A 116421-nucleotide genomic window follows, 5' to 3' on the forward strand; every position below is an offset into this window, starting at 1 on the left:
AACACTTTATTCAAAGTAAAAGTGAGGACAGAAGCAGCAGGTCAAAGCTGATGTAGAAAGTGGGTCTGTTTTTGGTGGGGAAAAGTAAATTAATAATGATGTGTTGCCGGCATTTGCGCTTTGACATTAGCATAAATGAGCCTCTAGGATAAGTGTAGGTTCTCCTATATGCCAATATACCTATCAAATTTCCATATCAGAAATATATGTACATATAGTAAGAATTCATACATGTTTGTTGATTTGATTTGATATTGGAATAATGCTATATATTGATATATGTCAACCCACACAAATAGCTATACAGTATTATTTAGTATTATTGTAGACATAAATATACTGACCTGCCAGTATACTTTATGTCCAGAAAAGTCTGACGAACTAAAGATTGATATATTTAATTTGAATGTAAAATTGATTAATGGATATAGTATGTACAAATGTAAATGTGTTTTATAAGTGTTGCAAACTTGTATATGTAACTGTGATGATAATCTATAAGCTTACACCTGACTCCCAGTATATGGCGACATCAGTCTTGCAATAAGGAGATACCATCTATGTCACACAACATAATACATGTTGAATTAGTTAGTCTTGTATAAAGGATCAGTTGTTGGTCAGTCCATCAAAGTACTTGTAACTTTTATTTAGTATCAGCTGTGTGGCTACATTCAGCTCCAGAAAACAGTGTTAACAAAAGTTATGTTACGTGGAAGTCGTCTGCAGGTCTATCCTCATCACTTACACTGATATCAAACAAATGAAAACCATCATCACAGACTTCAGTCATCAGTGTAATGCTGCACTGAAACTGATAAAAGCCTCTCTCTGTGCTGCTGAGCCTGCTCGGTTTAGGTTCCTTCACATATAGAACTGAATCTGTGTATATCACTATCATGTTAGCAGGAGGCTCAGGAGAAAAAACAGAAAAGCCTTTGTGATAAAAATAATACAGATTACGTGAGGAGGTAGCCATGGATACAACATCCAGTCACCCTTGTCAGTGCATATATGGAGAGATTTATGTGTTTCCACCTCAAGTAGTTGTCTAAATGCTGTGTGTGTTGTCAGATAGCTGCAGTGTAGGTGGATCCTGACCCCGGGAAGTCACAGCGTTACATAAGCCTGATGGATTTGAATCACAGCCTCCATTTCATAATTAACATTAACACGGAAAAAGTTTCTCTGGAAAACTGCACCACCTTCCAGCAGGACTGTTGTTCAGGGATTTCACGATCAAATCAATGATTTCGCCTTCACAGTAACCTCCCATTATGAGACACATGAGTAAAATCCTCCAGTTGAAGTGGAAACACGATATTTTAAAACTTGGACACATTGCTGAGCAGCACCGAAGGACAATTCTGAGTTTCATTTTTTTGTTTGTTTAAAAAAAACAAACCTTTTCACAGTTTTGGTTTCATCATTCTTCTCCTCTGCTATGAATCATCACCATTGACAGAAAGTGCGCTCCATAGACACTACTTTTATTCCATTGATGGAGTCAGTGATGACACTGTAGTGAGAATTAGGACACTCTAATAAAATACAGCAAGCAGGGGGTGATGTGGGATACAGCCTGAGGACAGACAGACAAGGTCTTGCACATCGTAAAATCTTATTGACACATACGAACAGTTTATCCCTTGAACTCAGTTAATCAAGGCCTCCTTAAACTGTCCTCATATCAGTCAAAATTCACATAGACAAATGACACATTTTATACAGCACTGCACATATAAAGCAGACACCTGCCAGTCAGAAAACGAACAAAAACAACAAAATAAATTACATTAGTAAATGTGATACTGAGCTCTTCTCTCAATCAGAGACATGTAATAAATGTGGTGAAATTGGTTCTAGTCATTTAAAGTGAGAACGGGCACTGGTGTTAATTTAGAAATGGGGAAAACGAGCCACAACAATACACTGCAGGAAAAATATGGTCACAAAAGATAAAACAGTAAAAACTGAAGACTGAAACACTCAATAACTGGGACTGACTGTGCCCTGTTTCATTGCTGCATCTTTGCACCCATTTGTGAATCATGGTTATTATGTCGAAAGGGTTATGGGGATGATAATCTTTGTGTAATTTCACGACCTGGTGTTTTGTGTCCATTTCTGTCATTAATTTGTTGTTTCATCCACCTGCATAGTCACCACAATGTTTTATACAAGGTTAATGTTTGAATGTAATGTGCGCTGCACCGATCTGAATAAAAATCGAATTATCTCACATAGAGTTCAAGAATTGGACAATGTGCAGGACTTTGATTTTATGCATGTCTGTCCAATACACCTCAGCATCTATAAACTACAAAATGACCTGCATTCACAACACTGTGATATTTTCCACTGATTCAGATAATCTGACTGCAGGTCAGTGCAGCACTCAGCCTATAAAGACTTGTTTATGAGGTTAACACAACACCTACTGCAGAAATATCATCATGATTGTTTCCGTGGAGTTTATGGTCTTTGAGTTAGTTTTTAACCTGGAAATACATCACAGATAATCGAGGCAGAGCTGACGGTGATAGTTCAGACAGTAAAGTTTTAAGATTCTGAGTTAAAGATTGTTTCATATACGAGTCCAACAGGGCAGAAACACTACAACTGAACCTATTCAAACCATCTAAATCAGGTATGAGAAGTGAAACAGAAAGAGAGTGCATCCAGATGTAAATTTTTATCTGTAATCACACACCGGATGCAGTATTTACAGTGTGTTGAATCTCAAAAGGATGAGCATGTATGCATTGTTATTGATATTGATCTATAAATGCTGAATCCGTAATTTATTAAGTATGAAGATAAACACATTATAATTGACCTTATTAACCGAGAGTTAAATATTTTCTAGTATTTACGTAACAATTGCTTAATATTGTTTGCAGTATAAAGTGTTATTAGTATCTTTAATAGAGAGGTTTTAGTTGACTCTTGTGTAGGTAAATGGTCAGCGAAGAAGAGTGAGTGAACCAACGGCATAAGTGATTGGTCACACACTGGTGCGCACATTCACAAACTGATTCATGTTTCTGTTTGCCTGCTGATTGGCCGACTTATGGTACTTGATGCTGCTCTCCCACTCACTGAACACAGCCAGTCCAGGATGAGTGCACATTCACTGAGGAATATTGGCAACAGGAGCTGGTGGCCGACCAGAGGGGCTCTGCATTAGTCACAAGGCTTTTACAGACAAGGCTGAAGGAATGTCAAAAGTTGCCAACACTACACATGATGGCACACCTGTTTTCATTGGACATTGATTTTACTACCATTTTTGGTATATCGACGCACACAAGGCAGTACATTTAAGACTAAATATCAGGCCTGCAGGGAGAGTGTGCCAAAAATTCCAGGTGGCATCAGAGATGGTCATCCTAAATACTGCAGCACTGTGGGTCAAAGTTGAACCAATATTCACACTGGCGCTGGATTTAGACTCTTTGGCTACTGCAGGAAAAGAGTGATCCTCTGTGCAAAAGTGAAACATTATTCAAAAACTAATTAACACGATTCTTATCAACTCTACAACTCTTGTTTTATCAAAGTGTTCAAATCCACACGGTTAAAACTAAAACAGAAAAAATAAACTCATGTTACCATGAAACACAGCTGCTCGACGCTGCGGTAACTCTGAGCTGCAGGTGGAATCAGTCTTTCGTATCTGTGAAACTGCAGGGCAGAATCACCAATAACGCATCACGGGTGATGTATGACGCTATTACACGGCAGACAACAAGATCAGTCAACAGCGCGCTTTAGTCTGTGCTGCTCCAAGCTTTTAACAAATACTGCTTACAATCATTTTTACCATTAACGCCTATCTCTATAGGAAATTGGTAATGCATGACTAATGACTAGTTTCATTTCCACTGAAAGAAGGAAGTGAAAGACTTATGTTAAGGCAGAAAAAACATCTAGATTTAGTTGGGTAAACAGACTTTTATGAGACTGGTAGGACTGGTCATATGCTACTGGTCACACCAGTAATCGCTGGATGACAAGTGGCATGCGGAAAGTGGTCTGCTCACTGTCTGCACTGTCATTACAGTCAGTTGCAAAACATCCATCCCAGGAAAATGGATATGGGGCTCAGAGATGTTGTGACTACACTGGCTGCCAAAAAGGCATTTTGGGAGAAGTTCAAGTCACCAGTCACCAGACTTCCCTCTCTCTTCCCTTCTCTCTCACAGTCTCTCTGTCTCTCTGTCTGTCTGTCTATCTATCTATCTATCTATCTATCTATCTATCTATCTATCTATCTATCTATCTATCTATCTATCTATCTATCTATCTATCTATCTATCTATCTATCTATCTATCTATCTATCTATCTACCTACCTCTGTTTGTCTGTCAGTGTGTGTGTATGTATGTGTGAGAGAAAGAGGGAGGGAGAGAACGAGAGAGAGAGAGAGAGAGAGAGAGAGAGAGAGAGAGAGAGAGAGAGAGAGAGAGAGAGAGAGAGAGAGAGAGAGAGAGAGAGAGAGAGAGAGAGAGAGAGAGTGCAAGCTCCTCCTGCCTTTGCAGCCATGAACAGATGGAAAGGTGGCTCTCTTGCCCTGAACTTAGTCTCACAGGACACTCTCCCACAGACTCTGGAAGTCCTCCAGCAGCTAAATAAGTGCTTCAGATGGTTTAGCTTGTGGATTAGTTGCCACAGCTTCCTCAGGGCTAGGCCAGGTGAGACCCAGGTGTTTTACAACCTGGATTTTATTGCCATTATTCTCTTATTTCTGACTATGTCAAATGGACTTTGCACTCACCATCTTACAGTATATTTAGAGACCAGGAAAAAACAATGAGGAAGAAAAAAAAACAAGTTTCAAGGGCATATACTGCAGGTTAGCTCACTGATGACCTTCCCAGTTCATCTGCACACATCAGTTTGTTGACATGTGTGTGGCTAAGGATTGCTCAGGGTGAGGATGTGTTCATGCTATAGAAGAAACAGCAGCAAACTGGAATATTTTTAAGAATATTAATGACAACTGAATAAAATGGGTGATTATCCTCTATATAGATAGCATATGCAATATTACCATGATAACAAGTTTTTCACACTCAGGGGTCTAAGGACAGCTGTGTGTACCCTGAAGTAGCCTACCCTGGAGCCAATTTGCCATTTGTTACATTTTCCTGTAAATAATACAACTTTTCATAGTTCATAGTCAGAATGGCCATAGTTATGAGACTAAGCTGCTTGAATATTAATTAATGATGTGTATATGTCTCAGCCCTGTGATAGACTGGCCACCTGTCCACCCTGCCCTCGCCCTCGGCTGGAATTGACCCTGCACGGATAGGTGGTAAAGCCAGTGATGGATGGATGGATGGATAGAGTTGGTTCATGGTTTGCAAAATACTTTCACCATTCACCATTTCTGAAAAATGTTTCTTCTCTTCTTGGTCTTTACGCAAAATGTTGAGGACACATTAGCAGCTAACCCCTCTGTCGTGTTTCCAGGTCTATGTGAATCTGTTTTCACGGTTGCTAAATGTCCTTGTGTATAAACAAGTTTTAGAATATTTGTAGTTTAAAGCAGAAGTAAGCGGAATATTTGTGTTAATATAAGTCTTAAATAGTTATATCTTCCGACAGCAATCACTTACATAGAGTGTTTGGTCCGAAACAGTCACTCTGCTCTGCTGTGAGCCGAGGAGAAAACGTCTTGTATACTTCCTTGTATCCTACATAGTCCAGGCAAAATAGCGTTTTACGACAGACTAATTGTCACAGAAGGTTTTTCACCATACATCATTTCTATGAGGTGTCTAGAACAACATACTAAAAGTCCTAAGAAATCCTAGTTGGGGAAATATGTTTAATTTGCATCATTATTTACTGTATAAAGTCTATGGTGCCGACAACAATACACCCCAATGGGGCTATTTTTTTCCTTTACTCCTATCACAATGAAACTTTACACAATGAAAGTATCCATGAAATGTAACATTTTTTGTATTACAAGTTTCTTTGAAAATGAATTTGAGTATGCAAATGAGCCTTACACTAATCAAATATGCCCAAAATACACCCGAATAGGCTTCTTTTTTTCCTTTACTCCTACCACAATGAAACTTTACACAATGAAAGTAGACATTAAAAGTACATTTTTTTGTATTACAAGTTTCTTGGAAAATGAATTTGAATATGCAAATGAGCAATACACTAATGGAATATGCCCAAAATACACCCGAATAGGCTTATTTTCTTCCTTTACTCCTACCACAATCACACTTCACACAATAAAGGTATACATGAAAAGTAACATTTCTGTATTTCAAGTTTCTTGGAAAATTAATTTTAAATATGTAAATGAGCTCAACACTAAGTGACTTATGGTCAAAAAGCCATAAAGCTGCAAGCAGCAACAGGGGTCAAATAACTAACACATTCATGTCCATTCAATAAGTTAACCTATGCACTGAGTCCTGTCACTTGCCACACTTGACTTATTCATACACACATGTCACTTGCCACATTTAGAAGACCTATATTGACCTTAAGAATGAATTGCACAGTCTCCAGTTGCTTTCTAAATTCTTTTTTTTTATTAGCGAACAAGCCTTACCTAACGACTCTCCTCCCAGTTTGCAGAGAACATCAGAAGAAAGTCAGAATTCATCAAAGTCGTTTCAACGACTGTGTGTGATGTTATATTAAATATGCTGAACTATGTTCAACAATATGAGCGGTACGAAGAACTAAGTTATTCTGCCCCTGTTGCTGCTTGCGGCTTTATGGCTTCTTGACCATAAGTCAATTAGTGTTGAGCTCATTTACATATTCAAAATTTATTTTCCAAGAAACTTGAAATACAGAAATGTTACTTTTCATGTATACTTTTATTGTGTGAGTAAGTTTTATAAGTTTGATTGTGGTAGGAGTAAAGGAAGAAAATAAGCCTATTCGGGTGTATTTTGGGCATATTCCATTAGTGTATTGCTCATTTGCATATTCAAATTCATTTTCCAAGAAACTTGTAATACAAAAAAAATTACTTTTAATGTCTACTTTCATTGTGTAAAGTTTCATTGTGGTAGGAGTAAAGGAAAAAAAGAAGCCTATTCGGGTGTATTTTGGGCATATTTGATTAGTGTAAGGCTCATTTGCATATTCAAATTCATTTTCAAAGAAACTTGTAATACAAAAAATGTTACATTTCATGGATACTTTCATCATGTAAAGTTTCATTGTGATAGGAGTAAAGGAAAAAAATAGCCCCATTGGGGTGTATTGTTGTCGGCACCATAGACTTTATACAGTAAATAATGATGCAAATTAAACATATTTCCCCAACTAGGATTTCTTAGGACTTTTAGTATGTTGTTCTAGACACCTCATAGAAATGATGTATGGTGAAAAACCTTCTGTGACAATTAGTTCTATTTTGGGGTCCAAAATGAGCTAAATTGCCTGGACTATACAACCTTTATCCAATGAGGAGAGAGAACGGCATGAAGGGCTGTGTGTGCAGCCAAGGGATGCGTGTGAATGTGGTGACGTGGGGACGAGGACCAATAGATCCATGACGAGGGCGGGGACTGCTAACTCCATCGGCTGACAAAAAGTTAGGCAAAACGACCGGATCGCTTACTTCTGCTTTAACATTACATCCATCTGTTCTGTACACACAACATCTATTACATACAGTATCTGTTCATCACAGACACACTGTTGCTCTTCCTGAGTACTTGTTTTTCTTATCTAAATTAAGGCTATAAGAATGGGGGATGTGTAGGCCTATTCAGTAGCATATATTTGCTAGTTTGAATTTATTCCGTTTCCAATGGTCTTTAGAGGTTCTGTGCTTAGCCAAAGTTTTAGCTATTTAAAACTTTTATTTGTTGCCGATGTTAAAAGTTAAATCTAATGAGCTATTGAACATCAACCCGACTTCATTGTCTGTGAAAACTTACAAGTCCAGAGGACACCTGAGTGATTAGGAGCCACTCGCAGCAAATGAGTCTGCCGCTGCTAACATGCTTCATTCTGTTTTAGGAAAGTGATAAAGGACTGTTGGAAAGGTTCCGGTTTTATTTGGATAATGGAGTTAGTACGTGTGCAGCCAATTGATCAGCAAATCCAGCAACAGCAGGAATGAACGTTTGTTTAATTCTACGCTACTGTGACTCTGCAAAATGCTGCAGCTCTGCAGTACAAGGGAAGCTGAGGGGTATAATGATGAATAATAATAAACCTGATATCATGCTACAGCAGGCAAGTAAGTATTATTTTTGAACTTTGGTGGATGTCCCCCTTTCTCTGTGTTTTCCTCGTCCTCACTGATGTCATGCAGGCTTTGTAGACAGTATCTGTTCAGATGAAATGTCCGGCTCTTCACCAGCCGGTCCTGCAGAATCTATTGACATTAGATACACAGGAGTGTTGTGACAACAGTGCGACCAGCAGGGGAGGTGAACGACAGCAGCCAATCGGGCAGATGAGTCCTGACATAGCACATTCCTCTGATTTGATCTGAATCACAGGAGGGTGGTGGTGTTTTGTTGCTCTCTTCTTTTCAGTTTGACTAAAACATCCTTGACAATCTAACTGCCTATATCCAAATAAGAGATTGTCTGACACTTTATGAAAATGTTCATAAACTCCTCTAGTTGATTTGAATTGCTACTGTTCACTCACATCAATTGGCTTGAATGCTTTATTGACTGGTTTTGTCCTGTGTTTTGTATCTCAAGTAGCACAGTCTGACTGGTGGTAGCTCAACAGAGCAGTGTTACCTTTGAGTCAGTAATAACATCCACCTAAAAAAAGACCCTTGAATTTAACATCAGGCAGGTGTGAATGGGGAAAGAAGACTGTGCAACCAATTGCAAAGATGCAACATAAGTAAAAGGAGACATATTATGCCCCCTTTCCACAAAAAATAATAAAATAAAAATAAAATAATTCTCAGGTGTCTTAAAGGACAATTCCGGGCAAATTCAACTCGGGCTGTATTTTCCTAACATTTTAGGTCTAAAAGAAGGATTCTGAAGATTTTCAGTTTAATTGCTCCTGTTTTGCGGTAGTTGTGTCTGTCCCCGCATCGCCACGACAGCGATGAATGGGCGTCAGATGGCTACTCAAACATGCACTGAGAAGTTTATTTACTTCAAGCAAGCCGACATGTTTGTAAAACTAGATCTAATTCAAAGTCTCGTGGAGTCTCGCGCGAGACCCAAGTTGACGCGCTCGGTTTACGTGCAGTCAGAAGCTCCCATTTGTGTCATAAACACAGGAATATCAACTCTTGACTTGCTTGAAGTAAACAGATTCCTTCTTTTAGACCTAAAATGTTAGGAAAATACAGCCCGAGTTGAATTTGCCCGGAATTGTCCTTTAAAGTCATATCTATGACATGCTTCGGTCAAAATACCGCAAGGATCAAAAATCTCAGCCCTGTTCAGAACGGCTGGTCTCAGAGCCTGTCCCTTTGCAAATGAACCACGTTGCTTGCCCCGCCCCTTCTACCGGTCCCAGGTAGTGGTGGGGTTATGCAAATACAAATCCTAGATACATCACTGGAAGACAACTGAGGGAAAAGCTCATAAAACCACAGGGAGCCTGCACATTACAGACTTTTTTTGTTAATTCTCACATTTTGGGGCAAACCAAACACCCAAATAGCTATATGTTAAAGAGCCTTAAAAATGTGATATTTCCATAGTATATGTCCCCTTTAAAGTGGGTGTAGTCAATACTAATGGACCGCATGACCACTTACACGTGAAAAGGGGTCACCACTAGGATCTGCAACTGAAACCTTTTAGCCCCTTTTAGTTCACATGGTGAGGGGTTCAATCATGAACAGTAAAGTCAAAGCTCATGATTTATTTGATTGATTTACACTCAGCCACGACCTGAGTGCTCACATCGTCCACCACCACCCTGGCTATTGGCAGCTGTCAATAAAAATCAGTTTGAAACCTCCAAGGCAGGTTTGTTTAGCGACAGCGCTAACAAGGGAGAAGCGATATGCAGTCATCCATGGCGAAACCTCTAAAAAAAGGCGCCACCTTCTTCTCTCGTTCATATTGGTCATGATGTGAAGAAGAGGAAACGTCAAAGGGGCAGCTGATGTTGCCACAACTTGACCATATTTTCCACCAGCATCGTGTGACCATGGCATTTTCAGACATTTTTTTTGCCACTTTGCACAGACGCAGTCAGAAAAAAGGCACTGATGTTGGTGTTGACATTGAATGGGCTGCAAAAGCCTGATGCTGAATGGTTGGAAGACTTTCTGACAAGTCAACAATTTTGGTGAGCAATCTTAGAGAAGATAATTGTTCATAGGCCCCACCTCCCCCCCGTACACTGCATTACAAATGACGCCAGATGAAGCTGAAATTCAGCCCAAATAAGTTGTGTGACTCGAGACTCAGGCCAAAATGGGTTAAAACATTTAGAGACTGGTGAAGACAGTGAAACATCTGACAGCTGAACAACCAAATAGGAGTTGGTGGAGACCCAATAAGTGTGAATTACGTTCAGGACCACAAACCCTAAATGAGATGCTCTGTGTCTGCTGGATTTTATGAATAGGCGACTGTTTGCTAACAGGTTCCCTGTATCAACTTAATGTGTTCATAGTATGACCATTCATGTTTTCATGGCCTTCAATTGACCAAAGAATCAGTTAGCCTACTGCAAATTATTGTTGTTTCACTTCAAACTGCAATGCATTTTATATTTTGACCAGCTACCTGTATGAGGATTCCACATTTGCTCTTTAAGACCCCAGTGTTTCCCTCTCATCTCTGAAAGCAACTCATAAACATCATTTCTAGCAGAGAGTTGAACAAGAAAATTGATGTGTCATTCAACTGCAGGATATAGGCCCTACAGGATTACTAGATACTGTGTATGTAGTCCTGTGATGGGGAAGGATGACAAGTGACTGGTGATTTCAGGAACAGATATGAGAATCTGTTGCTCTCTTTCATCTGCAGTCAGTGTATTATTGCAAGTGGAGCAGTGCGCTGTGCTGTTAAATGGCAGCTTTAACCACCTCTCTGCCTCTCTGTCATTAGCATAGCGTAGGAGGCAGAGCTGATTGAGTGGCCAGTTGGCAGTTTAAGAGAAATTTCTTTTCAGATTCTTTGTTCATGCTCTTGTGTTTGCACCAGAAAAATTCACCGTTCATGAGCACAGTGCACAAACTCCTATATCTCCATCGCCTTTTTACAATAATATGATAGACATAACTACAGATCAAACGTACATGCCAGATGGTCAGAGGCTTTAATTACATCATAGGAGAAGTTTTACAGATTTTTCACCTAACCATTCCCATCATTCCTCATAAAAGATGAGCATCTGTTCATCCTTGAAGGTTGTATCCGGAAACATCATGATACAGAAACAGCTCATTGCACTCCTGTTCAGCACGGACTCTTTGCTGTGTGATTCAACTAATTTAGATTTAGTTGAATCACCCACCGACCGTCTCTGCCCCACGGTTCTGAAAACAACATGCACCGATAATTAAAGGTAATGAACCTACTCCTATGACTAGGGATTATGGCAATAGGCGAATTTGCCAAAAACATCCCTTTAACAGTCTAAATTCTGAGACTTTTGTCTCTCTCTCTCTCTCTCTTTTTTTTTTTTTTTTTTTACATTATTCCTGAAATGTTACAACTCTGTTACAACTTTTTATTTTTTTCGGAGGGGTGTTTTTTTTTTTTTTTTTTTTTACATTTTAACATATTAAAGCAGAAGTGAGTGATCCGGTCGTTTTCGCTAATGCTGCGTTCCAGGCAGGATTTTGAAATCGTAAATTACAGCTTCAAGTCACAACTTACGACTTTGTAGCGTTCCAGGCAACCCACTCATGTTTTTCCGACCTGTTTTACCGGTGAAAGTCACTATAACGGCCACTCGTAACTTCCGACCGGTGAACTCGTACCAGATCGAACTGGTACCACTTCACGGTCGGAAAAATACGAGTTTCCTTGAACGCACCATAACAGTCCTCGTCGCTACGTCACCACATTCACGGCGTTCCTTGGCTGCACACACAGCCCTGCATGCCGTTCTCTCTCCTCATTGGATAAAAACTGTAGGATACGATAAATGTTTTCTCTTCGGCTCAGAGCAGAGGGACTGAGAGACCCGTGTTTCGGTCCAAACACTCTATGTAAGTGATTGCTGTCGGAAGATATAACTATTTAAGACTTATATTAACACAAATATATCACTCACTTCTGCTTTAACTTTATATTCTCCTTAGCCTAGGCTATATGACTTTTTTCTAGACATTTTACATTTTACTCATTTTTTTTATTTCTGAAATAATACAATACAACTTTTGATGAAGATGATTTTTTCTCAAAATAGGCTATTACAACTTCATTTTTCAATGTTTTTTTTTAAATATAAAAATGTTGCAACATTTTCTGGAAATAGGTTAATATGACCTTTTCTCCTTTGAAAGATGACTTTATTTTTGACATTACATTTTAATCCTGATAAAATAAATTTAAGATCCAATCCAATCATGATCAATTGATCTATTTCCTATAGCAGAAACGAGCCTCCATATATTGCCCCAGAGCAGATCCAGATGTGGAATTTGGTGAACCTTCCCCTTTAGTTTCCAGGGCTTCACAGATCCTGTTCCTGGACCCGATGTTCGGGCTCGGTTTCAGCTTGATTACCTCATTAATTCATAGATCCACCTTAAAAACAGGATAATCCCGGGCTGGTCCCTCCCTCCCTCCTTCCCTCCCTCTCTCGCGGTCTCCGGCACCAGTTCACCACCCCCTGCCTCTCTCTCTCTCCCCCCCTCTCTCTCCCTCAGTTCCCCGGCTCACCAGGAAAAGACGCTGGTCCGGACATTGGGTCTTTTCTCTGGTCCTGTTTGAATGTGTTGGACCCCCCCTCACCCCCACAGTCCCACCCACCGCTCTGCAACACACACACACACTACACACTACACACACTCACAAACACCAGCAGTGCTCATTTACGGGATCTGCTCTTTGTTATCAGAGCTATCCCTCCTCTGCTTTTTATTCCAGGACAGAGGGGGGAGTTTCTTTTTTCCTTTGACTTGGACGGATTGATTTCTGACTAAACCTGGATCTGGTTTGTTTTCCTTTCTCTGCTGGGGAACCGGAGCCCGACGCTTCGGCGAATGTAAATTAGTGTCAGATAAACTGGTCTAAACGTCGGAACAAAGGCTCGGTGAAGATTTTTTTTTTATCCCCACCTCCAACCCGATGTGTCAGATATTTGTCACCCCTGCAGCTGACAACTTGGAAACCCGGCGGGAAATGGAGAAACCCCTGTAAAGTGAAGACGCCGCTCGCCTCACCGACACACACATACACACACACTCACACAACCACTGGACGTGATTTGGACGAGGATCCCCGGAGTGAAGGTAACGTCGACTCTCTCCTATCTTTTAAACTTTTCTTTACTTCGCCTCACTTTTACTTCACTTGTGGCCACGAAACACGAGAAACACGGCCTCGTTTTGTGCTAAAGTGGATTTTTTAAACGTGTTTTCAGGAGTGTGTGTGTGGCGTCTCCAGTGTTGTCTGCCCTGCTGCTGCTGTTGCTGCTCAGCATCCGGGTCTCGTTCACAGCTGCTGTTTCTTTACCTTGATACACACACACTTATTAGCAACTACAGCCGATTTTAGGGATTTTCCACAGGTGTGAAGGCGCTACTATCCTTTAGCTATCCAACATAACCTCCATCTCCTTATGTCAGCGAGCTTCGTCTCACACCCTCCCTCCCCCCGGAGGCACGTTTCCCCCCTTCCCTCCCCGCTCCTTCTCGCCGACATCCCGGCTGTTAGCTCGGCCGCAGCCGCCTGGACGAGCCGCTCCTCGGTCCGCAGGCAGCGCTGTCAAGCCTCCATTCACTAGTGTGGACGGTATGAACGCCAGCCGACACGAGCTAAAATAAAAAATACATACACATATATCGACACACTGTTGCATTTTACGACAGCCTGGCATCAAACGCGTCTACGTTTATCCAAAAATCACTTTTTTCTGATTAGCACAACAACTTTTCTGACTTGTTGTTAGGCTGCAGCCCTCGCTCGGCTCATACGCCCACCACCGGCAGGCGCATTGTGTCAGGGGATAAAGTTGTCATTTTTTAGTAAAAATACGATGTTTTAGGTGGAGTGGGAATGTGCCGAATTGAAGAGGGGGTTCCTGTGGACTATGAATGGGTCTTTTTGATGTTTTAAAATGTTCACTTTCGGTGCCTAGACAGGAGATTTGGTTGAATCAGTGGGAGTGTGCATGGCGCTGTGGTGACGGTCTGCCGGCCGGCCGGGCGGCGGAGCGGCACGTAGCGGCTGCAGCAGCGGCCGTGAGGCGGGGGTCGGACCGGCTGCGGATGTCTGCGACTGTCTGGTAACAGTTTGCTAGTAGTCTCTGCCCGCATTGTTTTGTTTTCCGAGTGATATTTCTCCTTGGTAACCGAGAGGGAACCCATTGTCCCGCGGTCTCCCGGCTGTAACTTCATTATAAAACCTGTATTATTGTTATTATGGTGTTTCTTTCCAGGGGACACTGGTTGCTGCGGTGCGGTCGCCGCTGTAGTTGTGATATTAAAACGTGTTTGTGGTGTGACTGGTGCTGTCATGAATGCGGCGCCTCCAGGGTGAGCCTGTTCAGCTTGTTGGAGTGGTTTCCCCACATTTAGCTCTCACGTTGTCAATAACACTTCTGCTTTTGAGGCTGTCATGATGACGGGCGGTAAGAAAGCGGGGTGGGGATTTTTTTTTTATTTTATTTTTTTTATTGTTGCTGTGTGTGTTTGTTTGTTTGTTTGTTACCGAGCTCGTTTTGTTTTAATTAACGGGCGTTCAGCTCGCGAAGAACCGTCCTTACGTCATTTGCCGAGATGGGCGGATGAGCAGGAGTAGCTCTACTTCTTTTTTCCTCCTCTCCTCTCATTTCATCCATCTCCACCTCCTCCTCCTCCTCTTCCTCCTCCTCCCTCCGCCTCCTCCTCTCCTCTCTATCTGGGTGTGTCCTGCCTTATTGCGTTAGGAAGGAGGGGGGATCCCGCATCTTGGCTCATGGTGACTCCTCAGCTTGTGACCTCTAAACGAGGGCATTGCTTCTTGTGTATATTTCTCTGCTGCCATGTCTCCACACAGACGAGGCTTTTGCAGAGGAAATCATTCGCAAGATAACTTTGATGCCCGTTCAGAGAGGCAGGTTAAATATCCTAAGGTGTTTCTTCCTGAGCAAAGTGATATGGCGCAGTGACTCTGTTGTTTCCTGGATCCTCAAGGGGGAGGAAAAATCGTCACTTTGGATGAAACATGCTTGTTTTTCCACACACGAATTCTCAACATTTCACCAGCTGTGATATCAGAGGTGGATAATTTGTTATTAAATCTTGCAAAATTGCTCTACATCCATGGGAGAAAGCAAAAATGCTCAGTGATGCATTGATCTGGTTTATAGGATCTGTATGAGTGCTGCATAATGGCACAATTTCATAAAGCCCGATGAGTAATTATAATTAGGCTCCTGGAGTTTTTGCACACAATGGAGTCTTGCTGATAGATGCACTGGCTCAAAATCCATATTTTCGGTTTCCATCTCTCCATTCTTCATCATGAAAAATTCACAGATGGATTTTATGAAACTCAGTACAGATGATCGTCAATGTTATTCACTGGATCCTGTATTAGAAGTCTAGCGGTCTGATGATGATTGTTGAGGATTTCCCCCTTGCACCGGTTCAGCCGAGTTGGCCTGCCACTCAGATCCTGATGCATCTTGTCTTGTGATATAATTAGTTAATAGATGACGGCTTGAACAGCAGCTAATGGTATTTGCTGTGTGAAATGGCACCTCTGCTCTTGTTCCCTGAAGGTTAACGGTTTAATTTTAATGAAAGCATATTTATTTTTCATGAAGTTAAGGGGTGGTCCTCACTTGAGGCGACGTTAGTCTATGGCTGATTTAACTAAAGCTGAAAAGATAAGTTGATAAATAATTAGGCGATCTACAGGGGGAAAAGTATTTGGCAACAATTTTGATAATGAGTTTATTGTTGAGTAATTTTTTAAGCAAAACTCTGAACATTTACCACCTCTATTTTCTACAGAGGGACTACTTGCTGCCTTTCTCAGCGTTATAGCATATAATTGTTAACAATATCACCAAGAGCTCTGCTTAAACTTTGACATTTGTGATTACGCAGTCACATTAGGAAATAATAATAAGGATAATTGATTGAGGAAAATAGGTGTCTTCCAGTTAAAGAATAACGCTTCTGTTGAGTTATTCCAACACAACAATGCTGCTGACCTGCATGGCAAGCAAATGGACTGGTTGATGTGGTGATGTTTTTATTTGTAAATTGTATACTTCCACAAGTGATCTTCTTGCAAAGAAATCAATCTTTTTTTCTGGAGTTACAGACAATAAAAAGCCAGTGTGCAAATAGGGCCACAGGACATTTCAAATTAGAGGAGGAAACACCTCAAGCCTATTTGAGTGCCTCAGGCATCCGGATCTGTGCACAGACTGAGTGATGTTATCTTATGTAGGCTAATGTAGCAGCAGCTCATAACGTGAGAGGGGTGTTCACTGCATTAGTAGGCCATCATCATTACCATTCATTCTGTCTCCGTGTAAACTGCTGCTTGCACACTTACTATATTATGGGTGTTGGCGTGTATGTGTGTGTGTCTATGTGAGCACACTGTGTAGCAGCCTCTTGTTTTCTGTTCTTTGAGAACGATGGAATTTCATTGTTGTTCGTGACTATTTCCAGTATCGTGACATGACATCCTTCACAGGAAGTGTTCACTTTCTTAATCAGAGCAGCAGCGTGGAAATAGTGGAAATGAAAACAGCAGTAGTGAAAGTGACATAAGTGTTGCACTGAGCTGCTGCTGCTGCTGCTGCTGCTGTGAAGGTGTACAGTATTTCATACTGAACGTGAGCCATAGTTGGCGACAGGTGATTCCACCCCTGACTGTTTCTTTACCAAGCCCATATTTACTTGTGCCAGCCACACCCTAGCTGTAATGTGAGACTCTGCCATTATTGGAATACCAGGTTTTCTATGAAAAGTGTACATGTATTAAAGTCTGTCCTGTGTTAGACTGTGTGCTAGGATTGGCTGAAAAACCCTGGCACCCTGTGCAAGATGAATTTATAGGCATTAATCAGGGAGCTTTAAGACTTTCTCAGTAAAAGAATAGAAAAATAGCTAATTCAAATATGTAGACCTATATCAAAACCTATTTGTAACCTCTGTAAAAGAATCTAAAAGAGGCAGGGCTTTATTTCTGTCACTCAAGCTGTAGTTTCATCTTCAACCACAGTTTGGATTGCAATGGCAGAGTGGAGCTCTGCGTCTTTTTATGCGCCGACTCCATGGGCAGACGAAGGGACAACAGTAAGAGGGCACACCAAAGAAGGAGAAAAGATACATTTTTTAACTGCAATGAGAATGTGTTGTTGTTGTTTGCAGAATTACAGTTGTGCTTTCTAAAAATGGTTAATGCGAGTTGCAATTAAAACAAAAAAACAAAAAAAAACACAACAGTGACTGAACAATGGTATATGCCCACTGCATATGTGAAGATCTTTTGTCTAATGTGAACAAACTCATTTCCTCATAAAAGTGACAAATAGGCCACATGCCTTTAAATAGGCCTTTATTTTTTAGTTAGATTTGAAAGTGTGATGTATCGTGAAATTCCTTAATCAATGACAGCTGAAGCTTTCAAATTGTAGTTACGGTGCATTCTTGGTTACATTCATTCGACAGCTGGACTTAGACGCTTCATGTTATATTCAGTTAGCCCAAGAGGCCTCAATTCTCGGTTGTCTTTTTCTCTTGACGGTACAATAAGAAGATCTTGACTTTCACTCAGGCCGAGCTCAGGGCTCTGTGGCTGAAAAAAAGCTGTTGAGCGGCCGCTGTTGTACAGGATAATGGATAATAAACGGATGGACGGTGCCAGCTGTAGTTTGCTGTTGAAAACGAGGCACGTCAAACCTCGGCCAGACACAGAGGACACAGTCGGGTTTACCTGCAGACAGATGAGTGCCCTGTTTGTGTCTGAAGCTGCTGCTGACGTTCTGACAGCCACAGAGGGAGACGGCTGCTGACTCAGTGTGTCTGTCCACTTCACATCCTGCGGGAGATTCAGGCTCCATCAGCGACAAACAAAACAGTTTGATACTTCATCGTAATTTCTTCACAAAGGCCAGTCAATTGATTTACTGAAGAAGCTCGTTTGTTAGTCAGCCTCCAAGTGTGCAAACTTAACGCAGCAGCACACAGCCAGTTGTGATCATTTCAGTGCTTAAGTGGGTTTCAGTGGAAGTGGGTTTGAAATGTTGACACCTCAGACCAACTGCTGACAGACAGGCGTGTTACTCTGCGTCTGCCATATCAGTGGTTCCGACTTTCAGACCCCAGAGAGAGACCAAACCCTCTGTGGCTTGATTTATAGATCAAAATGATTTCCCATCTAGCTCATGTTGTGAAATTATTTTAGTGAAGTGAATTTTGAAACTGAAACTAGATTGTTATGTAGCTATCATGGACCACGTGCAAAAGCCCCAAAATATAATAGTAATAGTAACTCATCTTCTGTTATTTTGACTCTTTTAGATGCACTTGAGCAAATGCTGATCTTTTATTGCGCTCAGGTTTTATACCTTTGCCTTGATGCTTTTATGTTTTGTCCGGCAGTTTTATACACTCGTCCTGACAAAGCAATATATTTCAGATTTTTACAGCTGACAAACCTGGACTTGAAACTGCACAACTGTATTGAGGAAATAATACCTGAGCTATTACTTAGCAACTAACTGCAGAAGCACTTGGGGGTTAAAGCACATACATACACATCATTTAATACAGCCCGATGAAGTAATTGGACTCGAGGATTGGGTGATTGTGACTGTGACATTTCAAATATTTTCTCAAATCATTAATTGATTATGAAAAAAGACCATAAATTAACTGCTAGCTGGAAAGCTCTGTAGTTGTGGCAGGGTCTTTATAAACAGTTTTTGAGATTAATTGATACATGTAAAATCCACTAACTTCACTAAATCAATGCAAGAATCCACTGGACTGTTACAATTTGGGACAATTCACAAATGACACGGCATTGGTCTCATTGTATCATCATAATGTCCAACCCTTGTCTGTTGAATACCATCAGCGTGGCAGCACCATCACCGTGACCGTCCCACACCTACATTGCATCACGCTCCCGTAGCAGTCGGAGTACGGTATCATTCACAACTGGGACCCAAGAAAACCGAGCGAACACAACACACACCGTCTGGTACATGGTCTTTAAAATTCAGCGAAATGTGGAAACCCCTGTGCAGACGGAATCCCTGCCTGTGAACCAGATCCAGCAGCGCACACTTTGTCTCTTATGTAAGTCCACATCAATTATTAATGGATGCAGTGCAGCTGCGAGAGGCTCAGTCCTATATTTAAGATATGGATGGTCTCTGCTCAGCGGAGCCTCGGTGCTCATGGTTATAATGGAGCTGTTGCCCTTTATAATTATTTTATAATTCTGCTGGCAGGAAAGAGTTCACCCTTCTGTAATGGAGAGCCACTGAAATGCAGCGGTGTATAATGCCTTTAATTCTTTAATTAATCCGGTACAGTGTCAGTCTTTTTCAAGTCGCTTAGCCATTAAGACCTATAAACAAACAGGAAGACAAATAACAACACAACGTATGCCACAAGTAAGAGTTAAACAGAGATAATATGAATACAATTGACTGTGAACATTTAGATATGTCATATGAGTTGATGCTTATCATAATGATCAGTTGATCAGTTCAGTCGTTATCGAGCGGGCGGGATATTCAACGCTTGGGGCGAGACTGAGCTTGTGTGTGTGTGTGTGTGTGCCTCATACGTTTGACTGACGGATGACGGATCCAATATCAGTGGCTGATGCATCGTGAGCAACGTGAATCATAATTTGTGCGTCTGCATTATCCAATGCGAAAAAAACAACACACTTTCATCCCGGATTTACTCAAAAATATAATTTTGCACAAAGTTTGGGCTACATCGTCTGATAGATGAGTTATTACACTAATGTTAGGACCCACAGTGGGCTCAGATTCAATTTTCTTTTCTGTACAGCTTTAAGACGAGCGAAAGAAAGAGCTTGTTTTACAAATAATAACTTGGGTATGAGGCCTCTTTGTTTTCCCTCCACTGTCTTTATTTCTTATTAATGCAATCTTAACAATTCACTTGTTGTACAGCAGTAACAGGTCCCTTGGTGTTTCTCACCTGCAAACTGGATACCCCCTCAAGCTTACTTATAATGAAGAGTTTGCTTTGGTTCTGTAGCCATGCCGAAAAGACACTGCCTTCTCAATTGCCTGGAGAAACCTGCTTCAGTTTTTCCATTGTTTTCTCCACTGCTCCGGACGTTAGTGTGAGTCTGGTACTTCAAGGAGGACTGCACCACAAATCATGCACACTCGGATGCTTTTATTTCGCACTGGTTATTTCTGTAGTTTTCACCTAATGTGGCCACAAAACAGACGACTCGGGCTAGCAGCCTGTCAGTCTGTGTTATTATCGTGGATCTGAGGTGTTTAACCGACCTAATCACTTCAGTACGACGCAGCGTAGCAAAGATATTTATGCCCAAATGTTGGTCAGTATTGACATGTTACACCTCATTAGTTCAGATAAATTATCATCATTTATCTATGAGCACTAAAGCATCATTAATTCAAAATCACTGGCCTCATAAATCAGCTGGACGTTGAAGCGAGACTTCTCACCTTGACTGGTCTAGTTGTCTGTGTATTCCCCCATTATTAATATTGTTTTAGTCTGTGAGTATACATACAAATATATAAAGATTCCCACCTCTCTTATCGTAAACTCCTGTCAGTGACACTCCACCTTCCTCAGATGTTGCGTGTCAAGTCTTAGTTTAATTTAAAATACACGTAGCATACTGTATGTTTGGGTTCAGTGATGGCATCAATTACAGTAAAAAGAAAACGGCAAAGAAGTGAACAAAATACATTTTTGGGTAAAAACAGTGTTAACATTAAATAGAGAAACTGTTGTTGGCTTCGAGGGCTTTTAAATGTTTCTAATTTGTAAATCTCGTTGATGTTATGGCTAAAGAACATTCATTTTTTATATAAATTTTGCAGCCCAGCCCAAAATTGAATGGTTAGACAAATGAATGTTTCTCTTTGTTTCATTCCATCTCACATAGACCTGCAGTATGTTTAGCACATGCAGATTTCAGATGTGTTCGCTGACATGTTGTATGTTATAGTGCAGGTAACCATAGCAACAGCACTGATGCTTCAGGCTCTGTTAGCCGTTAACTGACTAGGTGTAACTAACCGACCCGTGGATGAAAACCGTTGACATATGAACTTTAAAGCGTGGCGAGGACTGAGACACAGCTGACCCTCAGTCCTCTGGCCAGTGGAAATGATAGAGGAGACAGTAATGGACTCCAAGATGTCCACGTAGAGACGATAATGGACTCCCATCGTGGCGTCGCCTGCCTCCTTATTGGACATGATTGTCATGGGGACACTTCACTGCTGTGGGTCCACTCTGCACCTGGCCGCCTTGTAGAAAATATCCACACAGACGTCGTGGAGGCGGCGATGATTTTGACTAGACCATCTGACAGCGTCCTCCTGACACATGCTTACATAACACCTCTGTGAGGGTGTGTGTGTGTGTGTGTGTGTGTGTGGTTGGCAGGTGTTTTGTAGGTAGGAATGTGGGAGTTTGTGTGTGACAGACAGGAAGGGCTGAGCTGCAGGACGGACGTTCAGCGACATTATCGTCCTCAACAACACTTTTCAAAAAGGACGATGGTTATCGCTCTCTCTGATCAAATTTACCGAGGTTCAGTTTTCATGTACGAGCAACTTAAATGATTAATCATAAAAACATTTGGCTTTGATCCGTCATCACCTTTTGTTGGCTGAGAATCCATTCATGTTACAGTTTTTATCGGTGGCCTAATTAATAGCGACAAACAGTGGAGATTAGCAACACTAGAAATGAAACGTTGATTGAATGTGTCTCGATCCAAATAGGTCTTATTTTGGGTCCTAATTCATAGAAATAGTGACATTGTAAATGAAAACTGATATCATGTGTTTAAAAGCTCAACTGAGAGATTCTCCTTGAAATTATAAAAACCAAACAAAACACCACTGAGGGAAATAGAGTGGTGTTATAGTGTGGTTTCTTTTGGAGTGCAGACATGAGCTGTAGAGAGGCTGTTAACTGCCAGTTTAACTTTGTCCCATATTTACTTTTCATTAATTGTTGAGTGCTGATAAAATGTGCTTCAAGTGGCATTAAGAGTCATGGTCACCGCTGGCTAGACAGAAGAAGCTGCTGCCCTTTTGTGCATTGCTATTTGCCGATAATAAAATAGCGAGTAGAGGTAGAAGGTTTCATGATGGAGTGTCTGAACTCAACAAATTGTTTGGATAATTTTGGCAGCAGCTGGAACCTGGCTAACAGAAGTCATCCCATCACTCAGTCAAACACAAATTATTTTCACATTAAGCCCAACTAGTTATTGTTAATAAAGTCATTATTATAAATGAATGTGTCAGTCTGCAGTCATCACAGCCTGAGCAGTGAAAGATCCTGGACTGTGGTTCAGCTGATTAGTTTAACGTCTGGTTAGATGTCACTGATATTTGGACACAGTCTTGGTGTAATTATGTAGCATTTAGCCTCTCTATTGAAAATGATTTAGGACAGAAAGTCATTTGCAATCTGTGACTTGGCACGTGCAGTTTATCCTCCGGTCTTCAGTAATGCTAATTTATAAATGGATTTGTTTTAGTCTGTGCTTAGCTACTGTAATAATGGGACTTTAATTTCCCTTTCTCTTCATAATTCACTCTCACATTGTGTTAAGCGGGACCGTTTTCAGTTCAGGAAAGGCCATAATCAAGAAATGTCTATTCTGCTCTGAACAACCTGTTAGAGATGCAAATGTCTAATTAAAACCAGAAGACATTCAAGCTCTACATTGTGATAGCTACATGTAATCATAAGCCTACCTTCAACGGCTTTGGTTGGTTTGTTCTTCAACCAGGGAAATGTTCTTCAATGAACACAGCAGACCACATGCAGGTAGCAGGACGGCACCCAGCCCATCGATGAATGTGCACATACTGAAGCAGGATGTGCAGTGTGTTTTGTATACAACATCAAATGAAGCTTAACGGTCTTTGACAGGAGCTGGTCAAGTTCTGGAGTGGGAGCATTATAGCATTAAGCCAAACAGAGAAGCTCCTAATTTAACAAAGGAATAGCGATTTCTTTATTCAAATTCAAAATGTAGAAAAGAAATGAGACATGTTCCTACATGGCAGGTTTTTGTTCATTTTGGCTCCCTTTTCCTGTCTTAGTGCTTCAACTATAACTTTTCTCACTTCATAAAGGTGAAGGTGCTGCTATGACACAATCGTGTGCGTGTGTGCGTGTTAATCCTGATGAAGCCGTCGGTGCAGAGAGGTGTTGAAGCTTGTTGTGAATGTGATGAGCTGTAGTGAGCTGAGCCGTGTGTGAAAGAGCGCGCGGTAAAGATTTGTCTGAGTGGGAAGGTTACATGCGAGTGTCTCTGCTGCTCTGTACTGTAGGTTGTTAAAGCGTTGCCGTGCGTAAACAGTTGCCATGAGGATCAATTATTATCCGTGCGCAGAGTGTTTTTATCTGCTGCCAGTAGCTTTGCAGTGTAAGAATTCACAACTCAACAGCTGTCCTTAACGTTCATAAATGATTAATTAGTCGATACCATTGTGTCAATATGATTAACACATTTTCTCACCATTCAGTTGCTGACAATATATCAATGAAACGTCCAGATGTGTACTTTAGGGTACTGCAAACTCAAATTTGAGAAACAAAAGAGTCAGTGCTCCAGTGTCAGCAAATGGGCTTTCACACAGCACGCCGTTAAAATAGATTTATACTTCTGCAGTGCACGGTGTAGATTTGGAGCCCACTTAAGTATCAGCTGGAGCCAAAATTGTAACTCGAAATTGGGACCACAGAGATTGCATTTATGGACCAATAGAAATATGATTGACTGTGTTGTCTCCTTTATGGGTGTCTGGCCAGCCCAGGATTGGTCCAGAAATTGTTTGTAAAATACAACAAGAGGCCTGATAAAAAAGAAAAAGAAAAAAAAAAGGCTAATCTTGCAAAGGCTTCTCTGTATGTCAACCACTCTCAGTCACACTGAACGTAAGACTATAAATAACGTAGGGAATAGAAGTCAGTGCACTAATCGCACAGTGTACCTGTTGAGTATAGTGGCGGTGACATCAGCGGGTCGAGTTCATGTATAAATCCAGCTTAACGTTGCCACCTCACTACCTTCTGTACATTTATTAGGTGGCAGGAGAGTAAAACTCTGCGTCACCGTTTTATATCTTGCAAAATGACCTCTGCCATATGCTGCAGACCGTTATTATCCCCCTGCAGTAATGTTATCACATAGCCAAGCGAGAAGCGAGAGGGCGGATACCTCGCTGGCACAGCTACTGTTGTGTTCATGATGAGTGAAAAGTTACCGTACAACTTTACGCAACTCATTCAGCTCCAGAACTGAGTGTTGTCCATGCAGACTGTGTGTCATTTGGCATCCCTCTGCAGCATGTTAACAACTGATAAAGATAAGAGAATACAGAGCTGGATGCTGCAGGAGAGAGTGAGAGTATCAGAGCAGAAAGCTTTTTTAACAATCTGCCAGAGCTGAAGCACACAGAACGGAGCTGCAAGTGAACCGACTCAGTTAGTGGGTCACTGATACACTGCTCACTGTCTCCACTCACGTTTCTTCAAGTATCCATTGTTTTGCATTCAGATTCTCTCTGTGTTTCTCTTTAATGTCGTGCCACTGCCACAGTTTTCTGTGCTCCCTCCTGAGCATCAAAGGTTGGGCATATTGTTGGAAGTTTATCCAGGATCGGGCAATTTTATATCATTATATATGTTGTGATTTATATGTTATGCTCTGGAAAATCAGTAGTTTTTTTTGTTGTTGATAGAATTAAAAATAGTCAAGAAAATTCAAAAGCCCTTGTGTGAAAGGACACTAAATAAAATCCAATATCGCAATCAATGAGTCATGATTTGATTATTTATAGGCCTATTGGTGTGACATATTACACAACTGTATGACATCCTGGAAAATGTGACAAATTGCTGACTATCTGTTTTGTGTTATTTGAGTCAGAGAAGACTGAGAAACATGAGGTGAACTCACTGAAAACACTCACAGTTTTACTAACTCCTGCATGCAGTGATAACCTTTGCAGTCTATCAGCCTTAGGTGTACCGTACTCATAGTCTGTGTAGGGGGAGGTATGTGAGTGTATGTGAGTGTATGTGAGTGTGTGTGTGCTTCAGTGCGTCAGTGAGCGTGTCCTCCCAGAGACAGTCAGAATAAGGCGTCGGTCGGAGGAGGAAGTGAGCAGATGGAAGGCGGATAGAGAGCCAACAGGAAGTGGAGGCTTGATGGTTTCCTCATGTTGTGTTGGCAACAGTTGGGATTTCACTTCCCTGTGCTCACAGCCAACAGGTGCTGTGTGTGTGTGTGAGTCATATTTCAGTCCATCTCTACCTCTCTGTAGATTATATTTCATCCTTCCTCACCTCAAAAGAACTTTAAAGAGATCAGAGCGTTTAGGAGTGTTAAAAAGCACGGTTCTGAGTATGATTTCTGACAAACTATTGTGTGTAGACATAAAAAAATATATGATTTGATTATTTAGTCCATTCAATTTTGGCCAGAATCCAACCAGAGCAGATCTATAACATGGTATTACTGTGGTTGCGTCATTGATCTGGTCTTAAATGACAACCCCGCGACACATCAACAGACTTTAAATGTTTTAACCAGAGGGTGACACAGGCGTCGATTCTCCCATCCTGCTCCCACTGAAAATTTCCTGACCCATCCCATTCCCATAGCAACATAAACAAACAAATCCTTATCCCATCCCCTAAAGAATGACAGAACCCCCAGAATCACGATGATGATGATGATACATTTATAATTACAGATGATGCAAATGCTGAGTGAAATTGAGGCCAGAGTGTTGTAAAGTCAACCCACATTAGCAGCTAATGCTACTTCCAACTGGCCCAGCTGTAACTAAGGTCATAAACTGAATACAGATGGATGGTGCTGACCATTAAGTATTTTAGAGAAAACATCCTTCTCCTTGGAGACTGGTTATAAAGCTACCCAGGCCAGTGCATCACTGCCCATGTTTAGTGTTGTTGATGCACAAGATAAAAAGCATCTGGGGCATTTCTCCTTTAGTACCTAAAATACAAAGATGGTAGGGAACATCTTTTTTTTTTCACTCAAGTTACTCAGAATTAAAATAGTTTCATTTAACACCAAGAAAAAAATGAATCCAAGCTTAAGCTTGATTGTAAAATAAATCACAGTCTATACTACTTTGTATCATAACCATGTATCTACTGTAGATGTGTATTGAACAGAAGAGGACAGACACACCCCTAATGCTGACTCATGTCTTGTACATTTCTGTAATGTTTTGCATTGTTCAGGGAACCTCCCCATCCCACAAGTACATTTCACATATGTGAGAAACTGTCTAACACCCAATTTATACTGTGTCTCCGCTCCCTCGCCCACTGTGTCTCAGATCCATCTCCAGAGCCCAGAGCAGCTGGAGACCTGAGATCACTGGAGAAAACCATCATGATAACAGCCATGTATAAAGTGAGATTAATAAACAACAGATCAGTTTGCCTTTCTGAGGTTCATTTGCTGTTCAACATTACTCTTATATTTTTTTAACTTTCGATTTGTGTTCTTGTAGAACGGTTATTATTTTATTATTTTTTTCACCCTTGACATCCCGTGAGCTTGAGGTCCCTCTGGCTGACTGATGACTTGTTGCCTGTGCCAGTGGGTGCAACTAATGTTGACAAAGTGATGATTTACGATTTGTCCGTTGTGTTTTATTTTGAAATTTTCCGGATGCTCTGTGCGTAAAACAAAAAAAAAAGACGTATCGTATAGCGCACACCGAGGAAATGCTCTGATTGACTTGAATGGGAGCGAATTGCTCCAGCGTTGGCAACGGAGTCAGAACAGAGCGGAGACAGAGTATGTGACAACTGGGGGGGTAACATCATACAGTATGAAATAATACCCATATAAGCCAATAAGCCATGTATTTATTTAATACGTTTGACTATTGTTTAAATGTTGTGCGGCCATGGTTTCATTTTCCAGCAGGTTTTCAAAACATTGCCAAAAGTGGTCACGAGATGAGGTGAGTCAGGACGGAGGCAGTTCTGTGGGGGAAACCCTGCTGACGTTCAGTCCCGGTTCCTGTTCAGACTGCAGACGCTGCAAACAGCTCCTGCTGCGGTATGTTTTCTGTCCTGACGACAGGGAAATCTACGGCACAGACATCATCTCCGCGTTACCAGCTCTCAGCCCGACTCGGATCTCGTTCCTGGTCCCAGTCTGTGGTCTGTGCAAGGCGAACGGGGTCGCTGGAATGCGGTGTTTATGTTGTAGATGCTGGGCGTGGCCCCGCTTGGCCGTGATGTCTGAACAGTCAGCACGCAGCCATTCATCACGGCATGTACACATGGAAACACGCTCACAGCCAAGACTGACCCCAAACTGAGACGAGATGAAATCTGTTAAAAGATAATAAAAAAAAAAATAAAAAAAACACCAGAGAGGTACAGGGATCTGCTGCTGCTGCTGCTGCTGGAAAAATTCCAAAACCTTCACACAAAAATGAAGTTCTTCGCCATCCAAACTCTAAACTCAGTGACCTCTGACCTGAACCAGATCTGGGGGTTATTTTTTTCTGAGCTGTCATTCTGTTTCAATCAGTCTCAGCACAGTGACTGAGCCTTTGGCCTCGGCACCGAGATCATGTGCTCAATGAAACTGAAGTGGCTTTTCATTTCAAAGTTCACCGGGAAAGAAAAATGAGCAGGAGAGGGTGGAAGAAGAGAGATACATGAGCAGCACTATCTGTTTGTTTGTGTGTTTGTGTGTCCATGCAGCACGGTATCACACACCACATGTTTTCATGTGACTTTGACTATGTCGCCCTTGTGTTCTGCTTTCAATGTTATGTGGGGAGCTCCTGACGTCCTGACGAAGCTGGCGGCTGTAAGCGGTGAATCAGGTAGTCTGTGCGCTTAATGGTTTCGTCTTCAGTTCCTGAGCAACCCCCGTCATCCAGAAATTCCATTCATAGGCTATACTACGAGACTGGGCCCCTGTTGTTTAATGGCAGCAGAGTCGACAGGCGGTTGGTGCTTCCAACATGATTGCACAACATGGACACCATGAATGACTGTCTTATTGGAGTCTGGCCTTTGGTTTCTAAAAGTTGGTCATAAGTTGCCGTCGCTCTTTGTTTCATTGGTTTCAGGTCGTCTGGTCCGTCTGTACGTACCACAGTCCGTCCCATTCTCGTGGACGCGATATCTCAGTAATGCCTCAATGGAACGTCTTCGTATTTGAAGGAGACGTTCACCTGGACTCAAGGTCGAACTGATAAGATTTTGGGTGTCAAGGTCAAGGTCACTGTGACCTCACAAAACACCTTTTTTTTAGCCATTACTCATGACAAAACATGACAAATATGACAATATTTCACACAAATGGTTCATATTGTAGGTTTGACAGACTGGGCATAAACAGGGATCTGAAACTAGGAGGGGAGACAGGCAGAGACAGACAGCTGAGCGGCTGTCATTCTTGTAATAGAAAGTTGATAAGTTCAGGCAAAGTTTTAAGACGACATCCAACAATAAATGAAGAAAATGATACGAAACTGTCCTCTGCTAGTGAATGTTAAACCCTACTTGAATTTATTTTCCTCTTTATGTGTTTCCCCACATGTCTCAGTTGAATATATATATATATATATATATATATATATATATATATATATATATATATATATATATTTTTTTTTTTTACATATAAATCACTTGTTTTTCACAATTTTTGTTTTCCTCTATCAGACATGTGCTGCCTTCATGTTGAATGTGCTGTAGACCCTCAAACTGAGTCTCAAACTGATGACTGACTGCTTCCTGTCACCTCCTCACATTCCTCTTGTGAATACGCGTCTGTCACAGAGTCAGCTGCGCTCTGATTGGACTGAGAGATATACTCCTCCCTGCCTTTAACATGAATGCCAGCTTGTGTTTTCTGCATTCATGCATTCTCTCGGTTATTTTTTTCGCGAAACGCAGGAATGTTTGGTGTCACATTGTCCAACTGGTTTTCAGCCCAACAAACAGCAGACTGTGAAGCTTTTTTTCCACTCTGCTCTCAGTCACAAGATGCTCCACCAGCAGTCATCTGAGGCTGAATAATGCGCTCTCTCACTGCTGAGCGAGCGCTGGAACAAGCTGATGGCTGTTGGGGTTATTTCTCTGTGCACTTGCAAAAAAAAATGTCCAAATGTTGTGCACCACGGAGCCGATTAGGACTCCATAATGTTGTATTTGCCTGATAGTCAGATCAGGATTTTTTGGTATTTGTTATTTCATAAAAAACAACATTAAAAAACAACATTTATATAAACTATCTAATCTATGGTCATTTTCTTCTATTTGGACTGAACTTGTAGCCACTACTGCCCGACTCTGCCATGTGCTTTTAAAAACCTAGAGTGCGAGGATCTCCCTTCCATCGTACTACTGTATTTCACAAGCTGGGACATCATTAAAAATGCAGCAGTGGTACAGAGAGTTGTCCCAATACAACAGGGCGTTGTGACTGAAGCTGACTAATGTATGCAGAAAGAGGGCGTTGGCTGGCCCAGGGATTTAAAGCACTGACAACAGCACAACATCCGTTATATGACCTGTGACCTTTGTCACATGTTACACCTCTTCTCTGTCGATTGCAAAGGCACAAAATGTCTCAAAATACTCGTTCTTCGCCGTCTAACAGAGCAAAACGCTTCTCTGATCAACACCCATGAAGTGAAGGTACAATGCGATCGATCAATCAATCACCTGCTGGGCTGAATCATCATTTCATGATCGATTTAGTCACAAGATGACATTGTTTACCCTTGCCTCATTAAGTGTGAGGCCTTTCTGCCAGCTTGCCGGCTGTCTCCTGATATTAGACTGATGTGGAGGAACACAAACAGCAGGAACAGATGAAATGCTGTGCCGAGTTTTCTGCTCTATCTGTGCAGAACCCCATTATTAAACTGGATCTCTGTGCTCTACTTCAATGAAGCCTGTGGTAGAAACTAAGTACACACTGTAACCTGTATTTTATGAATATGCATCACAATGGCAGCCTTGCATGTGGTGCAGGTGTGTTGTGATTGCTGCTCAGCTGTGAACACGGGGAATATCACATGTGAGCAGGGTGAAAAATTCAGTTGCACGACCTTGTTCTCGAAGCAGGTGGAGATAAGAGGGCGAAGGGCCAAGAGAGAGAGGTTCTTCTGGTGAAGGTCCTCCAGAGAGTTACAGGGTGTTTTTGCTGCCTGTAGTCTCAGTTTGACTTGTGGAGTGTAAGGACATTAAACTAAAAGATGTTTCTCTCTTCTCGCAGCGAGAGGCTGTAGCAGGATCAATCAATCAGACAAATGGATTCTCCGTCTTCCTCCAGGACTCTCCTGAGATGGAGCTGGATGGACTGTATGGATGAATAATAGTTGTCATAATGACCCCATACTTTTCTAAGTGACACTTTTATCTATTCTTCTTGGCTGACAGGAAAATATGAGTTTAAATACTTTTTCCTTTTTTTTTTTTTTTTTTTTTTTACAGCTTGTACTGTGTCTAGCCTTTCCTCCAACTCTTCAATTGCGTTGTTGTTGCCTGCGTTTATTCCACTCCCGCAGAAAACAACCTGACTGACGGCTAGTTAATGGCAAAACTGATTGGACAATGGAGAGTTCCACGATGAGGAGGAAAGTAGGGTTGGTTTCACAGAAAGACGTAGCAATCTTTGCAAAGTTTCAATGCACATTGAAAAGAAATCTACTGAGCAAAATATAGTTTTATATGTAGTTGGCTCCATTTGAAAAATTGATTAGGTCATTGATTTCAGTTTCCTGCTCACAGCCGCTCTTATTTGCAATATCCCTCGATCTATAGCTGATAAATGAACAACATATAGGCAGCAGGGGATCTGTGAGATTACAGTAAACCAAACATAACACTGACATTTTTTTAGAAGGACTTATTTGATATGACAACTACTTCAGTGTAACAGTGTCCTCCCTGTGACCTCTTCTGCTGTTCTGCCTCCTGTGATACTTTAGTGGTAGATTGATGCGATTGTTAACACCACAGGTCTTGTTTGGGTTTTGACCTTTGGAGACCATTTCTCTTCTCCATGTCGAGGAGTAAGTTACTTTGTTTTTCATCTCCTGATACACTTGGAGGTCATGGCTGCTACTTTTCAGCCCCTTCTTTATAGATTTATATAGATGCCTGATATGGCACTTCTAATGAAACACTGCTGGCTTTTAGTGTTTCCTGCAGGAAATGGGTCAGAAAAGGTGAAGAACTTTTTCCTTCGACAGCTGCCTCGACTGTTCTCAACTTATAAACTCAAAAAGTCGTCTTTCCTGTCAACATTGCAACACTATTCACTCACTCATTTGTTACACCGGCTGCCTCCATTGTGTGGTGTAGCATTTCTGTTTTTCCTTCATCTTTTCCCAAAATATGTTGGGAAGGTAGTACTGCTATCTGTATGGAGGGGTTTATTTCACATTAAGGTTGGAAACTCTGTATTTGTCTCAATTAATTGACTCCTCAGCTGTTGGTGCTGTAGAAGAGACATTTCAAAATCCATGATGACATCAGCTCGGTCTGAGACTCATACACAATAACGACTCCTTAGCAGTGAAGGTTTGAGGAGACATTTGTGTTAATAAAGTTGAGTGAAGGGGAGTTACAATCACGTCTGTTGACTTTCCTGCAGTAACATTCGTAAATCCTGTGCTTGTGTGTGTGTGTGTTTATACTCAGCTGTGTAATAAACAATAAATTACCAAGGCATGACTGGAAGCAGGAGTTAAGTGAAGGGCTAAACAATAAATCAAAAATATTATTGAATTCCCAATATGGTCAAGTGCAATATGCAAATTATTCCAAACAGCTGTATAAGGTAAAATGTAAAGGTAAATGTGGTAAATGATATTGTCCAGATGTAAGAGAAGGTGTTTTTTGTGTATTTTGTCTGAAATCGTGACTCAAAATGCCAAAATAATTGCAATGTGATTTTTTTTGGCATTTTTCTCAACCCTGGTGAAGTGTTTTATGTGCAACATAAAACAAAGGCGGAAGGAAAGAAACTGATTGCTTTCCTAACAGCCCAACACTTCCCTCTTGATAAGCAGCAAAAACACAGAGGCTGTAAATCTGAGCCGCTGCAGCAGAACAGGAACTGACTGATTGCTCCCACTGCTCCAGAACAGTGGGTCTGGGGGCTTCTGGTCTATGAATATATATTGGAGGAGTGCTCAGACTAAAAATGGGTCTTAAGTTTCCCATTTAAGATTTCAGCTATTGAGATAAGCTGCTTCCATTGGCTGGTTATGAACTGTCCTGCCATGTTAATATGTAAAGCAGCTCACTGACTCAGACAGGAGGTCGCTCTCATATTCATTCATATGCGCTACGTCCTTGTGAGCTGCAGACCCCAACTGTGTTCAAACATGTGGACCCAAATTATACTGTAAGTTGTGTGTCTTTTTTTACTGTTATTTTTCAGAGCTCAAGGGTGCAGAGACACAGCATTTACATCATATAAAAATGAAACTCAATTCCACATTTATAATTTAGGGCAACAGACACCAATGATATGATTCACTATAAATCACCCACAAAAATATATAGACGTGATTTAAGAGTGAATAACAAAGAGAAACTAAATTTAATTTCTTATTATTAGGATATTTTTCCTGAGCCTAATTAGACTGAAGCATCATGGTAATGAAGAAAATGCTAATTGAGGTTTTTCCATTCTAGGCAACACATTGATTGCTAATTGACTAGACAATCAGCAGAGACTTAGTTAGCAGCTATTTATATTATTGGTTATTGGTTGAAGTCATTTTCTTAAAGCAAAAAAGTCACATTGGACACAGGGAAACTTTTTTGAATATATTTCACAATTACTCTATGCTTCATAGGCCAAAGGATTTACCCATTAATCAAGAAAATTATAATTTGATTGATCAGTAATGAAAATAGTCTTTATTTGCAGGTCTTTTCCTCTCCCATGTTTTCACAGGTTAACTGGAGTCAACCAGGAACCATCAGTTCTAAAATAACCAGTCGATAAACAAATAATGCTTCTGGTGTCATCTGATAACCCATTGTATTATAATGTCACAGACTGGCTGGTTGGGTTAGTTGTCCCTTTGTGTTGTCTCGTCAGGATGTTTGCAGCCCCCTGTTGTCATATTTTTAGCTTCTTCTTCATTTACCTCGTGAGGAAAATTCTGGCATGTCCCACTTGGTGTGTCCTGCTTATCTTCGAACCGCAGACAACTGCTGTTATCCAACATGTTGGAGACACACTCCATGTCTCGTTGGCATGCCTTGTCTTTTTTTTTATCACACTCTTCTCCAAAGCTGCTTTGAGATGCTGCCCTTAAAGGAGAAACTCTTTGTTTCTCTGCACCTGAAATGATTTTTACATTGCAACCAAAGTCTCATAGCAGGCCTTTCTCAGTTAGACCAGTTTGACACAAGAATGATCCAAATACCCAGAAGTGTTTTTGCTCCACCCGTTTAACGGTTATTGACGGTTAAAAACTGTTGTAATTTATTAAGCAACATGAAAGGATAATAACTTAACTATCGACCATTAAAGCTGTGTCCAAATTAATTTGAAAGAATCACATTCATTTGAATTTTTATTAACTTAATTTTTTTAAGTGTTCAAATAACTGAAGTGAAATGAGCCGGTACGTTTCTCATATTGACGCTGCTGTGTTAATAAGACTGGCTCAGCCACCAGATAGCAGCAGTTACGGCTCACTCCTCAGGCTTCTCAGTAAGAATTGATGATCAGTCTAAACTCCTTTGATTGAAGCCATATAGTTTGTTTCTTTCTTTTTAGTTTTAGTTCAGGACTCCACCTGTTAGTATCCAGCCCAGAGGAGGTCAGCCGGCTCCAACCGCAGCTGCAGGTATACTGTCACCTGGGCCATATCAAAGGCAGGACGGCCCACCCTCACAGCCCTGTGGAGCTCGTTAGCTGTCTGAGCTAATTGGGAGGGTCTTTGCACAGATGCTGACGCACTTCAAAAGAGTTCCCCTTCAAAGAGCATGCAGGTCAGAGTGGGAATAGGAGGAGAAGCATGAATATATGTATGATTACATGTTAAATAGTTTGACTCTGAGGTATTCCCATATAGGACTGAGTGACGGACAGACGAACCTGAGAAGCAGCCGAGTGACAATTTAACAAACTCTGAAGAGGGATGATGTATTATATACTGTAACATAGCATGTGTATATATACCAGAGCTATATGGATACATATATATAGAGTGAGAGTGAGCAAACTCACTCTCTCCTCACACTGATCCATCAGATGTGGCTGAAAGCCCTGGAAAAACAAGTTGACCTTGTGATGAGTTTTTTTTTCAAAATTGCAGGATATGAATCAAAAAATGATCATCTTGTTATCTTCAGACCTGTGGGTGGCTCACATGGAGCAGTGCACACACACTGCTTCATGAAAAGCACAAACATTAAAGGGACGTGGCTCCAAATCTTTCAGCTCTGCTAAGTGTTTTTAAATTTGCTACCCGTTTCCCTTCATGTGCTGCTACAATGGAGGCTTTTATCAGACTGTTCCTGATACTCACTCACACCTGGGGACGGAGCAGCACCACCAGTGTCTGATGTGTACACACACACACACACACACACTTTCTCTCTTTCTCCCGGACTGCTGTCTTTTCCAGTGTATTTGGGTTATGATCAGTGTGGATCAAGAGTCTCCTGTGATGAACAAGCTGAGCTTCAGAGCTTCAGCCTATAAACAGGATTATTGAATCTCTGGACGCTCTCCAGATGTTGCTGCTTTGTTTGGTCCAGATCCGTCTTCTTCCTGTTGCCGCTGTTTGGTCCAACAATGATGTGAAGGACACAAAGGACATATCCTTTATATGCTGCTGTCTTGGGTGTCGTTTAGGGTTTATAACTAGTGTTTCTCTCTCCCCACTTATTTGTCTCTCTGACTTCAATACATCCACTTACTTCCTCTAATGGCAGCAATTCATTGTCAGAAGCCACTCGTACACAGATAGAAATGACCGAAGTTTCTATTCGTTTTCAGAATTGCTTCATAAATCACAATCAAAATAAGCCGCTGTATCGAAGCTGGATTCTTAAAGGTGGAGTGTGTTGTTTTGTTTGTAAACACAACATTCAAATTGGGCCCCTGCTTTCGGGCTCAACTGCGCACGCCCCAGTGTTGTCAGGACTGACCCATGTTCAACTGCTGTTCACACTGAACCCTTCTCCACTTCGACCTTCAAAGTTCTCCTTTGAATATTTGCTACTACCACCAAGATGGCGACTGGACGCTGTCAAGCGTTGAGAAATAGCAGATACACACTACCAGTAGGGCTGGGCGATATGGACCAAAAGTCATATCCCGATATATTTTGTCTGAATATCGATATACGATATATATCCCGATATTTTTCCGCAAAGTGAGAGCAAATGTTCAGTCAAAGTTAAAGCCAAATATAACAAGTCACAGGTAGTTTTATTGAAACCGGCTATTTCACTGAACAGTTGCAAAATCAAATGAATAAATAATAAACAGGTTTCTTCATCTGGTTCATGAATAAATGTTCAGTTGCTCAAATAACAAAATATAAACATAAATACTGTCTGACAAGAGTACCTTTTTTGAAATCAAAGTAATGGAGTAATGGATTTTAGAAGGCGTGATTCCATAAGGCCTCTTCTAAGATCAATGTTAAAAGTTGGCTGGAAATTTGAAAATATTGTCATTATCATGTATAATTTATTATAAGACATTTCTGTAACATAAACACCAGCTATAGCAGAGTCTTATAGAAAGGCACTCTTGAAATACAAAAAAACTATCAATTGTCTGCACTAAAAACTAAAAAACAACAACTGCCTTGTGTCTCTGTTATTTCTCAGAGATTTTTTTTTTTTTAACCTGGAGTCACGTGACGTGCCCCACGTCTTTTCCGGTCAGTCGTCATGGAAACGTCACGTGACACTCACGGACCCACGGTTTGGACCAGAGTGAAAACAAACGTGTGTAAACCATGGATGTATTATATTATCATAGATCCATGGGGTAAACGCGAACCTTACGAGCTGAATCTGGTGAAAGCACCGCGGCTCACAGAGGTCCGGAGCTCTGACGCTGCTGCAGGGGACGACGTGCTAATGGCTAATAACAGCTAACGGCTAACAGCTGTGCTACAGCAGCTGACTGAGCCTCTAGAGCCGCGGCTCGGCTCGTTAACGGCAACGAGGTCGACGTGGACTCGGTGCGTTCCTCTCGGTCAGCTGGTGAAGCAGCGGTCTGATAAGCATGAATAAAATAGTTAGAGGAGGGGCAGAGCGGAGCGCGGCGAGCAGTGCAGGGAGCTCCAGATCAGCAGCCTGAATGGAGCAAGGATCACAGCGCAAATTTGAACTATATCGATATATGCGATATGGTCAAATTCCATATCCCATTAAAAAATATATCGATATATTTTTTATATCGATATATCGCCCAGCCCTAACTACCAGTGAAGAAAAGGAAATGCAGTTTGAGAGCGCTGGAGTTTCGTGCCCATATCTGGCTATCGCCGGCAACGGGTGCCTTGAGGGCACTGCACAGACGAGTAGGAGGGCCGCTAGGGGCCCAGCTGGAGCCGCCGCGGGGCTCCAGACCACCCTAAATGGGGGTATTGTCCCCCTTAAATTTGAAATGGGGGTATTGTCCCCCTAAAATTTGAAACACTGACTGCAAGTACATTTGTCATCTTCTTGCGCATGTGCAAAGAGTAAATTTGCTGTTCTTTTAAACACTGGTGAAATGTGGAAGGGGCGACTCAGAGGCTCATGAATCTGTCATTACAGGTGGCAAGCCAATGTACGTGAGGATCATGAAATGTGAATATTTGCTTTGCAAGTCGATTTATGGTGTACGTCCCGAAATGTTCTGCTTGCGCTCCTGAAATTTTAAGTGAGGGGCCACTGTGCTCCTATAGCAAAAAAAGCTAGCCCTGCTGCTCCGGGCCCCGATGGAACCAGCGTCTGGGCAGGAAGCTAGCCCTGCGGCGCTGCCGGGGTTAGCACCCGTGGCTTCAGTGTCTTGTTTGAATATTTGCTACCACAACAACTAGTTGATCATTTGAAATCACTTTATTTTCTTGCCCTGACATTATTTAAATTTTGTATCACATTACACATTAAACATCTTAATGCATCAAAAGCTGGGAGCAAATGGGAATCCTTTTTTTTTTCTTCTAAGTCTTTCACAGCTCAGACTGTTACTAACAGATTTGATGGACATGACAAACTGCAACAGAGGCTTCGGGAGGGTCAATGAGTGCGTTGCTTCTTGAAAATAGCGATGAAAGGGGTTTGGGGTGGGGTTGTGGGGTTGTGGGGACTGGGGTAGGGGCGTACAGCAGGAAGGAGTGAATTCCAGACATTTGGAGTCATTGCGCTCCAGTCCACAAAGGGTCGGCTCCTCAGCTAGTGTCATGGCAACAGAATCCATCCATATCGCACAAACACATTACTGTACATTGGTTTCCTGTGTTACTCTACATATGAGCAGTGGTAAAGTGGTACAACAGAGTCTTTGTGGCCACTTGGATGGGTAAAGGGTGACAGGTTTGAACCCATTGGGAAGCAGTAATTCGCCATATAAATCTTGGCTGCGTCCCACATGAGAAACCACAGGATCCTGGGCACCTGTCTTGCCACAGTTTGATGCTTTGCTGCAGAGAGGGGAGGAAATCAGAACAGACAAGACAGTCAAGTAATCAGATGCACACATACACGGCAGCAGCACAATACACCGTGGGGCCTCAGTCAGGTTGTCTAAACTGTCCACTCATCCCGCCAGCCAGCAAGGAATCCCAAGAATGAGCTCTCTGCACAGAGCCACAGTGTCACCGAATAGATTATATTCAATGTCTGCATATTTATCAGTCCACACAGTCTATAGTAGTATGCAAGTATGCAACCACAAAACAGGTAAAGACAGTTTGTCCCTTAGAGATCTAATAGTGTGTTAGGGTCAGACTTTCTCTCTTTAAATATCCGAAAACCTGCTGCAGAAATTTGAACAACAGGTTTTAATATTCCTCCAAACTCAACGTCTTGCTTGTCCTTCTACCAAACAGTGCATGTTTGTAGTTAATTGGGGGCCGGGCCTCTCCCTCTTCTCCCTCTTCTCCCTTTCTGACTGCACAGCAGAGCTGCAGTGACGTACCGCTGCGCTTGGAATGCAAAACCGCCGTAATAACCTGAGAGCGACACGTGAGGGTTAAGTGATTTAGAGAGCAGGTTAAAGACAAATAGGAAACACCTGAACTGTTTCCTGTGAGGATGAGTCATTCATCAAGTTGTGTGTGTGTGTGTGTGGGTCTTATCTGTGTATCTTTGTAAGATGAAGACAAACAGCTGTGTGTTAGAGTGTGTGTGTGTGTGTGTCTGCGTGTAAATGTCCCAGAGATTTGAGGTTGTGCATGTTTGTGTGGGTGTCTGATGCTCCATTCAGTGAGTCCAGACCTCTGCCTCGTCTCTCTGCAGTGTGGGGATTTCCTTTTTCCACTGGTCACATGACTGCAGATATGGGTGTGGTCTCCTGCATTCCTGGCCTCACTCTTTCTCTCTCTCTCTCTCTCTCTCTCCCTCGATCTCTTGTTTCTCTGTCTGGCATGCTGCGACACTCTCTCCCTCACACACACACACACACACACTCACACTCATGCTAAATTGTCGTCTAGACCGGCTCGGTCTCGGCTGCTTGACGTGCCCTGCATGTGGAAATGTCTGTGTGAAGTCAATGTGACATGACTGAATGGGATTGTGTGTGTGTGTGTGTGTGTGTCTGTGTGTGTCTGTGTGTGTGTGATCTGTTGCTGGGTGCAACAAGAAAAAGTTCCTCTCTATGGGGAGGGTGTGGCCAGCAGTGTGTGTGTGTGTGTGTGTAGGAGCGGTGCTGCTTTAGTATGCAGAGCAGGTGTGTCTGCAGAGGCAGAGAGGAGGAAGAGGAGGGAGGATAACAGCAGCTGAACAGAGGGACGGTCTGATGGAGGATGATAAAAGAGAGAAGAATCAAACCTTTTTATGACCTGAAACTAATACTGCATGTGAGACATTTTAAAATCCTCAAGTCAAATCATTTCATGTATGTATCGGTAGCTGCACTGTGGTATTTCTTCATAAGAAATGCACATTCGAGTGTGAGAGTTTGTTGATGGGCTGCCTGAAGAGCTGAATTCTGGGTAACAAAGTACCACCACAACGTTGTTCACCTTCTCGAGCTCGGAAACTCATTAACGGCCTCGCCTCGTTCCGTCATGTTGAACTCTGATACATACGACCTCGAGGCTCTGCGATGCCCAGCCCGTTAATCACGAGGGGGCGGAGCTGACCTCTCATTCAGGAAATAACACTTGTTCCTATCCTTGTTTTGTAACAGCGGCCATGTCGCAATAATCCAAGCAGGAGAGGAAGGGAAGGAAGCTGATTGGCTGCAGAGACTCCACGGACGGAGAAGAATGACAGTCAAGGATAAGATGGATAAGAAGCTGTATATTTTACTCTGTGGAGTGTAGTAGTTGCTTTGGCAGCGCGGTATAGACTGTTTACGACTGCCCACGCTGTTTCCTGCCTTTTGGCTGCACCACACAAACAAATTTCCCCTTTGAAAGATTCAGGTCAAACTTAAACCACAAAGTGCTGGTGAGTGACTGTTATATTTAGGGTCTTGTAAAGCAAATGAAACGCAAAGAAAAACTGATGATCTTTATTTGGCTTTCATTTAAACACATATTATGACCATCACCGTGCTGATACTGGAGTCGAACAGGCTGCAGATTGTGGGTCAGTTTGTTAGGAAATGGTTCTGGGCTGCGACTGTTGTTGGCTCACTCAGGGCCGACGACCTTTCACCTCTTCCCGCCCAATGTTTTGATGTGGTGTTCACAGAGACAGCTGTTTGTTTCGCCCATGTCTTTTACACGTGTTCTCTCTGTTCAGCGTCTTGCAGGCCGCTCGCTGTTTTACTAATTAGTCCAGTTGTCACATGTAGTGTCGTTAGAGCTGATGGAATGATTGATTAGCCGATCAGCAGAAGTCCAGTCGTTCTTCTGTTCCAGCTTCTTACTGTTTTTGTTTGTTTTATGCATGAAACGATTATTTAATTGGTTAATTAGTTTTAAAATTGATTAAAAACCGACATTTTTCAACAGAATGCAGTGTTTTTCATGCAAAGATCCTCCTCTGTCTGCTGTGTTAATGCACATCTGATTTCCTCATAATAACTGCATGATGGTGATAGTCAGTGTGAGTCATTGTGCTCCGAGGGTTTGTTTAGTTTACCCAAATATAATCCTGACAAGCGCGCGGTGCACTCTGCCAAAAAACACATCACGTCCTCGCTGAGACGGATTATTTTTGAAAATTGTTTGAATGTGAGCAGAGGTGCCGACATGTTTATGTTTTCAGGTGTTTTCCAAAAAAACTTCTCTATGTGCCATGAAACAGTCAAACAACTCGTCTTTTCCACCAGCCTGTGTTCAACTCTTAAGTTATAAATATGAGATTCTTTCCATCGCCACCGTTCCTATTAACACGGCGAGGGACAAATATTCAGGCAAATTGTAACCTGTGCTAAAACAAACAACGTTAGAGTGTAGAGCATCCAGACACATCAGGTCCAGGACTGTCACCTCGACACACACACACACACACACACACACACACACACTGACTTATCACAAACACACACACACAAACCTGAGTGGCTGGCAATATGGTGGACCATGTTGCTACACCATAATTTCATCTGGAGTCAATAACAAACAGATAAGATGGACAAAGAACAGACACACTGTCTCTCTCCCTCTCGCACGCACACACACACACACACACACACACACACACACACACACACACACACTGAATCCCTGGCTGAATAGATCATCTATATATAGAGCCAACTAAAAGTCTTGACATCACTTCCTGCTGCGCTCTTATTGAAGGTTTTTTCCTGGCTTGATTCAATCTGATGAACCAATGCAGAGATTCTTTCAATAATGATTCATCAAATAAAAGTTAACTTTCAGTTTCACCTCTCTCTCCTCTTGTCTATATACTGTAGGTTCTCTGTTGTGGGTAAATCAGTTGCTAGGAAACATTAATAGCACCATTTAACCCAACCAACTACCAAGTGTAGATTTGTTTGGACTCTTCAGATTGTTTTTGTTCCTCATATCTTTCCTTGGGATTCTCACCTAGAGCGTCAGCTGCTGCTCAGTGTGGAGTATCTCTGCATTCAGCCCGGTGTCCTAGAAGATACCTCTGTATACAACGGCTGATGGAGCGAGAGAACAAGTGCAAATCAGTAAACTGCTCACAGGTGATGAATATCTTGAAAATATCCAGACCACGGACCGCAGGAATATTCAGTGTCCCCATGGTGAGACCAGATCTCTAGTGTGGCAGTCGTGCACTTTGTACGTCGACCATCCACCCCAACCACCTCCTGCTGATTCTGCTGCTTCATTCATTCAGTTGATATTCAGCCTCTGAGTTTGATCCAGCCAGACTTACTATGTTCCCTACATAATGAATCTGCTGTAGCAGTTAAGTTATGTAGAAACATCATTTCTCAAGGAGGACTGGGTTGCACCATCATGTAGAGTAGACAACAATGTTTCCAGTTCACACCATTGTGGCGTTAACGCAGCTAAAGCTAGTCAAAACATCGACAGCCTCTGCTCTATGTTCTGTGGGATTACTTGACTAATAAGCGTGTATGCGAACATCCTAATAGATAACATGCTAGTTTGGTCCGGGCCACACTCTGCCCTGTCCCAGAGGGCACATCTGAAATAACCCCGCATCTGAAAATAAACCTCCTGGGTTAAAGAAACACTGGAGAGAGTTTTTAGTCATAAAATGCACAATAACCTTCCATACACAGACTGTGAGCTGCGATCAAGTGCCTGGTTAAAGTTGTACTGTAGACCATGATCCACATACTTTAAATCTATGATAGTCATTTGTTAGTTCTGACTTGTGGTTGAGTCAACAGTTCCACCTTGTAGTAATCAATACTCCTAGAAACCAGCTCATGTGGTGCAACCTGTTCAAACTGATCATAAATTCCACTTTGCAAAGAGTCAGCTGACATACAGTATGTTGACTCATTCACTCATTCAAGGATGCCTTTCATTCTTCTGTTTGCTCTGTAGTGTAGCTTACATTAGATTATATCAGATGAGATTCTTTTCTGACTGAGTCAGCGTTGAAGCTCCAGCCCGTCAGAATGTAAGGAACTCGTGTGTGTGCGAACGCTAAATTCTTGTGTTGGTTATATGTAATCTATTACACGATGGTTATTGGTGATGGGACTGACGGATATCCTAATCCGTGTGATCATTATAAACTCGGCAGTGAACAGGAAACGCCTGGATCAGTTGAAAAGACTTGTCAGTTCCAGATCTCAGACCCAGGCTGACTCTGACAGGAACAAAAACCGGTCCAGAATAAAATCACAAAAACAGGAAACAGCATCTTCACTATTAGATGAAGTCCAGCTGTCAGGACTCATCTGTCCATATTGTCTTGTGTCTTCTCAGCCACCCCCCCGCCCTCCTTTATCTCTCCTTCACACACAAACACACAATGTGTATTCTCTCCACATATCTGATGCTATGTGTGTGAGCCAGCGTGCTAAGTAACCGTGGAACATTATCATCGTGTCATAAGTCTACGTTAATCAAATACTTGTTCATTAAAGCGTAACAGCCACACACACACACACACTCAGTCACATGAGCAAGAGCAAGAAATGGTGTGTGTCTGTGTGTGTCAGCAGGTGTGTTGTTAAGGTCTAAAAATAGGAATGCTTACCTTTAGACTGGGGTGTGGTGCTGTACTTAGCAAATGCTAAAGGTTTGTGTGTGTGTGTGTGTCCTCCAGCAGTTCATAGTAAGGACATGGCATATAACATAAAATGTACATTCTTTCATTGCTGTGGCCAGAAATGTCAGAGTAAACACCACAGTGTTATTGCGATGACAATCATAAAACATCAAATATCAAATGTATAACTGTGCCTCAGTGACATAAAACCATGATCTCCTTGGATTTGATCAAACAAACTGAGCTATGAGATCCACATTGAAGCTTTGTTGAGATCCACATTGAAGCAGATAACTGACAAATGCACTATTTGTCTCTTAAATGTGAGATTCAGTATTTATAATAAAACACTGCAACACTGCATTAACATTTGGAAAACAGGCGGGTTAATTTTATTACCCAATTATTACAGGAGCTGTATTTACTTCTACCTCTGTATGTGCAGTTTTTACAAGCCTGTAGCGCTGCACACATTCTCAGCATTGCCACCAACAAAAAATCAAGGTTAAAGCTGACCTGTGAAGCGTAACATTGTGTGTGTGATCTGGATGCAGGGAGTTTCCTCTTTATCACTCATGTAAAATGCATGCTCTCTCTCAGTAAAGGTTACAGCTCTGCACAGATAAACCAGCTGCACCTCAGCGGGTTGACAAGCCAGAATAAGCATTGTAAATCATGGCACAGAGTAGCTGAGTTTAGGCAGGAGACGACCCTGGTGCTGCAGGTCCCGCAGCTCCTGATCGGTGTTTGTCTGGATGGTGGAGCCCGTTGTGGCTAATGGCAGCAGCAATGTGCTGTGTAAACAGTTCCCTCTGAAAACAGCCATAATCAAGGTATTTAGAAATTGCTGGTGTTTACATCAGGAGGTTTCGTTGTGGTATATAATCAAACTGGCATAGTGAGTCACTCTTCATCTACTATACTTGGCTTCCACACGCATGTGCTTCTGCCAAATATTGACACTTTTCTTTTTTTTGTTTTGGTTTTTATCAGAGAAATAACTTCTCAGCTGACTCATAGTTCAGACCACAGTTATCCAGTATTTTTTCCTTCTTTTTTTTCGTCTTTTTTTTTTCTTTTTACAAAAAGTCACCTCCTTATGTAATCAGCATTGTGAAAGTAGATTTGTCTCGAAGGGTATGACTCAGTTTTCCGGAGTGGAAAAAAAAGTAGTGAAGAGAGAAAATAATTTAAAGCAAAAAACTAAACAAAAACAACAGAAAAACAAATCAGAGTTTGAAGCGAAGCCAGGAAACTGCTATTTTACCTGTCAACAGCTCTCTGGAAACTTAATATTTATCATTATTTCCACCGACACTAACTAATTGCTATACTTAAATCTGAACAATATATGTTAAAAATATGTACCCATTTGGTTTGTTTTAATGAAATAGTTACTAATTTCCTCTTCTTGGAACTTGTACGTTTAAGCAATCTCATTATCTGTAATTAACACGTTCCATCACAATGACATCATCAACTACTTGTGTACTACAAACATTAATGTGATGAGGTCTGTAGGCATTTAATTTCTCTGTTGTCTCATTGTAATAATGGCTCGACTTCTGGTCTGGGAACAGACGGATAATTACTGAACTCAGAGTCGGGGCATCTGTCCTGATCTGTAGAAGATAACACACACTTCATTGACAGAGCACTCTGTGAAACCCAATAGGACAGAAAAAATATGAAAGACTGTATAAAGCAGTAAATAAAGCAAACTTGCCAAAACTTTGGCTCAGTGGTGACAGTAAGATAAGATAATAAGATACTTCTCTAAATAATAAAAACTTCAGACTACTTCAAGCATGAGACACAATGTAGGCTATGAAAACTAATGTCTTGGATTTGAATCTGTGGATTTATGAATGCTTATTCATAAAATCCATTAATGTAAATACTTAATTCAAGATGTAAAATAACAGTTGGTCTGATTATATCATTATTATTATTATATCATTATTCGTTAAAAAAAAAAAAGTTGTGAGTTTTCAAACATTAAAGGGATAGTTCAACATTTTGGCAAAATATGGGGTGGTCGTGACAGAACTAGGCTATATAGGTATAATGGTGATAGGAGAATTTGCCAAAATGCTGAACTATCCCTTTAAACCTATTGAATCAGTGATGCTGCTCTGTTTGTGCCAAACAACTCTCCACAAGTGTCCTGTCATGGCTGTATGTAAGGAACATTTATATTGAAGTCACAGAAAGCCATCACTGTGAATGCTTGATGAAGCCAGCAGTGTGACTGATTCGATGTCTGAGAAGGGCCTAAGACCCCCCCCCTCCCCCCCTAACTGAGACCAACTGACCGAAGCAATTGCCTGTATTACCTCTTCAACAAACCACCACTCAGGAGAACCCTGCTCAGAAATGTATGAGCTGCACTGGTGATAGAGAGAGTGTGTGTGTGTGTGTGTGTGTGTGTGTGTGTGTGTGTGTGTGTGTGTGTGTGTGTGTGTGTGTGTGTGTGTGTGTGTGTGTGTGTGTGTGTGTGTGTGTGTGTGTGTGTGTGTGTGTGTGTGTGTGTGTGTGTGTGTCCATGACAGAACACTAAACAGTGAAAAATGGAGGACGGCCTTTGATGTGCACTTACATAATCTGTGGTGATGGACTGGAATGCCACACTTTGGCCACACACTCTTAACTCCCTCGCCATGTCACACACACACACACACACACTGGAGAGCTACCGTGTATTCAGTCCTGACCCATGGTTCCTCCACAACGTTTCTATCAATCCACTCTCCTTGTTGTTATTTACAGCCTTTCTGTTGGTATCTTATCTGTGTCTGATTTGTAATCATTATATTTTAATGTGTTGCCTGATAGGCTGATACAGTTTTTTCCAGTCTCACAATTGCTTGCAGTAATGAATTCAAAGGCCAACTCATGTGTTCAGCCTTTATTGGAAGCGTACTGTGTTTTCAATGGGACCCTGACCTGCCAGACCAGCTGAGTTTTAGGGTGCATGAGGTTTCTCATTTCCATGTGTGACTCTTTATTTTTCCTTCATTTCTTAATGGTGGTCGCTGCTGTTTATTTTTATTTCCCTTTTTAACCTTTGATATGAGTGTCGCTGATACGCTGATGAATTTTCCAGTGATGCACTGTTGGTTAATGTGAAGGATGAAATGTGACTCATCCATAAACAAGAACAAAATGATACTGTTATTATTTTTTATTAGGTTGTTGTTTCTACTTAAGTTGTCTTGGAGACGACGATTCAGGAGGAGCCAATATTTATCAGCCAATCGTGTGTCTCAGAGGAGCAGTGCACACTGATAATCAGTTTATATCATAACAGCCTCTGTGATGGCGGAGACTCCTTTAATAATCTGAGATGAGAAACTCTCCTTTAATTGGCTCAATTAGTCTTTGTGCTATTCATTAGTGAAAATCAAAGGGAGTCCTGAACTGATCTGTCTGCGGCTGATGATGCTGATGACGTTTGGCGGCCGTGTGTTCAGGCTACTTCCTGTCTGCTTCATAAAAATCAGCTTTCCTGTCTCTGTTTTCCTCCACAGTGACAAAGCCAGAGGATCATGTTTACTCCTGTTTCCATGACAACAGAGAAGAGCATGCACGTCCAGGTCAGGAGTTAACATCAGTTTCCATCTCCGCCGCCGCCCGCTTCCTGTGAGAACGACACGACTACGAACCCCCTGTGAAGCGACGACCCAACCTGACACTTGGTCAAACAGACTCTCAGAGGAACAACAACTACAACAACAACTACTGCCACCGCTAAACTTCTGTGAAGAAGACCAACATGGCCAATAACACGGCAGACCACCCTCCGGGGAATTCGGTTGCTGAGGGCAACCATGATGGAGACTTTGGGGTGGCCGTGACAGATCTAAGGGACCTGATGGAGCTGAGGAGCGCCGAGGCCGTCAACAATATACGGGACGCATACGGAGACGTGCAGGGCCTCTGCCGCCGCCTGAAAACATCGCCCATAGAAGGTAAGACGTGTCCCACCACACCACTGTTCATCCTCAGTCTAATGAAGAGTTTAAAAATGTAGGAAAATCGCCACAGAATTTTGGAAATTTGGACCAGATTTGGTTTTAATCTTTTACAAAATCATTACAAGTGCCGGTATATCACAAACCTATGCATTACACTTTTGACCTTTGATCAGTGCTCTGTCACGCTCTCATAATCTGACAGGGAGTGGTCAAAATGTGAGGTTATTACCTAAAACAAAGCCTGTGACAAGAGTCACACTATTCGCAAATCTTCAGCAATCGAACACAGATCCACGGCTCAGGTGATGGGAACCAATCATTTAAAATTGGGAATGAGTTAAATTATTCAGGATTTCAGTGCCAATGTAAATTCAATTCAGATAAATAATCTGCAGCAATTAACCAGAGATGCTATCTGCTCAGGACTCCCAGGATCCCCAGATTCACTGTGTACACACACAATTGGCTCTTGCTATTTGCATCAACAAATGAAGGTTTTGCATGCAGCCCTGTGTTGCCTGGCTTATTAAAAATCCAGCTTTTAAGTCTGATGTCAAACGGAACATTTTTACCCCGTGTCCTTAAAAAAAGATTATTTCCGCTATATCTCTGTACATAGGGCAATGCTAGATGGGAGGCTCTAAACCTTTACAATTCACGTCTTATCTCCAAATGACTGAAGTGCAAACCTGACTCACATGGAAAAAGATGACTGGGATGGAAAAAGAGAGCAGAGCTCAAGGAACATCTTTTCCCTGAGAAAAACAGTTATGAAACAGCAGTTAAATAGTCTTTAAGCATTGTTTGTACCGTGTTATGGAGGAACAGTTCTTTGGCACATGGAAAAAGCCATTCCATAATTTTATAGCCATAAATCTTATTGAGACCTTGGGAGGATCAAAATCAAAGATTGATGAGTTGAATGAAGAATGGGCCTGTGAGTTTAGTAAGTTCTGAAATGCTCAGGAATATTCCCTTCAATCGAATATATCTTATAAATAAAAACACACTTTTTCATAATGTTGATGTCATGAATAGTAAGAGTCTGTTGGATTACATTCCCAATCCCAACCAGTGGTTAGTAGAATTAGTAGAGTAGTAGAAAGTACTCATCCAAACCTACACCAGTATGAAAGAAGGGGATACATTAGATTATAATCAAGAGCAAGGAGACAGTTTCTGGTTACAAGATGGCTAACCCTTCTTTTTTTTTTACAAATAGAGTCTGCCAGTAAACCCGGACCTAAAACCTAGCACTTTTACAGTAGCACTTCCGGTTCCCTTGTCTAAAACGTTTTTTGAATGGGATTTTGGTAAAATACCTCAAATTAGGTCTGTGGTTAACAAAAGCTTAAGTGAGTTTCAGGTTTTGTTCTACGACATAAAACACGTCAGTAATTACCCTACTTGTGAATTTTGAAGCTTTTACGTGTCGTAAAAAAGTGGTTGCTAACAAGTTGCTCAATACAAACCCTGTCGGGGACATTAAACGTCATCACCCCCGAACAGGCCAGAGTGTTCTTTTCTATATTTTATGTTATTTATGGGTCTTCAACAAGTAAAAACAGTCCGATTTCCTCATTATTCAATGTTTTTAAAATAAAGCAGGCGCAATCAGTGGAAAGCTTAGTGGTGGTGACGTCAAAAGTCATGCAAGCTCTTTACTTCTGGCGATCACATTTAAGCTTCAAATACGGTATAAAAGGTGTTCATATGTGAAGATTATCTCGCTGAACAAAACTTGTAAGTATCATAAACTTGTGTTAGCCACCACAGATCATATTTCCTGACATAATCCAAAATGCAAACATACCATTCACTTTCTTTTCCGGGAACCAGCGTGATGCTAAACTTCCCGATTTTGACGTCAGCCCTGGCGAACTCTATAGATGTGTTAACTTTTGTTTTGTTCACACACTTCATTTCATGATGTGTAGGTTTAGTGTGGGTATAAAAGTATCTGTAGAGATAAAGCAAAGGGAGCTGCTCCACTATGAAACCAGTCGGCAAATCAGAGTAGAATTGGGAAAACTGGATACAACCCTAACACACACACACACATACAAAGATTAAGGGGTGCCAGTGTGTGAATCATGACACAGTGATAATTGATACAAACAGGCGACATTTCTGGTTGACACACTTATTATTTTGTGGTGAAAGGTGATCAGTTTGGATTTCAGTCAGAGCTTCATACGAGGCCAGAAAATGGCCGACGAGCTGCTGTTTGTTATTTCTCTCCCCCTGTCTCATCTTTTGATCCGTGTGTGTGTGTGTGTGTCTGCGTGTGTGTCTGTGTCTGTGTGTGTGTTTGCAGCCATCGGTCCATTCCAGGATTGAAATTAGTTCCAGCCCGTTCCCCTAATGGCTCCATAGATCATTGCTCTGTTCCATTTAGTAATCAGAGGACAGCTGTAGTCGCGTCCTCCACGCAAGAAATTACTCACTTTAATGAAGAAAGTGTAATTATATTTTCACTGTGGAGAGATGGAGAGAGGGAGGGAGGGGGTGGGGGGAAACTGGGGGAAACATAAATGCAAGATTGAGGGCAAACGCACACGATGATTGACTGCTGCAGTGAACAAGGCTGGACTCATGTCAGTCCAGATACTAGCCGTCTAGCTTTCAGTGTCAGTGCTGCAACGTACTGACCTCCATCAGCATCGTTACGTATCTGTGCTCACTCAACATTTAAGAGTCATAACAAAATTCATCGAGCACCTCCGCAACAACACATGTGCAGCAGCAGCGGAGGCCAAGATGTTCTCACTTTCACGCTGCGTTCAGGCACTGTCAAGAGAGTGGGAAAAAGAGGGAAAACACCCAATACCCCCCACACTTCACACATCATTCAACGGTGGTTAGCTCAACAAGCCTTTTGATGTGTCATATTTAGATCTGCAGTGACCAGTTCGTTAATCAGGTATAACATTTTTTGGCAGCTATTTTGATAATATTGATTGATTATTGGTTCCAAGCACTGAAATTAAAAGATGTGCTGCTCTTTTGGTCTCATAATAAATGTAATTGCTTTTGGTTTTTGGACTTGATTAGTTACAATAAGCGTTTTTTTTTTTTACTTTTTTGACCTTCTGTAAACTACAAGGTAAATCAATTCATCAACATAGTAGTTTAAAAATTCTCTTAGCTGCAGACAGCAGGGTGTGAACCACAGGTGATTGGTTTTCCTGTGATCATGGTTTGATCAAGATCTTTGATCTTGGCTCACGGCCACGGCGGATAATGAACCAATACTCCACACAGTCTGTTGTGCAGATGGGGGTAAAATGAATCCCTCACAGTAACAGCCCAATCTGCCACTAACAATGAAAACAACGGCATAGACTCGGTAGTGTAGATATAAATAAACTGACAACAACTGAGAAACATCAGGATTATAAAATCTGAGGTGTTGTCATCTCTGCAGGAAGTTCATCCGTCTCTCACCTCTGTCTGATTTCTCACGTTAATCCAGTTTGTTTTGTGTCGGTGCTGGTCTGCAACTGAGACATCTCATGTTTCTCACATCCTGAAACACAATATAAAACCCGCTGTGATGTATGATAGCCAGTTAACAGTTGGCTAACCTGATTAGCTAAGAAGCAGAGACATGGTGGTAGCAGTTAGAGACCTCACGTAGTTATATTTAACTTTGTTTCATCAGCTCGCTGCTTCGGCGGTGATAATGAGATGCTTCTTCAGCTGCTTTTACTTTCGGTCTGTGAAATCTGCCCCTGATTGGATGTAAATGACTGTCATTGTCCCAAGTTCACACTGACACACGTGCAACACACACACACACACACACACACACACACACACACACACACACACACACACACACACACACACACACACACACACACACACACACACACACACACCCTAAAACACACAATTATGGCTCAGCTGTAGCTGTGTGTCCTGCTGGATAATGCGTATTGATGAATCAGTCTGCTGCCTCTCTGGAGATCATTGATCGTCCCCCTCATCATTTTACAAAATCTGAGCGTGTTTCATGTTGAGAGGACACGCAGCTTCCGAGCACGAGACACACAGCTAGATGGTAAACTTTATTTAAACAGCACCTGGGTTACAAAGAGCTCGGCAAAGTGACACATACAAACCTAAAAATAAACGACTATTTTAGGAAGATGCTAATGAGCGACAACATGTTCTGTCATCGCTCAGGCGAGAAAAAGACAAGGTGATTTCTTTTTGTCTCTGTAGGTTTGCTTTTTATTCCTTCATGTAAGTAGCGTCTTCAAATAAACATCCAGGACTAAAAAGCTGAAACTGTCAGATAAAAATGAATCTCTAGTCTGACCGTGTCGTCGGCTGATCATCACATGTTCAATTTTATTTAGATTCAAACACGAACAGTGAAGCTGTTATTTCTTGTGCTAAAACCTTCCCCTCAGATCACATTTACACAGAACATGTGATCAGAAGAAAGTGATACCGAGTCACAATGGCGCCGTCCAGCCTGCACCTGAGGACATAGTATTATAATCTTTTGTCTTGTAAATGTAATGATGGCTTAGCTGAGACCGGTAAGTTGGAACCAAGCTGGAATCTGGAACCAAATAACGTTTGGAGCAGATAATTCAGACTTCTTCCATCATCACGTGTTGATTTTGTACAACGGTTGTTTCCTCAGTAGCCTACAGTACATCAGTTTTCTACAGCAGCACTTTGCTTCTTGCCTCCAAACCAGGCTTAGCTACCACAAATGAAACTTAACACACCCTTCACATCCAGATTTCACTTTATAGTTAAAACATCAGCATGTGTTGAGTTGTGAAGTCTAATTAGATTGAAAAACATGATCTCTGTTACAAACAGAGGTACAGTACATCATGTCAAAGCTACCATCCAACTCCAGCCTCCTCAGTATTTTTTAACCTCGCCTGTATTAGTGATTGGCCGTGACTATTATGTGACACACTCTTATTATTTGAACACTGTCTTTATTTGAAACATTTTAAAAAGTGGTTTCAGCATCAACTGTCATTCTTCTGCCGTGACTCTGCTCAGTTGACAGTAAAGATGGTGCATTTTTCAGACACACACACATGTACACACAGTAGTAGTATTGTATGTAGGTTCAGTGGTTTCTTGGCCTGCTGGCGTGTCAGATCTTTTCGAGGTCTGTGGCGTGAGAAGTCAGCGACCAATCTGAGATTCAGCTCGAGCTGCGTGATCTAAGTTTTATTCACTGTAATAAATACACACACACACACACACGGCCTCGGGTCAACCATGTCTCTGCCAGTCGAAGCAGAATGCTCCTCTAAGCGATCACCAAGAGGGAGGAAGACATCGAGACATGCAATGCTCCTCCTGTCTTATAATAAACTAAAGTAAGATGTTATCTATAAAGTATCTGGTACTTGGCAATTCCCTCTCCAGACTTTTCCAAAAATCTAAAAATAACTGAGAAATACACAATCTAACTAAAACGTAGTGTATGTAAGAATTTTGTCATGTAAAGGGTTTCAGCTTCAAAAAATTTTAAGCCTGAGGACTTATGAGGCTCAGTCGTTGCATCATTCTGCAGCAGGGGATGTGAGTGTCTTTATTAAAGGCAGGTTTGTTTCCTGTAGACACCAGTCTGTGGAAACTAAAGATAGAAAATGCTCCATGTGAGTCTGTTAAGTCTGAGTTTCCTTTATCAACCAATATGCTTGTGTCTGCTTCTTTAACTAAAAGACAGTAAAACCCTGCTGCATTTAATTACTATTAAAAATCAATGTCCCATAATGCACTGCATCTAATCAGGGCACAACGGTGGATCTAAACCTGGAAAATGTTGCTGCAGATTTAGATAAACTGACCATACCAGAAATCTCAACGGTTACGAATGACACATTACACTGACATTCCTACTCCAAAAACACTGTATTTCTGTTGCAGCGTACATAAATGCTATCCATTTTAATCACAAGTGTTGTGGCCACCAGCAGAAGGAGCACTGAGGCTTTTGCTATGTTTTCACCTTCTGTCCACATGGTTTCAGAGTTTTCAAGCACAGAAAAAAGAGATAGGAAACACTGCTGACCCTGTTTTAGTCTGAACTGTGGGCTGCATTTGAGTGAAAACAGGTGAAGATCTTTGGAAACGCTCACATGGAGACCAATGTTTTCTTCCTAATTGGGTCTTATGATTATCTGCCCCTCACTTCAAGTGCAGGAAGAAACATGGGTAATGAAACACAAGCATCTTGTCGTCATTGCTGCAGCTGTTAATGAATTAATTCCTGCCTTTTAACCTTGCAGCACTTTTCTATAGCCTATTTTATGCAATTAATCAGGACAATCTGCTTCCTGTTTACACCGGCTCCTGCCTGCTGAGACAATGAGGATGGGATATGGACAAAGATCGTTTGTGATGCTGAGCTACTGTAAAATGATGGTGTCTCTTATGAAAGCACTGTTTCCAAATGAAATTATAGTTATGTGTGGGATAATTGTTGCACATTAAATTTAACTTGATAAATCTCACAAACCCAAATTGTATTTGACATTTTCAGATTGCATCCATATTTGATTTTCAGAATTTGAGTCTTCTTAATGTGCAGCAGCAGTTTAATTATCCCTGAAGTATGTTTTCTATCGGAACTTACTGTACCTAACAGTTGGGTTTGATGCTTGAAACTGGACAGAGGTGACTGAACCTACAGCAGCACTTCCTTCTGTATGTGTTTGCGACTGTCACTTGAGCTCTGGGATGGCAGCGAAAGAGTAAAGCTCTGTAGGATGATGATGATAAAAGAGACGGGGGCGCGGATAGAGCTGAACCGCAGAGATGATGAAGGAAACAGTCCTCTCTCTGTACTGGCTGGGCATCAAAAAGTTCGAACAATGAGACCGGACATTAATACACGCTGCTGCAGTTTAATCTGTCAGAGGGAGAATGAATGGAAGTGAAAAGCGCGTGTGGTGAAAAAGACGAAGCTGCGCGTTGGCTGATGGAGCCCTGAATTGGAAGAGACCTCTTTTTGGACCAATGAGGTCCATTTCTGCTGGAAGCCGAAATGAATAAACATCTGTGACAGGCGAGTGCGGCAAACTGCTCTGCTCCTGCTGGAACATCATCTCAGAGCTTTAATCTGCATCTCCGTGGGGACGTTCACCAACACAACGAGCTCATGCCAGGCACCAGATGAAACCCGCCTTCACAATCACAACATTAAACCAGGAAAAAAACAGACTCGTATCTATCAAGCAGCCGGCGAGCAGCCTCTCTGTGATTCTGCTTTTCTTTATTTTAGCATGTCAGGAGTTTTTGACATCAATGGCTGACTTTAAAATGATCAAACCAAACTTTGAACTAACCCACAGTGTGATGAAACATGGCTGACGATGACTCTGACAGCTGGTGTATTTTTAAAATCTCTGTGCACCAGCTCATCTTGAAACCGTTTCTGTCTCGGCTCTAAACCACAGAGATACTACTGGAAGGCAGACATGTTAGGAAGCTGTAGGTCAAATTAACTGAGCTATATTCATATACACCAAAGCAAAGCACTGTGGTAGTAGTTCTTCCACCTCTGTGCTGATGACAGTTTTCCCGTTGTCCGCCTGTCCCACGTTTGTGGACACATTGTCTCAGGAACACATCGACAAATGGAGCTACAACAGTCTCATAATAAATAAATGCACACAGAAATTAATAAATGCACAAAAGAAGACTCACAAATGTATTTGGGGATTTATATACAGTATGTGACTCAAAACACAAATACATTTGCAATGCACACACAAATATGTTTCTTTCCATGTATAAGTAAAAAAAATATTCACATATAAAAAATAAGATTCATAAACATATTTCCGATGCACACACAAATAGAAAGAAAATTCACAAATATATGCATGTAAAAGTATTTGCAATCTTCATCAAATACATATTTGGTTTGTTGGACTTGCATTTACAAAGTGCTTTTAATTTGTAAACCTCGCCACATTTGTGTGTGAGACTTTTGAGACTCCCCCGACGTGACTCCGATCCACAAATGCGTTTTTTCTAGGAGGGGATCGTCTGTAGCCAATCAGATTTCTCCCTCCGTAACAGCCAATCATGTGAGTGCCTCACCACAAGGGGTGTTTGATGACGTCATTAAAATGCGCGCAGGCGGCCAGAGGCTGCAGGTATTTATTTAGCATGGATGTATTATGGCTTTTAGTCCTCCAGTAGCGATCTGGGCCGTTCAGGAAGGGATCGATCAGTCGATAGGTCACTCCATAAAGAATGACCTGATTAGATTTGAGTGGTGAAAGGTTTAAAGGTCAAAGTAACTGCAGCCTTACAAATCACGATTTTGCTATTGTGAACAAGATTTCTCCATCACGCCCTGAGAGAATTTATTCTAATCTGGCACAAGCCATTTGTCTCATTTGGTCTCGTTTCACCTAATTCTGTGTCCTCCATCCTCATCTCCTCTGCCTCTCCTTTATTATCTCATTTCAAAACACCACCATCCCTTTATCTGGCCTCATCTCACCTTGATTTGTGTCTTCTCACCCATTCATGTCAGGTTCACAGACCCAAGTACTCTGGAGCTGAAATTATATGATGACTGGCAGAAAATTCCAATAATGTGATCTTCTCATGCCACCACACATCATTTCACATCAGTTTGTATCTCCCTACATCAAACCAATTGATATCATTTGATTTTACCTCATCCTCACTCATTGTTTTTGTACAAACTTCTCGTTTCTCTGTCAAACCTACCGCTCAATCGTTCAAAAAGAGCAAAATAGCAGAAACTGCCATGTTGCATTGCCTCAGAAGAAAAGAGAAAGGTAGAAATGAGCAAGAAGGAGGAGGAGGAGGAAGAAGATGAGGAGGCTGGGTTAATGCTGTCTCTGTGGAGAGAATAATCGGAGATGAAATAAGGGGCAATTATTGAAACATATAAGGGCAGAAGTATGTCTGAGCTCATGTTCGTGCTGAGTCCTCCTCCATGAGACATCTTTGGCAGTGCGATCTGTTGACATTCAGATCACGTTCCACTGCACATCTTCTAACTCCACCAAGAATTCACAGCAGCCATGTTGATGCCAGTGCAGGGGGAAGTCACAGATTTCACTCAGATTTGTTCCTGTGCAAACATAAAACCTGTTTACTAGAGTTTAAGTTAACAAGGTCCTGTGATTAGCTCAGCTCAGAAACCAGTCAGAAACTCAACTTGTTGATTACCCTAAGTGAACTGATTCCATAATAAGCCTGGGAATGGTGTTTTTGAAATCAAATGTTCAGCCAGTTCACTAATAGTCAAATGGACTGAGCTCTGGGGATGAAGCCCTGCCGGCCTTTGGAGGCATTCGTGTCAACTGAGCAATCTCTTTAACTTTACTGTCTTTATATGGAGAATGAATGAGCCCTTAGATGTGAGTCATGCTGGAAAACGACAGTCACAGCTCTGGAATCAATAACTCACACATATTGTTCCGTCTCAGTAAGCAGACGAGTAAAGGAGGTCTTTCTTCTCGGGGACAGGGAGCAAAACATCAGACACATTTTTCAATGAGCTAATCGATTATTTTGTAAATGTCTTGTGAATGATATTTAAAGGAGCCTGCAGGCATCAAGGGCGATGCTACATTACAGTGCTCTTATCTTCACCCAATTTTATTTGTTTGAAATATAACCCATGTGATACTTGGTTTCTAATTAATACATATTTTAATTATCAATTGATGAATCTATTTTGAGGAGTATTGATTTTCACATAAATCTGGAAGGGGGCTCTTCGGTAGCTTCCCTCCCGTGTGTCAGCTGATCCAGACCAGATCAGCCTGATCAGGTGGTGTTGGCTCTGAAGGAGCAGCAGATTGTTTGTACAGCAGGGGTGGGTTCAGGTCAGTTCATGCTGCCATGGACTCGTCACCGTCACGGACACAAACACACAATCGTTGTCCTTAACCTCTGGGTGGGGACCCACACAAAAGGACACAAGCATTGCAGGATGATCGACATGAAGAGGAAGCTAAAGAACACAAACCCCCCCGATATCTAGAATTATATTTAGTTAAAAAAAGAAGTGACGGATACAAAAATACATAATTTTACTGGGTGGGACAAATCTGGTTTGATACACCCAAAGAGGGGGGGAAAAAACTGTATATGGAAACACTGCATCTCCCTTTGCAACAAAAGTAGGTCATGTTGCAAAACTACTGATCATACAGTTGTGTAAAATCTTTACTTTCCAAAACAGTGGTGCATCTTCTGCCCTCACTGTGTGTGTAGGTGCACAGTTATGTACCAAACTGAGCACAGCTTACTTAAGGGTGAGGACTGGAGTTTCTATTAGGGGCAAGGAAACTGGATTGATAGATATATAGACATATTATCAAAGGTATAAAATCTACCTGTTACAAGTTCAAGTATAAGATCAAGGTAAAAATGCAATAGCATGATTAGCTCACACAGTAAAAGCTGGGATCACATTCACATATTTGAGGAGGCTGTAATATAAAAAAAACCCTCAGGGACAGACAAAACACTTGACACACCCTTCAACCCCTCAGAATAATGCATCCTAGCAGCAATGATTCTGACCTGAACCGTCACCTTTACAGACGGTGTCGACAAAATCTGAACGATCATAAACTTAATGAAAGTATAGAATTTATAGAACAGCTGTTGTGAAGCATTTTACAGCGTTCAAGTGTGCTGCTGTACATAAACTATGTGACACCTTTGTTTCCATCCGCACACTTGAAACTCATTAGTGTCATGTCTTGTGTTTGAATTTTCCTTCAGCACTGTGATAAAGGCTTCTAGTCAGATCAGGGTGGTGTCAGCTGTGCTTTATCATTTCTCCTACCTAGAGGCCTTGAGTTTTTCTTTCTCGCCTCTTGACAAGCATTATGTGTGACTGAAATCATCTTTTTATTTTTTATTTTTACAAAAATACTTTATTATTCGGTGTGTGTAGGGGCTATCCTTTAATAAATTCAAATGTTTTTTTTGTGTAAAGCAAAGCTCACTCCCGTTATTTCCTGTTCTGTGCTGAATTCACTATATCGTGTTGTCTTGTGTTCGGGTGTGCAGGTCTCTCTGGTAACCCTGTCGATCTGGAGAAACGTCACACGGCGTTTGGGAAAAACTTCATCCCCCCGAAGAAGGCCAAGACTTTCCTGCAGCTGGTGTGGGAAGCTCTGCAAGATGTTACGCTTATCATCTTGGAGATCGCAGCCATCATCTCGCTGGGCCTGTCCTTCTACCATCCACCAGGAGGTGACAGTGAAGGTCGGTGCACTCGAACGTCTCACATGCGTTGCATACCTGAAGGATAGGGCTGTAGGACACTAATTTGAATGTCTGGCTCTTGCCCTGTGCAATAATGTTAAAAAAAATGAATAAGGATTAAAAAAATATGTGTTTCATTGCACAAAGACAGAAAGTATTTGAATGCATTTGTGTTGAAAACATTGATGCTTAAAGTATTTGAAGCTTTGAGTTACTACAGTAGAACTTCATCTGGTGAGAGTGATTCCTCTTTAACGCCTCCTCGTCCTCTTGCAGCGTGTGGCGAGGTCGCAGGTGGCGTCGAGGACGAGGGCGAGGCCCAGGCCGGCTGGATTGAGGGTGCCGCCATCCTGTTCTCGGTCATTATCGTGGTCCTGGTGACGGCCTTCAACGACTGGTCCAAGGAGAAGCAGTTCCGTGGGCTGCAGAGTCGCATCGAGCAGGAACAAAAGTTTACGGTCATCCGCAAAAGCCAGGTCATCCAGATCCCTGTGGCTGAGATCGTGGTGGGAGACATCGCGCAGATCAAATACGGTAAGAGATCACGGAAGCCAGATTAGAAGATGTGATGTTAATACCTGAACTTCTTAGCTATCTGTTATGGCAGAAGCTATATGTTGCTACAGCAGCCTGGCTGCAGAAGTTGTACTCTATTGAAGTCAGTCTCTGATGTTGGTGATGAGTCTCATAAGTGTCATTCCTGTTCATCCCAGAGGCGCTGGATGGGTTTGAGGTCAGGGCTCAGTGCAGGCCACTCAAGTTCTCACACTACTCTTTGTTGACCTGGTTTTTGTGCACTGAGCTTATTGTTATGTTGAAACAGGAAAGGACCTTCCCCAAATTGCTGACACAAAGCTGGAAGTTGGCTGTAGCTTAAAATATCATTGCATGCCATCGCATTAAGATTTCCCTTCTTTGGATCTAGGGGTCCAAGACCAAACCAGGAAAAACACTCAGACACAGAAGTATGTGAACAGGGCTACCCAGCTGGGCTGGCCATATAGTGTATGGCTGATGGGAAATCTTACATACACACTCCAAAAAAGCAGTTTTACATAACATGCCTCCTTCATCTTTTTTTTGTAAAATGAAGCATCACACATCACAGTGTGCTGCGACTCTTACTCAATAGCAACTACAGAATGGACGGATTTAGAAAAAAAAACAAATATACTCATCATTTCTATTTTACTTTAACATCTATTTCAATAAACAAAAGGCAAAATAAACAGTCGGTATTCAGCTGTTTGGTTTGGGTTTTAAATGTAACATTTTGTTGTTAGCCTTTATCAGAGTTTTAGGACTGAAGCAACATTCTGGGAAATAAATGACATTCAGGCGCTGTAATAGATCCTCCTCACTTCCCAGGGGTGATGGAAATAAGACCCTCTGACCTCTGACCTTTGTCCTTCCAGGAGACCTGCTGCCTGCTGATGGGATCCTGATCCAAGGCAACGACCTGAAGATTGACGAGAGCTCTCTGACTGGAGAATCCGACCAGGTCCGCAAGTCTATGGAGAAAGACCCCATGCTGCTGTCGGGTGAGTGTCTGTTCAGTCACACGACATGGACCAGCGTGAATGATTCTGGTCTGAAGTGATTCCCCTAATAATCATTATCCTGAAAAAACAAAAGCTACCTGTTGTGTGTAAAAGGTAACTCGCAACTCTATAGGAATAATAATAATTAGGGCTGTCAGTCTATTAAAATGTTTAATCAATTGAGTGCCATAGTCAATCATGTAATTTATCTATTAACATGTACCTTCAAGTGTTTATTTATAAACACATCTGCTACTTTATGCAAATTTTATCATACATTAACCGAAAACAATGACAAATGTCACGCTGCACTTTTTAAAGTTATTTTTTGAGAATGTTTGCCTTAATTGTGACAGGACAGTGAGACATAGAGAGAAAAGTCAGGGACAGAGAGAGGGGAAGACATTCAGCAAAGAGCTGCAGGTTGGATTCAGACTTACAGCTGCTGCAGTTAGGACAAAGTCGACGTGGTACGCACTCTTCCAGGTGAGCCATAGGGGAACCCCAGTATTGCATTGGGAATGTATATTATAATGAATATGTGTAAAATCAGTATCTAAGGATGCAGGCTCTTTGTAATCTTACTGTAACACTACCGTTTAAACAGGACGTCCTCCTCCGCCAGCCTCTGTCCTCAGGATCAGTAGTTTAAGATTCATCTTTGAGAAACTTGAGCAGAATAATCAGTAATTTGTTGACAGTATCACGGTGGAGGTGTAAACCAAGTTTCTGGTGGTGACTCGTACCTTCTCAAATCTTCCCTCAGGAACCCACGTGATGGAGGGATCGGGCAGGATGGTCGTGAGCGCTGTCGGCCTCAACTCTCAAACTGGCATTATCTTTACTCTCTTGGGTGCCGGTGATAGCGAGGAAGAGAAGAAGGTCAAGAAAAGTAAGACATGACACAAAGCCTGTGACGAACGACTCACATTGAAGGTCACTGGAGTCAGTAGATGTGTGAAGTCTTGGGAGGGAAGTTGAAAGACGACTGTCACTGCGTCAGCCTCTGAATATTTCTACTCTACCGTTTGAACAGCGCAGATTGGAAATATTTGCACATTTTATTTTTTTGTTGTTTATTTATTTTTATTTTTTAATCAGCTGGTGTTGATTTGAAGTTTCTCCTGTCAGAACCTCATCCAGTCTGGGCTGATAACAGCAGCGCTGTTTGAAGGGTCCAACTGTTTAAGATGATTTAGTTTTAATTTCAACATAAATGTATTGTCAGTGAATAAATGAGACCACGGATGAGGTGATATTTACTGATGAACAACAGCTTAGCGGTCTTCACTAATCTCTGCCCAATCACAGCGTAGCGACCTGTCTAAGGCATACCTGGCAGGAGTTTCACCTAATGTTAAATTCAGTTTCCTGAGCTTTGTAAGAAAGATACTCTGCATCCAAAGACTTCAGTAGGGTGGTGTCATTAGTAATCATTGTAATCTGCTAACATTAGTATTCTTGGCTGAACATCTTACTGCCTACAGCTGTGACAAAGGCTGAAAGAAGTAGATCTGGAACTGATCATATTTTTGTTGTTTTTAAACAAGCTCAAGAGCTTCTCTTTGCAATACAAGGAAATATTCTCATTATTATTACCCTTTTATTCCCATTTAACAATCAACTGGAGACAGTTTTGAATTAAGTCCAGAGAGTTAATGTTTGTTTACTAGATCAGCCAGTGACTTTCATGAACAACAAGCTGTTTTTCTCTATTTCTGTTTCTTTGATAACTTAGTGTGGATTTTCATGATGGATCTCCCACCATGTTAACAGAATACGTGTGAGATGGGAAGCTTGACAGGCTTAGGAACCACTGCCAGTTTTCCAATTACTGTAGGACAAATGCAAATGAAGGCATCATCATGCACATTCCAGTCAGTGTTTTCACACCCTAACCCTAGTTTAAAAAAAAAACCCTACATCATAGTCTCATTTATTCATGTTAATATACAGTATGCCAGATATACTGAGGTATTGATCTGACAGCGATGTAATGTTGGCTACAAATGCGAAACGTACCTGTCCCTGTTTACACTCAGTTGCTTTTTGAAGTGGAACCCTTCAAAAGCCAGAGTCCAGACGATCCTCGTACTATCACAGAGCAGTTTGATGTAAAACCAACAGGCTTCTGCAGTCGGTCTCTATGGCTTTTGATTTGCTTGTGATCACGCTAACCCCCTTTTTACTCATGTCTTTTTCTTTGGTTTGTTTTTGTCCGATCATTTGTTTTATTTGCTCAAGTTTTAGTTTGTCAGGCATTCATTGTGAACTGGCTGAATGTACCAGCTCAGTGGAGAGAGACGCTCAGGTTCACACCTCGGCCTCCAGCCACTCATTTTAAAAACAAAGTGATGAATTCCTAATGAAGAAAACTACAAGACCAGTTTTTCACATTCGATCAAAATGAATACATGTGCCAGAACTGCTGCACTTTATTCCTCACTGACATAATAACTATATAAATAACTATATATACAGTAACTCCACTGTCAAGGGTCTACACACCAAGTCTGAAACTCCTCTTTCTCAAAGATAGGTGCACAAGAACACACACATGCACTGTTGTTGTCGTGTTTCACAACAGACTTTACGAGCACTCATGGCTTCATTAACCTGCTACACACCTACACCCACACAGACACACACACACTCTTGCATTCATTTGGAGGCACACCCGTTGTTCAGCCTTCAGTTTGTGCAAACACACACACACCCTTTCAGCAGTTCAATCTAAGTCATCGAATACAAAGCATGTCAAGAATGAAGAGTTGTGTGTTTGTGTGTGTGTGTGTGGGAGTGTTTGTGTGTGTGTCTTTGACCTTGCCAAACCCTCCCAACCTCAACCACAAAAAAAAAAAAAAAAAACAAAGCAGAGGGCTCCATTTTAGGGCAACAGGAAGCTGAATGTCCCTGTGGAGGGAAATGCATTTGACCTGCAGCTCTCACATCTGTCACGTGTCTGATCAATACATGATCAAAAGGTGTTAACAGACAACTGCAGAGGATCAATACACAGATGCTTAGATCTGAGCACAAGTTGTGCTGCAATAAAGATCAGTCACTCCAAAACAAGCTGACCCCCGTCCCCGCACATTGTTGTCTTTAAGTGTTGACCAATCAGCTGCCTCCACTACATTTAACAACAATCTAGTTTGTTTGTTTTTAGCAAGAAGATCGACCTTTCAAAATCTAACTTTTTTTGACAATCAACCTTTATTTGAAAGCCAACTGTAGAGAGATGACAGGAAAGGAAATGACAGACAGTTGAGGAATGACATTCAATAAAGTTTTCCTGCCAGCAGCCATTCAGCAAATATTAAAAAACCCCAAAGTGAAACAGATTGCAGAGCTGAGTTTAGAAATACAGAAAGAGGGGGCTGAGTAATACAACCATATACACAGTCTTTGGTATGTAGATGTTAAGTATTTACATTCAGTTTATATCTACTACAGCTTATTAGCCTCAGACAATGAGAACTAGTTGTTTGTATTCTCTCAGTATACAACAACGCAGTATATCAACAGACCCACAATAATGTATAACAATATTTTTAACATTTTCTTAAATCAAATGAATTGAACATTTTTATTCATTACAGATATGTTCATAAATTGATTATATTGGCCGTCAAACACTGAGGAAATCACGTGTCTCTCTCCTCTGATTGGTCCATTCCTGCCCACAACACACACACGACACACACACACCTGTGGGTTTCTATCAGTTTGAACTTTTGTGTTTTCCCTCGGTTTTGATTTGATCTTATTTTTCCTTTGAGCCATCTTATCAGCATTCCGCCCTCTCTCTCTGTCCGAACAGGTAAAAAACAAGGACCCCCTGAAAATCGCAACAAAGGTAACCCCTCCATTCATCCATCTGCCCCTCTCTGTCCCTCCATCCTCCCTGTTACTCACCCCCTCCTCACCCTCCACCCAGCGGCAGGAGGGGAGTGTCCAGTCCATTTCTCTCTCCCTCTCTTTCTCTCTCTGCTGTAAAACAAAAAAAGGGGGGGGGCGTTCTTTCGCCTTGCTTTACCTGTCAAAGGGTGCAACTCTCAACCTTCAGGTCTTTGACAGCCCATCACAGTGTCCACAGTTGTCATGGCAACCATCGTAGGGTGACCATGGAGTTATATCTTTTGGCTCAGTTCTGAGTGCATGGGACAATTTGAGTACATTTAAAAAATGTTTTTGCTAGTGAGTAATTGTCATGACTTTTAGTCGGACAAACAAGCTTCAAATAGTTGGTCCTTTGAGAAATTATGAGTCATATAGTCTTTTTTTTTTTTAAACAAGAGAATAATCACAGATTAATGAACAATAACAATAACTGTTAGTCAGAGAGCAAGCTACATTATATTATACTCAGGGCTCCACACAGCCATGTTATTAAAGGCATTACTGCCACCGAGTTTAAAATATTATATGGCCAACTAGCTTATTTAGTTGTGTCAAAGTGGATAAAAACAATCAGTGTGAACACAATATATATTTTAAATATATTTTTTGTCTACCAAAATAAAATTATTATTGGAGTGATAATATCTTTGTCTGATCTCTAATTAATTTCTCCTATTTTTCCCATTTCACATGTTTGTAAAATTATGTCCTCGAATTGTCCCATTGCACGCTCATGAATGAGTCATGAGCATCAGTCCAAACCAGCCTGACCTCTGAGGTGTCCTTGGTGTGTGACGCTGTGTTGACATCAAGTGCTCCTTCCGTGCCTTTAAATATTTAATATTTAATGGGTTTGGTGTGTGTGTGTGTGTTGTTGCCCGTGTGTGTGTATATGTGGTAACGATGTCATTGCTCCAACCTCCAAACTTGACCAGCCAACCGTCCTCCATGTCTCGTGTGATCCAACACATGTCCAACTTCCTCTGCAAGCTGTCTCCACACATGCACGCATGCACACACACACAGAGCCACCCTCCTCCCGACCTCCTATGGTTTGAGCATCTGCTGTAGGCAGAATGCTTCTTGATGTACACACACTCACACACGCACACACACATGCACACTACTCTTGGACACTCATCACAGTTTTGCACATAAAAATAATTCACAGCCAGAGCTGCAGTTACAGACGACCTCCACTAAAACACACATCAAGATCAAAACGCCTTTAGTCACATCATCTACTCAGTCGATTCCTCACCATCTCTGCAGCTCCGCTGAGCTTCTTAGCCTCTCTGAGCTTCCAGCTTTGGTTTAATGCCAGATGAACTCCATGGCTCAGACTCCAGCAGCAAGCAGCTGTTTTCACATGAATTCAGAGCAATGATGTTTCTTTGTTTCGGCTGGTTTTGAAAGTAGGCAGCTGTTCGCACTTTAAACGTTTCAGGGCTGACGGAGGAGTCCTCTTGCCCCCCAGCGGTCAAGAAAATTGGGTAAAGCACCTCTAAATTTAACACACACCCATTCAAAAGCTTCTACTTCACAGTGTTTTTGATCACCGTAAAGCTGCCGTCATTTAACTGGAGACTTCCTGTAGCTACAAGGCTTAAATTGAAAGAGGAATGGATCGTAGTGAAGCATAGTTTTCATTGACAATAAATCTTCCCAACACACTTTCGTAGAGACAAAGGTGACATCTCAGACCAAAGATATTCTGGTTAGTAATCAGAATTGTGACTTTTCCAGAAATACAACTTATGAATAATCAAATAACAAAATTGTTGACAATTACTTCTCTATCAGTAGGGTAATTGATTATTTCCAGGGGATACAAAATGTTTAAAGGGATAATTCAACATTTTGGCAAATTGGCCCATTGCCATAATACCTATATCAAAGGAGGTTAAATCGAAAGCAACTGGACTTAGTTATTTGTCTAGGAAGACGTTTCACCTCTCATCCAAGAGGCTTCATCAGTTCATGTACGCAGCTGACCAGGCTGGGACTGGTCCCAGCCTGGTCAGCTGCGAGAGGTGAAACGTCTTCCTAGACAAATAACTAAGTCCAGTTGCTTTCGATTTAACCTCCTTTGAAATACTATGACCTGGACAAATGAGAATATGCACCGGCTCATAATACCTATAGTTTTAGGAGTAGGTTCACTGTGAGCTGCACAATCACCACGCTACGAGATAATGACGGAACGTTACGAGACGGAGCTGTTTTAGAGGTAAATCCATGCAAATCCGCTAATGCGCGTTGCGTTCAGGGACAGTTTTTCAGCAAGCAGACTCTGTATTCACCCTGTATTTACCTCGAAAATGGCTCTGTTTCGTAACGTTCCGTTATTATCTCATAGCGTGGTGATTGTGCAGCTCACAACTTGTCCACGAAAGTGTTTTGGAGTTTGGGGATTTTGTATTTGATGAGTTTGATGAGGGAAACCAAGAAATTACTTTAGCCTCAATAGTGTAGCTCTGAGCAGCCTACTGCTCGTCTCCGCCGTTCTAAAAATAGCTTACACCGACAAATTAAGGTAACGAACCTACTGCTATGACTATAGCGATTATGGCAATGGGCCAATTTGCCAAAATGTTGAATTATCCCTTTGTAACAGCTAAGTAGAAGTAACTGAAAGTAATAACTGAGTGTTATGAACAAAATTTGAGGTGAGTGTGACATGTTGGACTGATAATATTAATTGTTGTGGAAATTGGCTTCAGGCTGTTTCACAGTTAAAGATGGAGGAAGTGTTGAAACAGAAATCAGCTCAACAGCACGCTGTCATACGCACAATTTTGCTGCTTTGACTCGATCAATTTAACACTCAAACTGTTTTTACTTACTGATAAATTCAGATTACTTCAGTGTGAAGGAAACGCACAGTGAAACCAAACACTCCCCGCAGATGTGACAGAGTAAAAGTCAACAGGGAAGGAGGGAGACCTGTTATGTTCATTGTATTTGAGAGTTTATGGAGGCTTTAAAATGCTACATGGTCCGTTTTCCCACCATGTGGTTATTTATTCCATTGTAAATGAATGTGACTTTGTGTTGACACCGATGAGGAAAAAACGAACAGTGCTGTGATGTTTTTTTTTTGTGGCTGTATCGAGGCTGTCAGTGTGTGTGGGAGTTGCACCCTTGCAGTATTAGTGGGCTGTGGGCTGTCGTCTGTTCTGTTCGTGTATCTTCAGTTTCTTTTTTCCTCTCGCCTTTGATTCCTCTCATTTCTCTTACTGTTGCCTCCTTGCAGGGTGTTGCTCAGGACTTCATGTTGTCTTGTAATCACTGTTTGACTCTCTCCCTCTTCTGTTATTTTTCTGTCTTGCTGAAGTCTCCTGCAGCCTCCACAGCTCTGCAGCCTCCTCTACCTCCTCCTGTCTTTCTCTGTCGTGGTTCTGCATCGCTGTTGTTTTTCTTTTCTTTCCTTTTTTAAATTATTATATTTTTTTATTTTTGGGGTGATCCTTTGAGTTTGTCCTCTGTTTGTTGACTTGCTTTCTTTTGTTTTGTTTTTTTTTGATTGTCAAGACACCCCCTCGTCCCCTCTGCCCGCCACGTGTTCTCCCATGGTTCAGTGCTGCGCCTGTTTACAGTTCTGTGGTTGGTCAGTGGGTCTCAGTCCTGTTCATGTGAAGCTGTGTCAGTTAGTTCTATGTCGTGGCTTGTCCTCAGAGTGGACCATGTGCATAAAGCTCTGCAGCTTCCTGGTTTGACACTGACACATTCACAATGTCTAAATGTCATGTAAGGTTGCGTGCTGTCCTGAAATCACTTCCCTTTTCACAAAGTTCAGTGTGGGGAGCTTCATTCTCACCTAAATGAAACTTGAAGTGAGGCAATGCCACTGAGAGTGAAGGAGCTGTTTGGGATTCAAGTGTCCAAAACCTCATTACAACTCATTGTGTGAACATCCCTAAATATTCAAAGCTCAATGTGGATGTTCTCTACAAAATATCAACAGCAAGCTGGGAGGAAATCTCATTTTTACATCGAGCCTCATGCAAGAACATTTCATTTTTCTTCCCTAAATCTTGTCTAATGTTTCTCTGTCAAGTTTGCTCATTCAAGCGTTCGGACAAATTTGCAATAAATTGCTGGTTTAACCTTGATTAATGCTACTGCTCATTAACAAGTACATTAATGAGATTTCGTAATCAGCATCATCCACAATCAACCAAAATGCCACTTCATTACATTTGTGTTCTTGTTTCGCTTTATTCATGACAAATGTGCCATTAAGTATCGCTTCAATATTCAGGCTGAGTGGAGAAATTGAGAAATACTGCCAGCCATTAACAACAGAACCAAATGATGGATAACGGGTTCAACATGAAGGTTATGTCCACACTACTACAGTTTCATTTTAACACTCAACTCGAAACTTTTTCAAGTTTTCACCTCCTGTCCACACGATACTTGTGTTTTCAAGCACCAAAACCATATTAGTCTGAAAACTCTGTGTTGTAGTCTGGATGGACAAAAAGTGAGACTTTTAGAACCAGTGACATCAACATGCTCCCTGATTGGGCCTTATCCGTGGCCACTACCAGTGGATAATGCAATACAAACATTACTGACCTTGTTGTCCTTTTGCTAGCAGCTGTGGGGAGTTAAATTCTTCATTTTTACCATATACCATTTGCAGAAGAATTAATAAGAGTTAATATTTACAACCCTCCTCTGTTAGTAAACACACCTATCTACTGTAGCAGTCAAGTCTGTTTACAGTTCATTAGCTGTATTACACCAGTCTCATTCCCAGTCTCAAACCGTGTTACAGGTTTCAGTGTCTCCAGTGGCACCTTGTCCATTTTCAGCAACATGTTAAACACGTCTGCACCTACAATGTAAAATAATCTCCCAATTACCTTAAAGGCCCCCACACACCGCCCCGACGCGACCCGACCCTGATGGCCTCTTGTCCGACAAGTCTGTCGCCTCTTGTCGGCCACAGTCGGGAGAAAGGAAGCAGTGAAACACACCGCCCCGACTACTGCCGACCAGAGCGATTGATATAACAGAGTGGTGACACTCCCATAGAAATACTGAGTAATTTTAAGTCATGAAGTGGTAATAATCTTTGCCATGTACAGTAACCATGTTGACTTAACAAAATAAAATTTATTAGACTGATCAGTTCATTGTAAAAGATTTATTTATTTACGTAAATGTGGTGATTTCAGTACGTAGCCCAGAGGCAGTCCTGCTCACTTTTCATTCAAACAAACTAATGCGACTGCCACAGTTGTTAAATTTCATCAATGAGACCAACATTAATCTCCTAAAATGAATTTAACCAGCCAGCGGTAAACCTCTAAAAGCGTGCAGGATCCCCCTGGGATGAGGACGGAGGTTGGCCCCGGCAGATCAGCTCAGTAGACCGGCTACTGCCCTTGTGACAGCCGCTGCCATGGTCCGCCATTTGATTTTCTCCAACCATACAACCCTGGTCAGACTCATTGTGTTTACACACTTTATCCATGGAGCAAAATTACTCCCAACTCTCAGTTCAGCCCCAGCCACTACACACACATTCACATCAGTCACATTCAGTTTGTACTGGTTCTTCCATGAGGCTCAATCAGTGACTTTGTTTCAATTTGAACTTTCTGCTGAAAACTCACTGCAGATACAGCACAATAGCGGTCTGTATGCTCCCCACTCCCCAACGCTGCAGATTCCAACAATCATTATTATCGACTTACTTTGCTCTTTGCTGCTTCCAGTGAAAGTTTCTCCAGCACAAATCGAAAACTGAGATACATTCAACAGAAAGAGAATTGTCTTTGCTGACCCAACAGGCTTTATTATTTGACACTGGTAGATAATAATAACAAGAACAACGAAAAGATTATAATAAATAGACGTTTTCTATCAGACATGTTCCCCCCATTCATTTTGAATTTCATTAACAATTGCCTGGTGAGATTTTGGACAACCTGGGCAGAGTGTCACAGCAGTGAACCGATTAAGTTTTTCCTGTTGCTTGGAAACTTTTTTACCGGTCATCCAGGAATCTAAACCTGCTTTATGTCCATGATCTGTTGGTATTGTTGGTTACAGAAGTGATGTTGATATTGTTTCCAGCAGTGATGATTCTCCTATAAGATTTAATACAGGAAAACACAGTTAGCTAATGGATGGAGTTTGAGAATTTGTGGCCAAACATTTCCAGTATTGATTTTAATAACTGTACAAAGAAAGTTTTAACTATGGGATTTCATGGTAAAATAACTGCAGGTTCAGTCAGTGTTATTACTGTAGCTCAGTTGTTCACGAGGACAAACAGCACATCCGAACCCGAGTGTGTCAGATTAATTGTAGATCTGTTCTGTTTCCATTCATCACCTGCTCACATTTCTTTGGTATGGAAATATGACAAACAGCAGTGGATGGAAAGAGTGCAGCTGAATTCAGTGTAAGCTCATGAGCAGAGATCAAACAGATCAAAAAGCTGCACTTACAGCACTACAGTCCAAACAGGATCACAGCTGATGAAGTGAAATGCAAATACACAGTTTGTTTATGCAAATGACGAGCAGAGCCGCCGAGCAGGACGCGAAACCAGACACCATGTCAGACTTCAGAGCCCGGCTCTCGTTCCAAACTCTCTGAGCTCTGATGTGAAACAGAGTGTTTGTGTGTGTGTGTGTGTGCGTGTGATTGACAGCTCCCTGTTAAATCCTCTCTGTTGTATCTGCTGTTTTCTGTTCTGTCTGCTGCTCTTCATTATGACCTGCTGCTCCCAACTCGTCTGTGACACTCTCTGAAAGCTACCTGGACCTTGTTCATGAATGTTCTGTGATCAAAAAAACGATGACATGCTGCTCTCTGCATTCAGTCAAAGGGTCACCATGTTAATGATAAAGAGTCAGGGGTCTTTTCTGATCTCTGTGCAAAAAACTCCCGTCCTGTCGTTTTTCCGCTTTCCCTCCGACTGAATCTGTAACGTTTTTTCTACCTCTCTACCCTTTATCCCCAAACCACTCCTCAACCCTCCTCCCTTCTTCATTTTGTTGTATTTGGTTGTTATATTTGATTTAATTCATCCACCTTTTGTAAACCCATCATACCCTACCCTTCCCTTTTCCATCTCCATTCTTATAAAAAATACCTCCATCTACCTTTTGCACCATATCCCATCAATTCCTCTCATCCACCCTGACCTTCCCTTGACCTCCTCCCTCCTCATCTCCCCGTCCTCCTTACCCCTGCTTGTCCATTCTCCTTATACATTTGCCCCTAAAACCTGCCCCCTCCTCCTCCTTTTACCCTTTAACCACCACTCTATCCCCCACCCCTCCCCCAACCCCACCCTTCCTCCTCCTCCTCCTCCTCCTCCTCCTCCTCCTCCTCCTCCTCCTCCAGCCAAGACCCAGGATGGCATCGCCCTGGAGATCCAGCCTCTGAAGAGCGAGGAGGCCACCGAGGTGGACGAAAAGGAGGAGGTCAAACCGGTGAAGAAGGTCAACGTGACCAAGAAGGAGAAGTCAGTGCTGCAGGGCAAACTGACCAGACTGGCTGTACAGATCGGGAAGGCTGGTAAGGACACACACACCTACACACACACACACACACACACACACACACACACACACACACACACACACACACACACAATCCCCATGCCATGTCAAGTTAACAAAAGAGAAATTTAAAGAGATATTAGTTAAGTCGCCGCCATCCTCAGAGTAGCTGTTGAATATAAAAAGGGAGATCCTCCGCGCTTCAGCTTGATGAACTGTGGACTGGTGCGTCTCAGGGCTGGAGACAGATGAGCAATGGAGCACACGGTCGATAGATACAAATTTAAAGGTGCAGCTGTTGACGTTTCGATGCTGGGTCTTCTTCAGAGCAAACGGAGCTGTTCAGTGGACGGGGGATTTAAATCCCGTGCCTGCGTCCCTGATTGGGAGAGCAGGGAAACGCGTCATAAACCAACGGCTCACGTGATAGGCTACCACATCGCACAATAATACAAGTGTAATGAATACGAATAAGTATACAAGGACATGATTCTAATCAAGACATGATTAAATACACAAAATTACAACAATACAATAAGCCATGTAAGGGCACCATTCATTAAAAACAAGACAAATTCATTTTTTCATTAAGACCATTTGGCTCCATGGTGTTGAGTAAAAATCCAGAAGGCTTCCCTCTGCAGGAGCTTTTTAATAATGTTGCCACCCCTCGGTGGTGGGGGAATTTTTTCGATCGTCTAGCTGTTGAATATGGAAGTCCTCTGCTGCCAAAAGTACTTTTCATTATGATTATGAAACGTTTCATGACACACGCTGCTGGTGTGCAGACACCGACCACTCGTGCATACGTGGACAACGAGGACTGTGACGTGTGCGTTAATGGTCAGGATAATCGGGAGGAAACCAGACATGAGCAGCTCTGAGTCTCTTTTGGAAACACAGGGAGACCAAAGATGCTTTAAAAACACAGCACTTCAGGGAGTTCACCGTGAGCAACTGTACTGCAGCTCATCTCTCCATGTGTCTCTCTCTCTCTCTCTCTCTGTGTGTGTGTGCCAGCACATAGCCCTGCTATCTCCAGAGGTTGAGGTGATGTTACTGTTCATCGGCTCTGAATAGTAATGTTACAGAGACTGTGGAAGCAGTTATTGCAGGGTCATGTGTTTCGCTTATGTGCCACAGAAGAGAAATAAATATTTTCACCGTGTCTGGCGGCTTCTCCCCACGGTGGCCTGAGGAGGTTTTTTAATATAATCAGTACATTACATCCACAGCCGCCAGCAGAGGTGAAGTCAGTCTGGAGCAGAGGTATCTTACAAGCAGAGGCTCTTGCAAAGTCACGCTAGCAAAGCCGCTGACAACTGATAAATAATGACCGGAAGACACAAATGAGACTGAGATAGTTTATAATCTGATGTGACCAGTGTGAAATTGAAGAATAATGGAGATGCACCTGCACTGACCTGCTTGAAACTGAGACTTTTACAGTCTGGCTTTTTCTTTATAACAATAACATTAATTATATACAGTTGAACGTGGAAAGCTTTAAATACAGACACAGGAGTTGAGTCACACAAGTGTTTGTTTCAAAAATCAGCAGCTCTTCTGCGTGTTGCATCTTTCATGTGGTTGAGCAGCTGTTTGTGCTAAGCAAGGCCATCACATCCTGGACCTTCCCTTTTATTGAACGAGCAGAGATGAAACTGATATCCATCTTTGTCCTCTCTGACTCTGGAGAAGACAAAGAACAAGGGGCTCTCGTGAAATGTGGGGCTGTTCCTTTCAGTGGCACGCCGAGTGCTCAGGTCGGGGACGGAGAGGCTGAGGGGTCAGAACGCACTCAGTTTTATTGGATGGATGTTTTATTGGGTACATGATTCATCCCGGAATTGAAGGTGTTTTCTGTGTCATTTCAATTGACCTTAATACACTGAGGGGCTTTCAGGACACCGTGGAGGGAGGGGGGGTGTCAGCTTCAGCAATAAACTGCCCCTCATTAGTGGACAGAAATAGAATTTGGACTAAAACAAGTGGAAGTGGAAGTGACTGACAGGAGCGGTGATGTGGAAAAAGATAAGCAGTGGATTTTTGTGTTTTAACTGCGCTCACCTGTTTCTGATTTTACACTCAGGATGTGTCTGATTTACAGACGAATAAACATGTTTTCCCCTTTTTGTACCATCAAGTGGTAAGCTTCCTATTGGGCCTGAACTTTTACCTCTATTCTGTATCACAACCTCACAGCTTTGCTCAAATATAAACCATCTTTGGTCCTGCAGTTTAACTGTGGTTTCAGTGTATTTCATAAGCCCGGTAGACTCAGATGTTGCATTCAGCGGTCAGTCAAACCAAACATTAGTGGATATTTCAAGAGCGTGAAAATCACATTTTTCGATAGTTGATAGTCAAGACTGACAGGGGATGGACACACAACCTGGTCAGACTATTTCCTATGTTATTGTTTTTAACCTGTAACAAATTTGGTTTTTGAATATGTGGGTGAGGTTTCTATATAAGCCATTTTGGGTTTCATACCTCCCCTTTGCACATCCCAGTCATGATGATTGTCAATGCTGTTTTAAATGATATTGTTCGTGCTAAAAAAAACATCCGTCAGAAGTGATAGAGGTGCAAACACTGACAGGAAGTCATAAGGATTATTAAAAACTCTGAGTTAAGATTTTAGATTCTGGTTATTACTGGCTATTGTCTTACAACTCTCTCTCCTCGTGCCAACCAGGTCTGATCATGTCAGCTATCACCGTCATTATCCTCATCCTCTACTTTGTGGTCGACACCTTCGGGATCAAGGGTCGGTCCTGGGTGGCCGAGTGCACCCCCATCTACATCCAATACTTTGTCAAGTTCTTCATTATTGGTGTGACGGTGCTGGTGGTGGCTGTTCCCGAGGGGCTGCCGCTCGCTGTCACTATCTCTCTGGCCTACTCTGTCAAGGTAAGCAGGATGGAAAGCAAAAGGGGATTATGGGAAATGTAACACTAATGGATTTTTAACCCCTCAGAGAATCATGTCATGTTTGTTGAGGGTTTGATAACGACACCTGTCAGACCGTGTCTAAAAACAGACCTGTTTTGTCCATCTTTCAGAAAATGATGAAGGACAACAACCTGGTGCGTCACTTGGACGCCTGCGAGACGATGGGCAACGCCACGGCCATCTGTTCCGACAAGACGGGCACTCTCACAATGAACCGGATGACGGTGGTGCAGGCGTACATCGGTGACACGCACTACAAAAGTGTCCCTGAGCCGGATGTCATCAAACCAGACACACTTGAAGTTTTGGTCAACAGCATCTCCATTAATTCGGCGTACACCACCAAGATCCTGGTGAGACCTTCACCGTCTCAGCTGCATCCGAACTCAACATGAACCCAGACAGCGCATTGTCCACAATTACAGTCCGCCATTGTAATTGGGATTTTTAATGATGATGAGACATCTGTTATACAATATCAGTACATTTTGGCTCATTTCATGCAGACAGGGAGACAAGGTCATCGTGCAATGAAGGAGGGCACTAAAAAACTATCATAAGAACAAACTATAGACAAACATCTAAATTTAATCCAAACCAGCCTCATCTCAAACCCTCTTCTATAGATTCATACTGGGTTTAAATATTAAAGGGATAGTTCAACATTTTGGCTAATTCACCTATTGCCATAATCCCTATAGTCATAGGAGAAGGTTCATTACCTTTAATTATCGGTGCATGTTGTTTTGAGATCCGTAGGGCAGAGACACGAGCTGGAGGTGAACGGTACAGGTCCCCTGTCCCTCAAAACTCATCAAATACACAATCCAACAACTCCAAAACGCTTTTATGGAAAAGTTGTGACCTGCACATTTACCACACTATGAAATAATCATGCATATTATGTAACATTACGACACATGAAGCAAATACTCTGAACTACTTGCGCTTTTGAAGTCACTCCGCCTAGCAGCCGTGTCTGAAATGTAGTTCCGGCTGCATTTACCTCGAAAAAAACCTCTGTCTCGTAATGTTACATTATTATTTCATAGCGTGGTGAATGTGCAGGTCACAACTTGTCCATAAGAGCGTTTTGGAGTTGTTGGATTGTGTATTTGATGAGTTTGACGAGGGACAGTGGACCTGTACCATTCACCTCCATTGTGTTAGCTGAGCAGCTCACGTCTCTGCCCTACGGATCTCAAAACAACATGCACCGATAATTAAAGGTAATTAACCTTCCCCTTTTACTGTAGGGATTATGGCAATAGGCAAATTTGCCAAAATGTTGAACTATCCCTTTAAAAGATATTCCTGCAGAGACAATTCATTCAGTCATTCAACACAAAACTAACTAACACTCACTAAAAACATGCCAGCTAGCCTGATCCTCCAGTCAGTGCCACTGACCAAAGGCACTGGCTCATAATCTGGAGTTGGTCCTCCTCAGGGATGGGTTAAATGCAGAGAAAGAATTTCACTGTACTAGCTGTATATGTGACAAATAAAGTACCTTTACCTTTACCTTTACAACTCCTCATGACTGTGAATTTGTCCTGAAGGATGGACCCACACTCTGTTGCCACAACAGAGACTGGGATTGAGCAACGTTCATTCGAACCAGGAGTCAGCAGTCTTAAAACGAGAACTCTGCTACTCCACCAAAAACAGAACAGTCAGCATTTTAGGCAATCATAGATAGATCCTAAATACTGAGCTTAGTGAGTTCAGTGTAAATCGGTCCTGTCCCCTCCTTGTCGATTTTGATGGCGTTACACTGATGAAACTTTTCCTTCTCAGCCTCCAGAGAAAGAAGGCGGCCTCCCCCGCCACGTGGGCAACAAGACCGAGTGTGCTCTGCTGGGCATGGTGCTGGAGCTGAAGAGGGACTACCAGCCCATCAGGGATGAGGTGCCTGAGGAGAGTCTCTACAAAGTTTACACCTTCAACTCCTCCCGCAAGTCCATGAGCACGGTGCTGAAGAACGCTGACGGAGGCTTCCGCATGTACAGCAAAGGAGCCTCGGAGATCGTCCTGAGGAAGTGAGTCACGAGATCTTATTGCGTATTGATGGCAGAAAATAATGGATGGCGTTCTTTACTCAGTCCCCCGCTCACTTATAATCTCTCTCTCAATCTCTCTTTGTTCTCCTCTCTTAGATGCTCTCGTATCTTGGACGCCGAGGGCCAGGCTCGCAGCTTCAAGCCAAAGGACCGCGACGAGATGGTGCGCAAGGTGATCGAGCCAATGGCGTGCGACGGGCTGAGGACCATCTGCGTGGCCTACAGGGATTTTCCCGCCGAGGGTGGTGAGCCAGACTGGGACGTTGAGAACGACATCCTGAACGACCTCACCTGCATCACTGTGGTCGGCATCGAGGACCCCGTCAGACCTGAGGTGCGGAGCTCAGTTTAGCCTCACTCACACAGACATCCTGAACCTGAACATGTCCGATCTACTGTCACATATTGAGATGAAACTCATTTTATAATGATCAGCAGCTGATCAATCAGAGCATCCCTCCGGCTCTTTCTTGTGTTCTCACAGTGTCGAACTGTCAACCAGCAGAACTGACTAGTTGAACGGTCTAAATTTAAAATAATTACATTTTTTTTTAAATCTGTCAATGAAATCAAGTGATCCGACTTTAAGCTCTAGTCTCATGCGCACGGTGGTGCGCGGTGGCGCAGCCCGTATGGTGCAAGTTTTGTGCAGGGCAACATGGTGCGCAGTCAGTTTGGCAGACCGAGGTGCGCCGAGATGGGTGTGGCGGCGCAGCGGGGAGAGGTGTCACAGATTCAGCTTGGTGCAGTGACAACTTCGTACCAAAAGGCTGAGCACTGAAAGCTCGCCAGCTCCAACCTGGTCTCTCATCTCAGAAAATTCAAAAAAAAGAGAAAAATATGCCAGCCACAGAGGTCAGCAATGCGTCCTTTATGCACAGCTGCTTTGTTACACGGGTTTAAATATAGGTTGCTAAATGTGAGTGTCTTTATTAGTGGAAAAAGGGTGTTTTTTTTGTTTGTTTGGTTTTAGTAACCTCCTCCCAGACTACTTTTGCCTCATCAGTCTTTGGAGGTACTGTATGTTCATGTTACCATATATTCGGCCACTGTGAGCTTGGACCTCCCGGACCAACAATCAGTTTTCTCCTGGAAAAGGTTTTGCCGTCTGGCGTCGCTGTCTCCCTCGTCTGTGTCGAAATATAAAATGACAAAATTGCAGTGCGCCTCGCCTTCCCACTTCCGCCGGTAGGAGGGACCTGCGGTGCGCCTGCTCTAGGAAACTAGAGCCCTAAATGTTGCTGATGTGAAAGACGTTTAACCTTAAACTTGTTCCAAATATTAAAAAACCTTTTATCGGTAGCAGGCAGCAGGGAGGCAGGGCAGAATATTTTTGGTCTAATTTTTTGTTGTGAGTGTAGTGTTTGCGTGAGGGCGGGAGCAGCAGAGCAGAGGCTGTGGCAGACAATATCAAGCGTGGTTACATTTTGCTTGAGTCGATGATATTGCTCTCAGAGTGCAACACAGCGGAGCAGTAAAGGAGACGGCACAAGCTGTTTAGTAAACTCCTGCTGAACCAAGATAATATAAACTAGCAGAGATGTGACATCTCTGACTGTTAGACTGCCTCATTTTCTGATGTGTTGCGTTACTAGTAAGGAAAATTAATAGTGTTATTGTTTCATCCCATTTGATTTAACCAAACAAAACTGACAGCCGATCCAGCTGTGCCGTCGTCATCAAAGACCGACATAGCTTCACAGAAAGGAGACTGAGGCCAAAGACAAGACCCTAAGACAGTGGTTCCCAACCCTTTTTTGGCTTGTGACCCCATTTTGACATCAGGAAATTTCTGGCAACCCCGCGATCACGTGCAGTCACATGATATTTGCATTTTATTTGAACTTGATTTATATTCAAGAAAGTGAAGGTATAGAATACAGTTGTTTAAGATTGTGTGTGGTGTTTTTAATCATAATTTTAAAAAGAATTAAAGCCGCAAGCGGCGATGGCGGGCCCTCGCTCGCCCATGCCACCGCGGGGCTTGAGGCACGCCGGGGCCGTGGCGCGGAGCAGAAATGGAGGAAAAACCTGTAAGGAGGCCAAAAATGCAATGTTTCGTTCATCCACCAGGGGGCAGTCACCGCATGTGGTCTGGTGCGTTCAGGGGCGGCCCCTCATCACTCATGTGAAGTTTGGAGTGAATCGGACAAAGCATGAGGGAGTTATGAGCAGTTAAAGGTTCGTCCACTAGGGGGCAGTAATGGGATGCGTGCAGGTGTGTTCAGGGTCAGTCCCTCATCACACATGTGAAGTTTCGTGGAAATCGGACAAAGCATGAGGGAGTAATGAGCAGTCAAAGGTTCATCCACTAGGGGGCAGTAATGGGATGCGTGCAGGTGTGTTCAGGGTCAGCCCCTCATCACACATGTGAAGTTTCGTGGAAATCGGACAATGTTGATGTAAAATATGGCACTTCCTGTTTCCACTAGGGGGCAAAAGGAGTGAGATCGCCTATGAGTACATAGAAACGTTGAGGTCGTGACCCTGGACCTGTGTACCAATTTTCATGTTGATACGAGTTCAATAAAGCCATCATAAAGCCAAACGTATTGTCATGGCGAGGAATGGTCGCCGCGTCGCCACACGGACGCCATTACTCGTAGCTTCACAGCGTTCATGATGGAGCTTCACCACCTTAGTCTGCATGTTTTAGAAGTGGAATGAAGTTGATGGGGCAAAGTATGTACAATTTCCAAATTTTAGTACACTTCCTGTTACCACCGGGGGGCGCTATCAGTTACGTGGGAAGTTAATATATCGGGACGTTCAGGGCGGAGCCATCATCATGTCCAGCAAGTTTGAAGTTGATTGGATGAAGTATGTGGGCGTGAGAGCCACTCGTATGTACATGGCGAGCACGCCATAGTGAATTGAGCGCTGGCAGCCACGCCCTTTGACCTACGGACTCACGGAGCACAAGATAATCTCAGCTAGGTCTGGAGATGTGGTGTACCTAATTTGAACTTGATCGGGCGAACGCTCTGGGAGGAGTTAAGTTTAGGCGGGAAAAATCAAAACCAAAATGGCCGACTTCCTGTTGGGTTGAGGTCATAAGGTCAAGAGGATTTTTTGTATATCTGGGTATAATACAGATGTGTACCGAATTTTGTGTGTGTACGACAAAGTAAGACGAATGGCGATGCCATTGACATGTGTTTGTAGGGGGCGCTATTCAGCCATTTGGCCACGCCCATTTCCAACGACTTTAAAATATCAAAATTTTCGCGAGGCCTGATGTGCATGCCAAAATTCACGCGTTTTGGGGCATGTTGAGGCCCCCAAAAATGCGATTTTAGGGAGAAAATAATAATAAACATAGCAATTACAATAGGGCTTTCGCTGGGCGACTTGCAGTCGCCGCTCGGGCCCTAATAATAATTAGTTAAAAAATATTTTTATCAGTAATTTCTTTTATCAATTACTAGACATTTCAGGTGACCCCATTTGAATTCCAGGCGACCCCACTGCTCTAAGACATGGGGGAAAAAAGCAAGTGAGAGAAATGAGGACACAATGAATACAAATCAGGAAAAAATCATCACACTCTGAGTTTCAGTACTGGAAGGCAGGATGAAAAATCTGCTGTCATGCCTCCCACCCCCACTCCCACCCTCTGGGCTGCATCCCACCACCACCACCTTAATCTGTCTCCTGTGTATCTGGCTTTTTGTCTCGACTCCATGAATCATATAAATAAGGAGGATAATGGTGCACCGTTTCATACAGTCGGTGTCCCCTCAGAGGTCTTCATGATGTTGCACTCTGTCGTTGTGACAGAAGCAGATTCGCTCCTCTGACAAAGTGCAGCGAGAGCCTGCAGCTTAGCGAGGCTTTAGCATCCGTCACCTCCAGCATCACTTCAACTTCTGTCTGGTGTCTAGTAGATCTTCAGGGGAACAATCAGGACTCTGGTTTAACGATCCGAGGCACACAGTCTGAAGCCTGTGGTGCGAGTGCATCTGGGGCGTGCCCATGTTGTTTTTTGTTTTTTTCCCTATTCACATGATTCAAAAGGGTTGAACTTAATCTCATTCATGGGGATGCGGCGTAACATCCCATGAACCACAATTCCATCTCCCGTTTACCTTTAGCTTGCACCTTGGTGTATTGCAGTGATATAGTGAATCCAGCAGGCAGCAGCAGCTCTGTGGACTCTGAGTGCAATGCAAACAGCTCTACAGTGAAATAACAGCAAACGTCACAATGTTAGAAATATGTGTTATATGTGTTATGAAACCTGTGGACAGATTTCACAGAAGAAGCTCCAACAGACGTCGTAGAGCTTGTGTGTAACAGTGTGTGTATGCTCTATGTGCCCAATGTCTAAAAAATACTACTAATAATAATATGATAATAAACTTTATTTATGCTTTACCATTGTAAATGTTAATAATATGATAATAATATAAAACATCAATAAAATGACAGAAATTTTATAACAAATCATCATTATATAGACTGAAGTAAAATAAAGAAATGTCTTTCGATAAAAATAGGTTTTGAGGCAGGTTTTTTGGCACATATACATCTCTTGGCATTGCTCCTGACAGCCACTGAGACCAGGTTTTTGTTCATTAATCATGTCATCACGATAGCAGTGTGCCAACAGTGCGCCTGACCACACCTCATTTTACAAACACAAGTGTATTTTCTATTTAAACAACACAGGTGCTGGATGGGAAAAATCACACCTGTGCTGGTCTGAAACTAGCAGTCGCACTCTGCAGCGACACAGCAGAGTCACAGTTTATTCTATCATGAGAACAGGAAAAGAAAACTGAGACGAAATCTTCCACATGAAGAGTGTAACTGATGTGACAGGCTTCTCCTCATTATATTCTCATATTTGTGCTATAAGGTAAAGGCTTGCGGTGAATGACAGTGTCGAGATGAATGAACACTTTTTCTCTAACATGAAGGCTGAGGTGAGTCCTGCTCAGGTGTGTCACACTCAGAAGCGCTCAGAAGTTAAATGAAGCCTGTAATGAAGCTCAGAAAGCATCGGTGCCGCTGCCTGCTGCTTTAATGTCAGCGCACAAAGATCACAGACGGGATGGAAATAACTGGAGAGCAGCAGGAGAATCAGCAGCTCATCATTTATCTCGACACGACGTGTGATGGACACAAGACTCCTCTGAATATTTTGTCTCCAAATTATGAGACATGAAACACAATGGCCTGACCGTCCAGTCTGCACTCCAACTCTAACTCCACTCCTAAAACACTGAAGCAACTGTATGAATAAGCACCTCCTTAAAGAACAGAGCCGACTGACATCATGTCATTGTATAAACACTACAATTACGATAAAGACCCAATTTAACCGTTCAGGAAATCTGCAAATCAACAAATCATGACCAGTGAACTATTTGAGGTAGAGACCAGTAAAGAAAGTAAACAAAAACCTTAACAATGATGAAAATATAAAAATAAGGGTGCTTAGATGAGCTAAAATTAGGGTGTGATGTAATATAAAGATTAAAAAATGGATAAAAGTGAAGAAAGCAGTGAAGTAATGTAGGGGAGTAAAAGACAAATACGAGCTGAATAAATGAATCAAATCCAGGGCCTTTCAGGCCTCACAGAGAGAGAGCGGGCCACCCAACCTTTGAATAAGGACCATGAAAAGTCAATGAGGCTGCAGCTGACATGTCTCAGGCCAAAAGCCCATTTCCACATGAGTTAGTTATTGATGTTGAGAACATGAAAATAAAGGAGAAACACTGTTCATGTTTTGCAAGAATGAGCTATTTAGTTCAGGTGTTGCAACATAGTGTTATTGTATGATAATAATTACACTAATGATAATGTTACAATTTATTTTTGGCACCTGTCAAAGCACTAAAGGAACACTCAGTTAAAAATGTATTTATTTTGTGCTGTCATAGCTCCTCTCAGATTTTATTCCTATACAAGTAAAGAGGTTTTTATTCATTTGTCATTTTCTATTACTGTGCACTGAGCACCCTGGGTAATGTTGAAGGACAACAGATACTGTGAATTGTGTTATAGTTTTGTCAAAGACAGATCAGGAAGAGAGGATGTTGAGTTTCTGGACTGTTGACATCTGTGCTCGTCTGTTGTTGAAGTTTCCCTGTTTATTTTTCCTGACACTCTCTCAGGTACCTGAAGCTATCTCCAAGTGCCAGCGTGCAGGAATCACTGTTCGCATGGTTACTGGAGATAACATCAACACAGCCCGCGCCATCGCAACCAAGTGTGGCATCCTGCTGCCGGGAGAGGACTTCCTGTGTATGGAGGGCAAAGAGTTCAACCAGCAGATCAGAAACGACCAAGGAGAGGTGAGACAACCACAAAAATCTATTTTTAATAGTTCACAAAAAAAACCTAAAGCTATGTGAAGCTCCAAAAACAGAATGACACCAAAATTCACAGCAGCCGAGCCTTGATGTAATTTTGGCCCGATCGAGTCCTTGAGACGAAGCTGTGAACAAAAACATCCACATCCTGCAGACAGGGAGCCAGAGTCCAGCTGTCGCAGCAGCTGTGAAACTACACTGTTCACTTGGAGACAGGTAGCACCGTGCAAGTTACATGCAGAATTAAGATACAGTTTGCCGCCTGATGGAAGTCGGTTCTCGTTAACCACTGTCATGGAAACAATGAGAACGTGGTGGGAAACAATGACAGAAGGAGAACTGTGTCCTTTGTTGTTTTCTCCTGCGCTCACCTGAGTAAAGACTTTGATCTTTGTAACATGGACCAGTTCAGGGGTTTACTTTAACACCATGATGAACATATTCCACTCCACTGTTGTTTAATGTGTTTTGATTTATGGCCTCATTTATGATGTGATACAGCCAAACTCACAAAAACGTTCCCAGAACCAACTGATAAATGATTGTTGAATTATTAATAAGGTGTTAGACAAACACCTTGTATATGTGTATTGTAGCTGCTTCACACATTATCACCTAAATATTACTTTCTCTTTTTTAATGAAATTAGTGATCATCTTTTAGTTTCCTGCTGTTTCCCTTGTACACAACAAAACATAAAAAATAAAAGCATTGTCATTGATGTTTTCATCACAGTCGACTAACTAACCACTGTTGGTACAACATGGCAGTTACTATTAGTGTGACTGGGCCTTGATAAAACAAGATGACAAGAAATCCTCCCATAGTATTGTTTTTTACATTAGTATACATCTTTATTTAAACTCCAAGATCATTTACAATGATGTCAAGTAGATTAAAATGTCAGTTAAAAAGACATCAAATTAAAACAAACAGATGTTACAGATATACAAGTGAACACTTATGTTTAAAAGTGAGTTCATGTCAAAAGCAGTTTAGTATGAACTTCAGAGACATGTAGTGTTAGCCTGCTGTAATGTGGTCCAGTGGACCAAACTGACATGGATGTAAGATTTGTAAATAAACAAATACATATGCAAATCACAGCCTTTGGAGAGGGAGAACCATCCAGCTTTTCATACAGGATCCAGTGCAATGATGATTGTTACAGACATCATTAGTAATAAACCAGAGAGCAGAGTGGAGAGATATAGCTGGAGTTAAAGTCTGTACAAGATGTCATATTAATTTAAATTATTAAATCAATCTTAATTTGAATCACTCGACTCTCTTTTTTCAAAATAAGGACTAAGATACTGAACCTAGTATGAGGCTGATCTGCTTTCAGCTCCTTATCTGTTTCTCTCACCGTCATCCACATTTACAGTGTTTTAATACGGATGAATCCCCAGTTAAGCTGCTCTCATTCATGTTTTGTTGACACAAAGTGTGAAACAATGACTGAAATATTCATATGTGACATTGTATGACAAAACATACACAGATAGGAACTGTGCTTTGGTTATTTTTCTTTAAAAGGAACTCAAGTATTTTTCATGTTTCACTTTTCCAGGTAGAACAAGAGCGTCTGGACAAAGTTTGGCCCAAACTGCGTGTTCTGGCTCGCTCTTCACCAACAGACAAACACACTCTGGTCAAAGGTGAGTTTTCCCTAACAGCATATCCAATCATGAAAATTGAAAACTGAATAGTTTTTGCATGTACTGTATATAATTTGAATTATTCAACAGAAGGAGATCATTAATATCCTCTCCACTCCTTTGCTGTATAAATGTTGATACCCTCACTGAGACGGAGAACTGTTCCTCTCTTCAACTGTGTTGATCAGGCATCATCGACAGCACGGTGGGTGAGACCCGACAGGTGGTGGCAGTTACAGGAGACGGTACCAACGACGGGCCGGCGCTTAAAAAAGCCGATGTTGGCTTCGCTATGGTAACCACCTCATCCTTTTTCCCTCTGTCACTTTTGTTCCCCAGCTCTTCACTGCCTCACTCATCTGCTGCTTCAGTTGACTCTCATAATTACCAAAAGAAAAAAAAGCCCTTAAGTTAATTACATTTCTAACGCAGCCATGAAATAGGTATTTTCTCTAAACATCATCCACATAACGCCTGAGCTTATTGCCATGGTATTATTAAGATAGCTGTAAAATGGAATGATAAATCGATAATAATAAATCCAACGTTGGGTGTGGGTCTCAGTCTGCTTTCCAAGACCAACACACACTCAATGACGGTGACTTCTTTACATCTTTGACATTTGCTTTTATTATATATATATATATACTGTGTATATATATATATATACAGTGTATATAGTGAATAATGCGTCCTTCTGTACCTGTGAGGTTGCAGGTTTTATCAACAGCCATACTGGTGTCTTTTAGATTTGTTTTATGTATTCCTTCCTCATCATTAACAGACTCACTAAACATGTTTGAGTCCTGTCATCCATCATGTCTGCTCTCTGATGTCTGCTGTCTGAGTCATATTTCTGGTCAGAAAATCTGACCATGATCTGCACATCTAAGAACTCCCAAACTGGCATGATGGTTATATCTGTATATTTATATTAAGAACGTATTTTACACATTGGATTGAAATTGAAAGTTTACAGTAGGTGAATATCAGAAGATAATATAGCACATTAATAGTGTTTTGTGTCTTACAGTCATATTTGAGTGTGCTGACTTCACAAGTCAACACACTGACTTGTGAATGAAGAGCAGAGTTGATAAAACAAACTGAGTCCCAGGAAACGGAAAATACCGACACACAACAGATAACTGACAAGACTCAGTGGAAACACTACACTCAGATCCACAGCATGATGGGAATTGTAGTGCGAAACCTACCGTACAAACAAACATGTAGTGGTATCAGGTAGTTGTCCAACATAATCTGACAATAATAACAAAGTTGTAATGCAATATAATACAATTTTACTCACTCAGATGTGTAGCACTGGGATCAATGAGGTTTTGAGTTCTGTTAACTCATTGAGTGCCAGCCCTTTTATAAAATGGTCAGTGCCTTGTGCCAGCGTTTCGGGGCATTTTGAGTAATATTTCAAGACCCACAAAATATTTTATACTATGACTCTGAAAACACCAAATAGCTCAAAGGAAAGAGGAGACTCTCTATTTAATTAGGGAAAAAACTATTTGTTTGTACCTTGTTCCATTCTTGATTTATCTTAAGTTGTATAGAGCCTGGTTGCACCAAAAAGACCACTTTTTTTCTAGAAAGCTGAGAAAAATTTTTTGTGAAAGAGAGTCTCTCAAGAAAAACTGTGATTTATCCGTTTTAATTTTGGCTTCAAAAACATGTAAGACATCTGAAAATTTCATTTCACATGTTTTTTCATTGTACAAAAAAAAAACAAGTAGGAGTCCTACTCTGCAGAGTGATGCCTGCTCTCCTACTTCTCCTCCTGCAATTGCTGCCCCCTCACCCTCTCGTATATATACGTCAATGGCACTCAATGAGTTAAAGGCGTTAAATTCAGTTGTGAACCAGCAGCAGGAAGTGATACATGTGAAGTGTTACTGAGACAGACACATAGAGAATGACTGAGGCTGCTGATTGTTTGTTCATCAGGTCGTCCATGATACATGGAGTCTCTCTCAGCCGACATCAGATCACCAAGTGCTACACTGAAAATGATCAACTGATATTTATCAATTCAAATGGCCCGGGGATGTTTCCTGTGTCGTCAGCTGAGCTTTATGTGTTGTTATAACCTTTATTTACGGAGGAAAAAAAGTCATCTGAACACCAGTGTCTCCTGCAGGCTGCCGAGCAGCTGCCGAGCTGTCAAACGGCTTCCTGACAGTACTTACTGTTCCTAAACACATCGCGAAGACGCTCTGGGGACCGAAACCAGTGACCTTCCAGACACTAATGTGTCCCATTTGGAATCTTTTCAGTTTGCACCGAGTGTCCCTGTTCAATTATCACCTGTTCAGCTGGAAAACGGAGCGATTCACCTCCCTCCGTCTGTTGGGGAGAGTCTGACTCTGCAGAGAGAGACTCAGCAGCTCAGATCACAGCTTCTTCATGGTTACGTTGTCACTGTTAACATTCGCCTGTTTTATTTTTACCAATGTGTCAGTACACCAGGAATATTAAACTAAAATCAACACTGTCACTGGCCACGTTGTTTCATCCTTAAACACCAGGGTTCAAGAACAAACCAGTATTTGTCCGTTGTAAATTACATCTACATACCTCTGATGCCGAGCTTCTACCTGTCACACCTTCTCTTCTGTCACACTGAGGCAGAGGCAGAGTAGATTGATGCTCCTGAAACATTCAAACTAATTTTTAGAAAGACACATTTGGCGTCGGTTGTCTCAGCTGTTTGTTCCTAATCTTTTCAGCTTGTGACTTCTGAATCTGAATCAGAGTCTGGTTTATTGCCAAGAGGAATGTGTTTTGGTGTTTGGTACAGTAAACACAGCAGGAAGGCAAACTGTGAACAAGCAGCAGGCAGTGCAGCTAGAATACGCAAATCAACAGAAAAGAGAAATGCAACGATGGGATTAGAATTAAGTATTTACTATAAAATCTGCAAAAAATGTTATAGCAATAGAATAAAATGAGGAGCGTGGGTCAATGGGGTCTCTAGACTTGTTAATGAGGTCGACTGCAGCTGGGAAGAAGAAAGTGAAACAATGTCCTCTCATAACACTTCACTGATCATCTCATGACCCCTCAGATTTTGCTCGTGACTCCGACCATGGCATTTAAAACCACAGTTTCCTCAATTCCAGACGTGAATTAAAGAGTCATTTTTTTCATGTTCTGACTTTGAACTAATATCAGACTTTGTGGAAAAATGGAAAAGGAATGGTCGCCTGGATCAGACGAATGAGAAGTACTGTATGTGGTTGTTATCAGACATGGTGCAGTGTGGGAGTGTAGTTTCTGAGCAAAGAATCAACAAAGTCGACTGACATCGTCGTTAATTGTAAATGGTGAAATGATAGACACGTCGATGCTTGACTTGACTTGGCTTTTCCTTTTATTAATTTATCCATATTTTCACTATGTATTTTCATTTGTTTTGTTTTATTATTTATTTATTTATTACTATCTATTTGACCTATTTTATGTTATGATCCTATAGACCTTGCTGGCACACGTGACTTTGACAGCTGAAAGCACGATGCATTCTGGGTAAATACGGCACTGAGAACGATTCGCCTCGTTGTTTACAACTACTGCTGGGTAGAAAACCAGCATGAGAACAATATTGACAGACGAGAATTTCGCTATATCTCATTTTCACGTCACTATATCGCCGTTTAGACTAATCTGATGTTTGTAAAGTCTATAAAACCAATGATTGGACAAACATTACTATTTCTGTGTGCACGTTTTTGTAATTAGTCATGGTTATCAGAGATTAGCTGGGCTAACGGTTAGCTACCTGTTTAACTTTAATGACTCAGTGACTCAATTAACAGTCCATGAAAAAAATATTTTCTCCAGCGGATATCTGAGTTACAACATGACTGAGCTAACCGGAGTAGTTTCATGTCGTGTCCATAGACTGTAAAAAGTGGTCGTGTCCCACAACGGGAGGGTTTTAACAGCTGACGTCCTGATGCTACCACCGTTAGCTTTGCTGCCGCCGTTAGCTTAGCTACCGTTAGCTGTCCCTGTCAGCTGCAGCCACTGATGCTTTCTAGACACTGTGAGTGATTCCCCCCAAACTGAATAAATACAACACATAGCAACACAAAACACACACATAAATATTAATGTTTCTTCAATCATTTCAGATTTGTGTAAACGGTGATAGGGCGTGAAAAACATGATAGATATAGCTAAACTCTCGTTCGTTACTATTGATCTCATTCATTGGTTTTCTACCCGGATCATCATCATCGGACATCAGGTTTTTTTTTTTTTTTCCTCAGCCAGATCACACTAGTCTGCTTCATGCAGCACTACAGACACGGTGATCAATGGACTAGTGCTGCGGATTTCTCATTCCCCACCTGTTTGATTCAGAGTGTAATGGGATGATGAATGAAAGGGCAACATGAAGACAGATAAAACTCCGCTCGTATCAGCTCTATATCACGCACTGGGCTGATTTTATATTATTATAGCCTATATCATTATCACATATCATTGAGGTTTCAATTTGTCCAATCAGACTGACCATATGTATTCAACCAAGACCAAAATCAATGTAATTTTGCGTTCACACCAAGTGTCAGAATTTCCAAGAGCCGCACAACCCCATAATGCATTGCGCCGAATTAGGCTGTTTACGTCACAGTAGCAAGCTCTATAGAGGGATTATCTGTTTACCAACAAATCAGGATGCGTGCGCAACCTGACTGCAGAAAGAACCGGTTGTCATGGTTACCTCTATGGATCTAGTGTAGTCAAAGCGGTGTTAGCTAGCGATGTTGTCAGCCTACTACAACAGTTTATCACCTACTGATGTAGCGTGTGTTTTATACATAGACGGTTTTATAGTTTTATAACGGCAGGAAGAAAAAAAAACGTCAGGACGGAGGATCGAGTTTGTACCGCGGCAATGGCAACTCAGCCCCGGGACAAGACACGGACTCTCACAGCACGGCGTCGGTCGGTCAGCGGTAAAAACAACACTGTCACTGTGCATCCCTAACGTTACCTACAGTTATTTAACAGACAATCATGTTAAGGAAACGATTACAAAACTCAGTGTCTGTGAGGACTGAGGTGCTGCCTGGTCAGAGACGAGGTAAGAGGACGGACATGTCTAACGTCTGGAACAACTGCATAACGTAACGGTAACGTTACATGCATGGCTGAGTATGTACCGGTAATGTAAAACAATATAGCTTAACGTTAATTAATGTCAGCTTGCTTTCCATTAGTATGTGACCTCGTCTTCAGTCACTGTCGTAGTAAACATTTCACAACTCATTCGCTGCAGTTCTACAGCTGTGCCTGTGAGCATTTAGCTTTATCACCATTCAAACCAGCGTATCACGTTATATTGCTCGAAATGAATCGCCAATGTACTATTTTCTCTCTCGTTTGCCTTGAAAGGGGTGCGAGTTGACGCTATTCTGTAAATTTTGCGCGTTTTGTTATTTTTATCAAAACAATTAGTGCAACTAACAGCACAAAAAGACATGATCACGGCTCTTGCTGCTCTCTTTCTGCAGGCGACATGCGCAGTAGAACGTCAGTGACGTAGGCTGGTAATCCCTCTATTGTACTATTATTTATATTTAAATATATCTTATAGATATACGTATATATACCAGTAAAGGGAAATGGGGGCAGGGAGTGGGAGGGGGGCTTGGATTGAAAATATGTTCATATGTGTTATTTAAATACTTGTCCTGCATATGGAAAAAATTTCAATAAACAGAATTTTCAAAAAAAAAAATAGTGAAATGATGAAGATGTTGATGACGATGCAGCATCAAGTATCACTCAGCTCCGACACTTAACTCGGTAACAGTCTTAATTATTCCACGTGTCATCGGTAGATAAGGGAAAAGTGAGCATTTGATTGGTTGGTCAGATCCTTCCTGTAGCTACAGTGTTTGTGCTCTTGAGCGACAGGTAATTTTTCATGCTGAAGCTCACGCTCTGATTTCTTGTCGACACATGATGATAACCTGTGGCACTCGGCCTCCGTTTCCTAAATCAAACCGCGTCCCTCTGTTTTTGTCAGGGAATTGCCGGCACAGATGTGGCGAAGGAGGCATCTGACATCATCTTGACCGACGACAACTTCACGAGCATCGTCAAGGCCGTCATGTGGGGAAGGAACGTGTACGACAGCATCTCCAAGTTCCTGCAGTTCCAGCTGACCGTCAACGTGGTGGCTGTGATCGTGGCGTTCACCGGCGCCTGCATCACACAGGTACGTAGGCTGTGGGCTGCGTACCGGGTCTGAAGCCCACATGTGGTCACTGCTCATTGCAGCGCGCCGGGACGTTCATGTGCATGCTATCAAAACGTGAAATGGTTTCTCACATACACAGTTAAACTATGGGATAAATAACTTTCTTTTATCAACCAGCCATATGTTGTTGCGTCTTGTCAGGACAGATTTGATTTTGTCAGTGTGGCCTTTACAGGTATCGAGTCAGGTCAGGTTTTATTTGGATGGTGCCAATTCACAATAGAAGTTTTCTAGAGCTACTTTTCAACCATGTGTGGTTGATATTAATATTATCTTAATATATTTTTAAAAAAATACAGTAAACCGAAAGGGGCTGGGTTACATCGCAGTATCAAGGTTCATGTCCTATGTGTGTCCTTTAAATTTGGTGTTGGTCCTCAGCATCTGTGACTTTGGCAGTGTAGTGAAGATGTGTTTCATTGGGGAAAAAAATCATTTCATTGTATAAATAGCACTTAGTTCACCTTTCACTGACATAGATGTATTATTTAAATCCATGACATAAAACCTGTAAACGTTCCCATGTGCTTATCAGCAAATTGAGCCAAGCCATGCGAACGATCAGCATGTTGCCATTGTTACTTGGACTTTGCCTCAGCGCAGCATCACGGAGCCGCAGTACGACTGTTGACTCTTTACATTTGACTTCCTAAACATCACAGGGTCCGCCAGATCCTTCTCCATATCGTTCTTCCCAAACAACAGCTGTTTTGTTTTTGATCGGTCGATTAATTTTTGAGGTTTTCTGTTGGGCTTGATGTATTTGCGCTCACACTCTGTAAACATCTGTAAATCATCTGTAAATATCTGTCACCAGATTTACAGAAACAAAGAAAAGCAAATCATTTGTGACTTTGTGTGACTTTGTGTGAGGAGGTGACACAACCGTGTCACTGTTTTTTGTTGTTGTTTTATAATAATAAGTCTCTAATCATGAGAGTGAACTCCTGACACAAAATGAAAACATGTAAGTTGCAACTGTGTATTAATTGAAAGGCTCACAGCTGGCAGGACAGATAACTAACTCGTCTACAGAGGAGAAAACAGAAAGTAGGCTAAGATACAGCCTGAAACCATGGCAACACGACACCATCATAATCCTGAAATATAACAGGGACTCAGCAGGTCTGTGGTCTCTGTGCTGTGTTTACGCTCACTGATCATTCAGGCCACTGAGATGTTGATACAGATCATTAAAGGAGGGTAAACCGCTTTATGTCTTTCTGTTTATACAGAGGATGGAGCCAGAGGTGTGTGTGTGTGTGTGTGTGTGTGTGTGTGTGTGTGTGTGTGTGTGTGTGTGTGTGTGTGTGTGTGTGTGTGTGTGTGTGTGTGTGTGTGTGTGTGTGTGTGTGTGTGTGTGTGTGTGTGTGTGTGTGTGTGTGTGTGTGTGTGTGTGTGTGTGCATATGTGTGTGTCTTTTCCTGCATATATATGGATGTGAATCTAAATAATAGGATGGTGTGTATGGGTGTTTAGGACGGCCCTCACTCAATTGATGATGGAAACACATGAGATAACTTTAACTCTCTTGTGTAAATTCAGTAACAGACAGCACAGCAAAGCAAACCCAGATAACTGGTGGTAACTGTACAGCAGGAAAAGAAACACACATTTTAACAATGAAATGAAAACTCTAGAAATCACTGACAGAACTACAGAAACCATGAAAGGCAAGTGAAAACAATCATTTTGCAAGTAGATTTGCAAAGTACATTATTTTTCCATTTGAGAGGCAAATTAAATACTTTTTCTACTCTGCTCTAAAAAAAAAAAAAGAAAGAAATCTCAATCAGGAAACTGGAATTTGGGGTAATATTGCAAGGAACACACACAGAAAGTGTCAGCTGTTCCATTAGAACCAAGTCGTGTGTCGTCACAGACGGAGCATTTGAGTGATAAACTGGTTCCTGTCGTTTTAGCAACAGAAACTTTCTCCTCTCCTTTAATGTGACAGTAGATTGTTGTTTTGTGGGCAGCTCCCATGGCTGATGGTTCACATGCCTGCTCATGCCCAACATCTGCAACAAGTCCGACCTGACGGGTCTGATCCTGACACAAACACACTGCTGCTATGCTGCAGATCAAAAGAAAATGGGGTCATTCACCATCATTTTTTTTTCTCATTAGGATTTAAAATTCTTCCTGTAAATGGATTGTTTCCTCCTCCTCCTCCTCCTCCTCCTCCTCCTCCTCCTGCAGGACTCCCCCCTGAAGGCCGTCCAGATGCTCTGGGTGAACCTCATCATGGACACTCTGGCATCTCTGGCTCTGGCCACCGAGCCGCCCACTGAGTCTCTGCTGCTACGTAAACCTTACGGCCGCAACAAGCCGCTCATCTCCAAGACCATGATGAAGAACATCTCTGGCCACGCCGTGTACCAGCTCGTCATCATCTTCACCCTGCTCTTCGCCGGTGAGTGAAACAGCAGACGAACCATTTGGCTATTCAATCGTAATTTGTTCTCTTGTTTCGGAAAAAATCGGATTAATTTTGTGCTTCTTCTCCTGCCGCGTTTCTCTAGGTGAGACATTTTTCGACATCGACAGCGGCCGCAACACTCCCCTGCACTCGCCACCTTCAGAACACTACACCATCGTCTTCAACGTGTTTGTCATGATGCAGCTCTTTAACGAAATCAACGCCAGGAAGATCCACGGAGAGCGGAACGTGTTTGAGGGCATCTACAGGAACCCCATCTTCTGCAGCGTGGTGCTGGGCACCTTCATCCTGCAGGTAACTCAGCAGCATCATCATCATCATTTAGGAATTTAGGAATTTATTTATTTAAAACAGGGACAATGCACAAAAACATTAATCTTGTAAAACAAGGGAAGATGCCTTGAGCCAGGTTGTAGCAACATTTGCTAATTTCCACCTGTAGTCCCTGGGCAGGTAAGAAACAGACAGATAACAATATTAAGAATGTTGAATAAAAGTGATATGATCTGATATAATAATATTTTTTTGAATAGACACAGTAAACTAGCAAAAGCAAGGAACAAGAGCGCTAAATCATGAAATGCACAATAGAGTTAAATGAACAGCACATACTCTCTCTTATTCTCATCACACATTCAAACACAAGCACGCACATAGAAAACAGTCCAACCATCTCCTTCCCCATCCTCACCCTCATCTAATAACCACACTCAGGCACATATTAATAACCAGACGCATTTACATACACACTCACATGTAACTTAACAATGTGTGCAAGCTTGCTTTACTAAGTAACCAGCGCTTTGATAAGCATGAAAGTGTATAGGAATTTGTACATGAGATAAATTCTGTGGGGAGGACATTCCACTGACTCATGGCCACACATGAAAAAGAAGAGCTACCAAATTGAGTTCTACGTTGTGGGATGCTACACTCACCCCTTGTAACAGATCGAGTTACTCGTGCTGTATTTTCATCATCATCATCTTTGGAGCAGGGGGACAAGAGACTCAGACAGGGACTTCAGGGCTTCACGACCATCAGAGCTCACACAACCAACCTGTGTCCCTTTTCCTCCTCAGATCATCATTGTCCAGTTTGGGGGGAAGCCCTTCTCCTGCACGGCTCTGACCATCGACCAGTGGCTGTGGTGCGTGTTCATCGGCGTGGGAGAGCTGCTGTGGGGACAGGTGAGACCGCCGCCGCACCGTTTACCATTTACTGTCGCCATCAAACAGCATCTGTCAGTGCAAGCTCTGAGAGCGAACAACATGTACTGAGAGGATGAAGAGGTGGATACATGAGCGTCGTGGCAGCAAACTGTTGCCTGTCACTGCTGCTGGGTTGCCATCACGACCATCGCCATGGTAATGAGCAGCTCAGCACATGAAAGCAGCGCGACTACTGTTTACGAACGCCGTGCGAAAACAAACCCAGCGTGTTAGTCCCTCTGTGGATACAAAACACACGCGTGCGTGCGCACACATGCACGCGCACACACCAGATGTGTGAACCTGTTCACATGAACACACAATGTACACACAGGCTTGGAAAGCATACGTTATCTACAGGAGAGGGAGTTGGTGGGTTCACTTGAAGGGCAGAGACGGAGAACAGAGAGACGGAGAGATGCTGACAGACACAGACTGATCTCAGGTCTGTGAGTTATTTTAGAGGTAAAGTGCCTTTTGTTTCTGAGAGAGAGAGAGAGAGAGAGAGAGAGAGAGAGAGGGAGGAATGAGAGACAGATACGTACATACAACATTGATGTGCAGCTGCAGCGGGAGGCTGGTTGTGTGTGGGGTGTCTCTCCTCTGCCTTTTTAATTGAGCAATAAACAAGTCAAAGACAAAACAACACAGGTAACACAACATGACATAAATTCAATATTATAATTCATCATAATTATCAAATGTCTGTGATAAATATACATGATATAAATAAATAAATAATCCTAAATAACTTGTTTGTAATTGTTCTAATGCATGATGCATTAATGCTGACTATCATCTGAAAAAAGTATTTAATAATGCTTAACTAATGCATAGTTATTATAAAATAACTACACAAAAGGTAATAAGTCATAAAATCAAAGCTCTCACTTCCACTGATATTGATCATTGCTCTTAAAGGGGCATTCCAGGTATTAAGTATTATACCTTTATGGAACTGAGGGACTCATAAAAGACAGATTAAAATGAGGATTGAAGCAGAAAAGAGAGAGATCCAGTATGGCTGAAACGCCCCAAAACTCTGGATCCTTCCGTTCCCATAATGTAACGAGACTGAACAATCCCACCCGCAACCCTCCAAAACACACAAACAAATAAAAAGATAACTGGAATAAATCAAGATTTTGTTAGTAATTCAGTCGTTGGGTGGACTTTTAATGAAACATTTTGTTGTGTCGAACTCAGCTGATCTCGGCCATCCCGACCCACCACCTGAAGTTCCTGAAGGAGGCGGGTCATGGCATCACCAAGGAGGAGATCCACGAGGAGGAGCTGACAGAGGGCGCCGACGAGATCGACCACGCCGAGATGGAGATGAGGAGAGGCCAGATCCTCTGGTTCAGAGGTCTGAACCGCATCCAGACGCAGGTACGAGCACCGAACAGCACCACAGCTAACTGTGTCATCGACCGTACTTTTTGTCTTAAAATGTTATTTTAATTGTTTGTTACTCTGATATCAAGTTTACAAGATGGTGTTTGTGAACATCTGTTCTGTCAGAGCTACAGAAAGCGAGGTAAAACAAACTGAGACAGAGACGATCTGTCCCACCAGAGACGCTGTGTTTCATTGAGACAAATCAAACATCTCAGACAGTTCACACGAACTGCAGCTCATTTGAGTCAAATCAGAGCAGTACTGTATGAAGTGGGTGAAGCTAATTAGCGTCAAGTTAATTCGGTTTGTGATTTTATGAAACTTCTTTTTAAAGCACAGTATAACTGACAATGGCAAAAAACATTTCATATAGATACATAGTAAAGAGCTGATAAAATTATTATAATTGTAGTTTGTGTCTGAAAACTAGAGACTGAGATTGAATGAAAATTTGACTAATCTTATGTATTTGATCACAGATTATCTTTTATTGGACTGTGCTAATTTCAACTCTTTGAATATTTCCTGTCTGAGTTAAGGTGTCAGTTAAAGCCCAGGTCCACACAACTCCACAACTTTATATATTATACTTGATGATAAAAGTTCACTTCAGCAGCAGCAGGCTGCACGTGCTGCTGCAAAGACTCAGTGGAGTGTGTGGAGGTAAAACTGGAAATTCAACACACACACACACATAGTGTAACTGTTGTCCACTTAATTTCACACTCTGCTGCTGAGCTCCAGCACAGAACCACTTCATTAAAAGAGAGAAATTAAAGACTGTAACCAGCGTGGGACTAAACACTTTGCATATTGAATATTTTCATTAGTCAGTCTGTCAGTAACTCTGTTTCCATCCAGTTGCTGTTCCTATGCTCATTTCCTCAGAGTAAATACAGACAAGAGTTAACGGCTGAAACGTCCTGAACAAACTCATCAGATCTTTTGCAGAGTGATGATAAAAGTCAGATTTCCATCATGTTCTCTATGAGGTGTTCCTTCGTATCTTAATTGCCATTATCCTCTTGCACCCATGTCTTCTGCCATGGTTTAATGACGTCTGACAGAGAATTGGCACCATCAGCTGTTTGTGTCGTGAGTGAATGAATGAATTTATTATTCAAATTTTAATGATGTATATTTAAAAATGCACTAAATTCAGACGGAAGTGTTGGAGGTGAACAGCAGCACAAATGACTCATCTCACAGTCTCAGACTTTGCTGTGTGTGTGTGTGTGTGTGTGTGTGTGTGTGTGTGTGTGTGTGTGTGTGTGTGTGTGTGTGTGTGTGTGTGTGTGTGTGTGTGTGTGTGTGTTAGCCTCCTCCTACAAGTCAGATCAACACTAGCTGAGCATCAAAATGTCCACAGGCAGTCCCATTCAGTCCCTATGGGCTTCATTAGCCTGGATGCTAACACCCACCTATGGTAACAGCAGCCAACGCTCTGCTTCCACACATTGACACACACACAACCACGCAGACTCACACTCGCACACATGAACTCAGAGAGGTCAGGCGTCCTCATCTCAGCAGCGAACTAACTTCTACAGTACCTACTGTGGCCGAAGGGTAAACTCATCTGAATTAATGACTGAAATCCTCCTCTTTGTTGTTTTTTAGTGCCACCCTCACACTTTTCACTTGGAACACCTCAAACTAACACAGCGTATAACAAAAGGATTTTCATGTGTTTTAATAGTCAGATGAACAACCAGCTGTGTCTTTGTTGTCTTTGTGTTTTGTTTTTTGTTTTTTTCAACAATTATTTGGACTTTTCATGTAATTAATCAAACTATTCCTCACTTTTGAAACTGTCAAAAATCTTTAACACTGGATTAAAAAAATAATCAAAAAGTTAATCTACTGGTTAAAATGAGGAATCAAATCAAAAGCTACTACATGTGTGGACAGGTGTGTGCCTCCCTGCCTGCTGTCAGGTGAGGTGTGGTGACCCTCGGGTGTGGTAAGTGTGTGATGACAACATGGCCTTTGTGCAGCGACATGAAACAAAAGGTCTCGTCCTCCTCGGCCTCTCCACCATCAGACAGACACGCTGCGGAGAAAAGAGGAAGCTCTTTCCTCTTTTGTGCCTGTGTATCTGTAATATCAGTCTGTCGTCCTCCTGGGATGGGAGGATGAGGGGATGGAGGGGGAGGCAACCAAAGGCTGCAAGCTAATTAGGTTCTTATCTTTCCATGCTCCTCTTCCTGTCCTCCTCCTCTCTAATCCTGGTGGGCAGCGTTGTGCCGCTCAACGCCTCGACAGTCAAACACAGTGGGGGAATAATTGGTACAAGCAGCACTCACTGCCGAAACTTTATCAGTCATTCCAAGTGACACATTTTCTCCACTCCTCCTCTCTCGGAGTGATTTCACCCTGATTCAAAAGCTCTTTCTTCATTGTTGGTTTCCTCTTTCATCCCTTCGTTCCATCTTCTGGGTTTTTCGGCAGCTTTCTCTCTCTCTTTATGCATTCTCTCTCAAACTCTCTGCTCTCCTTTCTCCTCATTCCTGAAACCACTCTCCCGTCCTAATCTCTCCATCATCCCTTCTTCTTTTTGTTTCTGTCACATGTTATTCTTCCTCTCTCCATCCTCTCTGCAGGCTCAATATTCTCTCTCGAACATGATCGCCTTTCTTTTTGTCATTGGAAGACCAGATTTTTAAAAAGACGACAATGATGATGATATATTTATTTATTTAGTAAATGGGTTGAAATGTGTCAAAAAACAGTCACTTGAAAGGAAAAAGATTCTCTGTCTTTATTTCATGTTTCTTCTCTCTGCCACAAACAAAGGCTAATGAGTGCGTTTGCTGCCAGTCAAAAAGCTGCACACCAGCTCTTCCTCTATCTGCATCGCTCCAGGAGGTACCAGTAACTGCAGCCCTGTGCACTGGAGCGATCAGTCACAACTTTACAATCGTGCAAACACACATTTGAGCCTCTGCACTGAAAAACCTGCTGAGGTTTGAGAGGACAGGTTAGGTTGAGCTGAGATTTGTTGACTTGTTTAACGTCCACCCATAACCATGCATCACCACAGGCAGATGCACATCGACAAACGCCAACTTCCCATTAACACTTGTCAGCTCTCTAATAAACCACTTTTATTATACTGTAACATTCACTCTGCAGACATATCCCAGCTCCTGTTGTGTTCATAAACGCAAAGGTTACTGTCCAGCATCTTTAAAACTTTCTCTAACCTCTCTCCTTCCTCCTTGTTTCCTCTCCTCTGTCCTGTCTCCTTGCTCTGTCTCTGTCTCTGCTGTCTAACGGTTCGTTGTGGCTGTCCCTCCTTCAGATGGATGTGGTCTATACCTTCCAGACGGGCCAGGCGGCGGTGCCAGGTGCCCTGCGCCGCCAGCCGTCCGTCGTCAGCCAGCACAATGACGCCACTGCCGCCAAAACTCTCTCTAGCCCCACCCACGTAGGACTTAGCTCCTCCTCTTCTCTCACCAACTCCGCCGGGGCCATGCCCCCTGCTGCTGCTGCTGCTTCTTCCTCCACTACAGGCAGTGAGTCGGTGATCGGAGGCCAGCTAACATCACGCTTCACCCGGCTGGACTCTGTTTCTCTTTCTCTGTGTGAATCTGCATGAAAACACTCAACGCTGCATGACTCACCCGCTTCGTTCACCTCGCTGTCTCTGTCTTCAGCAGGTGTCTGCACGTCCACAACTAAACCCACGTACATATCTTCATTATTGTCTGAGCGATTATTATAAATAACTGACTAACAGTTCATGATAGAAGTGTAGTGGATATGCTGTAACTATAGTAAAAAAACAACAACCAAAAAACAGGCCCATAGAGGAAAACTGGGTAACACTTTATTTGAAGCCTATCTCTATAACGCATTATAACCATACTTATAATGTCCTAGCATAACACATTATAGAGCATTTTATAATGACTTATAATGTCAAGTATTATAATAGAGTTATAATGCTATATAATGTGTTATACTTATCGTTATAAAGCCACATAACACATTATATCTATATTTATAATGCATTATCGATGTGGGCATTCTCAGCGATTATAACGTATTATAATACCTGACCTTATAATTCATGATAAACTGCTTTATAGTGTGTTATGATTATTGTTATAAAGCATTATGATCATTTATGAGTGTTTATAAGTATAGTTATACAGTGCTATAACTACATTATAACTCATTATAAGTATGGTTATAATGCATTATAGAGATAGGCGTCAAATAAAGTGTTACCGAAAACTGAACTGGACGTTGCTAGCCTAGCTTAGCATCAGGCTAGAAGGAGCTCACTAATTCACATCCCTCATCTTATTTGTTTGATCCAAACAGACAGACATGTAATATACCTGCTGTTTTCAAATTATCAAGCTCTATACTATTATTACTGAAATTATATATTTGTGAGGACCGGTTCTACAGCTTCACTAGAAATGAATGGGCTGTTTGCTGAACACTTCTAAAAGCTGGAGCTTGCAGATGACCTGATCTGTGTTTCCATCTCCGCCTCTGTTTCCGTGCAATTCCTGCTTTACCTTTTCCCTGCAGCATCTCAGTATCTCTCGTGTCTTTAATACGTGGCACCCCCCCCCCCCCCCCCCCCCCCCCCCCCGCCCCCAGCCTGCTGCTGTCCCCCATCTGCACATTGTGGATATGCATCTATTAACCCTGATGTGACTTGCTGCCTGACAAGTCGATGACAGACGACAACTGTTGGCACACGTGGTCGATGAGAAGAGAAGGAAGCTGTGAATCCTTCGCATTCGTGACAGGCGGGGGGAAAAAAATCCCTGTCCTCTTTTCTTTGTTGTTTTTTTTTTCTTTCCTTCTCTCTTTTCCTCGGAGGCGACAGCCTGGGCACCAAGATAATTTTATGGGTTAATCCTGAGCAGGGTTAAATCTGTCAGGCTCAGCAAGTCTCATGGTTTAACAGCCAAGAGCTTTTTAACTTGTGAGCTCTTTGTGTGTGCGTGTGCATGTGTGTGTGTGTGTGTGTTACTGTGACTGTTGCATGTGCTCTAAGCTGCAGTGCTCACCCTGCAGCTCTCCTGTGGTTCAGTAATAGAGAGCTTTGAACTGCAGGGTTATTAATTATAATGAAGAGTGTCTGCTGGTGCGTATAAATCAGTGTGATCAGCTGCAGCCTCTGTGGATTCATCACACAGGCTGTGACTTTAGGCAGCGAGAGGAGAGCAGCTAGAGGACAAAACCATTCTGGCTCTGAATGTGATTATGAATACTTAACAGTGTGCATGTGTTTGTTGTTTTTCCCCAAGTGTGCGTGTGTTGTTTACTGGAGCAGGGAATTGTTTGAAGGTTTGGTTTCAGACCTCATGTTTGCAGGGTGTTCACTGTAGTGTAGGGACACAGACCTCACTCGTGTTCCCTCTGATTATTCAGGCTAAAAGGAAAAAACGTGTCATTTTTCTCTAATGTTGACTTAGGCTGGGAATGTGTGAATATCCACAAACTTTAGTTTATATTTCACAAAAGAATGTAACATTTTAAATCTGATCCGGCAAATTTTTCCTTCTGTTTTGGGTTTTTTGGTGTTAATTTCCTTTCCAGACCCAGTCCTGGGTGATCACTGCATTATGGGAACACAACCCTGATTGCACTATGATGACTTGTCCCTTGTAGGGCAGCACTGTCCATACCTGAAACCCCGTGGACTAACTAGATCCTATGTCTAGATCAGTTGCTTAGGTTTTCATATGCAATTGTACAGTAGCTTTGTTGGGGAATCTACAAAGACTGCTATGTAATAATAACCTTGTGGTCCTGCCTTGTAGATGGCCTTGAAGTCTTGAGTAACGTTTGTGAAAGTGTTTAGCCTGCAATTAATACATCAAGAGAAAAACAGAAAACACAGCCCATTCACATCCTTCAGTGTACTCTGAGTCTGGGTGTGTTTTTCCTGGGCTCTCTATCTCAATCAAGGGAAATCTTTATACTGTCATTTCTTAGACAATAGTGTGTTTACAATTTTGTGGAAACAGTTTGGGGAAGGTCCTTTCCTGTTTCAACATAACTGTCCCCCCAAGCACACAACCAGATCCATTGAGAAAGTGTTGGTTTTTTTCCTAGTTTTGTTGTGAAAGACTTGAACTGGCCTGTTCAGAGCCCTGAGCTCAGCCCCGCCCGCCACCTCTGGGATGAACTGGACCGTCTGTACAACTGTGAACCAGAGTCTGTGGCCCAATGTCAGTGTTGCTGGATGGACTACATCTGTGCAGCCTGGTCCAGAGATGTGGTGGAAAGCCTGAAATTAATATCACTTAACCAGTGTGGAATTTAAATATTAAAATGTTGGATTGTTGATTTAAAATGGGAGGATAAGCGGTATAGAAAATGAATGAATGATTTAAAATGAGATAAAAGTTGGTGAACAGGATGTAGATCACACCACAGGTTTTAAAGATCCCCTCCAATGAAAATCGTGTTCACATGTTCATGTGGCATTTTCCTGATGCTACATGACATATCAGTAGAAAAGTAAGTGCGAAATTGCATTTCGGAGTTTTTCTGCCTTCAAATTGCTGTGAACCAACGGCAGGCGCTGGCAGCTTCAGGCAGACTGGGGTTGTTGCGTCACAACCTCAGTGCTTACAAGCCCCACCCCGCTCTGCATCTGGCTCGAAACTGTAAGGCTGGTGTTTCCCATTCCCAGTGTTTTCCCAATTCCCTCACAGGTACGAATGGGCAGGTTGCGCTGGAACACGAATAAGCGCTAAACACACTGAATCGTAAATTGTACAGTGTCTAGCTCTCAACAGGGAGGGGGGGTTTCTTCGCCACAAACAGGGGAGGGTGCAGAGCAGCACCGCCTCCGCCCACAACTCAGAGGTGCATTGCTAATGAGCAACTGGTGCTCTGCAGAAGGAGAGCCCTGGGAAATGTCACAGGTTTTGTGATTTGGGCAAAAAAACTTCATAATCACAATTTAAAGACCACTGAGAATGCTTTAAAATAGCTTAAAAAAAAGAAACTATGATTGGAGGAGGTCTTTATAGAAAGTGCATGTGTTTGCATGTGTGTGTGTGAGATGTGTTGTGTTTGGATGCAGCCCCACATTCAGCCGCCTGTTCATGGATTTTTGTTGCAGCTGCCTCCAACATCATGTTGACCTTTTTTTGACCTTTTGTGTTGATGTGTTGTGAAAATATTTCAGTTTTCTCATCATCCAGCTTCTGTTCCACTTGTTCATATTGTGTGTTGTTGGTTTTGCACCTTCCCCGCCCAGACTCAGCAACCCCAGCCACCATGCGTCCCATCAGCCCCTGCCATCTTGTTTGACATCACACGCTGTGCGCGTCTGTTTTCCTCTGCTGACATGTCTCCTCTGGTTTTCCTTTCAGATTAAGGTGGTCAACGCGTTCCGTAGCTCCCTGTACGAGGGGCTGGAGAGCCCAGAGTCCCGTAGCTCAATCCATAGCTTCATGGCCCATCCCGAGTTCGTCCCCCTGTCAGAGGAGGAGGCCCGCATCCCGCCCATCGAGGAGACCGGAGATGAGATCGAACCCCTCCCCAGTGCCTCATCTGGGGCAAGGGGAGGAGGAGAGCCACCCAGCGTCTTCCCCCGCAGCCGCGACTCATCCATCTGAGCTACTCCCTCCTCCTCCTCCTCCTCCTCCTCCTCCTCCTCCTCACTCCTCTTCATCAGCATCCGATGTGTCATTCCACCAACTGAACTGTCGCACTGAGGGGGGAAGTCATCACTCTGCTCATCCCCTCATCCTGCACGCACACATGCTTCACATCGTCTTCACCCCCCTCAGTTATTCCTGCCACGTTGTGTTTTTCATATTGACTGTGGCGTTGTCCTGCCTGTAAGTTTGGAAGGCCTGTTCTTTTGTCCATTCGTGTATATTTTTTACTCGATAATCCTTTTGAAGCTTTTACACCACCACACCTTTGGGTTCAATCTTTGTGGGACTCGCAGCAGCATGTCTTGTTCTTCTGTACTTGCTTCATTCCTGCGTAACAGTCTCAAAAACAGCACCGAACATTTCAGAGTGCAGTGGTTCTCATGTACATACGCTTCCGCTCTTCTACACAGCTAACAGCCGGGTTTGGTGATCAGAAGATTTTTAGGCAAATGCAAAAATGTAACCTTTTTTTTTTTTTTTTTTTTTTAGATGTTAAGCAATTGTTTGTTTTTAAAACCTCTAACGAATGTTAATTGATAGTTGATTCAAACTCCTGAGAATGTCTTGTGAGTGTGACACTACAGTCTTCAAGGTTCAACTGTTAAAAAAAATGTTCTTCCCTTTATCGTGTCTGTATGTGTTGGTTTTTCTTTTTTTTTTAACTGCTCTGTTGCATGTGGAAAGACAGAATGTTTACTATTCCAAAATATCGAACATGGCGGCGTCCGGAGAGGGCTCGCTTTCTGCTCAGTGGGAGTCTGACCTCATCTCATCCAGTCAGGGTCGTCATGGTTCTCTCAGACCCCTCCCCTCCCCAGTGCACCCACAGTGTTGATAGGAAACAGCAGTGTGGCTCATACTGACCCTCTAGTAGGATGCATGTTATGTTTCATTGGTGTCGAGTCGCATGATAACTTAAGGAATGAATATTTGGGATTCTGTTTAGACACCCATCCGTGTGTTAGTCTGCAGCAGCGTCTGCTCTGAGCTCCATCGACTTCCTGTTCTGTCGGACTGAACTTCCTGTTACGTCGCAGGACTGAAACAGACTCATCAATACAATCAGAGGAAACTGGAGCAGAGCAGTTGCAGCCCTGCTCTGGTCCTCTTCTCACTGAGCTATCTTCAACAAACACACCGACTCAAACTAATTTAAAGTGCTGAGGGGAGGAGGATTATCATTCATTCTCCATCGCAGCCTCAAACACTAATTTTCTTTCACTCTTATCTCGTTCCTCTTTCTCCCTTCGTCTCCGTGGTGTCTTCCCCCCCGACGGGCTCTTAGTAGATAAGAACCCGCCCTGTTGACGTAAACCAATCAGAAACGATACATTCCAACCTGTGACCACGACGCTGTGAAGGGACCACGCTAACCACTGCCCCACCTCAGGGTTGCAGCCCTCAGCCCACTGTATCTTTTCCCCTGTAACATCTCGCAGCTCCACTTCCATCCTGCAGTGTCTCCAGACCAGGTGGAATATTAAATCCTGGGTAAATCACACCAACACAAAAGAGCAGCAGGTCTCCTATAATAATAATCTGAGGAGTAAAAACGCAGTCTCTGAGCCAGAGGTCGGGACTGTAGGTGAGGTTGCAGGTCAGTTTCCTTTTCCACACCACCACACTTCTCAAGCTTTCTTTCTCTTGAATATTAATGACACTGATCGATCTCCACTTTAATTTAGTTGTTATCCTTGAGTTTCACTACTTCTCCTGCTCGGGATAAGCACAATTTTTTCAGCTAGAGCTTAAACACATTCTTCTGTTTGTATGTCTTTCCATTGACTTAAATGAAAGACTAACATACTGATGAGTCTGTTTTGTGTCAGTGCAGAAGTTCAGTTCACTGGACGGGAGGTGGACGGATCTCTGAACGGGGCCTGGACTGTCTGTCTGTCTGTCTGTCTGTCCGTGTTTGAGACAAATCTTAGCTCCACCGCTTATTTCTGTTCCCCTTGTTCGTCAACGTTTATGAGCAGAGACTTTAAATCAGCCGTAGGTGACCCCTCAGCCAGCAGTAGAGAGGACGTGTGCTCGGTGCTCACTCGCCGTCGTCCCTCTCTCTGGCTCTGCTGCGTTTGATCAACAGACGTCAGCAGCATGTGGTGGCCACGCTGAGGTTTATGTAGAAGTTAAATCCACTGTGTGTCACTGCTGCCGCTCAGTACTTCCTGCCGTCATTGTCCGCAGATTACTGTCTTAAAAGAAGAAGGAATCATCCTCCAATCAGAAGCAGCGATGCGTCTAATCCCCTCTGTTAGTCCGACTAGCAGCCATCTACCAATCTATGAACTAGGACACGTTATTGAAGTAATGTGCTACTACTGCCATATTTCCAACTTTTTGTCATGACTAGGTTCTTCCTCTCCCCTCTGATGAGCTTTTTCTATGTAACTCAGAGCCATATTTTATAGGTTGTCTGTATTGTTTTTTATCTCATTGTTATTGAGGTTTCCTTTGGACTTTCTCACCCCTGACCCCTCCATTCCCAAACTTGACTCCCCCTGTCCCCCCCTCCTCCCTGGCCCTTTACTCCAAACATGACCAAAAAGCAAGGAGAAAATCTTCAGTCGTCACTGCCGAACCAAGTTTAAAGGACCTCTACAATGTTTACATGAAAAGCGAGTGGGTGGCAGTTCGCCTGCGCTTCTCTCATCCGACCACTTCCCTTTCATTCCCTTGCTTTCCTGAATCTTAGAGTTACTATTTAACTAAATGGGGAATCTTTCTTGCATGGTTTTCATATAAAATTCAATGTTTTGCTCATTTTTTTACAATTCTTCTGTATTTTTATATTAAGTACTTTTTAATATTTTGGAGATATATGAATATATATGTATAGGCTGAAGAGTTTGGTGACAGTACAGTACATGAATGAGATTAATCTACCGTGGACTCTGTCTTTTTACAGCTCTCTAAATATTTATGCCACGTGTGTCGTCTTGGTCACCTGATGTTAGGGCTAAGAAACCTGCAGTGACTTGTTTACTTCCTGTTGGCCGTTCAAATTGGAAATTCAACAATCTAGTCTCATCAGCCCCCTTTTACATGAGTATATCCACCTTATCTAAGATGTTGTGACACACTACACGCTATGTGATTTTCGCAGTTATCCGACTCCATTAGAGTTAAGCAAATGCAACGTGAATACAGCTAACTGTATCAAACATTAAATGGGAGTGTATAATTATTTATCCAACCTCTGGGTTTCTTTGTTTCTGTACTTTTGAAGCTACTACAACTGATTTCTTTGAACGAGTGGTTTGATGCTGTTTACCAGCTGGCTGTTGTCGGAGCTGATGACTTTAAAGAGGATCAAAGCTGTGTTCCACCTCTGGCTCCGCCTCCTTTGCGTGGTGGGCTTGTCCTATGAGGATGCGTCCTCGCCTCACACAGATCAAAACTGAGAAAATAACCTAACAACCAAAGCAGAGCCGGCCCAAATCATTAAAAAGCCAATGAGTTGATTGCCCCACCACCCCATAAAAATACCTGGATCCATTTGTACGTTTTCTTAAGCAGACCTGGGTGTTGTCTCTAAACGCATCTTATAGCTTCCTGCGTGCTGGATGCAGCATCCTCAGAACAAGCACACAACCGCAGCATCATTGCACATTTTGCATGATGGGGGTGCGTAGTGATGCCCCTCCCACTGTGAGACTCATTTCAAAGTGGATGTGCTAAAGCACATTCGCCGGTACAAAGACGGCTTTAAACTCATAGAGAGAGTTGGTGTTGGTTTGTTTAACGGCCATGAACACAACAATCTATGTCAGCTCACACCTTGGGTCAGGACCTGGGTCTCAGAAACCCTCAGGCCGGCCCTGGACCACAGGTTGTGTCGAAAGATTTGGACCAAAGAAGGAAGCGATGCCAGTTCCCAGTTTCATTCCTGATTTTGTTTTAATTGGCCATGAACTTTAAACTGGGAAAGAGGCGGAGCCAGTGATAGGACACAGCTGCAGGTGTAGATGTCATCACCATTTTATACGACGAACAGCTTCAGAAACATTTCTATCCCACGACGAGAGCAGGGCAGGCAAAGTGCTTGTGACATCACTTCCTGTTCCTGCCGTGCGTGTGTGTGTGTGGAACGATGATGCGTTTCCTCTTTGTGTTGAATCTGACAGAACACGTGTGCTCCCGCAGCCAGTGCCATGTAAATATTGTCATATAAGTGAATGAAGTGAAGCTGCTGTGTGTGTCAGTGACAGGAGGGGGGGCAATCAGCCAATCGTCACCCAGTGAAGCTTTAAGAGTGTTCTGCCAAAGTCCTTCTCTCTTTTCCTCACCTTTTCTGCACAAATGTGTGTTTAGACGGTTTTGACCCCGCTCTCCTCCCTCCCCCCTCCTCCTCCCCAGCTTGGATAAGGTTGTCAGTGTGGCTGTGGTGGTCGTCTGTTGGACTGGTTGAACTGGTTGGACTGGTTGCCCTCACGTCTCCTGCTTGGTGCACAGCTCAGTCCCGCCATCAGAGACGCTCCAGCACCTTGTTTGTGCTTCTCATTTCAGCCACATCACAAACAACAACAAAAACAAAACAAACGAAAAACAAACAGTCAAGGACGAGACTCAGCATCGGACTGAAAATCTTCACCTGGTTTTAGTTTTCTGAAGGTTTATTTTGCTTTTTCCCCTTTGGAGAATCTCAGATCTCAGTTTGCCACAGTTTTCCATTAGGACTTCAGTGTGGAGAAGGAACTCGCTTCACATCCAGTCACTGTTGCATTTGACTGCGTTGCTTCCTCTTCAGAGCGCTGCTGGTCTCAGAACAGCTTCCTGTAGTCGGATATTAAAGGAAAATCTTTGGAGAACCTTCACATCCACTTCAAAAATTCACAAATAATAATAAAAAAAAAATGGTTCAAATGAACTGGAATATTACAGATGGAAAAGTCATAACCACTTAACATATATATCTATATATTTATATAATATATCTATATGTTTATATCAAATATATGTGTGTGTATATAGATATAATATACATTTATATATACATATATATATATTAGATATAAATACATAGATATGTATATATGTTTTCTCAGTTGAACTTCATTGCAAAAAAGACTGAAAAAGATTTGTTTTCTGTAATTACTATGATACACAGTAATAGGCGTTGGTGTTATTTTTGTATAATATCATCTATGTGGCATGCATGACATATATACAAAATTGGTGGTTTAAAGCAATATGTCCAACCTGGTGCGATTGGTTCCGTCGTGTTCTGTGTAGCCTAAAGCCACTTTGAAAAGAGATATAAAAAAAAAAAAAGAGTAACTGCATTTGCATAAAACTAACTGTTCAGTATATGTGTTCAATGTTCTGTGTTCTGCATGTTTTAGTATGGAATGAAACATCCCAAATGTTGATGTGTTTTCCAAATGAATCTCACACACACGCCCCAGACACATTTCAGCATTACACACACACATACATACACACACACAGAGACACATACACACACACACTCATGTATTTGCACTGTGAGGTGAAACACACTGAGGAAATTAAAACTGTGTGATTCAGATGGATGGATTAATGACAATTGAAGATTCTTCTCTTTTTGTTTTCATCAACTCACTTATCCACAAAAAAAAGAAAGAAAATGCAACAACAGATCTGTCCACTCATTCACCTCCCACCACTGTGTCATCAACACACACATGCACCCTAATATCGGGTTCTCCTGAACTCATGTCCCACTCATCTGTGCAGTGAGAGGAGGAGAGGGTGGGGGGTTGATGACAGTTAACAAGCCTGAAACATGCAGCATGGGGTTCAGGTAGGCCTCTGCTCTGATGGTGTCATCATCTCATCCTATTCATTCATCCATTATCAATCCTGGGGAGGGGGGAGGGGGGAGGGATGGGCAATGATGGAGTTTGTTGCTCACCTGTAAAATGTCTGTGTCCATGTTTGAGCCCGACTGATAACACTGACTATCTGTGTCAGTATAAATAAGTCTGATTGTAGTTAAGCATAATTTATTTCAACTGAGCTTTTTTTTTTCTTTTACCATTCTCAATGTTGATTTGTGCGCTAGTTTTTGTTTTGTATATTAATTATCAGAAAATAGCAGAAAATGTGTGTTGTTGTTTTCTCATTGTTATCAGATCTGAGGGTTTCACATGAATTGGCTGATTAAATAGCTGCACATTAATTGATAAACAGTAAACTCAACCACTTAAGCACCACGTAAATGTCCCTCAAAGCTTTTCAATAACCAGATTCACCATTTACTATACTATTATATTTAACATCGGTATCAGTCGGGCTCCAGTTCACATCAGAGACAGTCTGATGGTTGCAAGGACCTTATAGCTCCTGGGCAGAAAACAGGAGGCGTTCACAACACATCAGACTGTCTTTTACAGTAAATCCACATTAACAAACACAACAGAGAGACACAACTTCATGTATTTTTACACGCTCACGTTTTTTCTTTTCCATCAGGTTGTAGAAACGACCGTCATGGTGACAAAATGGTGGAGATGAGTGTTGGTTCTTGTGGTCCAGTTGAGTTTAATAGTTTGGCCGCAGCCTGGATTTGAGAAATACTGAGATTAATTAGAATGAATCTTATTTCACTGATTCAAATAATGATGATTATTAACTTCTCCGCAGGGCATTCAAAGTCCTACATACTGTAGTGTATGTGAGTTTGGAAGCAGCAGCACTGTGCTGCGTTCATGTCACATCAAGATGACCATAATTACTGGTTTCCATCTTCAGGTAAACATCCGTGTAGAAATGAGTCTGATGTCCATCACTTGGCACAAAACTTAGAGGAAAAATAAACAACATGGATATCTTATATCATCTAAACTCCAGTGTTTGAGGTAATTAAACCTTAATCTAATGGACACAGGGTTTTAGTGCTGCGTTATTGATGTACAGTAATTTTCAGTTGCTACCACACGTCCCTGGTGACATGACTGCAGCATTTGATCTGCTCCTCCTATTGGATAGACTGACATTAGATTTGCCACAGACACTTTTTTTTTTTGAAAGAAACATCTTAACATCAACATGCCTGTGAAACAACACCCTCATGTCTCCTCCTTGGTAATAACTTGTAACAGCCTTGAGTACGGTGGCTGGGAGGGCTCAACGCACTGCATCGTAAGAAAACATGTGCAAAAACACAAGCACATTACAAATTAAGAAAATAAATTCATCAATCCAACATCACATTCCCTGCAAAATCTTACAACACAACAGAAGTGTTTATGAGGACACAAAAAAGTGGCAGACCCGGCTAATGGGGCTAAGCTAACAGTAGTAATATCTGAAAAATGATGTTGTGATAAACCAAACAAACAGGTCCTCAAAAAGTCAAACAGCACTGAACCCCAGCCAGGTCTGTCACTTTGTTGTGTCCCCCAGAAACACTTTTGCTGTTGTGAGTTTTGATAAAGATGTTTTCTGAATTTGTAGCATGTTTGCAGTTCTGCATGTGTTTCCTTTAGTTGCATTGAGCTCTAAGGGCCACCATACTTGAGTTTACATAGGCACCATCATCAGGTCAAGTCAAGATTTAGTTAATCTAATACTTTGGTTTATAATAAAATACCTGTGAAACAAAATTTCCATCACTATCAGCTCACTTTGTTAGTTCAGGGCTAATTAACCAGTGTCAGCAGGCCTTCAATGGCGTCACACTCCTTGTTGAAATACAGTGGATGTGACCTTAGTGTCTTCAGTTGTATCTTGTGTCCTGTCTGGCAGATTGTGAGCCTCAGCATTGATTTGTTTGTGAGCCAAAATTAGAAGAAAAACAATATTGTGCTTCTCTGTATGTGTGTGTGTGTTTTGATTAGTTTGTGTGTGTGAGGTGTGTGCGTTTGGTGTCAGCCAGGCTGCTGGGTGCTTGGTGAGGGTGTGATTCCTCAGTGTGTGTGTCACCTTCTCCCTTGTGCGCTCTCATCCTGTCTCCGTCTCTATCGAGCATCCTCCTCCTGTTTGCTTCGATCTATGCAACAGAAATCCTCCAGTTCTGCGCCGGTGGTTCATTTGGTTTCTCACGTTCTCCCCCTCACACTCTCACTCAATCTGTCTTCTCGTCTCTGTCTTTACCTGCTTTTGGTCTTTCAGTTCTTTCTTCCACAATATCTGTACATTGATGTATGCGTGTGTGTTTGTACAGCAGGTGCACACGCACACACACACACACACACACAGACACAAACCCACATACTCACACACAAACATGCTGTTTTCTTTACTCTTTTGTAAGATATGATCATGTGGAATGCCTTGGTCTTAGTGTCATGTTGTTTGAACTTAAGCTGAACAAAAGATGATAATCAAGCAACTGAGTAAAAGTTGTTACATAAGTATATATATAATATATATAAATAAATATAAATATATACAAATCTATATACATAAAATAAAGCCATTGGAATTTGAAATAAATCTGTGTCAGTTTGTGATTATTTACATACAGGTTGGAGGAACCCCAGCTAAATACATGTAACATGACAAAATGCAAACAGAGCACTCGCAATTGTGTTTTTTGTTTTTTCTTTTTTCTTCTAAGTTTCCCATATTTTGTGCTAAACTGCAGTGGAGCCACATCTGCATTGTTACTTTTCTCATTATGGCACCACTGTGTGGTATAATAAAGAATAACCAGAGAGAGAATGCTTATGAAAATGAATAAATAAGCTAAAAAATTAAAACAGCCTATCTCATGGGCTCTCTGCCATTCAAAACACAGCATGCTTCCATATTAAAGGTATGTCCTGAATGGGGATACATGCCTTAAGATTGCATTATTGCATGCAGCACATTAATAATAATGACAGAGCAGATAAATGTCTCTTATTTACAAATAAAGAGGACGTCTGAAAAAAAAAAAAAACCTGTAGGTGATGGAAAGCTTTTTCCTGAATCCTCTGGCTGGCTACATGTAGGGCTCTCCAACTAGTGGACCTTGCTCTCATCTGATTTTATTTTCTTAGAGAGTGAAGATGAAGGCTGATAAACAGCAGAGAGCTCATGTTCAGGAGTCAAACCAAGGAATTACATGGTGTATGTGGTGGAGATACCATAACGTAGTTACCATAGCAACCCAGTTAGCCATTCAGGTTACCAATAACACATGCTAAAATGAGCAATATTCCTGCACAGAGAACAGATGAATCAGACTTGTTGACACACCGACCTGAGACCAGCCCTGAACAGACTGTATGTGGACCTACCCAGACTCAGGTCCTGGGTGGGCTGGGCGCTGCATTATAATGAATGAATTATACAGTGATGAACTTCATGTGTTGGTGGGGACACATACATCAACTCATGCAACCAGCCGGATAAAACTCCTGAAGTCCTGAGTGAAAACAAGGATGGTAGTAAAAAACCTAATGTTAAAGGTAAGACAAGCAAAACCCAAGTCAAAACCATAGGTCAAAACACATCTCTAAAACTAATCCTCGTTGTCAGTTCTCATGACTGAGCTTCAGTGTTTGCTAAAATTACAAAATGTGATATTTATCTTGGTAATGAAATGTCACCTGAAAATCAAAGGGTGCACTAGTCTAGGCCTATTCTTTGCTAATATTAGTTCGCTGAAATCTGAAGCTAGAAAGTAGCATAAAGCAAAACCAGCATGTAATTTAGCTAAGGGCAACATAAAGGTCAATAGCCAGCATCATTTTGTTAAGTGTGACATAAGGCTAAAGTTGAAAGCTAGCTACAGTAATGTTAATTAGCTGAAATGTAAACTTTAAATTAAATGTAACAGCCACCTCACACATCCAAATCAGAAACAGAGGAGACTTTGGAACAGTATGGGTCACAAGATTTTTCTGGCATGAAAATGGGAAATAGGCTATTGTAATATTCACAATTATTAGTAATAAGATACAGATGTTTCAACCTTCAACTAGGATTTTGTTGAGGAGAACAGGGCATTGCAAGAAAATGCAAAAAAAGAAGAAGAAAGTAGCCTACCGGTACGATCTATATGAACCCTTATTGTGAGTCACTCCCATTTGCTGTGTTGAAGTTACTGACTTAGGCTACCGAGTAACTGCTGTTAATACCATCTCAACAACTCCACTAAATCTTTTGATTTAAAAGCACTTTAGTGGACAAAAAGCCTCCTTTTCTCAACAGGGCTTTTATTGTGAAACATTTACAGGCTTATGCAGGTTTAAGTTAAGTGGATCAAAATAAGTCTAAAGTGTTGAAAGCACAAAGTGTGATTATATTGCTGAATTTATCAAATCAAAGTGGTAGAAATGTAGCCTACATTATGATTCACCAGAGGAACCATTAACATGTTGGGTTTGTTCACATTCTCACTGTAACAACCACTGCAGCCTCCAGGGGCCGCTATCCACCAGTACTAAGATACTGTGCATTTGATAACAGACCAATTTAATGCCTTTGGTTTCCCTCAGCTCCAGTAAGGTGCCACATGACTTCCTTTCTCTGCAACACTCAGCTGGCCAGTGCAACACTGCCACCATGTGGACACGAGCGGTGTGTCCACACGGTGAACAGAAAAAACAAACTGTAGGACGACCAGGACAAGATACATCACATCAGAGAAATAAGTTCAGAGAACAATAATATAATCTTGTGTTGTGTGTCAGCTGAAAAACACACAGAAAACAAAATAACAAAGTGGTTTAACGTGCTATCAAGTCTAAATAATATACTAAAACATCACATCGTACACATTTTCAAGTCAAAAACATTTTACATTACAGCTTTTACTCTTTTGTGTGTGGCACTTAAAGTGAAACAAGTTTTATGTTTCAGTACCAGTTCAACAAATAGGCTACAAACCCTGATTTCATCTGTAAAACATAACTTGAATGTTGGTTTTGTAGTGTGTGCTGCCTTCCTGCTGAGAGATGATTTACCTCCATCTGCTGATCAGTTGCTTCTCTTCTTCCTTTTCTTCTCTCTCCGTCCGTCTCCATCTCCTTTGTGTTTCTTCACGCCGCGACCATTTGCTTCTTAATGAACTCAATCACCTCTCCTAGCTTCATGCCTCTGCCCACGAGCCTCTGACAGCAGCCTGCATTTCTCACTGAGGGAAACTCATCCTGGAAGGTGTTGTCAAGACAACTGCGTTTCTAACGGTAACTGTGTTGGCACCGCGGCAACCAGAGACTCTAGTTTATTTGGGTTCATTATAGTTTGTGGGGGGGTTGTAATGTCAAGAAGCTGAAAGAGGAGCTCCAGGCAACACGAGTCTCCACTGCAGACTGAGTGTGTTTGGAAAAGTTTAAACCTGGGCTGACAGACAGTTTGCTGACGTACACTTCATCAGCACTGACTCACTGCTGTGTCTCTGCACCCTCAACATCAACAAACACATTTAGCACCCTCTTATTTATTCAATTTTTTTTATATTTATATTATATATATTGCTAAATTCCTCTTAGTCACATGCTTGAATCTCTCCAAGAGGGACTGGGTGGATTAGACCAGGAAATAGAAAAATGATAATCCCTCAATTGAATTTCATCCTCCTTTTGAAAACACCTGATTATGTAAAGGGTGTGTTACTGTAACGTCCTCCACAGCCACACTGAGATGCGGGAAGCTTTTGGGGGGATTGTATTAACACAAACAACCTGGAAAATGTTTGATGTTTTTTCTCCGCAGACACAAAAATCACATGTCAGAGAGATGATGGTGCTGACGCCTGTTTTCTAATCAAATCAAAGGCCCCACTTTGAATTTGCGGTGACACTTCAGCCCGTGGGAGGTCTGAACAAATATATGTGTGTGTGTGTGTGTGTGTGTGTGTGTGTGTGTGTGTGTGTGTGTGTGTGTGTGTGTGTGTGTGTGTGTGTGTGTGTGTGTGTGTGTCAGTGGGCTTTATAAAAGGTCTGGAGGTCGAACTTGGAGTCACTTTAGTGTCTGATCAGTGGAGGAGCTGCTGTCATCAACAGGGACCATGTAAGTACCTTTAAAGAGCATCATCACCTTAAAAAAGCTGTAAATTTTAACACATTTTCATATCAGTCTATTTCAATTTATTTCATCGTTGTGTGATTTGTTTTTTCAGTTGTGTTTTAGAGTAATTTCCATTGATGTGATGGTTTGTGTTTAAATTGTTAAAACTGATTTTCCTGTTTTTAGGCGGTTAGAACACCATCGTGCTCTATTTCTGTGTTATTTTTTCTATAATAGGAAACTGTAAAAGTGAACTTTACCTTAAAAAAATTCTTTTTTTCTCTTTCTTTCTTTCTTTCTTTCTTTCTTTCTTTGATGGTCAGATTAAAAAATGCTACATTTAGAAGAAGAAAATTATGGAGTGGTAGATAGACTGAAGACAGGACAGAGGCAAACACATAGAAAGATCAATTGGCGATGGAATTGAACCAATCTATTCGTCATTCACTCTGTTGAGATTTGGCGTCTGATCATCCTGCTGACGTTAAAGCCAGTGGTCAAACAAAAATATATAGCTATATATATAATAATAATAATAATAATAATAATACATTTTATTTATAAAGCGCTTTTCAAGAACTCAAAGACACTGTACAGGAAGCAAAAAGTATTACATGTACAATAAATCCTTGTCCATTTAAAACATTCACAGACACATTCGAATTGCAGGGCAAAGGGGTCGCGCTGTGTTTTACTGAGAAATTTTAACGTTTTAGTGGAATGGGAGAAATTTATATTTTACAATAGTTTTTTCTGGCTTCTATTTTTTTCACTCAGTGATTCATATTTACCTATGCTTTTTCTGCTCTTTTTTAGCACTGAAGAGTAAAATTGTGGTTGTCGTTTTTTACTAATGGACAGGGTAATTATACACAGCATGAGGCATCATAAAAGATGGGACAATGAAAATATACAATAGATCATTTGTATACAACATTTGAAGATTTCCCTTTTAATAAATCAGGATGTCAATGTGTTGTTGAAAATAATTTGGTTGGATGATGAGCTGCCTGTTGGTGTGTTTTCCATTGTTCAGCAGTTTGATCTGACAAAGG

At 42.0% G+C, this 116421-nt stretch overlaps 1 protein-coding gene across 1 annotated transcript; it reads left to right on the top strand.

Moving 5' to 3' along the window:
* The first annotated feature begins 12891 nt into the window (after positions 1-12891).
* LOC310986158 (plasma membrane calcium-transporting ATPase 1-like) lies at positions 12892-109095 on the top strand. Its single transcript, XM_083971969.1, has 21 exons — positions 12892-13411; positions 46753-47193; positions 58267-58464; positions 58741-58998; positions 59880-60005; positions 60772-60897; positions 63829-63864; positions 71283-71456; positions 74142-74356; positions 74509-74751; positions 76199-76440; positions 76558-76795; positions 82587-82766; positions 84358-84445; positions 84634-84740; positions 90504-90695; positions 92940-93153; positions 93263-93474; positions 94263-94370; positions 95598-95780; positions 103148-109095. Exons 2-21 carry the CDS (start codon positions 46998-47000, stop codon positions 103391-103393), a joined length of 3582 nt encoding a protein of 1193 aa, XP_083828095.1. The 5' UTR covers positions 12892-13411; positions 46753-46997; the 3' UTR covers positions 103394-109095.
* The last annotated feature ends 7326 nt before the right edge of the window (positions 109096-116421 follow it).

The sequence above is a fragment of the Trachurus trachurus genome, assembly GCF_905171665.1.
Source record: "Trachurus trachurus genome assembly, chromosome: 5".
In the NCBI taxonomy this organism is placed as follows: Eukaryota; Metazoa; Chordata; class Actinopteri; order Carangiformes; family Carangidae; genus Trachurus; species Trachurus trachurus.

Bases quoted from the DNA above. Each gene is read 5' to 3' on its own strand.
- LOC310986158 (XM_083971969.1), top strand. From the start codon at position 46,998: ATGGCCAATAACACGGCAGACCACCCTCCGGGGAATTCGGTTGCTGAG. The intron at 63,865-71,282 runs GTAACCCCTCCA...CTCCTCCTCCAG, and splicing joins CCCTGAAAATCGCAACAAAG to CCAAGACCCAGGATGGCATC. The intron at 74,752-76,198 runs GTGAGACCTTCA...TTTCCTTCTCAG, and splicing joins CGTACACCACCAAGATCCTG to CCTCCAGAGAAAGAAGGCGG.